At 44.2% G+C, this 144,179-nt stretch overlaps 4 protein-coding genes, 1 long non-coding RNA gene and 1 pseudogene across 6 annotated transcripts; 3 read left to right on the top strand and 3 right to left on the bottom strand.

Annotated features, from left to right (window-relative positions):
* The first annotated feature begins 7,754 nt into the window (after nt 1–7,754).
* LOC121583163 (DBH-like monooxygenase protein 2 homolog) lies at nt 7,755–20,310 on the top strand. Its single transcript, XM_041899368.2, has 4 exons — nt 7,755–7,923; nt 18,281–18,565; nt 19,362–19,508; nt 20,094–20,310. Exons 2-4 carry the CDS (start codon nt 18,299–18,301, stop codon nt 20,259–20,261), a joined length of 582 nt encoding a protein of 193 aa, XP_041755302.1. The 5' UTR covers nt 7,755–7,923; nt 18,281–18,298; the 3' UTR covers nt 20,262–20,310.
* A 16,579-nt stretch (nt 20,311–36,889) lies between these two features.
* LOC121583161 (DBH-like monooxygenase protein 2 homolog) lies at nt 36,890–39,163 on the top strand. Its single transcript, XM_041899365.2, has 3 exons — nt 36,890–37,417; nt 38,213–38,359; nt 38,947–39,163. The coding sequence occupies exons 1-3, from the start codon at nt 37,151–37,153 to the stop codon at nt 39,112–39,114; spliced, it is 582 nt and encodes a 193-aa protein (XP_041755299.1). The 5' UTR covers nt 36,890–37,150; the 3' UTR covers nt 39,115–39,163.
* Nucleotides 39,164–44,208: 5,045 nt separating this feature from the next.
* LOC121581879 lies at nt 44,209–45,730 on the bottom strand. The gene is made up of 6 exons (XM_041897266.2): nt 45,658–45,730; nt 45,456–45,567; nt 45,144–45,367; nt 44,881–45,052; nt 44,620–44,747; nt 44,209–44,493 (listed from the first exon to the last, which is right to left on the bottom strand). The coding sequence occupies exons 3-6, from the start codon at nt 45,243–45,245 to the stop codon at nt 44,209–44,211; spliced, it is 687 nt and encodes a 228-aa protein (XP_041753200.2). The 5' UTR covers nt 45,246–45,367; nt 45,456–45,567; nt 45,658–45,730.
* LOC123484020 lies at nt 45,725–46,815 on the bottom strand. Of its 2 annotated transcripts, none has more exons than XR_006658396.1 (4): nt 46,377–46,612; nt 46,111–46,256; nt 45,866–46,002; nt 45,725–45,741 (listed from the first exon to the last, which is right to left on the bottom strand). It is a non-coding gene; the product is annotated as an uncharacterized LOC123484020 (long non-coding RNA). The 2 variants fall into 2 exon arrangements; XR_006658395.1 differs by lacking the exon at nt 45,725–45,741 and adding an exon at nt 46,774–46,815 and having other exon boundaries at nt 45,748–46,002; nt 46,377–46,523.
* A 27,716-nt stretch (nt 46,816–74,531) lies between these two features.
* On the bottom strand, nt 74,532–117,913 carry LOC121583164 (zinc finger protein 366-like). Its single transcript, XM_045214030.1, has 7 exons — nt 117,787–117,913; nt 114,919–115,947; nt 97,354–97,521; nt 96,933–97,083; nt 95,851–96,042; nt 93,973–94,147; nt 74,532–75,828 (listed from the first exon to the last, which is right to left on the bottom strand). Exons 2-7 carry the CDS (start codon nt 115,941–115,943, stop codon nt 75,125–75,127), a joined length of 2,415 nt encoding a protein of 804 aa, XP_045069965.1. The 5' UTR covers nt 115,944–115,947; nt 117,787–117,913; the 3' UTR covers nt 74,532–75,124.
* A 2,260-nt stretch (nt 117,914–120,173) lies between these two features.
* On the top strand, nt 120,174–121,279 carry LOC121583085 (annotated as a pseudogene).
* Nucleotides 121,280–144,179: the final 22,900 nt, after the last annotated feature.

Raw genomic sequence — 144,179 nt, 5'->3', positions numbered from 1 at the left:
TGGTTTCCTGAGTCATAGTGGGAGGACCCCACACTATATCATCGCATGACTCCAAATGTACTTCGATATGATGGTTATTACATAAACATTTGCGCATAAAGGCATTTCCACCTACTTTTCCCACTAAATTAATTTTACTGACACAAAGATTGCAAACGTCACTACCGAGTTCCACACTGCCTCTGGAAGCAACATCAGATCAAGAACTGTTCGTCAGGAGCTTCACCATACTTCACCATGCACAAGATCACAATGCTCAATGCCAAGCGTCGGCTGGAGTGGTGTAAAGCTCGCCACCATTGCACTCTGGAGCCGTGGAAATGCGTTCTCCGGAGTGATGAATCACGCTTCACCATCTGGCAGTCCGACGGACAAATCTGGGTTTGGCAGATGCAAGGAGAACGCTACCTGCCCGAATGCATAGTGCCAATTATAAAGTTTGGTGGAGGAGGAATAATGGTCTGGCGCTGTTTTGCATGGTTCGGGCTAGGCCCTTTAGTTCCAGTGAAGGGAAATCTTAACGCTACAGCATACAATGACATTTTAGACTATTCTGTGCTTCCAACTTTGTGGCAACAGTTTGGGGAAGGCCCAAATACAGTAATTGCCATACCTCCTTGCCGTCGGAAGAAGACCGAGCAAGATTGACAACTACTACATCATGGTGGACAAGAGACTTGTTCTAGGCCATTCCAAGACATTTAAATGTTTCCCCTTAAACCACGTGAGTGCTGCTTTAGCATTATGCTTAGGGTCATTGTCCTGCTGGAAGGTGAACCTCTGTCCCAGTCTCAAATCTCTGGAAGACTGAAACAGTTTTCCTTCAAGAATTTCCCTGTATTTAGCGCCATCCATCATTCCTTCAATTCTGACCAGTTTCCCAGTCCCTGCCGATGAAAAACATCCCCACAGCATGATGCTGCCACCACCATGCTTCACTGTTCATTGTGGGGATGGTGTTCTCAGGGTGATGAGAGGTGTTGGGTTTGCGCCAGACATAGCTTTTTACTTGATGGCCAAAAAGCTCAATTTTTGTCTCATCTGACCAGAGTACCTTCTTCCATATGTTTGGAGAGTCTCCCACATGCCTTCTGGCGAACACCAAACGTGTTTGCTTATTTTTTTCTTTAAGCAATGGCTTTTTTCTGACCACTCTTCTGTAAAGCTCAGCTCTGTGGAGTGTACGACTTAAAGTGGTCCTATGGACAGATACTCCAATCTCCGCTGTGGAGCTTTGCAGCTCCTTCAGGGTTATTGTTGGTCTCTTTGTTGCCTCTCTGATTAATGCCCTCCTTGCCTGGACAGTGATTTTTGGTGGGCGGCCCTCTCTTGGCAGGTTTGTTGTGGTGCCATATTTTTTCAATTTTTTAATAATGGATTTAATGGTGCTCAGTGGGATGTTCAAAGTTTCAGATATTTTTTTTGAACCCAACCCTGATCTGTACTTCTCCACAAGTTCTCTGACCTGTTTGGAGAGCTCCTTGGTCTTCATGGTGCCACTTGCTTGGTGGGGTCCATTGCTTAGTGGTGTTGCAGACTCTGGGGCCTTTCAGAACAGGTGTATATATACTTAGATCATGTGACAGATCATTTGACACTTAGATTGCTCACAGATGGACTTTATTTAACTAATTATGTGACTTCTGAAGGTAATTGGTTGCACCAGATCTTATTTAGGGACTTCATAGCAAAGGGGGTGAATACATATGCACGCACCACTTTTCCGTTATTTATTTTTTAGAATTTTTTGAAACAAGTTATTTTTTTCATTTCACTTCACCAATTTGGACTATTTTGTGTATGTCAATTACATGAAATACAAATAGAAATCAATTTAAATTACAGGTTGTAATGCAACAAAATAGAAAAAACGCCAAGGGGGATAATACTTTTACAAGGCACTGTATTCAAATAACAATTTAAACTCAAACTGAGCCACCCCTTCAAGAATGTCATGCATTATGTCCACCGAAAAATTACTACAAACATGGAAGTGCTGCAAACTGTTTAGTTTAGAATATTTCTTTACACCGTACACAGATGGGAGCTGTGGGTCTGATTGCAACTGATTCAAATGCATTTCAAATTGATCTTTACCACGCAAGAAAATATTAGGGTCATCCTCACTGTAAACCGTCTGAGCATTAGACTTTTCTATCAAACAGAACCGGCAAAAGTATTGACCACTGAAGGACTCTGTGAAACCAAGGACTGCATGCATACTCAAATTGTCTCCAGTTATTTGGTAGATAGTGCCATAAACTCTATCAGTTAAAAAAGTCACATTTACACCATCACTCTCCAGTTTATTTACATCATTAACCAAGTGCTTTATAACATATTTCTTTAGATCTTGATAATGAAATAATGACACTAAATGAATATTCATCACAGCAGAGTTAAACTTGGGTGGCAGATTCCTGAGGACAAAATAAATGGCACCTATCTTGTAAACACCATGCTTGGATCTAAGCGGGTTGGCAGTTTCAAAGTCATCATAGTACAATTGGATCTGTAAAGCATTTCTATGTTTTGAGAACAAGGGATGAGTCTTCAAGTAACTTCCAACACAAAAGTCTTCATAAGTGTCTTCCACAGATGTATACCTAGATGCATTTTCCTATAACTTACAGATTTCAGAATAGCGACACATTAATGTCAATCTTTCCAGTATAGAAATATATACAAAAGTGTCTTTCACTGGGTCTTGATCATACATGTCTGTTTTTTAATTTCGCCTGCTATCATATCTAACTCCCAACACTACTTCTACTGGCTCCACAACACCCCATTTTTGGTTGAAGTACTTTGTTCTCTGTGTTAAAACTGGCAAATGGGTTTTCAAAGTTCTCAAAACTATCCTTTACAGCAGATGCAGAGGGGTTATCCATAGGCATAACTGACAGAACATCTTGTTTAATCTGGGACTGCAGCCCAGTAGTAAACCCTTTTAAATCACACACTACTTTTGGCACAACACTATTTGCAACACCACTAGCTTGCAACTTGGCAATGATGGAGGCACACATATCTTTAGCAAGACTCTGACCATTCTTCTCAAAACAATCACTTTGAGTGTTATCATGTGGGACACCAATGTCGCCACCCATTTGTGGAGCTTCTGACTGGACTGGAGAATCAGCAACATGAGAGGGCCCTTCTAAGCTCAATGCATAAACTACTTGACCAATGAATACTATTCAAATGTTTTCTAAACCTGAGTATGTTGAAAACTGCCTTCTACAACGATCTTGACCACAGACCAATCTAAACTTGGATGGATAGAAGCTATGCTCAATTCTCAAATGAGATATCAATGACTGGCTGTTTCTGTGCAACGCTTGACAACAAAAGCACCGTAACATACATTTTTCTAGTTAAGAAGTTTTGTCCTCAACTCTATCATGCTAGGGGCCTCTATTGTTTTGCCTACATCAATGTTGTAGAAGGTTGTCTGCAGAAATGCGTAGAAGTTGACAAGAGTATCATCATACATCAGGTTAAAGACAAAGTTGGCTTTGAACGGTTCATCAAACGCACACAGACCATTAGTTGCCTTCAAGTTCCTTGGCGTACACATCACCGACAAACTGAAATGGTCCACACACGCAGACAGTGTGGTGAAGAAGGCGCAACAGAGCCTCTTCAACCTCAGGAGGCTGAAGAAATTAGGCTTAGCACCTAAAACCCTCACAAACTTTTACAGTTGCACAATTGAGAGCATCCTGTCGGGCTGTATCACCGCCTGGTACGGCAACTGCACCGCCCACAACCACAGGGCTCTCCAGAGGGTGGTGCGGTCTGCCGAACGCATCACCGGGGGCAAACTACCCGTCCTCCAAGACACATACAGCACCCAATGTCACAGGAAGGTCAAAAAGATCATCAAGGACATCTACCACCCGAGCCACTGCCTGTTCACCCCGCTATCATCCAGAAGGCAAGGTCAGTACAGGAACATCAAAGCTGGGACCGAGAGAATGAAAAACAGCTTCTATCTCAAGGCCATCAGACTGTTAAATAGCCATCACTAGCACATTAGAGGCTGCTGCTTCCTATTGAAATCACTGGCCACTTTAATAAATGGAACACTGGTCACTTTAATAATGTTTACATATCTTGCACTACTCATCTCATATGTATATACTGCATTCTATTCTATAATATTCTACTGTATCTTAGTCAATGCCGCTCTGTCATTGCTGTCATTGCTTGTCCATATGTATATATTCTTAAATCCCATTCCTTACTAGTTTTGTGTGTATTGGGTATATGTTGTGAAATTGTTAGATATGACTTGTTAGATATTACTGCACTGTCGGAGCTAGAAGCACAAGCATTTCGCTACACCCGCAATAACATCTGCTAAACACGTGTATGTGACAAATACAATTTGATTTGATTTGATTTTGTCTTATTTCTTGTTTGTTTCACAAAAATAAATATTTTGCTTCTTCAAAGTGGTAGGAATGTTGTGTACATCAAATTATACAAACCCCCAAAAATCCATTTTAATTCCAGGTTGTAAGGCAACAAAATAGGAAAAATGCCAAGGGGGGTGAATACTTTCGTAAGCCACTGTATGCCTCAGAAAATGTTATTTCAAAACGTGCGCTTCTCTAGAATCTACTCGTTTGACTATGGGTACTTGGAGTGCAAAAACCGTCCAACTAAAGTCAACCTAGAGAACAGTGGAAATAGCATAGCACTTATTTCTATTCAAACTCTGTGTCTTGTGAGAAACATTCCCTTGATTTTGGGTGATGTTGTTCCACCAGGAAATGAGAACTGGAATTTGCTGCTCATCTTACTGCAAATAATCAACATTGTTTTTTCCCATTTTCTTAGCCAGAGCATGACTGTGTATCTAAAGCATTTGATAATTGAACATCACACACTTTTCAAACCGTTGTACCCACATAAAAACGTAATACCCGAACATCACTTTATGATAGATTACCCAGCATGCATAAGACAAATCGGTCCTTTATTACATATGTGGAGCATGAGGTTTGAGGCAAAGCGCAAACTCTTTAATAACACCCTCAAAAACTTCAAGAACATTACTAAGTACCTTGCCAAAAAACACACATTTGCTATAGGCCATCACTGGGAGACATCACCATTGAAACATATTGAGTATGGACCGATGAAACCATTTTCCCTGAATGATTTTAATGGTGGTGAGGAGTTGGCAGGGTCACTTCAGGTCCTATGCAGAAAGCCATTTACTCTACCAGCTGGGTTAAGATGGATGGCACAGAGTACAGAGAGGGACTGTTAGTTTGCAGTACGATGTAGCATGAAATGCCAGTCTTTTGTCAAATAACTAAGATCATTGTGGTTGACAATATTGTATACCTATTGCTGGACAAGTTGCATACTGATAATTTCAGTGAACATTACCATGCATTCACAGTGTTTGATGGTGTTGATGACAAAGTTGTTGTCAAAGTTGATGATGTGAAATGTAATATGCCTTTTGTCCTTCAAAGTGCTTATGGTGCTGATGAGAGCCTTTATGTTGTTCCTTTGTTTGACATGATTGAGTAATAGACTTAGGAGGACTTCCACTTGTGTTAAATAGCAACTCTGCAAATACTCTTGTTCTCGTATAGTACAAGTACAGAGGCTCCTGTGATGCACTGATTTCATTTGAATGTGCCTGTGATGCACTGATTTCATTTGAATGTGCCTGTGATGCACCTTTTTCATTTGAATGTGCCTGTGATGCACCTTTTTCATTTGAATGTGCCTGTGATGCACTGTTTTCACTGACGCACCCTCTCTTTGTGGCCTAAATAAATGAAACAAAGCAGAGTCACTACTCTTACATTTACATTTACATTTACGTAATTTAGCAGACGCTCTTATCCAGAGTGACCTACTCTTGTAACGAATCCTTTATTGCTCCGGTTTAATTCACCTATAACTTGCAGGCTTGATTTATGAGTGGGAGAGAACCAGACAAAAAATGGTTATTTCCTATTGTGAATATTTAGCACTTCCTGGTGTCAATTCAGCTACAGGATCCTCAACAATGAAAGGTGTTGCTGCTTAATACTGAGGGTGTTGAAAAAACACTCCCATGGGTCATTTGAACAACATCTGAAGTGTTATATCTTAACATTCAGTGTTTCAATATTAACACTACAAAAAGTGTTAAATTAACACTGATGAGAGTGGACCTATATAAACACTGGAAGAATGTTAAAATTAACATGCCTGGTGTTAAATTAACAATTTCAAATTTGCTGTGTAAGCTATAAGTATGTTCTTTATATTCATATACTTTAGCTCCAACCATTTCTCAATGTGTTCCACCTGATAATATTCTTTATCTTACATAAAAGTAGTAATTATCTTTAGTTATCTTTTTCCAATGTAATTTTGTATCATAATTGTGACATTATGCACTATATGAAAAGCTGCAAAGAATAATGATTTCGGATCAGTAGCTAGGTTTCCATCCAATTGGCAACAGATATTCATGTGAATATTATAAAATCCGTTAAAAAATAATATCCGCATTTTCACAACTTCTCCTGTTTCTCAAATTGACTTGTTGCAGTTAAAAGGCTGTGCGTGACAAAGTAGTGCACACAAAATACCTTTTGCGGTGAAATTCCCATGTACCTAATAAAAAATACAAGTTCAGTGGGTTTCCATAGCATTTTCAACTCTACTGATGGTTTTCTCACCCCAACAAAAATGCGTTATAGCGTGTGCACACTCTGGTATTGGCACGTGCGCTGTAGCCAACAGCTAGAGCGTACATTTACCTCTTTAGCAGACGCTCTTATCCAGAGCAACTTACAGTTAATGAGTGCATACATTTTTCATACTGGCCCCCCGTGGGAAACGAACCCACAACGCTGGCGTTGTAAGCAATGCTCTACCAACTGAGCTACAGGAGGCCTTATACAGCCTACATGGAACATGATGAGATTATTAGCCTATTATTGACAAAAGAGCGAGATTATTTTTACTTGGCAGCCAAGCATCGATGATCATGTCACCAGAATAAGACCCTCGATATTTAGTGGAAAGGAGCATCGAGCTCATCACCTTGCACTTTCACAACCCTGTGAAGTTCATCATTTCTTTAATCTGTAACCTAATAAACTGCATGCTTTCCCGATGAGTCGTAGTGGGGAGGACTACACAACATGTCATCGCGTGACTCGAAGTTTACTTCCATATGATGGTTATTATATCAATATTTGCGCATAATTGCGTTTCCACCGACTTTTTTGCATAATTCATTTTACTGACACAAAAAGATCATACCTCGTCTAGTGCATTTTGTTTTGACGACATTTGGAAAGTTCACCGAAAAAATGTGATGTTCTGTTTCCATCAGGCCTGTCATGACATTTTTTTATCCGAAATGTACTTTACTCTCATGAAATGTTGGATGGAAACCTGGTTATATGGACAGCATATTCCCCTATTACCTCTCCACACCCACCAAACGGGAGAAAACGTACCTCAAAGGAAAACTGTTGAAGAACGGTGTCCACCGTTTTGTGGAAACGTGTCGTTCAGTAGCGCTACAAACCGTCATGCAAATTAGCAAACGTAAAAAACGAAATGAATGCACCCCAGGTATGTTTGACAAGAGCTGATAATCAGAGAAGGGGACTGGCTGTAGCTAAATGGCGGGAAACAACGCAATGGCGTCTCCTTTCTCTGATTATCAGCTGTTGTCAAACACACCTGGGTCTAAATGTATTTAGTTTCACATACTATAAAACGTATTTTCGCATACCCGAAAAGCCTACTAACTATTTAGGACGCAAGCACGGGTATTCGGACAAGGGCAGTGAGTGTGTCAGAATCTTAGCGGCGCTCCGTGGCGAGATAGCTGTTTGTTTGACCTGGAGTTTTTGTCTCTGAGCTGGTTGAGTTCTCAGGCTCTATCTGTGGGTGACAGACAGGATGATCCTTCCAGTGGCGGCTCCTGAAAAATTTCTCAGGGGGGGCAATTTTTCTGATGATTTAGGTGACCTACACACATTTTAAAAAAGATATGTCCAGCAACAACTTGAAGACAGGGGCAGCATATAAGTCAATACCAGAAGCATTTATTGACTGATCTCAAAAGTGTTGGCTTACCAGGGTTGGTGGAGCCCTCAGTTTCATCTTTGCCTCGCAAAGCTAACTCAAACACTCCGCAAAACTTCACACACTGGATTAGCCGGCTGAGGATGTGGCGGTTCTTGCTAATGTCGTAGTAAATATATTTGTTATAGTGAATATGGAATATGATATGTTGAGTAAAATGTTGTGCTAAGATCTATTTAGGTCAGGAGCTGGTTATAAGTTCTGTTCCTATCCAATAACAATGGACAAAAGGGTCCTATCTTGTCAGCCTTGTCAGCAGGTGGCCAAGGACAACACCCACGCCATAGGCCTCTCAGTTCTTCCAACTCACGAGTTCTTGCTCTGAGGACACACACACACACACACACACAAACACACACACACACACACATCATCACTGTTAAACACACACACACACACACACACACACACACACACACACACACACACACACACACACACACACACACATCATCACTGTTAAACACACACACACACACACACACACAAAAATCCCCTCTCTTAGGCTGAACATTTGAAGACAGAGAACCCGACTCAGAGCCAATGCAACAGTGACACTAGCCTGGAGGGGACCTCGCCCAACTCATCAGGACCAATCAGAAGATCAGAACTACTAGATTCAACCTACTTCATTTATTGCATAAAATGTCTGCACACAATGTTTCGGGGCTCTCTTCAGATAATAATAATAATAATATGCCATTTAGCAGACGCTTTTATCCAAAGCGACTTACAGTCATGCGTGCATACATTTTTGTGTATGGGTGGTCCCGGGGATCGAACCCACTACCTTGGCGTTACAAGCGCAGTGCTCTACCAGCTGAGCTACAGAAAGTGGATACTCATGGATGCGCATCGCAATTGTAAAATGTCAACACAATTGGAGACACCACGTCATTTTTGGAGACATGTTATTGACAGTAAACTATTGTAGATGCGACTGCTAACTAAATAAAACATTTTAGCTGGCTAGCTAATCATCTTAGCTAAATGTGGGGCAAACAATTCAGTTATTTACCGTTAATTTGAGGGATTGGGGTGAAAGAAATCGAGTTACATAGTGATACTTTACGATATACTGTATTGACAATATCGCAATATTTTAGCGCTAGTTGGCTGTACCTGCACCAAAACACCATTATTGTTCCTTCATAGCTTGTTCTCAATCTTTTCACATTGGGAGCCAATTTGTTTTCAGCACTTTTATTTCCATGACTGATCAAAACTCGTTCTCATGGCTTTCTGATCCCTCTGCAACAGACATATGGTGCGCAATAAAATCACAGTATCGAATCGCAATACGTATAGAATCATGAGACTCGCAATGCATATATCTTATCGTGAGGTTCCTGGCAATTCCCAGCCCAAGTTCATTTGCCACAACAAATCTCTTCGCTAGCAAACGCGATGTCTTCTCCAAAACGGCAATGTGTCTCCAGCAATGTTTACTTTTTTGACGTTCTATGGCATCTCCACTTTCCAAGCATATATGACCACATGTAATATTTTGGTAAGTGATGCAAATAGTGAACTATGTAGGGCCAGGATGTAAAATATATGTAGCTGCAGCAATTTCTCTTATCTGATATGGTAAGTAATGGGGCTTAATGTATAGCTCCCTAAGAGTTTGACGAACGGGTCCGTGCACGCGATTCCAGATATCTTTACCTCTGAATAAACTGCCTTTATTATACCATATCCACCCTGTCCAAAGTCTCTACTTGGTCTCAGTTCTCCAGTAAACTTGTGATTATCAACACTAACCTCATCGTTGTGGCGGCGGACAGCTAGCCTGTATCCCTCATCCAGTTGAGTGGCAATGTCTTTTTCGTTCGTACCAATTTTTGGAAAATCCTCGGGTGTAGGATTTTCCGCCTTTAGTAGAAACCTGTTGAATTATTAAATTTGGTCTGGGAGGTCCTAATTGTTTCGTTGCCAATTTATCTTCATTTGTTCGCCGACAAAAAGGAACTTCTTTCAAAGACACAATCGAGTTGCACTGAACGCTATAGCCATCTTGATAGTAGTACGTGAATTGATTGATGAGGCTACCCGCTCTTTTCTTAGTTACGTTCATGGTTACGTTACGTATGACGAAAGCGCGTAAGTGCAAGCCCTCAGACACCCATAGAGATTGTATTGAAAGCTCTGAAATTTGAAAAAAATAGATTTTACATGGGAGTCTATGACAGACTTCTGGGCGATTTTCAACCTGACTGAAATCGCCCCAAAAGGGGGGGGGAGCCATTTGAAGCACGACTTTAGCCTGATTGGATGGACATTTAGTGGCAGTGTGGCACTGTGGCAGATCAGACGTCTAGATTACAACACTGATAACTACTGTTGCCGTGATATAATTGATTAGAAAAAAAATCCCTTCCTTTTCCCGTTTGGCAGTGCGTCGCCCATATCGCCCTATTGAACACACCGCCCCTGGAAAAAAAATCTCAATTTGTCTGTCATAGTTGACGTGTACCTATGATGAAAATTACAGGCCTCTCTCATCTTTTTAAGTGGGAGAACTTGCACAATTGGTGGCTGACTAAATACTTTTTTTCCCCACTGTATATGTTGAGCCAGGGTGTGGTCTTTCTATGTGTTGTAATTCTATGTTGGGAATTCTAGTTTGTTTATTTCTATGTTGGCCTGAGTGACTCCCAATCAGAGGCAACGAGTGTCAGCTGTGGCTGGTTGTCTCTGATTGGGAGCCATATTTAAACTGTCTGTTTTTCCCTTTGTGTTTGTGGGTTCTTGTTCCAGTTGGTTTTGTGTTTGTACCGTGGACTTCACGAGTCGTTTGTTGTTTTGTTGATTGTCCGTATTTATCACTAAAGATAACTAAACATGTTCGTTCATCACGCTGCGCCTTGGTCTATTCCGTACGACGATCGTGACAGAAGAACCCACCATACCAGGACCAAGCAGCGTGTCCAGGAGCAGGCAGCCTGGACGTGGGAGCAGATTTTGGACGGGCAGGGGTCCTGGACCTGGGAGGAAATCCTGGCCGGGATGGATCGCCGGCCATGGAGTGAGACAGTAGAGAGGCGACGGAGAGAGGAGCAACGGCGTGATCAGTGTCGTCGTCGGACGGTCGAGAGGCAACCCCCAAAAATTTTTAGGGGGGGGGCACAGGGCATGGACGACGGGGCTGACGGAGGCAGAAAAGGGGCGTATTCAGAAGGCCACCAGGTTACGGGGGCCACTGGTCAAAGTAGGGAAAGAAGGTTTAGAGGCACGGCGAGAGGTACTGGGGTGTGTTACCAGTCCGGTCCGGCCCGTTCCAGATCCCGGGGTAGAGCCAGTGGTGTGTGTCCCCAGTACGGTCCGGCCTGTTACGGTCCCTCGCACCAAATGTACGGTGCGCGTCGCCAGCCCGGTCCGGCCTGTTCCTGCCTCTCGCACCAAGCCTACGGTGTGCGTCGCCAGCCCGGTCCGGCCTGTTCCTGCCTCTCGCACCAAGCCTACGGTGTTCGTCGCCAGCCCGGTCCGGCCTGTTCCTGCCCCTCGCACCAAGCCTACGGTGTGCGTCGCCAGCCCGGCCCGGCCTGTTCCTGCCACTCGCACCAAGTCTACGGTGCGCGTCGCCAGCCCTGCCCGGCCTGTTCCTGCCCCTCGTACCAAGCCTACGGTGTGCGTCGCCAGCCCGGCCCGGCCTGTTCCTGCCCCTCGCACCAAGCCTACGGTGTGCGTCGCCAGCCCGGCCCGGCCTGTTCCTGCCACTCGCACCAAGCCTACGGTGTGCGTCGCTAGCCCGGCCCGGCCTGTTCCTGCCCCTCGCACCAAGCCTAAGGTGTGCGTCGCCAGTCCGGCCCAGCCTGTTCCTGCCACTCGCACCAAGCCTACGGTGTGCGTCGCCAGCCCGGCCCGGCCTGTTCCTGCCACTCGCACCAAGCCTACGGTGCGCGTCGCCAGCCCGGCCCGGCCTGTTCCTGCCACTCGCACCAAGCCAGGGGAGCGAGTCGTCAGCCTGGTCCAGAACGTTCCTGCTACTCGCACCAAGCCAGGGGTGCGAGTCGTCAGCCTGGTCCAGCCCGTTCCTGCTACTCGCACCAAGCCAGGGGTGCGAGTCGTCAGCCCGGTCCGGCCCGTTGCTGCTCCACGCACAAAGCCAGGGGTGAGAGTCGTCAGCCTGGTAAGGCCCATTCCTGCTCTACGCACCAAGCCAGGGGTGCGTATCGTCAGCCCGGTCCGGTCCGTTCCTGCTCCACGCACCAAGCCAGGGGTGCGTATCGTCAGCCTGGTCCGGCCCGTTGCTGCTCCACGCACCAAGCCAGGGGTGCGCATCATCAGCCCGGTCCGGTCCGTTCCTGCCTCACCCACCAAGCCAGGGGTGCGCGTCGTCAGTCCGGCACAACCAGTGCCTGGGTCACCGGTGCCTAATCAGGTACCGCTCAACTGCTCCACAACGGAGCTGAAGCTAACCGCTCCTGCTACGTCCAGTTCAGCTCCAGCCAGCGGGGCCAGACCGGACCAGGGGCGCTATGGGGGGAGTATTGGAGGGTGGTGGGCAAGCCCGGAGCCAGAACCGCCGCCGAGGAGGAATGCCCACCCAGCCCTCCCCTGTTTTGCTCTAGTTGAGGCGCGGTCGCAGTCCGTGCCTTTAGGGGGGGGTACTGTCACACCCTGGCTCTGGGACTCTATATGTTGAGCCAGGGTGTGGTCTTTCTATGTGTTGTAATTCTATGTTGGGAGTTCTAGTTTGTTTATTTCTATGTTGGCCTGAGTGACTCCCAATCAGAGGCAACGAGTGTCAGCTGTGGCTGGTTGTCTCTGATTGGGAGCCATATTTAAACTGTCTGTTTTTCCCTTTGTGTTTGTGGGTTCTTGTTCCAGTTGGTTTTGTGTTTGTACCGTGGACTTCACGAGTCGTTTGTTGTTTTGTTGATTGTCCGTATTTATCACTAAAGATAAATAAACATGTTCGTTCATCACGCTGCGCCTTGGTCTATTCCGTACGACGATCGTGACACTGTTTAATTCACCTACAACTTGCAGGCTTGATTTATGAGTGGGAAAGAACCAGACAAAAAATGGTTATTTCCTATTGTGAATATTTAGCACTTCCTGGTGCCAATTCAGCTACAGGATCCTCAACAATGAAAGGTGTTGCTGCTTAATACTGAGGGTGTTGAAAAAACACTCCCATGGGTCATTTGAACAACATCTGAAGTGTTATATTTTAGTACTTGAAGTGATTCAACATGAACACTGGCACTATATAAACATTTTTTACATTTTACATTTTCGTAATTTAGCATACGCTCTTATCCAGAGCGACTTACAAATTGGTGCATTCACCTTATGATAGCCAGTGGGACAACCACTTTACAATATATCTCTAGAAAGATAACTTTTATCCTACCCCAGGTATTCCTTAAAGAGGTGGGGTTTCAAGTGTCTCCGGAAGGTGGTGAGTGACTCCGCTGTCCTGGCGTCGTGAGGGAGATTGTTCCACCATTGGGGTGCCAGAGCAGCGAACAGTTTTGACTGGGCTGTGCGGGAACTGTGCTTCCGCAGAGGTAGGGGGGCCAGCAGGCCAGAGGTGGATGAACGCAATGCCCTCGTTTGGGTGTAGGGACTGATCAGAGCCTGAAGGTACGGAGGTGCCGTTCCCCTCACAGCTCCGTAGGGAGGAAGAGCAGCTCCGTCTTGCCGAGGTTCAGCTTGAGGTGGTGATCCGTCATCCACACTGATATGTCTGCCAGACATGCAGAGATGCGATTCGCCACCTCAAATCAAATCAAATCAAATTTTATTGGTCACATGCGCCGAATACAACAGGTGCAGACATTACAGTGAAATACTTACTTACACCCTTAACCAACAGTGCATTTATTTTTAACAAAAAAAGTAAAAAATAAAACAACAACAAAAAAGTGTTGAGAAAAAAAAGAGCAGAAGTAAAATAAAATAACAGTAGGGAGGCTATATATACAGGGGGGTACCGGTGCAGAGTCAATGTGCGGGGGCACCGGCTAGTTGAGGTAGTTGAAGTAATATGTACATGTGGGTAGAGTTAAAGTGACTATGCATAAATAATTAACAGAGCAGCAGCAGCGTAAAAAGGATGGGGTGGGGGGGCAGTGCAAATAGTCCGGGTAGCCATGATTAGCTGTTCAGGAGTCTTATGGCTTGGGGGTAGAAGCTGTTGAGAAGTCTTTTGGACCTAGACTTGGCACTCCGGTACCGCTTGCCGTGCGGTAGCAGAGAGAACAGTCTATGACTAGGGTGGCTGGAGTCTTTGACAATTTTGAGGGCCTTCCTCTGACACCGCCTGGTATAGAAGTCCTGGATGGCAGGAAGCTTGGCCCCAGTGATGTACTGGGCCGTACGCACTACTCTCTGTAGTGCCTTGCGGTCGGAGGCCAAGCAGTTGCCATACCAGGCGGTGATGCAACCAGTCAGGATGCTCTCGATGGTGCAGCTGTAGAATTTTTTGAGGATCTGAGGACCCATGCCAAATCTTTTCAATCTCCTGAGGGGGAATAGGCTTTGTCGTGCCCTCTTCACGACTGTCTTGGTGTGTTTGGACCATGATAGTTCGTTGGTGATGTGGACACCAAGGAACTTGAAGCTCTCAACCTGTTCCACTACAGCCCCGTCGATGAGAATGGGGGCGTGCTCAGTCCTCTTTTTTTTCCTGTAGTCCACAATCATCTCCTTTGTCCTGGTCACGTTGAGGGAGAGGTTGTTGTCCTAGCACCACACGGCCAGGTCTCTGACCTCCTCCCTATAGGCTGTCTCATCGTTGTCGGTGATCAGGCCTACCACTATTGTGTCGTCTGCAAACTTAATGATGGTGTTGGAGTCGTGCCTGGCCATGCAGTCATGGGTGAACAGAGAGTACAGGAGGGGACTGAGCACGCACCCCTGAGGGGCCCCCGTGTTGAGGATCAGTGCGGCAGATGTGTTGTTACCTACCCTTACCACCTGGGGGGCGGCCCGTCAGGAAGTCAAGGATCCAGTTGCAGAGGGAGGTGTTTAGTCCCAGGATCCTTAGCTTAGTGATGAGCTTAGAGGGCACTATGGTGTTGAATGCTGAGCTGTAGTCAATGAATAGCATTCTCACGTAGGTGTTCCTCTTGTCCAGGTGGGAAAGGGCAGTGTGAAGTGCAATAGAGATTGCATCATCTGTGGATCTGTTGGGGCGGTATGCAAATTGAAGTGGGTCTAGGGTTTCTGGGATAATGCTGTTGATGTGAGCCATGACCAGCCTTTCAAAGCACTTCATGGCTACAGACGTCAGTGCTACGGGTCGGTAGTCATTTAGGCAGGTTATCTTAGAGTCCTTGGGCACGGGGACTATGGTGGTCTGCTTGAAACATGTTGGTATTACAGACTCAGTCAGGGACCTGTTGAAAATGTCAGTGAAGACACTTGCCAGTTGGTCAGCACATGCTCGGAGTACACGTCCTGGTAATCCGTCTGGCCCTGCGGCCTTGTGAATGTTGACCTGCTTAAAAGTCTTACTCACATCGGCTACGGAGAGCGTGATCACATAGTCATCCGGAACAGCTGGTGCTCTCATGCATGCTTCAGTGTTGCTTGCCTCGAAGCGAGCATAGAAGTGGTTTAGCTCGTCTGGTAGGCTTGTGTCACTGGGCAGCTCGCGGCTGTGCTTCCCTTTGTAGTCTGTAATAGTTTTCAAGCCCTGCCACATCCGACGAGCGTCAGAGCCAGTGTAGTACGTTTCAATCTTAGTCCTGTATTGACTCTTTGCCTGTTTGATGGTTCGTCGGAGGGCATAGCGGGATTTCTTATAAGCGTCCGGGTTAGAGTCCCGTTCCTTGAAAGCGGCAGCTCTACCCTTTAGCTCAGTGCGGATGTTTCTGTAATCCATGGCTTCTGGTTGGGGTATGTACGTACGGTCACTGTGGGGACGACATCATCGATGCACTTATTGATGAAGCCAGTGACTGATGTGGTGTACTCCTCAATGCTGTCTGAAGAATCCCGGAACATGTTCCAGTCTGTGCTAGCAAAACAGTCCTGTAGCTTAGCATCTGCGTCATCTGACCACTTTTTTATTAACCGAGTCACTGGTGCTTCCTGCTTTAGTTTTTGCTTATAAGCAGGAATCAGGAGGATAGAGTTATGGTCAGATTTGCCAAATGGAGGGCGAGGGAGAGCTTTGTATGCGTCTCTGTGTGTGGAGTAAAGGTGGTCTAGAGTTTTTTTTTCCTCTGGTTGCACATTTAACATGCTGGTAGAAATTAGGTAGAACAGATTTAAGTTTCCCTGCATTAAAGTCCCCGGCCACTAGGAGCGCTGCATCTGGATGAGCGTTTTCCTGTTGATTTATGGCCTTGTACAACTCATTCAGTGCAATCTTAATGCCAGCATTGGTTTGTGGTGGTAAATAGACAGCTATGAAAAATATAGATGAAAACTCTCTTGGTAAATAGTGTGGTCTACAGCTTATCAGAAGGGGGAAAGGGGGAAAGGAGAAGATTAATTGTGTAAACATTGCATGAGTGTTGAAAAAACACTCTCATGGGTCATTTGAACATCACCTCAAGTGTTATATCTTAACATTCAGAGAGTGTTTCAATATTAACACTACAAAAAGTGTTAAATTAACACTGATGAGAGTGGACCTATATAAACACTGGAAGAATGTTAAAATTAACATGCCTGGTGTTAAATTAACACTTTTGCTGTGTAGGTATGTTCTTTACATTCATAGACTTTAGCTCCAACCATTTCTCAATGTGTTCCACCTGAAATATTCTTTATCTTATATAAAAGTAGTAATTCTCTTTAGTTACCTTTTTTCCAATGTAAATTTGTATCATAATTGTGACATTATGCACTATATGAAAAGCTGCATTTCGTATCAGTAGCTAGGTTTCCATCCATTTGACAACAGATTTTCATGTAATATTCTAAAATCCGTTAAAAGAAATATCCGCATTTTCACACATTCTCCTGTTTCTGTCAAATTGACTTGTTGCAGATAAAAGGCTGTGCGTGACAATGGAGTGCACACGAAATACCTTTTGCGGTTAAATTCCCATGTACCTAATAAAAAATACAAGTTCAATGGATTTCCATAGCATTTTCAACTCTACTGATGGTTTTCTCACCCCCGCAAAAATGCGTTATAGCGTGTGCACACTCTGGGATTGGCACGTGCGCTGTAACCAACAGCGCTATCTGCGCGCTTTTGGCTAGAGCGCACATACAGCCTACACATGATGAGATTATTAGCCTATTATTGACAAAAGAGCGAGATTATTTTTATTTGTCAAATGGCAGCCAAGCATCGATTATCATTTCACCAGAATAAGACCCTTGATATTTCGTGGAAAGGAGCATCAAGCTCATCACCTTGCACTTTCACAACCCTGTGAAGTTCATCATAATTTATTTCATCTGTAACCTAATGAATCCCGATTAGTTTTAGTGGGGAGGACAACACAACATGTAATCGCGTGGCTCGAAGTCTACTTCCATATGATGGTTATTATATCAATATTTGCGCATAATAACCGACATTTTTTAGCATCATTCATTTTACCTCCTCTAGTGCATTTTGTTTTGTCGACATTTGTAAAGTTTACCGAAAAAATGTAATGTTCTGTTTCCATCAGGCCTGTCATGACATTTTTTTATTCGAAATGTACTTTACTTGCATGAAATGTTGGATGGAAACCTGGTTATATGGACAGCATATTCCCCTATTCACCTCTCCACACCCACCAAACGGGAGAAAACGTACCTCAAAGGCAAACTGTTGAAGAACGGTGCCCACCGTTTTGAGGAAACGTGTCGTTTAGTAGCGCTACAAACCATCACGCAAATTAGCAAACGTTGAAGCGAAATGCATGCACCCCAGGTATGTTTGACAAGAGCTGATAATCAGAGAAGGGGACTGGCTGTAGCTAAATGGCGGGAAACAACGCAATGGCGTCTCCTTTCTCTGATTATCAGCTGTTGTCAAACACACCTGGGTCTACATTGATTTAGTTTCACATACTATAAAACGTATTTTCGCATACCCGAAAAGCCTACTAACTATTTAGGACGCAAGCACGGGTATTCGGACAAGGGCAGTGAGTGTGTCAGAATCTTAGCGGCGCTCCGTGGCGAGATAGCTGTTTGTTTGACCTGGAGTTTTTGTCTCTGAGCTGGTTGAGTTCTCAGGCTCTATCTGTGGGTGACAGACAGGATGATCCTTCTACTCCTCTCCCTGCTCCTGACTTGGACTCCAGTGATCGGGGCACAGCCGGACATCCATATGCCCTTCATGGAGCACCTTGACGTGGACAACAATGTCATCCTGAAGTGGGGGTTCAGCGAGGTCCAGGGCACCATCACGTTCCAGCTGACCTTCAAGACCACTGGCTGGGTGGGATTCGGGTTCAGCCCAAATGGAGACATGGCTGGAGCAGATATCGTTATTGGAGGGGTCGGACCAAAAGCCAACTACTTCAAGGTATCTAAACCATTAACCTGTAATCGTTACAATTAGACAAGTATCAGTGGTAATGTAGTAGTTTCTTGTAGAAGTAGCCCTAACCCTGCGTCCTAGCGTTTAGGAAGAGGCAGTTATGTTGTAGGTCTTAGGAATAGGCTACTGTGACAGTGTAGTGGTTTTCAACACCTCAAACATTTGGCAAACTACATGTGAATGTGTTGCACCTGGTCAAGTTTTAGAGAAGAGCTGAACTCTATATAACATTTTAAGTATAACTAGAAAAGGTTTTATGGTTGTGGTCAGTATACAAGCACACTATTCCAGATCGGTTTGCACGTTAGTTTAAATGGGGTTTCTAGCTGAAACAGTTGACGACTAGTAAGAAGGCTGCTTTTATGGAGGCTGCTCAATTATGATATTTTTTCACTAATCGGTCATTTGCCTGATCAGATAACTTCTGAAGAAAATCTGATTGGAAAATATTTTTAAATTGGGCTTCCTTTGTAAAGAAAGCTGTAGTGACCAGAATTCCCCACATCCATGTCCCTGGCACGCACTGGGAGTCATGCAAATATGGTTGTAGTGTGACCAGTATTAGTGTCAGTTTCTTCAAGCAACCTGACCAGTGGCAGTCTGGACTTTCTGGTGTTGATAGCTTATGGTTCTGGTGCTACAGATGGTGGCAGCAGCATAATAGTGATAATGAACAGTTTCTAAAGTTGTGCTTTCACCAAGCACACCTAATAAAACACAAGTCTAGTAGGCTCTATAAATACTCCAGAAAACATCAGTATTTTTGTTGTATTTCCTTCAGGATTATCATGCCACAAGCAACGGATTTCCCTTGGTGGATGAGAAACAGGACTACACCCTCCTGTCCCTGACCGAGGCAGACGGTCAAACCACCATGACCTTCTGGAGGGCCATCCAGTCATGTGACAAGGATGACTTCCGCATGACCGTGAGTTAAGTTGGTGAAACCCTGAGCTAGACCATCTGTCGTTTATATCCACTTACTAGTGTTTTTATTGAGTAGTTCACCACAAACTGCATAAATATGGAGGCTTTTGTAACCCTACGTGGTTCTCTGAGATTCACAAACTTAGCATTTAAAATGGCATTATTAAAGACTATGGAGTCATAACGTCAATGACAACATTATGTTGGATATGGTTCCCCAACTGGTGGCCCGCAGGTTGAATTTGGACCGCGGCTGGTTTTATTTGGCCTCCGACGTTATCAGAGGGAACAATTTTCATTGTTGGACATAAGACTGTAAACACTGGGAAATCCGCTGCAAGTGACTTTAATTTAAGAAATCTGTTCAAGTATTCCCACGGCGTAGACTCATGTGATCGTATACAAATGTAAGCACGGTTTGAAACGGCCGCCGATCATCCGCTCAAGAGAGAAATCGGCCCTTGGCTGAATCTTGTTGATGGCTGATATAGGCCCTACTTAGTGCCTACTAGGACTTTTCTAAACGCAGTCCTTAACCTGTTTTTTCTTCTGTTCTCTTGTATGTTTTGTTCGATCCCCATCATAGGACAGTCCATTGAAGCTGATCTATGCCTACGGGAAAACGGATGACATCGGCTACCATGGCAAAAGTAGGGGGACCAAGGAGGTGAACCTGCTCAACATGCCTAGCTCCAGCCCCCTGGTCAGCAACTCTGGCGCCAGTCCCCCACGCGCAATAGAAAAGTGTCAATAATCTGTATTCATGATATATGAAAATGTCAATAAATTTAAGGAATAATTCACTCAACTACTCCTTCCTATGCGTAAAATGTTATGTCTTACCATGTTTGAACGCTTGGTGATGAAACGTTTCATCTTGGACTGGAAGCAAAATGTGAAAATCCAATGACTTTACTCTGAACAGAAATATGTAACAATTTTACTGAGTTGTAAGGAAATCAGTCAATTGAAATAAATTAATCAGGCCCTAATCTATGGATTTCACATGACTGGGAATACAGATGTGCATCTGTTGGTCAGATACCTTAAGGTAGGGGTGTGGCGCAGGGGAAAAAGTCAGCATCTGGTGGGACAGCCATTTCCGTCATTAAGTGTGACACATACGTATAGTTGCTCAGGCTGATTGTGGAACGTTTTTTCCGCTCGTCAACGGCTGTGCGACGTTCCTGGATATTGGCAGGAAATGGAACATTGTTGTACACCGATCCAGAGCTTCCCAAACATTTAATTGGTGACATGTCTGTGTATGCAGGCCATGGAAGAACTGGGATGTTGTCAGCTTCTTGGAATTGTGTAGAGATCCTTGCAACATGGGGCTGTGCGTTATGCTGAAAAATGAGGTGATTTAAACACTTACAATGGATCGCTAAAACGGTCAAGAATGGCTACAGACCTATGTTGAGACTGACGGGAACATCCGGTTTTTAAATTAAAGCTCCAGGCAGCCTCTCCTTTTTAACAAATTCTCAAGGTCACCCCCTCTCCTAGGGAGGGTGACGTGTTCGATGCCAGTACAGCTAAGGGACGAAATAGTGGTTTGCTTCCTAAATTCGAGCCAATGACTTACGTAGTTGAACGTGAAAGTGACAAACTGACACTGTCATTTTCGTAAACAACGTTATGAAGGAGTGCCTTTGACGGCCCTCGCATGCGCGGTTCCGAGCGAGACAACCATTTGACCCGATTTAAGTGTTTCTGCTCATGAGTTTAGCTAGCATATGTCGCAATGTCATCCCCTACAAATGTGTTGGGGGTTTCTAAAAAATAATAAATAAAAATAATGGAGAAGCAGTTTCTGCCCATCTTTATATTGAAGGCTCTAGCCAACAGCTCGCTTAGTGTACTAGGGGGTAACTAGCCCCCTAGTACACTATGTAAATGGCTAAAGTTCACACTTCATGGTAAAAGTACCAGGGTAACTGACCAACGGAGGGTTTCTATTACCCCGGTAGAAGATTATGGGATAGGGTTTCTCACAAGTGTTAAAACCCATTTAATCTGTTTTCTTTAAGTAATACTTCAAATGTAAGTCTAGATGTCTTATTTTAAATAAAATATGGGGAGGAAATGGTGTTGCACATGTCACCTATAATATCTGCACTATGAAAAGATTTGATGTAAAGTCCCTCTTTTTAACTCACCTGTACATTAATTTTCTGCTTGCTTTTTCCATATAATCCATTATGTACAATTGCACTAAACATGATTTGAATAATGCAAGATTTTAAATCCCAGCAGTCTTTAAAATGACATTCAGGAAGAAAAAGTTTTTAATAGTTTTTAATTAATTAAAACAATTATTCATTGGAATGGAATATACTGTGCATTCGGAAAGTATTCAGACCCATCCCTTTTTCCATATTTTGTTACGTTACAGCCTTATTCTTAAATGGATTAAATTAATTGTTTTCCTCATCAATGCAAACACAATGTCCCATCATGACAAAGCGAAAACAGGTTTTTGGAAATGTTTGCAAATGTGTACAAAAATAACCCCCCCAAAAAACACTTATTTACATAAGTATTCAGACCTTTTACTATGAGACTCAAAATTGAGCTCCGGTGCATCCTGTTTCCATTGCTCATCCTTGAGCTGTTTTCTATAACTTGATTGGTGTCCACCTGTGGTAAATTCAATTGATTGGACATGATTTGGAAAGGCACACACCTGTCTAAACAGATGACAGTGCATGTCAGAGCAAAAACCAAACCATGAGGTTGAGGGAATTGTCCGTAGAGCTTCGAGACAGGATTGTGTCGAGGCACAGATCTGGGGAAGGGTACCAAAACATTTCTGCAGCTTTGAAGGTCCCCAAGAACACAGTGGACTCCATCATTCTTAAATGGAAGAAGTTTGGAACCACCAAGACTCTTCCTAGAGCTAGCAGCCAGGCCAAACTCAGCAATCGGGGGAGAACAGCTCGCATAGTGTACTAGGGGGTAACTAGTTGCTGACACAAAGCAATGTTTGGAAAAAAATGTTATGTGGATGAAGGTCATGCTTATGAGAATAAACTATAAAGGGAAATAAATGGCTACAGTTCACACTTCATGAAATGTTTTTAGAAAAGGGGCATTTTTTTAAAGTACCGGGGTAACTGTCCCCCCAACCCCAATGGGGTAACTGGTCACTCTTACAGAGCTCCAGTGTTCATCTGTGGAGATGGGAGAACCTTCCAGAAGGATAGCCATCTCTGCAGCACTCCACCAATCAGGCCTTTATGGTAGAGTGCCCAGACGAAAGCCACTCCTCAGTAAAAGGCACATTACAGCCCGCTTGGAGTTTGCCAAAAGGCTCCTAAAGGACTCTCAGACCATTCGAAACAAGATTCTCTGGTCTGATGAAACCAAGATTGAACTCTTTGGCCTGAATGCCAATCTTCACGTCTGGAGGAAACCTGGCACCATCCCTATGATGAAGCATGGTGGTGGCAGCATCATGCTGTGGGAATGTTTTTCAGCGGCAGGGACTGGGAGACTAGTCAGGATAGAGGGAAAGATGAACTGAGCAAAGTACAGAGAGATCCTTGATGAAAACCTGCTCAAGATGGCTCAGGACCTCAGACTGGGGGCGAAGGTTCACCTTCCAACAGAACAACGACCCTAAGCACACAGCCAAGACAACGCAGGAATGGCTTCAGGGCAAGTCTCTGAATGTCCTTGAGTGGCCCAGCCAGAGCCCGGACTTGAACCCGATCGAACATCTCTGGAGAGACCTGAAAATAGCTGTGCAGCGAAGCTCCCCATCCAACCTGACAGAGCTTGAGAGGATCTGCAGAGAAGAATGGGAGAAACTCCGCAAATACAGGGTTGCAGAGCTTTTAGCGTCATACCCAAGAAGACTTGAGGCTGTAATCGCTGCCAAAGGTGCTTCAACAAAGTATTGATTGAAGGGTTTGAATACTTATGTGATATTTTAATAAATTAGAAAACATTTCTATAAACCAGTTTTTTCTTTGTCATTATGGGGTATTGTGTGTATACTGATGAGGGGGGGAAAACAATTTAATCAATTTTTGAATAAGGCTGTAACGTAACAAAATGTGGAAAAAGTCAATGGGTCTGAATACTTTCTGAATGCAGTGTAACTGATAACATTAAATAACATTGGAATATAACATTTAAAAAACAATAACTCATAACTTAACAAATTATTTCAGTGTAACATTGATGTGGCAACTCTCTTATTATCTGCTATTGCACAATTCTAATTCAAATAAAATAAAATGTTATTGTCAACATGCACCAAATACAACAGGTGCAGACATTACAGTGAAATGCTTACTTACAGCCCTTAACCAACAGTGCATTTAGTTTTTTAATGAAAAAGTAAAATAAAACAACAAAAAAGTGTTGATGTAAAAAGAGCAGAAGTAAAATAAAATAACAGTAGGGAGGCTATATATATACAGGGGGGTACCGGTGCAGAGTCAATGTGCGGGGGCACCGGCTAGTTGACGTAGTTGAAGTAATATGTACATGTGGGTAGAGTTAAAGTGACTATGCATAAATAATTAACAGAGTAGCAGCAGCGTAAAAAGATGGGGTGGGGGGTGGGGGTGGGGGGGCAGTGTAAATAGTCTGGGTAGCCATGATTAGCTGTTCAGGAGTCTTATGGCTTGGGGGTAGTCTGTTGAGAAGTCTTTTGGACCTAGACTTGGCACTCCGGTACCGCTTGCCGTGCGGTAGCAGAGAGAACAGTCTATGACTAGGGTGGCTGGAGTCTTTGACAATTTTATAATAATAATAATATGCCATTTAGCAGACGCTTTTATCCAAAGCGACTTACAGTCATGTGTGCATACATTTTTACGTATGGGTGGTCCCGGGATCGAACCCACTACCCTGGCGTTACAAGCGCCATGCTCTACCAATTTCTGACACCGCCTAGTATAGATGTCCTGGATGGCAGGAAGCTTGGCCCCAGTAATGTACTGGGCTGTACGCACTACCCTCTTTAGTGCCTTGCGGTCGGAGGCAGAGCAGTTGCCATACCAGGTGGTGATGCAACCAGTCAGGACGCTCTCGATGGTGCAGCTGTATAATTTTTTGAGGATCTGAGGACCCATGCCAAATCTTTTCAGTCTCCTGAGGGGGAATAGGTCACAAATAAATCTATCCCCAGTCAAATTGGAGCACAACTCATGAGCCCACCTTCTGCACTGCTCACACCTAATCCAGTCCCCACTGGGAGAGATGCCAATTGAAAAGCTCTCTCTTAAAAACATATCTAGCTATATGATATAAAATGCTGTGTAAAATAGCTAAAAGGCTATAAAGTAACATTAACTGTAAAGCTATCAGTCACTAGTCAAAAGATTTACAACTGCAAACGTTGTCTTTTTTATGGATTTTACATCAGATGGTCTGTTAATAAGGTTGCTAGCTAGCACTCCTAGCAGCTTATGCTAACTAGCTAGCTGGCTAGCATTTACTGCTAGTGAAGTTGCTAGCTAGCAAGGTAGCATAAAGTAACGCTAACTGGGCTAGTCATTGTAGAAACACATTCATAACCATAAAGGGGTAACTTGCCCCCAGTGGCCAGTGAGTTGCCCACAACACACTCATCCAACATATTACTACTCTACTCTACTCAAATGTCAACATGTTTCTCTCTAAACAAATTGATTATTTATCTTAAGACTTTCCTCCTTGTATATTTTAAAAAACAATTATAGATCTAACTTCATTTGAATACATCTACAACTTTTTCTAAATTTCAAAAAATTAGATACATTTACCACAAAATCGTTTTGTTGAAAAATCTCAAAAAGTTGTGATGATACAGAGGACATTTTCTGTTGAGCAAGAGCAGTGGCAGCCAGGGTAAGTGTTGGAAAAATGTTTTGGTGACATCTTGTGGTCTTAATGTGACTTACATGGGGGAGGGGCAATTACCCCAGGGGGCTAGTTACCCCCTAGTACCCTATACTTTGCTGGTTGGCTAGCCTACATGAGATTGTTATCAATAGCCTAAAAGAGAATTGTCAAACTGCAGTCAAGTATCGATCATGTCATCAGAATAAGACCCTCAATGTTTATTGGAAAGCAGCATCAAGCACTTTCAGCACCCCTGTGACGTTGATAATTTGTTGTCAAGCGTTGCACAGAAACAGCCAGTCATTGATATCTCATTTGAGAATTGAGCATAGCTTCTATCCCTCCACCAAGTTTAGATTGGTCTGTGGTCAAGATGGTTGTAGACGACAGTTTTCAACATACTCAGATTAAACAAGATGTTCTGTCAGTTATGCCTATGGATAACCCCTCTGCATCTGCTGTAAATGATAGTTTTGAGAACTTTGAAAACCCATTTGCCAGTTTTAACACAGAAACCAAGAGTACAAAGTACCTCAACCAAAAATGGGGTGTTGTGGAGCCAGTAGAAGTAGTGTTGGGAGTTAGATATGATAGCAGGCGAAATAAAAAAAAGTCCCAGTGAAAGACACCTTTGTATATATTCCTATACTGGAAACATTGACGTTCATGTGTCACAATTCTGAAATCTGTAAGTTATTGGAAAATGAACCTAGGGATACATCTGTGGAAGACACTTTTGAAGACTTTTTTGATGGATGTTACTTTAAGACTCATCCCTTGTTCTCAAAACATAGAAATGCTTTACAGATCCAATTGTACTATGATGACTTTGAAACTGCCAACCCGCTTAGATCCAAGCGTGGTGTTTACAAGATAGACGCCATTTATTTTGTCCTCAGGATTCTGCCACCCAAGTTTAACTCTGCTGTGATTAATATTCATTTAGTGTCAGTATTTAATTATCAAGATCTAAAGAAACATGGCTTTGATGCCATTCTAGAGCCCTTGGTTAATGATGTAAAAAAACTGGAGAGTGATGGTGTAAATGTGCCTTTTTCAACTGAAAGAGTTTATGGCACTATCTGCCAAATAACTGGAGACAATTTGGGGATGCATGCAGTCCTTGTTTTCACAGAGTCCTTCAGTGGTCATTACTTTTGCCGGTTCTGTTTGATAGATAAGTCTAATGCTCAGACGGTTTACAGTGAGGATGACCCTAAGATTGTCTTGCGTGGTAAAGGTAAATTTGAAATGCATTTGAATCAGTTGCAATCAGACCCAAAGCTCCCATCTGTGTATGGTGTAAAGAAAGATGATAAACTAAACAGTTTGCAGCACTTCCATGTTTGTAGTAATTTTTCTGAAAAAAATAACTTGTTTCATAAAATTCTAAAAAATAAATAACAGAAAAGTGGTGCGTGCATATGTATTCACCCTCTTTGCTATGAAGACCCTAAATAAGATCTGGTGCAACCAATTACCTTCAGAAGTCACGTAATTAGTTAAATAAAGTCCACCATCTAAGTATCACATGATCTCAGTATATATACACCTGTTCTGAAAGGCCCCAGAGTCTGCAACACCACTAAGCAAAGGGCAAAACCAAGCAAGCGGCACCATGAAGACCAAGGAGCTCTCCAAACAGGTCAGGGACAAAGTTGTGGAGAAGTACAGATCAGGGTTGGTTTATAAAAAAATATCAGAAAGTTTGAACATCCCACGGAGCACCATTAAATCCATTATTAAAAAATTGAAAGAATATGGCACCACAACAAACCTGCCAAGAGAGGGCCGCCGACTAAAACTCACGGACCAGGCAAGGAGGGCATTAATCAGAGAGGTAAGAAAGAGACCAAAGATAACCCTGAAGGAGCTGCAAAGCTCCACAGCGGAGATAGGAGTATCTGTCCATAGGACCACTTTAAGCCGTACACTCCACAGAGCTGGGCTTTATGGAAGAGTGGCCAGAAATAATGCCATTGCTTAAAGAAAAAAATAAGCAAACCCGTTTGGTGTTCACCAAAAAGCATGTGGGAGACTCCCAAAACATATGGAAGAAGGTACTCTGGTCAGATGAGACTAAAATTGAGCTTTTTGGCCATCAAAGAAAACGCTATGGCTTGCGCAAACCCATCACCTCTCATCACCCCGAGAACACCATACCCACAGTGAAGCATGGTGGTGGCAGCATCATTCTGTGGGGATGTTTTTCATCGGCAGGGACTGGGAAACTGGTCAGAATTGAAGGAATGATGGATAGCGCTAAATACAAGGGGTGAATAGTTATGCACGCTCAAGTTTTCCGTTTTTTTGTCTTATTTCTTGTTTGTTTCGCAAAAAGAAATATTTTGCATCTTCAAAGTGGTAGGCATGTTGTATAAATCAAATGATACAAACCACCCCAAAAATCCATTTTAATTCCAGGTTGTAAGGCAACAAAATAGGAAAAATACCAAGGGGGGTGAATACTTTCGTAAGCCACTGTATGTCTCAGAAAATGTTATTTTGAAACGTGCGCTTCTCTCTAGAATCTACTCGTTTGACTATGGGTACTTGGAGGGCAAAAACCGTCCAACTAAAGTAAACCTAGAGAACAGTGGAAATAGCATAGCACTTAATTCTATTCAAACTCTGTGTCTTGTGAGAAACGTTCCCTTGATTTTGGGTGATGTTGTTCCACCAGGAAATGAGAACTGGAATGTGCTGCTCATCTTACTGCAAATAATCAACATTGTTTTTTCCCCTTTTCTTAGCCAGGGCATGACTGTGTATGTAAAGCATTTGATAATTGAACATCACACACTTTTCAAACCGTTGTACCCACATAAAAACGTAATACCCGAACATCACTTTATGATACATTACCCAGCATGCATAAGACAAATCGGTCCTTTATTACATATGTGGAGTATGATGTTTGAGGCAAAGTGCAAACTCTTTAAGAACACCCTCAAAAACTTCAAGAACATTACTAAGTCCCTTGCCAAAAAACACAAATTTGCTATAGGCCATCACTAGGAGACATCACCATTGAAACATACCGAGTATGGACCGATGAAACCATTTTCCCTGAGTGATTTTAATGTTGGTGAGGAGTTGGCAGCGTCACTTCAGGTCACTATGCAGAAAGCCATTTACTCTACCAGCTGGGTTAAGATGGATGGCACGGAGTACAGAGATGGACTGTTAGTTTGCAGTAAGATGTAGCATGAAATGCCAGTCTTTTGTCAAATAACTAAGATCATTGTGGTTGACAACATTGTATACCTATTGCTGGACAAGTTGCATTCTGATAATTTCAGTGAACATTACCATGCATTCACAGTGTTTCATGGTGTTGATGACAAAGTTGTTGTAAAAGTTGATGATGTGAAATTGAATACGCCTTTTGTCCTTCAAAGTGCTTATGGTGCTGAAGAGAGCCTTTATGTTGTTCCTTTGTTTGACATGATTGAGTAATAGTGAGTTTATTGGCAACTTTGTCAAGAAAATGGCATACCTAGTCTTAGAAGGACTTCCACTTGTGTTAAATAGCAACTCTGCAAATACTCTTGTTCTCGTATAGTACATGTACAGAGGCGCCTGTGATGCACTGATTTCATTCTGATGCGTCTGTGATGCACTGATTTCCTTCTGATGCGCCTGTGATGCACTGACTTCATTTTAATGTGCATGTGATGCACTGATTTCATTTTAATGTGTCTGTGATGCACTGATTTACTTCTGATGCGCCTGTGATGCACTGATTTCATTCTGATGCGCATGTGATGCACTGATTTCATTCTGATGCACCTGTGATGCACTGATTTCATTCTGATGCACCTGTGATGCACTGATTTCATTTTAATGTGCATGTGATGCACTGATTTCATTTTAATGTGCTTGGGATAAACCTTTTTCATTTTAATGTGCCTGTGATGCACTGTTGCACCCTCTCTTTGTGGCCTAAATTTAATGAAACAAAGCAGAGTCATCCTTTCTTGCTCCTGTTTGTCACACCCTGGCTCTGGGTGTGACAAACAAGAAGTTACAGGTCTGGAGAGCCAGAAATCTTGCTTGTTTGTAGGTGACCAAATACTTATTTTCCACCATCGTTTGCCAATAAATTCATTAAAAATCCTACAAAGTGATTTTCTGGATTTTTTTTTCTCATTTTGTCTGTCATAGTTGACGTGTACCTATGATGAAAATTACAGGCCTCTCTCATCTTTTTAAGTGAGAGAACTTGCACAATTGGTGGCTGACTAAATACTTTTTTCCCCCACTGTATATGTTGAGCCAGGGTGTGGTCTTTCTATGTGTTGTAATTCTATGTTGGGAATTCTAGTTTGTTTATTTCTATGTTGGCCTGAGTGACTCCCAATCAGAGGCAACGAGTGTCAGCTGTGGCTGGTTGTCTCTGATTGGGAGCCATATTTAAACTGTCTGTTTTTCCCTTTGTGTTTGTGGGTTCTTGTTCCAGTTGGTTTTGTGTTTGTACCGTGGACTTCACGAAGTCGTTTGTTGTTTTGTTGATTGTCCGTATTTATCACTAAAGATAACTAAACATGTTCGTTCATCACGCTGCGCCTTGGTCTATTCCGTCTGACGATCGTGACAGAAGAACCCACCATACCAGGACCAAGCAGCGTGTCCAGGAGCAGGCAGCCTGGACGTGGGAGCAGATTTTGGACGGGCAGGGGTCCTGGACCTGGGAGAAATCCCTGCCGGGATGGATCGCCGGCCATGGAGTGAGACAGTAGAGAGGCGACGGAGAGAGGAGCAACGGCGTGATCAGTGTCGGCTCGTCGGACGGTCGAGAGGCAACCCCAAAAATTTTAGGGGGGCACAGGGCATGGACGACGGGGCTGACGGAGGCAGAAAAGGGCGTATTCAGAAGGCCACCAGGTTGCGGGGGCCACTGGTCAAAGTAGGGAAAGAAGGTTTAGAGGCACGGCGAGAGGTACTGGGGTGTGTTACCAGTCCGGTCCGGCCCGTTCAGATCCCGGGGTAGAGCCAGTGGTGTGTGTCCCCAGTGCGGTCCGGCCTGTTACGGTCCCTCGCACCAAATATGCGGGTGCGCGTCGCCAGCCCGGTCGGCCTGTTCCTGCCTCTCGCACCAAGCCTACGGTGTTCGTCGCCAGCCCGGTCCGGCCTGTTCCTGCCCCTCGCACCAAGCCTACGGTGTGCGTCGCCAGCCCGCCCGGCCTGTTCCTGCCACTCGCACCAAGTCTACGGTGCGCGTCGCCAGCCCCTGCCCGGCCTGTTCCTGCCCCTCGCAAGCCTCACGGTGTGCGTCGCCAGCCCGGCCCGGCCTGTTCCTGCCCCTCGCACCAAGCCTCACGGTGTGCGTCGCCAGCCCGGCCCGGCCTGTTCCTGCCACTCGCACCAAGCCTACGGTGTGCGTCGCTTGCCGGCCCGGCCTGTTCCTGCCCCTCGCACCAAGCCTAAGGTGTGCGTCGCCAGTCCGACCCAGCCTGTTCCTGCCACTCGCACCAAGCCTACGGTGTGCGTCGCCCAGCCCGGCCCGGCCTGTTCCTGCCACTCGCACCAAGCCTACGGTGCGCGTCGCCAGCCCGGCCCGGCCTGTTCCTGCCACTCGCACCAAGCCAGGGGCGAGTCGTCAGCCTGGTCCAGAAACGTTCCTGCTACTCCGCACCAAGCCAGGGGTGCGAGTCGTCAGCCTGGTCCAGCCCGTTCCTGCTACTCACGCCAAGCCAGGGTGCGAGTCGTCAGCCCGGTCCCGGCCCGTTGCTGCTCCACGCACAAAGCCAGGGGTGAGAGTCGTCAGCCTGGTAAGGCCCATTCCTGCTCTCGCACCAAGCCAGGGGTGCGTGTCGTCCAGCCGGTCCGGTCCGTTCCTGCTCCACGCACCAAGCCAGGGGTGCGTATCGTCAGCCTGGTCGGCCCGTTGCTGCTCCACGCACCAGGCCAGGGTGCGCATCATCAGCCCGGTCCGGTCCGTTCCTGCCTCACCCACCAAGCCAGGGGGTGCGGCGTCGTCAGTCGGCACAACCAGTGCCTGGGTCACGGTGCCTAATCAGGTACCGCTCAACTGCTCCACAACGGAGCTGAAGCTAACCCGCTCCTGCTACGTCCCAGTTCAGCTCCAGCCAGCGGGGCCAGACCGGACCAGGGGGCGCTATGGGGGGAGTATTGGAGGGTGGTGGGCAAGCCCGGAGCCAGAACCGCCGAGGAGGAATGCCCACCCAGCCCTCCCTGTTTTGCTCTAGTTGAGCGCTGGTCGCAGTCCGTGCCTTTAGGGTACTGTCACACCCTGGCTCTGGGACTCTATATGTTGAGCCAGGGTGTGGTCTTTCTATGTGTTGTAATTCTATGTTGGGAGTTCTAGTTTGTTTATTTCTATGTTGGCCTGGTGACTCCCAATCAGAGGCAACGAGTGTCAGCTGTGGCTGGTTGTCTCTGATTGGGAGCCATATTTAAACTGTCTGTTTTTCCCTTTGTGTTTGTGGGTTCTTGTTCCAGTTGGTTTTGTGTTTGTACCGTGGACTTCACGAGTCGTTTGTTGTTTTGTTGATTGTCCGTATTTATCACTAAAGATAAATAAACATGTTCGTTCATCACGCTGCGCCTTGGTCTATTCCGTCGACGATCGTGACACTGTTTAATTCACCTACAACTTGCAGGCTTGATTTATGAGTGGGAAAGAACCAGACAAAAAATGGTTATTTCCTATTGTGAATATTTAGCACTTCCTGGTGTCAATTCAGCTACAGGATCCTCAACAATGAAAGGTGTTGCTGCTTAATACTGAGGGTGTTGAAAAAACACTCCCATGGGTCATTTGAACAACATCTGAAGTGTTATATTTTAGTACTTGAAGTGATTCAACATGAACACTGGCACTATATAAACATTTTTTACATTTTACATTTTCGTAATTTAGCATACGCTCTTATCCAGAGCGACTTACAAATTGGTGCATTCACCTTATGATAGCCAGTGGGACAACCACTTTACAATATATCTCTAGAAAGATAACTTTTATCCTACCCCAGGTATTCCTTAAAGAGGTGGGGTTTCAAGTGTCTCCGGAAGGTGGTGAGTGACTCCGCTGTCCTGGCGTCGTGAGGGAGATTGTTCCACCATTGGGGTGCCAGAGCAGCGAACAGTTTTGAATGGGCTGAGCGGGAACTGTGCTTCCGCAGAGGTAGGGGGGCCAGCAGAGCAGAGGTGGATGAACGCAATGCCCTCGTTTGGGTGTAGGGACTGATCAGAGCCTGAAGGTACGGAGGTGCCGTTCCCCTCACAGCTCCGTAGGGAGGAAGAGCAGCTCCGTCTTGCCGAGGTTCAGCTTGAGGTGGTGATCCGTCATCCACACTGATATGTCTGCCAGACATGCAGAGATGCGATTCGCCACCTCAAATCAAATCAAATCAAATTTTATTGGTCACATGCGCCGAATACAACAGGTGCAGACATTACAGTGAAATACTTACTTACAGCCCTTAACCAACAGTGCATTTATTTTTAACAAAAAAAGTAAAAAATAAAACAACAACAAAAAAGTGTTGAGAAAAAAAAGAGCAGAAGTAAAATAAAATAACAGTAGGGAGGCTATATATACAGGGGGGTACCGGTGCAGAGTCAATGTGCGGGGGCACCGGCTAGTTGAGGTAGTTGAAGTAATATGTACATGTGGGTAGAGTTAAAGTGACTATGCATAAATAATTAACAGAGCAGCAGCAGCGTAAAAAGGATGGGGTGGGGGGCAGTGCAAATAGTCCGGGTAGCCATGATTAGCTGTTCAGGAGTCTTATGGCTTGGGGGTAGAAGCTGTTGAGAAGTCTTTTGGACCTAGACTTGGCACTCCGGTACCGCTTGCCGTGCGGTAGCAGAGAGAACAGTCTATGACTAGGGTGGCTGGAGTCTTTGACAATTTTGAGGGCCTTCCTCTGACACCGCCTGGTATAGAAGTCCTGGATGGCAGGAAGCTTGGCCCCAGTGATGTACTGGGCCGTACGCACTACTCTCTGTAGTGCCTTGCGGTCAGAGGCCAAGTAGTTGCCATACCAGGCGGTGATGCAACCAGTCAGGATGCTCTCGATGGTGCAGCTGTAGAATTTTTTGAGGATCTGAGGACCCATGCCAAATCTTTTCAATCTCCTGAGGGGGAATAGGCTTTGTCGTGCCCTCTTCACGACTGTCTTGGTGTGTTTGGACCATGATAGTTCGTTGGTGATGTGGACACCAAGGAACTTGAAGCTCTCAACCTGTTCCACTACAGCCCTGTCGATGAGAATGGGGGCGTGCTCAGTCCTCTTTTTTTTCCTGTAGTCCACAATCATCTCCTTTGTCCTGGTCACGTTGAGGGAGAGGTTGTTGTCCTGGCACCACACGGCCAGGTCTCTGACCTCCTCCCTATAGGCTGTCTCATCGTTGTCGGTGATCAGGCCTACCACTGTTGTGTCGTCGGCAAACTTAATGATGGTGTTGGAGTCGTGCCTGGCCATGCAGTCATGGGTGAACAGAGAGTACAGGAGGGGACTGAGCACGCACCCCTGAGGGGCCCCCGTGTTGAGGATCAGTGCGGCAGATGTGTTGTTACCTACCCTTACAACCTGGGGGCGGCCCGTCAGGAAGTCAAGGATCCAGTTGCAGAGGGAGGTGTTTAGTCCCAGGATCCTTAGCTTAGTGATGAGCTTAGAGGGCACTATGGTGTTGAATGCTGAGCTGTAGTCAATGAATAGCATTCTCACGTAGGTGTTCCTCTTGTCCAGGTGGGAAAGGGCAGTGTGGAGTGCAATAGAGATTGCATCATCTGTGGATCTGTTGGGGCGGTATGCAAATTGGAGTGGGTCTAGGGTTTCTGGGATAATGCTGTTGATGTGAGCCATGACCAGCCTTTCAAAGCACTTCATGGCTACAGACGTCAGTGCTACGGGTCGGTAGTCATTTAGGCAGGTTATCTTAGAGTCCTTGGGCACGGGGACTATGGTGGTCTGCTTGAAACATGTTGGTATTACAGACTCAGTCAGGGACCTGTTGAAAATGTCAGTGAAGACACTTGCCAGTTGGTCAGCACATGCTCGGAGTACACGTCCTGGTAATCCGTCTGGCCCTGCGGCCTTGTGAATGTTGACCTGCTTAAAAGTCTTACTCACATCGGCTACGGAGAGCGTGATCACATAGTCATCCGGAACAGCTGGTGCTCTCATGCATGCTTCAGTGTTGCTTGCCTCGAAGCGAGCATAGAAGTGGTTTAGCTCGTCTGGTAGGCTTGTGTCACTGGGCAGCTCGCGGCTGTGCTTCCCTTTGTAGTCTGTAATAGTTTTCAAGCCCTGCCACATCCGACGAGCGTCAGAGCCAGTGTAGTACGTTTCAATCTTAGTCCTGTATTGACTCTTTGCCTGTTTGATGGTTCGTCGGAGGGCATAGCGGGATTTCTTATAAGCGTCCGGGTTAGAGTCCCGTTCCTTGAAAGCGGCAGCTCTACCCTTTAGCTCAGTGCGGATGTTTCCTGTAATCCATGGCTTCTGGTTGGGGTATGTACGTACGGTCACTGTGGGGACGACATCATCGATGCACTTATTGATGAAGCCAGTGACTGATGTGGTGTACTCCTCAATGCTGTCTGAAGAATCCCGGAACATGTTCCAGTCTGTGCTAGCAAAACAGTCCTGTAGCTTAGCATCTGCGTCATCTGACCACTTTTTTATTAACCGAGTCACTGGTGCTTCCTGCTTTAGTTTTTGCTTATAAGCAGGAATCAGGAGGATAGAGTTATGGTCAGATTTGCCAAATGGAGGGCGAGGGAGAGCTTTGTATGCGTCTCTGTGTGTGGAGTAAAGGTGGTCTAGAGTTTTTTTTTCCTCTGGTTGCACATTTAACATGCTGGTAGAAATTAGGTAGAACAGATTTAAGTTTCCCTGCATTAAAGTCCCCGGCCACTAGGAGCGCTGCATCTGGATGAGCGTTTTCCTGTTGATTTATGGCCTTGTACAACTCATTCAGTGCAATCTTAATGCCAGCATTGGTTTGTGGTGGTAAATAGACAGCTATGAAAAATATAGATGAAAACTCTCTTGGTAAATAGTGTGGTCTACAGCTTATCAGAAGGGGGAAAGGGGGAAAGGAGAAGATTAATTGTGTAAACATTGCATGAGTGTTGAAAAAACACTCTCATGGGTCATTTGAACATCACCTCAAGTGTTATATCTTAACATTCAGAGAGTGTTTCAATATTAACACTACAAAAAGTGTTAAATTAACACTGATGAGAGTGGACCTATATAAACACTGGAAGAATGTTAAAATTAACATGCCTGGTGTTAAATTAACACTTTTGCTGTGTAGGTATGTTCTTTACATTCATAGACTTTAGCTCCAACCATTTCTCAATGTGTTCCACCTGAAATATTCTTTATCTTATATAAAAGTAGTAATTCTCTTTAGTTACCTTTTTTCCAATGTAAATTTGTATCATAATTGTGACATTATGCACTATATGAAAAGCTGCATTTCGTATCAGTAGCTAGGTTTCCATCCATTTGACAACAGATTTTCATGTAATATTCTAAAATCCGTTAAAAGAAATATCCGCATTTTCACACATTCTCCTGTTTCTGTCAAATTGACTTGTTGCAGATAAAAGGCTGTGCGTGACAATGGAGTGCACACGAAATACCTTTTGCGGTTAAATTCCCATGTACCTAATAAAAATACAAGTTCAATGGATTTCCATAGCATTTTCAACTCTACTGATGGTTTTCTCACCCCCGCAAAAATGCGTTATAGCGTGTGCACACTCTGGGATTGGCACGTGCGCTGTAACCAACAGCGCTATCTGCGCGCTTTTGGCTAGAGCGCACATACAGCCTACACATGATGAGATTATTAGCCTATTATTGACAAAAGAGCGAGATTATTTTTATTTGTCAAATGGCAGCCAAGCATCGATTATCATTTCACCAGAATAAGACCCTTGATATTTCGTGGAAAGGAGCATCAACCTCATCACCTTGCACTTTCACAACCCTGTGAAGTTCATCATAATTTATTTCATCTGTAACCTAATGAATCCCGATTAGTTTTAGTGGGGAGGACAACACAACATGTAATCGCGTGGCTCGAAGTCTACTTCCATATGATGGTTATTACTATCAATATTTGCGCATAATAACCGACATTTTTTAGCATCATTCATTTTACCTCCTCTAGTGCATTTTGTTTTGTCGACATTTGTAAAGTTTACCGAAAAAATGTAATGTTCTGTTTCCATCAGGCCTGTCATGACATTTTTTTATTCGAAATGTACTTTACTTGCATGAAATGTTGGATGGAAACCTGGTTATATGGACAGCATATTCCCCTATTCACCTCTCCACACCCACCAAACGGGAGAAAACGTACCTCAAAGGCAAACTGTTGAAGAACGGTGCCCACCGTTTTGAGGAAACGTGTCGTTTAGTAGCGCTACAAACCATCACGCAAATTAGCAAACGTTGAAGCGAAATGCATGCACCCCAGGTATGTTTGACAAGAGCTGATAATCAGAGAAGGGGACTGGCTGTAGCTAAATGGCGGGAAACAACGCAATGGCGTCTCCTTTCTCTGATTATCAGCTGTTGTCAAACACACCTGGGTCTACATTGATTTAGTTTCACATACTATAAAACGTATTTTCGCATACCCGAAAAGCCTACTAACTATTTAGGACGCAAGCACGGGTATTCGGACAAGGGCAGTGAGTGTGTCAGAATCTTAGCGGCGCTCCGTGGCGAGATAGCTGTTTGTTTGACCTGGAGTTTTTGTCTCTGAGCTGGTTGAGTTCTCAGGCTCTATCTGTGGGTGACAGACAGGATGATCCTTCTACTCCTCTCCCTGCTCCTGACTTGGACTCCAGTGATCGGGGCACAGCCGGACATCCATATGCCCTTCATGGAGCACCTTGACGTGGACAACAATGTCATCCTGAAGTGGGGGTTCAGCGAGGTCCAGGGCACCATCACGTTCCAGCTGACCTTCAAGACCACTGGCTGGGTGGGATTCGGGTTCAGCCCAAATGGAGACATGGCTGGAGCAGATATCGTTATTGGAGGGGTCGGACCAAAAGCCAACTACTTCAAGGTATCTAAACCATTAACCTGTAATCGTTACAATTAGACAAGTATCAGTGGTAATGTAGTAGTTTCTTGTAGAAGTAGCCCTAACCCTGCGTCCTAGCGTTTAGGAAGAGGCAGTTATGTTGTAGGTCTTAGGAATAGGCTACTGTGACAGTGTAGTGGTTTTCAACACCTCAAACATTTGGCAAACTACATGTGAATGTGTTGCACCTGGTCAAGTTTTAGAGAAGAGCTGAACTCTATATAACATTTTAAGTATAACTAGAAAAGGTTTTATGGTTGTGGTCAGTATACAAGCACACTATTCCAGATCGGTTTGCACGTTAGTTTAAATGGGGTTTCTAGCTGAAACAGTTGACGACTAGTAAGAAGGCTGCTTTTATGGAGGCTGCTCAATTATGATATTTTTTCACTAATCGGTCATTTGCCTGATCAGATAACTTCTGAAGAAAATCTGATTGGAAAATATTTTTAAATTGGGCTTCCTTTGTAAAGAAAGCTGTAGTGACCAGAATTCCCCACATCCATGTCCCTGGCACGCACTGGGAGTCATGCAAATATGGTTGTAGTGTGACCAGTATTAGTGTCAGTTTCTTCAAGCAACCTGACCAGTGGCAGTCTGGACTTTCTGGTGTTGATAGCTTATGGTTCTGGTGCTACAGATGGTGGCAGCAGCATAATAGTGATAATGAACAGTTTCTAAAGTTGTGCTTTCACCAAGCACACCTAATAAAACACACGTCTAGTAGGCTCTATAAATACTCCAGATAACTCAGTATTTTTGTTGTATTTCCTTCAGGATTATCATGCCACAAGCAACGGATTTCCCTTGGTGGATGAGAAACAGGACTACACCCTCCTGTCCCTGACCGAGGCAGACGGTCAAACCACCATGACCTTCTGGAGGGCCATCCAGTCATGTGACAAGGATGACTTCCGCATGACCGTGAGTTAAGTTGGTGAAACCCTGAGCTAGACCATCTGTCGTTTATATCCACTTACTAGTTATTTTATTGAGTAGTTCACCACAAACTGCATAAACATGGAGGCTTTTGTAACCCTACGTGGTTCTCGGAGATTCACAAACTTAGCATTTAAAATGGCATTATTAAAGACTATGGAGTCATAACGTCAATGACAACATTATGTTGGATATGGTTCCCCAACTGGTGGCCCGCAGGTTGAATTTGGACCGCGGCTGGTTTTATTTGGCCTCCGACGTTATCAGAGGGAACAATTTTCATTGTTGGACATAAGACTGTAAACACTGGGAAATCCGCTGCAAGTGACTTTAATTTAAGAAATCTGTTCAAGTATTCCCACGGCGTAGACTCATGTGATCGTATACAAATGTAAGCAAGGTTTGAAACGGCCGCCGATCATCCGCTCAAGAGAGAAATCGGCCCTTGGCTGAATCTTGTTGATGGCTGATATAGGCCCTACTTGGTGCCTACTAGGACTTTTCTAAACGCAGTCCTTAACCTGTTTTTTTTCTTCTGTTCTCTTGTATGTTTTGTTCGATCCCCATCATAGGACAGTCCATTGAAGCTGATCTATGCCTACGGGAAAACGGATGACATCGGCTACCATGGCAAAAGTAGGGGGACCAAGGAGGTGAACCTGCTCAACATGCCTAGCTCCAGCCCCCTGGTCAGCAACTCTGGCGCCAGTCCCCCACGCGCAATAGAAAAGTGTCAATAATCTGTATTCATGATATATGAAAATGTCAATAAATGTAAGGAATAATTCACTCAACTACTCCTTCCTATGCGTAAAATGTTATGTCTTACCATGTTTGAACGCTTGGTGATGAAACGTTTCATCTTGGACTGGAAGCAAAATGTGAAAATCCAATGACTTTACTCTGAACAGAAATATGTAACAATTTTACTGAGTTGTAAGGAAATCAGTCAATTGAAATAAATTAATCAGGCCCTAATCTATGGATTTCACATGACTGGGAATACAGATGTGCATCTGTTGGTCAGATACCTTAAGGTAGGGGTGTGGCGCAGGGGAAAAAGTCAGCATCTGGTGGGACAGCCATTTCCGTCATTAAGTGTGACACATACGTATAGTTGCTCAGGCTGATTGTGGAACGTTTTTTCCGCTCGTCAACGGCTGTGCGACGTTCCTGGATATTGGCAGGAAATGGAACATTGTTGTACACCGATCCAGAGCTTCCCAAACATTTAATTGGTGACATGTCTGTGTATGCAGGCCATGGAAGAACTGGGATGTTGTCAGCTTCTTGGAATTGTGTAGAGATCCTTGCAACATGGGGCTGTGCGTTATGCTGAAAAATGAGGTGATTTAAACACTTACAATGGATCGCTAAAACGGTCAAGAATGGCTACAGACCTATGTTGAGACTGACTGGAACATCCGGTTTTTAAATTAAAGCTCCAGGCAGCCTCTCCTTTTTAACAAATTCTCAAGGTCACCCCCTCTCCTAGGGAGGGTGACGTGTTCGATGCCAGTACAGCTAAGGGACGAAATAGTAGTTTGCTTCCTAAATTCGAGCCAATGACTTACGTAGTTGAACGTGAAAGTGACAAACTGACACTGTCATTTTCGTAAACAACGTGAAGGAGTGCCTTTGACGGCCCTCGCATGCGCGGTTCCGAGCGAGACAACCATTTGACCCGATTTAAGTGTTTCTGCTCATGAGTTTAGCTAGCATATGTCGCAATGTCATCCCCTACAAATGTGTTGGGGGTTTCTAATGGAGAAGCAGTTTCTGCCCATCTTTATATTGAAGGCTCTAGCCAACAGCTCGCTTAGTGTACTAGGGGGTAACTAGCCCCCTAGTACACTATGTAAATGGCTAAATTTCACACTTCATGGTAAAAGTACCGGGGTAACTGACCAACGGAGGGTTTCTATTACCCCGGTAGAAGATTATGGGATAGGGTTTCTCACAAGTGTGTTAAAACCCATTTAATCTGTTTTCTTTAATAAGTAATACTTCAAATGTAAGTCTAGATGTCTTATTTTAAATAAAATATGGGGAGGAAATGGTGTTGCACATGTCACCTATAATATCTGCACTATGAAAAGATTTGATGTAAAGTCCCTCTAACTCACCTGTACATTAATTTTCTGCTTGCTTTTTCCATATAATCCATTATGTACAATTGCACTAAACAAGATTTTAAATCCCAAAAGTCTTTAAAATGACATTCAGGAAGAAAACGTTTTTAATAGTTTTTAATTAATTAAAACAATTATTCATTGGAATGGAATATACTGTGCATTCGGAAAGTATTCAGACCCCATCCCTTTTTCCATATTTTGTTACGTTACAGCCTTATTCTTAAATGGATTAAATTAATTGTTTTCCTCATCAATGCAAACACAATGTCCCATCATGACAAAGCGAAAACAGGTTTTTAGAAATGTTTGCAAATGTGTACAAAAATAACCCCCCCAAAAAACACTTATTTACATAAGTATTCAGACCTTTTGCTATGAGACTCAAAATTGAGCTCCGGTGCATCCTGTTTCCATTGCTCATCCTTGAGCTGTTTTCTATAACTTGATTGGTGTCCACCTGTGGTAAATTCAATTGATTGGACATGATTTGGAAAGGCACACACCTGTCTAAACAGATGACAGTGCATGTCAGAGCAAAAACCAAACCATGAGGTTGAGGGAATTGTCCGTAGAGCTTCGAGACAGGATTGTGTCGAGGCACAGATCTGGGGAAGTGTACCAAAACATTTCTGCAGCTTTGAAGGTCCCCAAGAACACAGTGGACTCCATCATTCTTAAATGGAAGAAGTTTGGAACCACACAGTAAAAACAGAAGTGTTAATTTAACTCCTATCGAGTTGAATTTAACTCTGTTTCAGATAACATTTGGTCCCACTCAAAATCAGTGTAAAATGTACTCTTTGGTCAGTGTAAAACTTTTAGAGTTAATTCTACTCCATATTGTGTAAAAAATAACAATGAAATGTGTCAAAATATTTAACACTGTAGTTTAATCACACTGTTGAGAGTAATATGATTACACTGTATAGAGTTAAGTCAACTACAATTTTACTTCAAAAAATGACACTTTAAAGTGTAATGATATTTACTTTTCATTTCTCTACAGTGTTTTTTTTATTTTTATTTAAATCATATGATGTAGTGTTACTGAATTATAGAAATATCAATACTATCAAATAAAACAAAGCACAATAATACAAGATGAGAGCACCCACATTTATTGAAAAAAAAAAGTATAATTTCAATGTCCGTGAATTTACATTGTACACCCATTGCCTTGTCTATGACAGAAGTATAACATCATAAAAATGTTCACCAGAGAAAGCAATATGGCACAACAAGGAGAGCTGTGTCATTTCCTCCATTTGACCTTTGTATGTCAAAAGGTCTAGGGTAGTGCAGGTTGTCGACATGAAAAAAAACTAAATCATGCTTTGATCTGATCACCTCATATGCATGGAAATGTTCTTGAAAAGTTACTGTAACTAAAGGCACTGTGAGTAGTAACAGTTTTTCACACATTATCAGAACTGACTCAATCTGATAAAACAAGGGCACTTCAGAGTCAACTTCGCCACAGATAACCAAGTGTGGGCGATAAACATACCCATTATGTTTAGCCCAATTAACCTTCATAACCTGAATGCTACTGGGCACTTGCATTGCCAAAGCAATTTCAGAACCTCCTTTTACCATATTTAAAGCCACCATTTTTCCTGGACCAATATCTAACCGACTAAAAGTTGTTGATCTTCGCCAACTATATGCCATATGATTCTGATGCTTTTTTGCCAGCGTTTTGGTAATATTTTTAAACGATTTAAGCTGTTTTTTGAAAAAATTATGTTTGCCTTCATACCTCATACACCAACTATGAAGTACAGGCCCTATTTTCTGGATGCAGCGGGGATAGTGGATAAGAAAATGGTGCTTTGGTAAAAGTTTTTTCTGAGGATACAACTTCTTAAACAGTGTATGGTGATCAACAATCAAATGTTTTAAATATACACATAGACCTTGAGATAACATGGGCGAGAATATAATGTTAATTATTTGCAATAATAAAAGAAGCAGGCCCCAGTGTTGGTCAGTAGAAGTTACCAAATCTCCAAAGATAAGAGGAACATTCCTAAGTAAGCACCAGGACTGAATTGCATTCAGTCCCAGATCATTAGATCCTTCACTTAAATTAACAGTCACAGGCCTGTTATTTCTCTCTGTGAAACCATAATCAAAACTTTGTATTCTTGAATGTATTTCTCCTGATGTAACATGTTTTTCATTCAAATACAGAAATAATAACTTCAATTCGTACTGGCCAACCCCTTCTAACACATCATGCATCACATCAACTGAGAAGTTCTCAGTTGTGTGAAAATACCTCAATGAATTTAATATGCATGACCTTTTCACACCAAAAACATACGGAAGGGATGGATTACAAGCCATTTCTTGACAGTGAGCAGTATGCATATCTTTGGTGCGTAAAACTATTTTGGAAGAATCTTCAGAGAATTCTGTTTGAAAGTCCTCCTTTTCTGCTAAACAGAACCTGCAACAGTACCTTGCACTGAAAGACTCCACCAGACCAAACAAACTATGCAAACCCAAATTATCACCTGTTACCTGTACTACAGTGCCACGTACATAACCACTGTATAATGGAATCTCAATACCATCGCTCTCTAACACTTTAATGTCTCGAACAATGGGAGCAAAAATTTCACTAAAACCATATCGTTTAACATCTTGAGTATGAAATAAGGCGCACAGGTGTATGTTAGCCAAAAAAAGAATTCCATTTTGGAGAGAAGTTTCTTAAAGTAAAATATACTCCACCCAATTTATGAATACCTCGCTTGGAACCCAATGGGTTGGCGACCTCAAAATCATCATAGAACATCTGGACCTGTATTGTCTGCTTCTCAGTTGAGAACAGGGGGTGACTTTTAAAAAAAGATCCATCACAAATATCTCTCAGTCTAGAGTTGCTGGTAGCTGAGCTTTGCAACATTTCTGCAAAATACTGACTTTTAAATATTGACTGCAGTGTAGATAAAATTGGAATATACATGAATTTATTTTGAACTACTACCAGATCATATGTTCCAGTCTTTTTATTTCGTCTTGTGTCAAATCTTGAACCAATCACACATTCAACTGGTTCTACTATTTCCCACTTGGCAGTCATAAATTTTGATCGCTTGTATTCCGAATTTAGAACTGTGAAAGGATTCTCTAACCCCTCAAAACACGCCTCAACTTTCTTGCACATTTCTGTTTCTCTTTCATTACTAAATACATGCTTTATCACTGTTTCTTTAGCATGCTGATGAATATCTTGAACAATCTCTTCCATGGAAATCACTACAGTATTTACTGTACTTTGACCAACACCTGCTGCCTTTAGATCAGAAATAACAGCTGCACAACTATTTACAAAGTATGGCGAAGATAACTCTGACTCAGCCTCTAAACATTCAGTCGACACTTCAACATGAGAAATATTACTGGTGTTGACGGTACTTTGAGGGTCTGAAAGATCATCTTCTATAGAATCTACTAAACTTTCTCCGTGGCACTTGTTAAGATGTTTTCTAAAACCAGAAAAGCTACCAAAAGAACGTGAGCATCCTTCTTGACCACATTTCAGAAAAAGAGTCCTGCCTGTACATAGCCCATGAATTATCTTAAGGTGCTTAACAAGGTTGTTTGGACTTCCATGGTCACTTTTGCAAAGAAAACACTTCATAGTTTTATCTCAACTAACGCACCATTCTTGCTCGCAACTCAGCAACTCTAGGAGTCTCCTTTGTTTCCCCCCATGTCGATGTTATAGATGGTTGTTTGCACAAAAGTGAAAAAGCTGCTCAAGGAAGAACTGTATGACGTACCAAATACGTAATGGGCTTTAAAGACTTCGTCAAAAGCTCCTACTGAACCTGTTGCCTTGCATGGAAGAGCATGCTTGTCAACCACAATGAAGTAGGAGTGAATGCTGCTCTGTGTGGATCCCTGGGCGAGAAGGTAGGGCTGACTGCTTTGGGTGATGTTGTCAAGATGCTGCTGCACACTGGTTCCAACCTACAAAAAAAACACATTCAACAGAATTGTTTTGGTGACTAACCTCTGACAATAGATAAGATCACCTCAAACTGTGCACAAGATTGAGATGATGGAATATATATTTTAAACAACTGTTAAGCATACCTTTTGAAATCTGATGAGCTGATCTACAGCTTGATATGCAGACATCTTTCCCGGCCTCTTTCTACCTTGTGCAGATGGTGGTAGCAAATGTAGCAGCAGCAAGATGGCAGACATGTCACTGTCCCAGCCTACAAATAAGTAAATAAAAACCTGGTTAACATTGTGCCGTAGCATAACATTCTTATTCACAACTTGCACCATTATGGACATATAATGCACACCTACATTATCCACATAAAAAGTAAAACAGTTCATTCATACCATTCTCAACTTCAGCAGCTGACTCAGCATTGCGCATCAAATCCAAGAGTTCTGTGGTGGATACAAGTCCATGGCTTTCCTTTATTACTTTTGCTTTGAAAGTGGTTGGCCACTTCTCCAAGAATTTGTTGGCTGTGGCCTCACCAAACAGAAGTCTGAAATCTTGTTCTATCTGCAATGTAACACACAAAGACAGAAATAATGAGTGTTACCTTATTCTTCATTGGATATTTTTGGTGATGCAGTGAATTAAGTTGTCATACCAGTCCTGGTGTGTCCAGAAATCTTGGGAAGACCGAGAAGACATCTGATGATTTGGCTTCATCGTTGACCATTGCTTGCCGATATATGAAGGTCATTTTCATCTTCTCACGGACAGTGTTTTCATCAGCAGAGTGTCTCAAAACAGCAATAGCTGCTTCCACATCCTCATCAGATGGCTCTCTGTCATAGGTGAAGGGCTGACGATCACGGCCTGGCCCACCAACTTAAGACAAAATACAGTGTTAAGAAATCCTTTCTGTACAATTCACAGGTCACCATTATAATTACATGTCACTGATCAGAAAACATACCTTTAGGAGATTTGCTGACTGAGGCACCTCTTTCCTCTGCTGTTTTTCTTTGTATGGTCTTCAATCGCCATGCAAGGTATCCGGAACCACTCTCCGGATCGTAGTAATGATCCTATATTATTATAAATAAATTATAAAGGAGTACTATTCCCATTTCATAGAGTGAATATGTGCATAATGTTGCAATAACCCATTTACTTACATATCCATGTTGTGAGTATGGGTCTTCTAGATAGGGAAACAAAGCTACTATCCCCTGTGCTCTGACACTTTTGGGGGGGATGTCCTAGCATATGAATTCAAAGTTAACATCACACTGAATTGATATTGCACAACACATTTTACATAATTAATAACCGGAAAATAATAACAATGTTTCTTTACAGCCCATCTATATGCTTAATGCTTACCCATGTGTTTCTGTCATCTCAGCAGCAAGTATGTTGATCATCTGTCTTCTGGTGGCATCTGTCAGAGATTTGGTTTTTCCATACTCTTGCATAATGCGTTCACCACCAGGCTTTGATGTTAGGATTTTTTCAATCAGCTATAGGTGGAAAGAAATGTGCTTTCCGTAATTGTAAAACAATATGTAATGCTGTCACATGATGAAACAACATTCAGATTGGACTTAACAGCAATGTTCACCACTTACTGCTTTTGCCTCATAGTTTATGTGGCATGGCCTTTTAGGCTGGCTTCCTTCGCCAGCCGCTACTTCTTCAACATCGTCACACACAGTGAAATTCAGAATGATGGTGTCATCAGATGTACCCGAGCATGATGATGAATGAGAGGTATCTGTTCATTATGAAATTTGTGCAAAACATAGAAACATATTACAATAAACTGTTATTTTTAAGACAATAAAGGTTCTCATTCTGGCCTTTAAACTAAAAAACTAATTGAATGAATGAATACCAAGTCCATTGCCCAGCATGATTCTGAAAGTTCCAGGTGACTCCTTTACTAATTCTTCAAAAACATCTGAGTCAACTTCTGTGTCAGACTGGTCATACACCTTAATGTCTGGCTTTCTGCTTTCTGGTATGTTGAATTTTAGACACACTGTTAAAAAAAGAAGAAAAAAAAGAAAAACATGCATTCCCTTCTCACAAGAATCCAAGTTCATACTTAAGGTTGCCTCGTGTTCACAAAATGATGAAAGACAAGGATCTGCACCTGATTTTATGTTACTGAAAATATAAAGCACAGCAGAAATGACTATAGACCTAAATAGATATCATAAGATAATAGCTTAATGCTGTATTATTTTGTCATTAGGGTGATATGTATTGCTTTAACCTATTATACCTACCTTCTTTCAAGAAAGCATTGAATGTCAGCTCAGACAGCTTGATGTATTTCTGCTCTTCCCCGAGCTGAACACGCAACAGCATTTTGCCTCTGTTAACAAAGAAAATATATATTCAAAATCATCATTTAGTGCTGGTTCAACTAAGCGTTAGCTAACTATCCATTTATCTCAGTAGTACTAGCTACGCAATGCACTATGCATTACTTAGACGTTACACTGCAATTAAAGGCTGAAGTAGACAAAGTTGTGCTGGTTGAATATAACGTTAAGCTGCCATTTTCTGCAGCAAATGGGTGTAGGCTAGTTCAAGTTTAGAGGCACATTGTCCCATTAGCTACCAAATAACTAGCTATGTGTCAAAGTTAGCTAGCTCATTAGCCATTTTAGTTCGAACAGTAGCTAACCATTAAAATGGTTAAGCAATGTTAAACAAACCCGTCATGCAAATCAGTGATCTAAGTTATCGTTTTATAACACCAACATTAGCTGGCTAACTATCAGAAGCATGCTAACATTACCGTTATATATAGCTTTATAAAAAACAGTTAACGTTAGTGTAAGGAAGCCTGGGAAGCTATACAATAACGTTAGCTAACAATACTATCTGTATAAATGTTTTGTTGTTAGCGAACGTTATTTTACGTATTTACCATTCTGACAAACTTCATTCGTGAAAATATTGCAACACAAAGAAAGACAGTTACCGATACTGATTGCAAGCTAGCTAACCGCATGACAAGCACAATCTGCGCTCATGCCAAACGGTGGTGTCCTTCAAACGAACTGATTAGCTAAGTTAACGTTACCTATTTTTAGCCATATGAAACAGCAAGCCATTCACAAAAATATCAAACATATTCCATGGGTATATCATATAACAGTTATTACTGTCAACCATCTGAACTTACAAGCTAATTTAGCTGGCTGATGACGAGGTCACTGCAAGGGGGACCGCCGCATGGAACTCGTAACTTAAAATATGACCTTGACATCAGCACAACTCTAAAATTATGTAAAGTTAAAAAATACCGGTTTGGTGTTGAAAAAACGGGGATGTAACTTACCTAGCAATATCTGTGGCCTAGCTACTCCTTCGCAATCTTCCTCCACCAACGTACGTGCCAAACTTCAGCAAAGCAGAGTGGCGGGTATTCATCACTGCTGTAGAGTTGAAATTGTCACTGCGTATCTGCAGATTTTTACACTCACTTTTAACTCCACTGATAGAGCAACTTTACTCTCAAAAATGTTGAAAATACTCTATCTGGGTTAAAATAACTTTACTCTGAAATATTAACACCCCATTTTTTACTGTGCACCAAGACTCTTCCTAGAGCTAGCAGCCAGGCCAAACTCAGCAATCGGGGGAGAACAGCTCGCATAGTGTACTAGGGGGTAACTAGTTGCTGACACAAAGCAATGTTTGGAAAAAAATGTTATGTGGATGAAGGTCATGCTTATGCGAATAAACTATAAAGGGAAATAAATGGCTACAGTTCACACTTCATGAAATGTTTTTAGAAAAGGGGCATTTTTTTAAAGTACCGGGGTAACTGTCCCCCCAACCCCAATGGGGTAACTGGTCACTCTTACAGAGCTCCAGTGTTCATCTGTGGAGATGGGAGTACCTTCTAGAAGGATAGCCATCTCTGCAGCACTCCACCAATCAGGCCTTTATGGTAGAGTGCCCAGACAAAAGCCACTCCTCAGTAAAAGGCACATGACAGCCCGCTTGGAGTTTGCCAAAAGGCTCCTAAAGGACTCTCAGACCATTCGAAACAAGATTCTCTGGTCTGATGAAACCAAGATTGAACTCTTTGGCCTGAATGCCAATCTTCACGTCTGGAGGAAACCTGGCACCATCCTACGATGAAGCATGGTGGTGGCAGCATCATGCTGTGGGAATGTTTTTCAGTGGCAGGGACTGGGAGACTAGTCAGGATAGAGGGAAAGATGAACTGAGCAAAGTACAGAGAGATCCTTGATGAAAACCTGCTCAAGATGGCTCAGGACCTCAGACTGGGGGTGAAGGTTCACCTTCCAACAGAACAACGACCCTAAGCACACAGCCAAGACAACGCAGGAATGGCTTCAGGACAAGTCTCTGAATGTCCTTGAGTGGCCCAGCCAGAGCCCGGACTTGAACCCGATCGAACATCCCTGGAGAGACCTGAAAATAGCTGTGCAGCGAAGCTCCCCATCCAACCTGACAGAGCTTGAGAAGATCTGCAGAGAATAATGGGAGAAACTCCGCAAATCCAGGTGTGCAGAGCTTTTAGCGTCATACCCAAGAAGACTCTAGGCTGTAATCGCTGCCAAAGGTGCTTCAACAAAGTATTGATTGAAGGGTTTGAATACTTATGTGATATTTTAATAAATTAGAAAACATTTCTATAAACCAGTTTTTTCTTTGTCATTATGGGGTATTGTGTGTATATTGATGAGGGGGGGAAAACAATTTAATAAATTTTAGAGTAAGGCTGTAACGTAACAAAATGTGGAAAAAGTCAATGGGTCTGAATACTTTCCGAATGCAGTGTAACTGATAACATTAAATAACATTGGAATATAACATTTAAAAAACAATGACTCATAACTTAACAAATTAATTCAGTGTAACAATGATGTGGCAACTCTCCTATTATCTGCTATTGCACAATTCTAATTCAAATTAAATTAAATTTTATTGTCAACATGCACCAAATACAACAGGTGCAGACATTACAGTGAAATGCTTACTTACAGCCCTTAACCAACAGTGCATTTTTTAAAATGAAAAAGTAAAATAAAACAACAAAAAAGTGTTGATAAAAAAAGAGCAGAAGTAAAATAAAGTAACAGTAGGGAGGCTATATATATACAGGGGGGTACCGGTGCAGAGTCAATGTGCGGGGGCACCGGCTAGTTGAGGTAGTTGAAGTAATATGTACATGTGGGTAGAGTTAAAGTGACTATGCATAAATAATTAACAGAGTAGCAGCAGCGTAAAAAGATGGGGTGGGGGGTGGGGTCTGGGTAGCCATGATTAGCTGTTCAGGAGTCTTATGGCTTGGGGGTAGTCTGTTGAGAAGTCTTTTGGACCTAGACTTGGCACTCCGGTACCGCTTGCCGTGCGGTAGCAGAGAGAACAGTCTATGACTAGGGTGGCTGGAGTCTTTGACAATTTTATAATAATAATAATATGCCATTTAGCAGACGCTTTTATCCAAAGCGACTTACAGTCATGTGTGCATACATTTTTACGTATGGGTGGTCCCGGGGATCGAACCCACTACCCTGGCGTTACAAGCGCCATGCTCTACCAATTTCTGACACCGCCTAGTATAGATGTCCTGGATGGCAGGAAGCTTGGCCCCAGTGATGTACTGGGCTGTACGCACTACCCTCTGTAGTGCCTTGCGGTCGGAGGCAGAGCAGTTGCCATACCAGGTGGTGATGCAACCAGTCAGGACGCTCTCGATGGTGCAGCTGTATAATTTTTTGAGGATCTGAGGACCCATGCCAAATCTTTTCAGTCTCCTGAGGGGGAATAGGTCACAAATAAATCTATCCCCAGTCAAATTGGAGCACAACTCATGAGCCCACCTTCTGCACTGCTCACACCTAATCCAGTCCCCACTGGGAGAGATGCCAATTGAAAAGCTCTCTCTTAAAAACATATCTAGCTATATGATATAAAATGCTGTGTAAAATAGCTAAAAGGCTATAAAGTAACATTAACTGTAAAGCTATCAGTCACTAGTCAAAACATTTACAACTGCAAACGTTGTCTTTTTTATGGATTTTACATCAGATGGTCTGGTAATAAGGTTGCTAGCTAGCACTCCTAGCAGCTTATGCTAACTAGCTAGCTGGCTAGCATTTACTGCTAGTGAAGTTGCTAGCTAGCAAGGTAGCATAAAGTAACGCTAACTGGGCTAGTCATTGTAGAAACACATTCATAACCATAAAGGGGTAACTTGCCCCCAGTGGCCAGTGAGTTGCCCACAACACACTCATCCAACATATTACTACTCTACTCTACTCAAATGTCAACATGTTTCTCTCTAAACAAATTGATTATTTATCTTAAGACTTTCCTCCTTGTATATTTTAAAAAACAAAAAACGTTACCACAAAATCGTTTTGTTGAAAAATCTCAATAAGTTGTGATGATACAGAGGACATTTTCTGTTGAGCAAGAGCAGTGGCAGCCAGGGTAAGTGTTGGAAAAATGTTTTGGTGACATCTTGTGGTCTTAATGTGACTTACAGGGGGAGGGGCAATTACCCCAGGGGGCTAGTTACCCCCTAGTACCCTATATTGTGCTGGTTGGCTAGCCTACATGAGATTGTTATTAATAGCCTAAAAGAGAATTGTCAAACTGCAGTCAAGTATCGATCATGTCATCAGAATAAGACCCTCAATGTTTATTGGAAAGCAGCATCAAGCACTTTCAGCACCCTGTGACGTTGATAATTTGTTGTCAAGCGTTGCACAGAAACAGCCAGTCATTGATATCTCATTTGAGAATTGAGCATAGCTTCTATCCCTCCACCAAGTTTAGATTGGTCTGTGGTCAAGATGGTTGTAGACGACAGTTTTCAACATACTCAGATTAAACAAGATGTTCTGTCAGTTATGCCTATGGATAACCCCTCTGCATCTGCTGTAAAGGATAGTTTTGAGAACTTTGAAAACCCATTTGCCAGTTTTAACACAGAAACCAAGAGTACAAAGTACCTCAACCAGAAATGGGGTGTTGTGGAGCCAGTAGAAGTAGTGTTGGGAGTTAGATATGATAGCAGGCGAAATAAAAAAAAGTCCCAGTGAAAGACACTTTTGTATATATTCCTATACTGGAAACATTGACGTTCATGTGTCACAATTCTGAAATCTGTAAGTTATTGGAAAATGAACCTAGGGATACATCTGTGGAAGACACTTTTGAAGACTTTTTTGGATGTTACTTTAAGACTCATCCCTTGTTCTCAAAACATAGAAATGCTTTACAGATCCAATTGTACTATGATGACTTTGAAACTGCCAACCCGCTTAGATCCAAGCGTGGTGTTTACAAGATAGACGCCATTTATTTTGTCCTCAGGATTCTGCCACCCAAGTTTAACTCTGCTGTGATTAATATTCATTTAGTGTCATTATTTAATTATCAAGATCTAAAGAAATATGGCTTTGATGCCATTCTAGAGCCCTTGGTTAATGATGTAAAAAAACTGGAGAGTGATGGTGTAAATGTGCCTTTTTCAACTGAAAGAGTTTATGGCACTATCTGCCAAATAACTGGAGACAATTTGGGGATGCATGCAGTCCTTGGTTTCACAGAGTCCTTCAGTGGTCATTACTTTTGCCGGTTCTGTTTGATAGATAAGTCTAATGCTCAGACGGTTTACAGTGAGGATGACCCTAAGATTGTCTTGCGTGGTAAAGGTAAATTTGAAATGCATTTGAATCAGTTGCAATCAGACCCAAAGCTCCCATCTGTGTATGGTGTAAAGAAAGATGATAAACTAAACAGTTTGCAGCACTTCCATGTTTGTAGTAATTTTTCTGAAAAAAATAACTTGTTTCATAAAATTCTAAAAAATAAATAACAGAAAAGTGGTGCGTGCATATGTATTCACCCTCTTTGCTATGAAGACCCTAAATAAGATCTGGTGCAACCAATTACCTTCAGAAGTCACGTAATTAGTTAAATAAAGTCCACCATCTAAGTATCACATGATCTCAGTATATATACACCTGTTCTGAAAGGCCCCAGAGTCTGCAACACCACTAAGCAAAGGGCAAAACCAAGCAAGCGGCACCATGAAGACCAAGGAGCTCTCCAAACAGGTCAGGGACAAAGTTGTGGAGAAGTACAGATCAGGGTTGGTTTATAAAAAAATATCAGAAAGTTTGAACATCCCACAGAGCACCATTAAATCCATTATTAAAAAATTGAAAGAATATGGCACCACAACAAACCTGCCAAGAGAGGGCCGCCGACTAAAACTCACGGACCAGGCAAGGAGGGCATTAATCAGAGAGGTAAGAAAGAGACCAAAGATAACCCTGAAGGAGCTGCAAAGCTCCACAGCGGAGATTGGAGTATCTGTCCATAGGACCACTTTAAGCCGTACACTCCACAGAGCTGGGCTTTATGGAAGAGTGGCCAGAAATAATGCCATTGCTTAAAGAAAAAAATAAGCAAACCCGTTTGGTGTTCACCAAAAAGCATGTGGGAGATTCCCAAAACATATGGAAGAAGGTACTCTGGTCAGATGAGACTAAAATTGAGCTTTTTGGCCATCAAAGAAAACGCTATGGCTTGCGCAAACCCATCACCTCTCATCACCCCGAGAACACCATACCCACAGTGAAGCATGGTGGTGGCAGCATCATTCTGTGGGGATGTTTTTCATCGGCAGGGACTGGGTAACTGGTCAGAATTGAAGGAATGATGGATAGCGCTAAATACAAGGGGTGAATAGTTATGCACGCTCAAGTTTTCCGTTTTTTTGTCTTATTTCTTGTTTGTTTCGCAAAAAGAAATATTTTGCATCTTCAAAGTGGTAGGCATGTTGTATAAATCAAATGATACAAACCCCCCCAAAATCCATTTCAATTCCAGGTTGTAAGGCAACAAAATAGGAAAAATACCAAGGGGGGTGAATACTTTCGTAAGCCACTGTATGTCTCAGAAAATGTTATTTTGAAACGTGCGCTTCTCTCTAGAATCTACTCGTTTGACTATGGGTACTTGGAGGGCAAAAACCGTCCAACTAAAGTCAACCTAGAGAACAGTGGAAATAGCATAGCACTTAATTCTATTCAAACTCTGTGTCTTGTGAGAAACGTTCCCTTGATTTTGGGTGATGTTGTTCCACCAGGAAATGAGAACTGGAATTTGCTACTCATCTTACTGCAAATAATCAACATTGTTTTTTCCCCTTTTCTTAGCCAGGGCATGACTGTGTATGTAAAGCATTTGATAATTGAACATCACACACTTTTCAAACCGTTGTACCCACATAAAAACGTAATACCCGAACATCACTTTATGATACATTACCCAGCATGCATAAGACAAATCGGTCCTTTATTACATATGTGGAGTATGATGTTTGAGGCAAAGTGCAAACTCTTTAAGAACAACCTCAAAAACTTCAAGAACATTACTAAGTCCCTTGCCAAAAAACACAAATTTGCTATAGGCCATCACTAGGAGACATCACCATTGAAACATACCGAGTATGGACCGATGAAACCATTTTCCCTGAGTGATTTTAATGTTGGTGAGGAGTTGGCAGAGTCACTTCAGGTCACTATGCAGAAAGCCATTTACTCTACCAGCTGGGTTAAGATGGATGGCACGGAGTACAGAGATGGACTGTTAGTTTGCAGTAAGATGTAGCATGAAATGCCAGTCTTTTGTCAAATAACTAAGATCATTGTGGTTGACAACATTGTATACCTTTTATTTTTTATTTTTTTTATTTCACCTTTATTTAACCAGGTAAGCCAGTTGAGAACAGGTTCTCATTTACAACTGCGACCTGGCCAAGATAAAGCAAAGTAGTGCAATAAAAACAACACAGAGTTACATATGGGGTAAAAAAAAAACATAAAGTCAGAAATACAACAGAAAATATATATACAGTGTGTGCAAATGTAGCAAGTTATGGAGGTAAGGCAATAAATAGGCTATAGTGCAGAATAATTACAATAGTATTAACACTGGAATGCTAGATGTGCAAGAGATTATGTGCAAATAGAGATACTGGGGTGCAAAAGAGCAAAATAAATAACAATATAGGGATGAGGTAGTTGGGTGGGCTAATTTCAGATGGGCTGTGTACAGGTGCAGTGATCGGTAAGGTGCTCTGACAACTGATGCTTAAAGTTATTGAGGGAGATAAGAGTCTCCAGCTTCAGAGATTTTTGCAATTCGTTCCAGTCATTGGCAGCAGAGAACTGGAAGGAATGGCGGCCAAAGGAGGTGTTTACCTATTGTATACCTATTGCTGGACAAGTTGCATTCTGATAATTTCAGTGAACATTACCATGCATTCACAGTGTTTCATGGTGTTGATGACAAAGTTGTTGTAAAAGTTGATGATGTGAAATTGAATACGCCTTTTGTCCTTCAAAGTGCTTATGGTGCTGAAGAGAGCCTTTATGTTGTTCCTTTGTTTGACATGATTGAGTAATAGTGAGTTTATTGGCAACTTTGTCAAGAAAATGGCATACCTAGTCTTAGAAGGACTTCCACTTGTGTTAAATAGCAACTCTGCAAATACTCTTGTTCTCGTATAGTACATGTACAGAGGCGCCTGTGATGCACTGATTTCATTCTGATGCGTCTGTGATGCACTGATTTCCTTCTGATGCGCCTGTGATGCACTGACTTCATTTTAATGTGCATGTGATGCACTGATTTCATTTTAATGTGTCTGTGATGCACTGATTTACTTCTGATGCGCCTGTGATGCACTGATTTCATTCTGATGCGCATGTGATGCACTGATTTCATTCTGATGCACCTGTGATGCACTGATTTCATTCTAATGCACCTGTGATGCACTGATTTCATTTTAATGTGCATGTGATGCACTGATTTCATTTTAATGTGCTTGGGATAAACCTTTTTCATTTTAATGTGCCTGTGATGCACTGTTGCACCCTCTCTTTGTGGCCTAAATAAATGAAACAAAGCAGAGTCATCCTTTCTTGCTCTATTCCAGATCGGTTTGCACGTTAGTTTAAATGGGGTTTCTAGCTGAAACAGTTGACGACTAGTAAGTTTAAAGGCTGCTTTTATGGAGGCTGCTCAATTGCTGATATTTTTTCACTAATCGGTCATTTGCCTGATCAGATAACTTCTGAAGAAAATCTGATTGGAAAATATTTTTAAATTGGGCTTCCTTTGTAAAGAAAGCTGTAGTGACCAGAATTCCCCACATCCATGTCCCTGGCACGGACTGGGAGTCATGCAAATATGGCATTATTAAATACAATGGTTTCTTAACGTCAATGACACAACATTATGTAGGACACGGTTCCCCAACTGGTGGCCCGTAAGCCAAATTTGGCCCGCGTTGGTTATATTTGGCCTGCGAAGTTCTGTTTTTATTTAAACATTTTCATTGTTGAACATAATCAGCTCCAAGTGACTTTAATTTGATTATGTTCAAGTATTCCTATGCATGGGAGCGTATACAAATGTAAGCAAGGTTTGAAATTATGTTAGTCAAACATCTGTTTGGGCTTCTTGCGGTCAACTTGCAGATTATTTGTAATTCTGTTCCGGCCGCCGATCATCCGCTCAAGAGAGAAATCGTCCCTTGGCTGAATCTAGTTGATGATGGCTGATATAGGCCCTACTTAGTGCCTACTAGGACTTTTCTAAATGCAGTCCTTAACCTGTTTTTTTTCTTCTGTTCTCTTGTATGTTTTGTTCGATCCCCATCATTGAAGCTGATCTATGCCTACGGGGAAACGGATGACATCGGCTACCATGGCAAAAGTAGGGGACCAAGGAGGTGAACATGGTCAACATGCCTAGCTCCAGCCCCCTGGTCAGCAACTCTGGCGCCAGTCCCCCACGCGCAATAGAAAAGTGTCAATAATCTGTATTCATGATGTATGTCAAATGTAAGGAATAATTCACTCAACAACTCCTTCCTATGCGTTAAATGTTATGTCTTAACCTGTTTGAACATTTGGTCATAAAATCTTTCCTTTTGGTCTTAGACTGGAAGTAAAATGTGAAAATCCAGTGAATTTACACGGAACAAAAATATAAATGCATCATTTTACTGAGTTTTAAGGAAATCAGTCAATTGAAATAAATTAATCAGGCCCTACTCTATGGATTTCGCCGGACTGGGAGTACAGATGTCCATCTGTTGGTCAGACTGCTTAAAGGTAGGGGTGTGGAGCAGGAAAAAGTCAGTATCTGGTACGACAACCATTTCCGTCATGCAGTGCGACACCTCCTATGCCTAGAGTTGCTCACGCTGTTTGTGGAATGTTGTCCCACTCCTTTTCAATGGCTGTGCGATGTTGCTGGATATTGGCGGGAACTGGAACGCTCTGTCGTACACCGATCCAGAGCATCCCAAACGTGTTCAATGGGTGACTTGTCTGTATTTAGGCTGTGGAAGAACTGGGATATTGTCAGCTTCCCGGAATTGTGTACAGATCCTTGAGACATGGGGCTGTGCATTATGCTGAAACATGAGGTGATGGTGCCGGATGAATGGCACAAAAATGGGCCTCAGGCTCTCATCAAAGTATCACTGGGCATTCAAATTGATTTAAAATACTCTTGTCTGTAGCGTATGCCTGCCCATACCAAAATCCCACCGCCACGTTGACATCAGCAAACCGCTCACCCACACGACACAATACACGCGGTATGCCCGTTATACTTTGGAACTGGGATTAACCTGTGCACTCTTCACCGTGCCAGTGGCCATTGCAGGTGAACATTTGCCCACTGAAGTCGGTTACGACGCCAAACTGCAGTCAGGTCAAGACCCTGGTGAGGACGATGAGCTTCCCTGAGATGGTTTCTGACAGTTTGTGCAGAATTTCTTCGGTTCTGCAAACCCAGTTTCATCAGCTGTACAGGGTGGCTGGTCTTAGACGATCCCGCAGGTGAAGAAGCTGGATGTGGTGATCCTGGGCTGGCTTGGTTACATGAGGTCTGCGGTTGTGAGGCCGGTTGGACGTACTGCCAAATTCTCTAAAATAATGGAGGTGGCTTATGGTAGAGAAATTAACATTAAATTATCTGCCAACAGCTCTGGTGGGCATTCCTGTAGTCAGCATGCCAATTGCACACTCAACTTGAGACATCTGTGGAATTGTGACCAAACTGCTAATTTTAGAGTGGCCTTTTCTTGTCCCCAGCACAAGGTGCACCTGTGTAATGATGCTGTTTAATCAGCTTCTTGATATTCCGCATCTGTCAGGTGGATGGATTATCTTGGCAAAGGAGGAATGCTCACAAACAGGGATGTAAACCTTTGTGCACAAAATTTGACAGAAATACGCTTTTCGTGCCTATGGAAAATTTCTGATATCTTTTATTTCAGCTCATGGAACAAACACTTTACATTTTGCGTTTATATTTTGTTCAGTATAATTTGACAATATCAAAGTCTAGCAATTAAGTGCAGAGTCCTTCAGACTCATGGCTTCACTCCTGTGTACTTTATGGTTCTTCCAGTAGATGGCAACATTGATCCATAAAATCCCTACTGAATCAAACGGCATAAGGAAACCCTACACCAGTTCCTAAACCCAGAGGCGCAACATCCCAAAACTTCCGGGAACGCTTGTGAATCAGACTAAACAGACCAGGCCCTGGTTTGAGAATTCGATGAGAGAAGTGAGAAATTCTTAGTTAATTTTCTCAAATTAAAGGCACACACTAGATTTGAGAAAAAAGGAGAGCCGCACACTCTAGGAGCTCAGATGCAATAATTTAATACCAACGTTTCGACAGGCAAGCTGTTTTCATCAGGGTATAATGACAAGTTCTGCCGGTCACTTGATATTGGCCTATAGGTTGAAAGGACACACACAGGTGTCTGTAATCATGGCCGGCTGTGGCTTGATTTCATTGGTCGATTTACAGATATAAATAGAACATAGGCTATGAAAAAAGCATGAATGGATTGCATGCGATCATAGATACAATTTGGCTACATAGGCCTACAAACATTTACAATGGATAGCAAAAACAACAATCTCCAGAATGGTTTCAGACCTAACTCTACGTTGAGATCGAAGGGAACAAGGGTCTTTAAAATAAAGATCCAGGCAGATTCATTTTAACAAATTGTTAAGACTGCCCCCTCTCCTAGGGAGGGTGATGTGTTCGATGTCGATATACACTACCGGTCAAAACCCTACTCATTCAAGGGTTTTTCTTAATTTTTTACTGTTTTCTACATTGTAGAATAATAGTGAAGACATCAAAACTATGAAATAACACATATGGAATCATGTAGTAACCCAAAAAGTGTTAAATAAATCAAAATATATTTTATATTTGAGATTCTTAAAATAGCCACCCTTTACCTTGATGACTGCTTTGCACAGCCTTGCCATTCTCTCAACCAGCTTCACCTGGAATGCTTTTCCAACAGTCTTGAAGGAGTTCCCACATATGCTGAGCACTTGTTGGCTGCTTTTCCTTTACTCTGCGGTCTGACTCATCCCAAACCATCTCAATTTGGTTGAGGTCGGGGGATTGTGAAGGCCAGGTCATCTAATGCAGCACACCATCACTCTCCTTCTTGGTAAAATAGCCCTTACACAGCCTGGAGGTGTGTTGGGTCATTGTCCTGTTGAAAAACAAATGATAGTCCCACTAAGCCCAAACCAGATGGAATTGCGTATCGCTGCAGAATGCTGTGGTAGACATGCTGGTTAAGTGTGCCTTGAATTCTAAATAAATCACAGTGTCACCAGCAAAGCCCCCCCCCAAACCCAAACCATAACACCTCCTCCTCCGTGCTTCACGGTGGGAACCACATATGTGGAGATCATCCGTTCACCTACTCTGCGTCTCACAAAGACACGGCGGTTGGAACCAAAAATCTCAAATTTGGACTCCAGACCAAAGGACACATTTCTACAGGTCTAATGTCCATTGCTCATGTTTCTTGGCCCAAGCAAGTCTCTTCTTCTTATTGGTGTCCTTTAGTAGTGGTTTCTTTGCAGCAATTCGACCATGATGGCCTGATTCACGCAGGATGTTGATGTTTCTGTTACTTGAAGTCTGTGAAGCATTTATTTTGGCTGCAATTTCTGAGGCTGGTAACTCTAATGAACTTATCCTCTGCAGCAGAGGTAACTCTGGGTCTTCCATTCCTGTGGTGGTCCTCATGAGAGCCAGTTTCATCATAGCGCTTGATGGTTTTTGCGACTGCACTTAAAGAAACTTTCAAAGTTCTTGAAATGTTCCGTACTGACTGACCTTCATGTCTTAAAGTAATGATGGACTGTCGTTTCTCTTTGCTTATTTGAGCTGTTCTTGCCATAATATGGACTTGGTCTTTTACCAAATAGGGCTATCTTCTTTATACCCCCCCTACCTTGTCACAACACAACTGATTGGCTCAAACGCATTAAGAAGGAAAGAAATTCCACAAAATTAAATTTTAATAAGGCAATGTCGCCATGACACCGCCTACAAATGTGATCGGGGATTTGTATTGGAGAATCAGTTTCTACCCATCTTCATACTGTAGGGCTACTGTCTTTGACTAAACTTTGGAAAAATACACACCATTGTAATGTTAGGATGGGTGACTATAGCTAGGTTTCAATCCAATTGGCACCGGTGGCACCATTTTCATACCAGTGGTAGGCCTATGTTTCCACTAAGCGGACTTGTTGCGATAAAAATCAGTGCGTGATGACAGTGCACACAAAATGTACTTTTTCGCTGAAGTTTTCATGTACCAAATAAAAATCTAAAGTTCAATGTGTTCCATCGCATTTTCAACTCAATAGTTTTGTCACACCGTTGCATTAAATAAGCACCTGCGCTCTAGCCAACAGCTTGCTGGTTGGCTAGTCTACATGAGATTGTTATGGGTAGCCTAAGAGAGAATATTTGTATTTGTCACTGCAGTCAAGTATTGATCATTTCACCAGAATAAGACCCTCAATATTTATTGGAAAGCAGCATCAAGCTCATTACCATGCACTTTCAGCACCCTGTGAAATTCATATTTTATTTCATCTGTAGCCTAATAAACTGCACCATATCATCACATGACTCCACATTTTCCATCACAGCTGTCATGACTCCAAATGTACTTCTAAAATGTGCACATAAAGGTGTTTCCACCTCCATTTCTTGCGTAATTAATTTACTGTCTGCATTTATAAAATGACACCGAAACTTCCTGTTTCCATCACAGCTGTCATTATTCTTTTTTTATATACGATATGACTTTACTCCCCTAAAAACTGTGGATGGAAACGTGATTATTGAAGTTATTAGGGTCAAATTTATCAGGCACCAAATGGACTGAAGCAGGGAGGGACTATCTGCAGTTTTCCAATAAGAAATGCTAAAAAATTTTCAGGGGGCTAGTGAGATACCAAATGGGCTGGATGATTCTTTTAGCATATTGAAAAAAAGTTAACTAAAAACCTGGAAATCAATCAATCCGCCATCATTGATACAATGGAAAAATATTTGTGTACAATTTAAGGCCATGTGGCAAACAATGCAGGAGCTACGGATGGGGGACTGAGCATGCGGGTCTGAGCAGATGAGATGTAGTCGTTTGTGTGCGTCTGTAAGTTGTTGTTCGTATGTGGATGTTTGTAACTGGTTTGGAGAAACAAAATGAAAAATTGAATATTTTTTTTAAAGAAATGCATGTTTTTCTTTTCCGTTATGTTGTGCGCTATTTAAAACAATCCTCTGATGTCATAACCTGCTCTCTGTCACCTGTTCAGGTACTGTGGCTGCGGATGAGCCAAAGAAACGACAGGCTCTCCTGTGGATCTCAGCTGCCCTAACAAAACTTTTGTTTCCCATGCAAAAAAAGGAGCCAAAAGGTAGTTGTGCGGGTATCAATACCAATTTATTTTAGTGCACCTGCCACCTCTCCACAAACGAGAGGGAGACAAACACATTTTATTCAGTACATCTAAAGTACTTCTCAGTTTTTATCAGGCCTGCTGTAGGCTACACATTCTGAAGTGTGGGCCTCGTGTAGCTCAGTTGGTAGAGCATGGCGCTTGCAACGCCAGGGTTGTGTGTTCGATTCCCACAGGGGGCCAGTATGAAAATGTATGCACTCACTAACTGTAAGTCGCGCTGGATAAGAGCGTCCGCTAAATGACTAAAATGTAATGTAAGTGCAACTTGCTGTATCTATAGCATTATTTTTGACTGTTTACTGTGCCAGTCATTATAGCCAGTTTATGATAATAGTTTTATTTATTTATTTATTTATTTAACTAGGCAAGTCAGTTAAGAACACATTCTTATTTACAATGACGGCCTACACCGGCCAAACCCGGACGACGCTGGGCCAATTGTGCGCCGCCCTATGGGACTCCCAATCACGGCCGGTTGTGATACAGCCTGGAATCAAACCAGTGGGGCTGTAGTGACGCCTCAAGCACTGAGATGCAGTGCCTTAGACCGCTGCACCACTCGGGAGCCCAGTTAGGGCATTGCCCTAACTGTATTGCAGTTGACACAAGTTACTGTAACTGATATGAATCCCACCCTGACTCCACCACTCACATATAGGCTACCTCAAATTCAAGAGACTCCCACTTTATGGCTTAATCTTTTCTGAATCATTTGAATAAATGAATATACCAAAGGTAATGCATAGGGCAGGCCTTTCTAACCAAAGACCATATAGCTACTAAAGTAGTCTAATGTATTTGTGTCAGATCATAGTCCTTGACTTTGATCCAATGTTTTTATATTCAAAACATAGTGTAATCTATTTGTTTACTAAATATAATTGTATTTGTCACATGCTTCGTAAACAACAGGTGTAGACTAACAGTGAAATGTTTTCTTACTTACTTACTAGGGGAACTCCATGACCGATTTATATGAACTTCTTGGTCTAGGGAGGTGACAGGTCGTGCCCTGGGTGGGTTTTTGTTATTAAACAAAAGCGGGAAGAATTTCTGTACGCTTTAGTCCACTGACCACCGAAACAGGAAGTCCTTACCTAAGAAACGTGCCAAAGAGAACACATAGGAAGTGAACCGTTTTAGTCACAACACTGGGGCTGCAGACAGAATGCTGTCCCTCATCCAGAGACACTAGTGCCTCTGTGAAACTTTGTGTGTTCCTGGCAATAGTGAATGCAGAGAGGGAGAGAAGCTACACACCTAACTTCAATAGTCTTACAGCATTTTATAAAGGCCTGACAACACTGTCTCTACACATTATGCATTGATTCACGCAGACAAGAGTTATCCTTGCAGTTTGATATCCTACCAGTTTATTTTTACCATTTCATGTCACAAACTCTTATTTTTTATTGACCTTCCAAGTCTAAAAAAGTTTTTATCTCTGTGACTGTGAGGTGGTGATACAGAATCCAGAAGTATTCTTTTTCAGTACCTTAAGTGGCTTTCATCCCGTAAACCAGTTCCTCTTTATTCCAACCTAAATGAAGCCTGGTTTGTGTGTACAATCCACCCCCACTGAATCTGTACAGTTCAACTGAGCCATTCATGGTGATTACTGATATTACACTCATCTATTATTACAGATTGTCCATATTTAACGTCAAACTGCACACTGAAACACTCTCAGGACTCTAATGACAGTTTGGAACTCTACAACCCAGTTTGGGGCTCTGATCACAATTACAACCGAGTTGCAAGGACACAAACATCTCCATGAGAACAGACAGAAGGTCTGGCCAGGGAAGAAGAAAGGAACGGTATAATTTACATTGAATAAGCCAGAGGAAGAGTCTGTGTTTGAAAACAAGAGGTTGTATCAACCATTTCAGATTACATTGAACCATAATAACACATTAAGTAGAAAAACACAAACTGGTGGCAGTAACTGCTATAGCTCTAGCTGTTGTGGTTCAATAAAATCATCAAAATAAAGTGTACAAAACAGTAGAAACTATTTCCATGACATCGACTGAGCAGGTGAAAGCTATGATCCCTTATTGATGTCACTTGTTAAATACACTTCAATCAGTGTAGATGAAGTGGAGGAGACAGGTTAAAAAATGATATTTAAGCCTTGAGACAACTGAGACATGGATTGTGTATGTGTGCCATTCAGAGGGTAAATGGGCAAGACAAAATATTTAAGTGCCTTTGAACAGGGTATGGTAGTAGGTGCCAGGCGCAACGGTTTGAGTGTGTCAAGAACTGCAACGCTGCTGGATTTTTCAACCTCAACAGTTTCCCATGTGTATCAAGAATGGTCCACCACCCCAAGGACATCCAGCTAATTTGACACAACTGTGGGAACATTGGAGTCAACATGGGTCAGCATCCCTGTGGAACGCTTTCGACACCTTTTAGAGTCCATGCCCTGACTAATTAAGGCTTTTCTCAATTCCATTCCAAATGGCTTTGAAATGGAATTCAGCTTTGTTATGTTGATTGATCCTGGTTTGATGTGGCCGTTAGTGATCATGAGACAAACACCATACTGCCTGGTAAGGTCAAAACAGAACCCTTCGGACCAATCACTAACGGCCACATCAACCTTTCTTCAACGACAGGACACCTTTTCCAGTCAGAGTGAGTGACTCATTTACCGGAATGCCTTTGTCCTGACTCCCCCAACGGTTTCACTTCTGTAGAACCTGAGCTAGAGTGAACCCCACTTCCTCTTTCAGAGGTGTTCTCCCTGTGGTCTATCTGGACCAGCAAGAAGTTGCTCTTAAAGGAAAACTCCACTCAAAAACAATATTTTGGCATTTTTCCACTGTTGATACAGTCCCACAATGTTATGCATGTCAGCAGTCAAGTTTTCAAGATATTGGACTTTCAAGAAGCAAAGTGCAAAATGCATCATATGATGCAAAACACATCATCATGATGATGTGGCAAGTCACACTGCTTTTTAAAAGTCCAATATCTTGAAAACTTGACTGCTGACATGCAAAACATTTTGGGACTATAAACAGTGGACTGATAAAAACAATGACGAAACAGTTTTGGAGTGGATTTTTCCTTTAACTGCTGATCTAACGCCAGTTTAGCATTTTCCCTCTCATGGTTAAGGTTCAGATTGGGGGAGGTTGAGCTGATCCTAGATCTGTGCCTACTTACGTCTAATAAGAGCCTTCTCTGCATTTCCTTTCCGTGTCGTTTAGCTTGTGGTTGTGATCGAAACATTTAGGTGAAGAGAAGAAGAGGAAGATGTGAGAAGTTCCTCTTACCATTTGCAGTTTCATCCCTGGGATTTGGTGGTCTCTCTTGATAGAATAGGGAAGCATTCATACTTTGTTTTCTTATTTTAAAAGAAATGTCTAGCAAATTACCTGAGATTACATAAATGGTGGGCTGGCTGTACCAAATGTCCAAATGATCAACATGTCAGTGATCAAGAACTGGCCTTGACTTTCAAAATAACACTTTAAATTAAACTCACAAGTACAATACACACACTCCCCTTTTCCTACAATCAACAATAAAATGCTTTATTCTGAATCACGTCAGAGTTCTGGAGACGTGTTGTCTGGGACACCCACAGAGTCTAGTGAACGATTGTTTGATCAGGACCTAAAAGAGGTATGAGGAGAGATGTTTTCTCTTCCCCTTCCTCTCCTTTGTGAGAGAAGCGAGAGATCTCTGTTCTCCGAGAAGAAAGGCAACTCATTTGAAAGTCATTGTGATCATCTCTGGTTCTGTATTGTTCAGTTTCAGAGAGGAGGAAACGTGGCAGGTGGATGATACTGAGTGCCTGGGGGGAAGAGGAGGTATGAGTCTTACATTTGTATGTCTGTTAGTCTCCTAAGTAGACCTCCTATTATGGGTGTCTTACTGTTTCTGAAGTCACAATGCTATGTCATTGCCTAGCCAATAAAGACAACTGTATATTGGCTAAAGCAGAGACAAACCGGCACCAATGCAAAGCCTAAGTGGGGAAATACTGTTTCACATGACAGAGAGTACAGTATATATACATATATATATATATATACAGTTGAAGTCGGAAGTTTACATACACTTAGGTTGGAGTCATTAAAACTTGTTTTTCAACCACTCCACACATTTCTTGTTAACAAACTATAGTTTTGGCAAGTCGGTTAGGACATCTACTTTGTGCATAACACAAGTAATTTTTCCAACAATTGCTTACAGACAGATAATTTCACTTATAATTCACTGTATCACAATTCCAGTGGGTCAGAAGTTTACATACACTAAGTTGACTGTGCCTTTAAACAGCTTGGGAAATTCCAGAAAATGATGTAATGGCTTTAAAAGCTTCTGATAGGCTAATTGACATCATCCGAGTGTATTGGAGGTGTACCTGTGGATGTATTTCAAGGCCTACCTTCAAACTCAGTGCCTCTTTGCTTGACATCATGGGAAAATCAAAATAAATCAGCCAAGACCTCAGAAAAAATATTGTAGACCTCCACAAGTCTGGTTCATCCTTGAGAGCAATTTCCAAACGCCTGAAGGTACCACGTTCATCTGTACAAACAATAGTATGCAAGTATAAACATCATGGGACCACGCAGCTGTCATACCGCTCAGGAAGGAGACGCATTCTGTCTCCTAGAGATGAACGTACTTTGGTGCGAAAACTGCAAATCAATCCCAGAACAACAGCAAAGGACCTTGTGAAGATGCTGGAGGAAACAGGTACACAAGTATCTATATCCACAGTAAAACGAGTCCTATATCAACATAACCTGAAAGGCCGCTCAGCAAGGAAGAAGCAACTGCTCGAAAACCGCCATAAAAAAGCCAAACTACGGTTTGCAAATGCACATGGGGACAAAGATCGTACTTTTGGAGAAATGTCCTCTGGTCGGATGAAACAAAAATAGAACTGTTTGGCCATAATGACTATCGTTATGTTTGGAGGAAAAAGGGGGTTGCTTGCAAGCCGAAGAACACCATCCCAACCGTGAAGCACGGGTGTGGCAGAATCATGCTGTGGGGGAGCTTGGCTGCAGGAGGGACTGGTGCACTTCACAAAATAGATGGCATCATGAGGAAGGAAAATTATGTGGATTTATTGAAGCAACATCTCAAGACATCAGTCAGGAAGTTAAAGCTTGGTCGCAAATGAGTCTTCCACATGGACAATGACCCCAAGCATACTTCCAAAGTTGTGTCAAAATGGCTTAAGGACAACAAAGTCAAGGTATTGGAGTGGCCATCACAAAGCCCTGATCTCAATCCTATAGAAAATGTGTGGGCAGAACTGAAAAAGTGTGTGTGAGCAAGGAGGCCTACAAACCTGACTCAGTTACACCAGCTCTGTCAGGAGGAATGGGCCAACATTCACCCAACGTATTGTGGGAAGCTTGTGGAAGGCTAACCGAAACGTTTGACCCAAGTTAAACAATTTAAAGGCAATTCTACCAAATACTAATTGAGTGTATGTAAACTTCTGACCCACTGGGAATGTGATGAAAGAAATAAAAGCTGAAATAAATCATTCTCTCTACTATTATTCTGACATTTCACATTCTTAAAATAAAGTGGTGGTCCTAACTGACCTAAGACAGGGAATTTTTACTAGGATTAAATGTCAGGAATTGTGAAAAGCTGAATTTAAATGTATTTTGCTAAGGTGTATGTAAACTTCCGACTTCAACTGTATTTATATATATTTATATATACAGTACCAGTCAAACGTTTGGACACACCTACTCATTCAAGGGTTTTTCTTTATTTGTACTATTTTGCAACGCCATGTGCAAAGCTGTAATCAAGGCAAAGGGTGGCTATTTGAATAATCTCAAATATAAAATATATTTTGATTTGTTCAGCACTTTTTTGCTTACTACATGATTCCATATGTGTTATTTCATAGTTTTGATGTCTTCACTATTATTCTACAATGTAGAAAATAGTAGAAATAAAGAAACTCTGGAATGAGTAGGTGTGTCCAAACGTTTTACTGGTACTGTGTGTGTATATATATATATATATATATACAGTGCCCTCCACAATTATTGGCACCCCTGTTTAAGATGTGGTCGAGGACTTCCAAAAATTCTCCTTTTTTTTAAACAACATAGAACCCATATGCAAAAAAAGAGAAAAATCCAACCTTTTATTTAAGTACAATACTTTGGTGTAAAAAAAAAAAATCACACATTTAGAAAAAAATAACTTGAAATCATGTGTCCCACAATTATTGGCACCCCTGATGTTAATACTTTGTACAACCCCCTTTTGCCAACAAGACAGCACTTAATCTCCTCCTATAACATTTCACAAGATTGGAGAACACAGAGAGAGGGATCTTTGACCATTCTTCTTTGCACAATCTTTCTAGATCATCCAGTGTCCTGGGTCCTCTCTTATGCACTCTCCTCTTTAGCTCGCCCCACAGGTTTTCGATTGGGTTGAGGTCTGGGGACTGAGATGGCCATGGGAGGACCTTGAGTTTGTGACTGCTGAACCATTTTTGTGTAGATTTTGCCACATGTTTTGGATCATTATCCTGCTGAAAGACCCAATGACGACCCATCTTCAGCTTTCTGGCAGAGGCCATCAGGTTTTTATTTAAAATGTCCTGGTAGTTCAAAGCGTTCATAATGCCATGCACCCTAACAAGGTTCCCAGGGCCTTTGGAAGAGAAACAGGCCCACAGCATCACAGATCCTCCACCATACTTCACGGTGGGCATGAGGTGCTTTTCGGCATACTCATCTTTTGTTTTACGCCAGACCCACTTAGAGTGTTTGTTGCCAAAAAGCTCAATCTTAGTCTCATCTGACCAAAGCACACGATCCCAGTTGAAGTCCCAGTGCCGCTTAGCAAACTCCAGACGTTTACGTTTGTGAGTGTTAGTGAGAAAAGGCTTTTTCCTTGCATGCCTCCCAAGCAGCTTGTTGGCATGTAGAGAGCGTCTGATGGTTGTTTTGGAGACTTTGTGACCCCAAGATGCCACTCTTTGATGCAATTCTGTGACAGTGAGCTTAGGACTTTTTTTTTACTTCTCTTACCATCCTCCTCACTGTGCGTTGTGGCAAGATAAACTTGGGACCTCTTCCAGCCTTGTTTGTCACTGTTCCAGTTGTTTTAAACTTCTTAATGATTCCTCTGACTGTAGATACGGGCAAGTTAAGGCGAGTGGCTATTTTCTTGTAGCCATTGCCTGACTTATGAAGGTCGACACAAATCTGCCTTACTTGAATGGTGTGTTCTCTTGTCTTTGCCATGTTGACAAATGGGTAAGATAATTAGGCCTCTGTGTCACGTCATATTTATACCCCAGGGAAACAGGAAGTCATTAATTACTAATTAAAAGTTCCTAGACACCCTGACCAACTTTAGCAACTACAGAAAAATATATTTTTTAAAAAATCAATTGAAATTTTCAGCGGAATTGTTAGGGGTGCCAATAATTGTGGGACACATGATTTCAAGTTTTTTTTTTCTAAATGTGTGAAATTTTTTTTTACCACCAAAGTAATGTACTTAAATAAAAGGTTGGATTTTTCTCTTTTTTTGCATTTGGGTTCTATGTTGTTTAAAAAAAAAGGAGAATTTTTGGAAGTCCTCAACCACATCTTAAACAGGGGTGCCAATAATAGTGGAGGGCACTGTATATACTACCGTTCAAAAGTTTGGGGTCACTTAGAAATGTCCTTGTTTTAGAAAGAAGAGCAATTTTTTGTCCATTAAAATAACATCAAAATGATCAGAAATACAGTTTGGACATTGTTAATGTTGTAAATGGCTATTGTAGCTGGAAATGGCTGATTTTTTAATGGAATATCTACATAGGTGTACAGAGGCCCATTATCAGCAACCATCAGTCCTGTGTTCCAATGGCACATTGTGTTCGCTAATCCAAGTTGATCATTTTAAAAGGCTAATTGATCATGAGAAAACCCTTTTGCAATTATGTCAGCACAGCTGGCCTTCCTGAGACTAGTTGAGTATCTGGAGCATCAGCAATTGTGGGTTCGATTGCATAATCAAAATGGCCAGAAACAAATAACTTTCTTCTGAAACTCGTTAGTCTATTCTTGTTCTGAGAAATGAAGGCGAGAAATTGCCAAGAAACTGAAGATCTCGTACAACGCTGTGTACTACTCCCTTTACAGAACAGCGCAAACTGGCTCTAACCAGAATAGAAATAGGAGTGGGAGGCCCCGGTGCACAACTGAGCAAGAGGACAAATACATTAGAGTGTCTAGTTTGAGAAACAGACGCCTCCCAGGTCCTCAACTGGCAGCTTCATTAAATAGTACCCACAAAACACCAGTCTTAACATCAACAGTGAAGAGGAGACTCCGGGATGCTGACCTTCTAGGCAAAGTTGCAAAGAAAAAGCCATATCTCAGACTGGCCAAACAAAATAAAATATTAAGATGGGCAAAAGAACACAGACACTGGACAGAGAAAATTGGACAGACGAATCGAAGTTTGAGGTGTTTGGATCACAAAGAAGAACATTTGTGAGACACAGACCAAATGAAAAGATGCTGGAGGAGTGCTTGATGCCATCTGTCAAGCATGGTGGAGGCAATGTGATGGTCTGGGGGTGCTTTGGTGGTGGTAAAGTGGGAGATTTGTACAGGGTAAAAGGGATCTTGAAGAAGGAATGCTATCACTCCATTTTGCAACGCCATGCCATACCCTGTGGACGGCGCTTGATTGTAGCCAATTTCCTCCCACAACAGGACAATGACCCAAAGCACAGCTCCAAACTATGCAAGAACTATTTAGGGAAGAAGCAGTCAGCTGGCATTCTGTCTATAATGGAGTGGCCAGCACAGTCACTGGATCTCAACCCTATTGAGCTATTGTGGGAGCAGCTTGACCGTATGGTACGTACGAAGTGCCCATCAAGCCAATCCAACTTGTGGGAGGTGCTTCAGGAAGCATGGGGTGAAATCTCTTTAGATTACCTCAACAAATTGACAACTAGAATGCCAAAGGTCTGCAAGGCTGTAATTGCTGCAAATTGAGGATTCTTTGACGAAAGCAAAGTTTGAAGGACACAATTATTATTTCTATTAAAAATCATTATTTCTAACCTTGTCAATGACTACATTTGCTATGCATTTTGCTATATTTCCTATTCAAACTCATTTCAGATATGTTTTCATGGAAAACAAGGACATTTCTAAGTGACCCCAAATGTTTTAGAACAACTACTCATTCAAGGTTTTTTCTTTATTTTTAATATTTTCTACATTGTATACAGAAGATAGCCCTATTTGGTAAAAAAAAATCAAGTCCATATTCTGGCAAGAACAGCTCAAATAAGCATAATTACTTCAAGACATGAAGGTCAGTCAATACGGAAAATGTCAAGAACTTTGAAAGTGCAGTCGCAAAAACCATCAAGCGCTATGATGAAACTGGCTCTCATGAGGACCGCCACAGGAATGGAAGACACAGAGTTACCTCTGCTGCAGAGGATAAATTCATTAGAGTTACCAGCCTCAGAAATTGCAGCCCAAATAAATGCAAAAAGAGTTCAATTAACAGACACTCTCAACATCAACTGATCAGAGGAGACTGTATGAATCAGGCCTTCGTGGTCGAAGAAACCACTACTAAAGGACACCAATAAGAAGAAGAGACTTGCTTGCGCCAAGGAACACGCGCAATGGACATTAGACCGGTGGAAATGTGTCCTTTGGTCTGGAGTCCAAATTTCAGATTTCTGGTTCCAACCGCCGTGTCTTTGTGAGACGTGGTGTGGGTGAATGGATGATCTCTGCATGTGTATTTCCCACCGTAAAGCATGGAGGAGGAGGTGTTATGGTGTAGTGGTTCTTTGCTGGTGACACTGTCTGTGATTTATTTAGAATTCATCAGCATGGCTACCACAGCATTCTGCAGCGATATGCCATCCCATCTGGTTTGGGCTTAGTGGGACTATCATTTGTTTTCAACAGGACAATGACCCAACACACCTCCAGGCGGTGTAAGGGCTATTTTATCAAGAAGGAGAGTGATGGAGTGTTGCATCAGATGACCTGGCCTCCACAATCCCCCGACCTCAACCAAATTGAAATGGATTGGGATGAGTCGGACCGCAGAGGGAAGGAAAAGCAGCCAACAAGTGCTCAGCATTTGTGGGAACTCCTTCAAGAATGTTGGAAAAGCATTCTAGGTGAAGCTGGTTGAGAGAATGCCAAGAGTATCTAAAGCTGTCATCAAGGCAAAGGGTGGCTATTTGAAGAATCTCAAATATAAATGTTTTGCACTTTTTTGGTTACTACGTGATTCCATATGTGTTATTTCATTGTTTTGATGTCTTCACTATTATTCTACAATGTAGAAAATAATCAAAATAAAGAAAAACCCTTGAATGAGTAGGTGTTCTAAAACTTTTCACCGGTAGTGTGTATATATATATAGTGGGGAGAACAAGTATTTGATACACTGCCGATTTTGCAGGTTTTCCTACTTACAAAGTATGTAGAGGTCTGTAATTTTTATCATAGGTACACTTCAACTGTGAGAGACGGAATCTAAAACAAAAATCCAGAAAATCACATTGTATGATTTTTAAGTAATTAATTTGCATTTTATTGCATGACATAAGTATTTGATCACCTACCAACCAGTAAGAATTCCGGCTCTCACAGACCTGTTAGTTTTTCTTTAAGAAGCCCTCCTGTTCTTCACTCATTACCTGTATTAACTGCACCTGTTTGAACTCGTTACCTGTATAAAAGACACCTGTCCACACACTCAATCAAACAGACTCCAACCTCTCCACAATGGCCAAGACCAGAGAGCTGTGTAAGGACATCAGGGATAAAATTGTAGACCTGCACAAGGCTGGGATGGGCTACAGGACAATAGGCAAGCAGCTTGGTGAGAAGGCAACATGATCATTGTTGGCGCAATTATTATAAAATGGAAGAAGTTCAAGATGACGGTCAATCACCCTCGGTCTGGGGCTCCATGCAAGATCTCACCTCGTGGGGCATCAATGATCATGAGGAAGGTGAGGGTTCAGCCCAGAACTACACGGCAGGACCTGGTCAATGACCTGAAGAGAGCTTGGACCACAGTCTCAAAGAAAACCATTAGTAACACACTACGTCATCATGGATTAAAATCCTGCAGCGCACGCAAGGTCCCCCTGCTCAAGCCAGCGCATGTCCAGGCCCATCTGAAGTTTGCCAATTACCATCTGGATGATCCAGAGGAGGAATGGGAGAAGGTCATGTGGTCTGATGAGACAAAAATAGAGCTTTTTGGTCTAAACTCCACTCGCCGTGTTTGGAGGAAGAAGAAGGATGAGTACAACCCCAAGAACACCATCCCAACTGTGAAGCATGGAGGTGGAAACATCATTCTTTGGGGATGCTTTTCTGCAAAGGGGACAGGACGACTACACCGTATTGAGGGGGAGGATGGATGGGGCCATGTATCGCGAGATCTTGGCCAACAACCTCCTTCCCTCAGTAAGAGCATTGAAGATGGGTCGTGGCTGGGTCTTCCAGCATGACAACGACCCGAAACACACAGCCAGGGCAACTAAGGAGTGGCTCCGTAAGAAGCATCTCAAGGTCCTGGAGTGGCCTAGCCAGTCTCCAGACCTGAACCCAATAGAAAATCTTTGGAGGGAGCTGAAAGTCCGTATTGCCCAGCGACAGCCCCGAAACCTGAAGGATCTGGAGAAGGTCTCTATGGAGGAGTGGGCCAAAATCCCTGCTGCAGTGTGTGCAAACCTGGTCAAGACCTACAGCAAACATATGATCTCTGTAATTGCAAACAAAGGTTTCTGTACCAAATATTAAAAGTTCTGCTTTTCTGATGTATCAAATACTTATGTCATGCAATAAAATGCAAATTAATTACTTAAAAATGTGATTTTCTGGATTTTTGTTTTAGATTCCGTCTCTCACAGTTGAAGTGTACCTATGATAAAAATTACAGACCTCTACATGCTTTGTAAGTAGGAAAACCTGCAAAATCGGCAGTGTATCAAATACTTGTTCTCCCCACTGTATATATATATATATTTATTTTACAAATCGATACATGGTGTCAAAGTATCAATATAATCCACGAGGTGAGATCTTGCATGAAGCCCCAGGCAGAGGGAGATTGACAGTTCTTTTGTGTTTCTTCCATTTGCGAATAATCGCACCAACTGTTGTCACCTTCTCACCAAGCTGCTTGGCGATGGTCTTGTAGCCCATTCCAGCCTTGTGTAGGTCTACAATCTTGTCCCTGACATCCTTGGAGAGCTCTTTGGTCTTGGCCATGGTGGAGAGTTTGGAATCTGATTGATTGATTGCTTCTGTGGACAGGTGTCTTTTATACAGGTAACAAACTGAGATTAGGAGCACTCCCTTTAAGAGTGTGCTCCTAATCTGAGCTCGTTACCTGTATAAAAGACAACTGGGAGCCAGAAATATTTCTGATTGAGAGGGGGTCAAATACTTTTTTCCCTCATTAAAATGCAAATATTTTTTATAACATTTTTGACATGTGTTTTTCTGGATTTTTTTGTTGTTATTCTGTCTCTCACTGTTCAAATAAACCTACCATTAAAATTATAGACTGATAATTTCTTTGTCAGTGGGCAAACGTACAAAATCAGCAGGGGTCAAATACTTTTTTCCCTCACTGTATTTTTTTTTTAAAGCTGTTTCACATTAAAGGCTAGAAATGGAAATTCACTATTCATTATTCCAGTGTTAAGTCATTTTTCTCTCTTATATTCAGCCATAACGTAGTTGCTATAGAAGGCATATGTGGATCCATACAGTAGATTACAGGCAATTTTCAGCAGGCCATTTAACCATATACACAAGGCTTTGACAGAGTCATATTGAAAGATGCTGTGGAGTTGATAAGACAGGAAGGGACTACAGACAGACTACTACTCAACTCTATGTGGCGGCAGATACCCTATGTGACCCAGGGGTGCTGTATTACTATGGCTGATCCTATAATACAACACATTTTACTGTATCTATCTGGTGTATGTGACTATATTTTATAGCCTTCATACCCTGTGGTGTGCCCTCTCACTATCCTCTACATGTGAAAGTCTTAAATACAACTTTATGTTTTAAAATCTCTGTTAATTTTTTTATAAATACAGATTACAGACAGTTTCATTTATTTCAAATGTTTACAAGAAATCACAAAACCATGGCTTCCCTCATTAGATGAGAACTTTTGTTGGCTCATTACATCACACAACAAAACAACACAATTTACAGACTGAAAATCATTTTAAACTAGCATTACAAAAGATAAATGAATGTTATCACATTGAAATCCCATGCTCATTAATTACAGATTGGCATTATAAAAGTACTAGTTAAAAAGTAACAATTTAAGACAAAATGTATTCATATTTTCTAAATAATTTGCATTTTATTTACAGCACAATTTCACCCTGATATAAGCCTAACGTTTTCTTAAAGACACATATTTTCACATGCACAAGTATTGTCAGTCCTATCAGTCTGAAATACAATACTCTTCACAGCTTATTCAAGTTACTACTTAATTATCTCCCCTCCCCTTTTGGAATAGTTCTCAACCCTCTTCTCTTCAGCACAGTAGCCTATTCACTACTCCTACTCCTCTTGCTAAGAACGTCTATCCTTCTTCCTATGTTCTTCCTCTACCCTGCTCCCAGCTCTTACCAAATCTTATTCTTTCTCCTCATCAGGCCCTATGGTTTCTTTTAATGAGCACCTGGGTCTGAGTGGTAGTCTCTTTCACATGGTTCAGGTGTGTCAATCATCTCTTCACCTGGGTCAGAATGGTACACCTGATAACCTATCTCTAGCTGGTCTGGGTCAGGCTGATACAACTGCTCATCTAACTCTGAATCTGAGTGGTACACATGTTTACCTGTATTACCTGACCCAGGGAAACGCACCTTGTCACCGATGTGGTGTCCACCTGCCTCTTGTTGATACAGCTGGTCTTCCAGCTCGGAGTCAGAGTCATAGACCTGTCTACCTGTCACACGCTGGTACACCTGTTCCTCTGCATCACCTGGCTCTGACACAGGCTGATAAACCTCTTCACCTGCCCTAGGCGGATACACCTGTCCACCTGTCTCTATTTTCGGTCCATGCACCTGTCCACCTGTCTCCATGTCCTGTCCATACACCTGTCTATCTGTCTCAGACCTGTACCCCTGCCCCCCAGTGTGGTGCTGGTAGACCTCAGGGCTGCACTGGCTCCTCCTGTACAGGCTGTCTTCCTCCTCTTCCTCCTGACAGGAGCTCCGTGGGACGCTCTCCCCATCCGACTGGGAGAGGCGCAGGCTGGGCTGCGGCGGCCGGGGCTTCTGGGAGAGGTCAAAAGGTTCCTCCTGGCTGTAGCGGGTCAGAAGACCCAGAGGGGCCGACAAGCAGAACCGCCCCCGCCGCCTGAACACTGGAGGAGAGACACATGTTACGATCTGATTGGCTGAACAATGGAGGACAGAGACACATATCAAAATCTGACTGCCTGAACACCGGAGAACAGAGACACGTATTTGGTAATTAGTATTTTATTAGGATCCCCAATTAGCTGCTGTCAAGGCAGCGGCTACTCTTCCTGGGGTCCAAACTGGAAACAAAACACAACAAATAGAGTACATAAAATACAGTTGAAGTCAGAAGTTTAAAAACACTTAGGTTGGAGTCATTAAAACTCATTTTTCAACCACTCCACATATTTCTTGTTAACAAACTATAGTTTTGGCAAGTCGGTTAGGACATCTACTTTGTGTATTACACAAGTAATATTTCCAACAATTGTTTACAGACAGATTACTTCACTTATAATTCACTGTATAACAATTCCAGTGGGTCAGAAGTTTACATACACTAAGTTGACTGTGCCTTTAAACAGCTTGGAAAATTCCAGAAAATTATGTCATTGACAACATCCGAGTCAATTGGAGGTGTACCTGTGGATGTATTTCAAGGCCTACCTTCAAACTCAGTGCCTCTTTGCTTGACATCATGGGAAAATTAAAAGAAATCAGCCAAGACCTCAGAAAAAAAATGGTAGACCTCCACAAGTCTGGTTCATCCTTGAGAGCAATTTCCAAATGCCTAAAGGTACCACGTTAATCTGTACAAATAATAGTACGCAAGTATAAACACCATGGGACCACACAGCTGTCATACTGCTCAGGAAGGAGACCCATTCTGTCTCCAAAAGATGAACGTAATTTGGTGTGAAAAGTGCAAATCAATCCCAGAACAACAGCAAAGGACCTTGTGAAGATGCTGGAGGAAACAGGTACAAAAGTATCTGTATCCACAGTAAAATGAGTCCTATATCGAAATAACCTGAAAGGCCGCTCAGCAAGGAAGAAGCCACTGCTCCAAAACCGCCATAAAAAAGCCAGACTACGGTTTGCAACTGCACATGGGGACAAAGATCGTACTTTTTTGAGAAATGTCCTCTGGTCAGATGAAACAAATATTGAACTGTTTGGCCATAATGACCATCGTTATGTTTGGAGGAAAAAGGGGGTTCCTTGCAAGCCGAAGAACACCATCCCAACCGTGAAGCACGGGGGTGGCAGCATCATGCTGTGGGGGTGCTTTGCTGCAGGAGGGACTGGTGCACTTCACAAAATAGATGGCATCATGAGGAAGGAAAATTATGTGGATTTATTGAAGCAACATCTCAAGACATCAGTCAGGAAGTTAAAGCTTGGTTGCAAATGGGTCTTCCAAATGGACAATGACCCCAAGCATACTTCCAAAGTTGTGTCAAAATGGCTTAAGGACAACAAAGTCAAGGTATTGGAGTGGCCATCACAAACCCTGATCTCAATCCTATAGAAAATGTGTGGGCAGAACGGAAAAAGTGTGTGCGAGCAAGAAGTCCTACAAACCTGACTCAGTTACACCAGCTCTGTCAGGAGGAATGGGCCAAAATTCACCCAACTTATTGTGGGGAGCTTGTGGAAGGCTACCCAAAACGTTTGACCCAAGTAAAAAAATTTAAAGGCAATGCTACCAAATACTAATTGAGTGTATGTAAACTTTTGACCCACTGGGAATGTGATGAAAGAAATAAAAGCTTAAATAAATCATTCTCTCTACTATTATTCTGACATTTCACATTCTTAAAATAAAGTGGTCATCCTAACTGACCTAAAACAGTTGATTTTTACTGGGATTAAATGTCAGGATTTGTGAAAAACTGAGTTAAAATTTATTTTGCTAAACTGTATATAAACTTCCGACTTCAACTGTATATTTATATATATATATATATCCAGGTAGGTCGGGTGAGGTCGTGAGGTCGTGTGGTCGTCGGGTAAGCTTGGCTTTATACATAGTTTGGGCTTTGTCGATTAAAGCTTAAACTATGTATTTAGATTGTAGTTAGTTATTGTAGGTAGTTATCGTGGGTTGTTGTATGTAATTATTGTAGGTTAGTATTGTATTCGGCTGAGCCCGGTGAAGCACGAAGCTAGCTAGCTAACCCAATACCTGGACTAGCTGGCGGGTAGCTACTGGCAACTATTAGCAACGGTATAGTTGTTTCACGCCTGAGAGTGCCTGTAATTATGCCAGCTGGCTGCCTACAATAATTACATACAATAATGCCTACAATTCAGCTGTTTTCTAACCTCATTATCTGAACCGTTAACGTTAGGTAGTAAGTGGCTACTGTGCTTGAAATTTAGCTAGCTTGTTGCTACCTGGATAGCTACTAGTAAACAATAGCTGGAACGACCTAGCAAAACAGACGCGAACTGGCTGAGTCAATTCAGTGGCTAGCTTTGCACTTGGCTAGCTAACAGTAGCTGCTAGGGGTAAGTCATAACCTACATTTGTGTCTTGTTTTTACATATTGGTAGCCAGAGTCGTTCAAGGAATTCGGGACATGGGTGACTAGTTAACGTTAGCTTGGCTCTCTCTGTGTGTTCGTGCCGTGAAAGGAGGGGTTTCTTTTTTATCTGAAAGCAATGGCTAGCTAGTATGCTAACTATTCTAGCTAACTAACTGGCTGAATAAGTTGACGACGGACTCGCTCAAGCTGTCGGGACTAACCCACAACGTTAGACACGGACACGAACGATCTGCTTGGCGTGTTGACACACTGGTGGTTTGTTGTAGCCGAGTATTGGTGCTAATCCGTGTTGTTGGAGTCCGGCATGCTAGCTGGCTGTGGCGTCTTATGACTAGGTGCCCTGGAAGATTTTCACGGAAGAATACTGTACCAAGTTAGCTAGCTGAATAAACTAAGTTAGTCTATTCCTAGAAAACATTGAACCACTGTAGTTTACAACAATTATAGTTTCTGAGGTGGAAGTTGGGAGAGTTATATTTGGGTGTTGTGGTGAGGGAGGCCCCGCTCTCTCCTTTCCCAGATGTTTAGTTCATTTCATTCCGATCTCCTTTGTATTATTGTAGCCATTTTCTGCAGCCTGTCAACTATGCCTCTGTCTATCCCTGTTCTCTCCTCTCCGCACAGGCTATACAAACGCCTCACACCGCGTGGCTGCTGCCTCTCTAACCTGGTGGTCCCTGCATGCACCACCCACGTGGAGTTCCAGGTCTCAGGCAGCCTCTGGAACTGCCGTTCTGCTGCCAACAAGGCAGAGTTCATCTCAGCCTATGCTACCCTCCAGTCCCTCGACTTCTTGGCGCTGACGGAAACATGGATTACCACTGAAAACACTGCTACTCCTACTGCTCTCTCCTCGTCTGACCATGTGTTTTCGCATACCCCGAGAGCATCTGGTCAGCGGGGTGGTGGCACAGGAATCCTCATCTCTCCTGTCACACCCTGGCTCTGGGACTCATTATGTTGAGCCAGGGTGTGTTCATTCTATGTTTTCTGTTTCTATGTTGGGTGTTCTAGGTTGTTTATTTCTATGTTTGACTGAGTGACTCCCAATCAGAGGCAACGAGTGTCAGCTGTGTGCTGGTTGTCTCTGATTGGGAGCCATATTTAACTGTCTGTGTTTCACTCTGTGTTTGTGGGTTTTTGTTCCGTGTTCGGTCATTGTCACTGAGGACTTCACGAGTCGTTTATTGTTTTGTTATTTCGTGTGTATGCTTTAATTAAATAAAGCAAGTATGTTCGCAACTAACGCTGCGCTTTGGTCCACTCCTTCATACGACGTTTGTGACAGAAAAACCCACCATAAAAGGACTAAGCAGCGTGTCCAGGAGCAGGCAGACTGGACATGGGAGGAAGCGCCAGGAAAGGAGATGGAGAGGCTGGCGATGGCCCAGGTGGGCAAATCGTGGTCCTGGGAGGACATGCTCGGGGGCAAGGGACCTTGGGGTAGGATTAAGGCCCTGGCGAGAGAGGAACAGCGGCGTCAGCAGTGCCATCGTCGGACGGACGAGAGGCACCCCCAATAATTTTTTAGGGGGGGGGCACACGGCATGGGCGACTGGGCAGCAGGAGGCTGCCACAGGGCGAAATGGGAGACGAGGAGAGAAGGCCACCGGGTTACAGGAGCCATTGGCGAGAGGAGGGAAGGAAGTTGTAGAGGCACGGCGAGAGGTACTGAGGTGTATTGCCAGTCCGGTCCGGCCCGTTCCTGATCCCCGTTTAAGGCCAGTGGTGTGTGTTCCCAGTACGGTCCGGCCTGTTCCTGCTCCACGCACCAAGCCTACGGTGTGCGTCGCCAGCCCAGTCCGGCCTGTCCCTGCTCCACGCACCAAGCCTACGGTGTGCGTCGTCAGCCCAGCCCGGCCTGTTCCTGCTCCACGCACCAAGCCTACGGTGTGCGTCGCCAGCCCAGTCCGGCCTGTCCCTGCTCCACGCACCAAGCCTACGGTGTGCGTCGACAGCCCAGCCCGGCCTGTCCCTGCTCCACGCACCAAGCTTACGGTGTGCGTCGTCAGCCCAGCCCGGCCTGTTCCTGCTCCACGCACCAAGCCTACGGTGTGCGTCGTCAGCCCAGCCCGGCCTGTCCCTGCTCCACGCACCAAGCCTACGGTGTGCGTCGTCAGCCCAGCCCGGCCTGTTCCTGCTCCACGCACCAAGCCTACGGTGCGCGTCGCCAGCCCGGCCCGGCCTGTTCCTGCCACTCGCACCAAGCCAGGGGTGCGAGTCGTCAGCCTGGTCCAGCCCGTTCCTGCCACTCGCACCAAGCCAGGGGTGCGAGTCGTCAGTCCGGTGAGGCCCGTTCCTGCTACTCGCACCAAGCCAGGGGTGCGAGTCGTCAGCCTGGTCCAGCCCGTTCTGCCACTCGCACTCAGCCAGGGGTGCGAGTCGTCAGTCCGGGTGAGGCCCGTTCGGCTCCACGCACCAAGCCTACGGGTACGTCGCCAGCCCAGTCCGGCCTGTTCCTGCTCCACGCACCGAGCCTACGGTGTGCGTCGCCAGCCCAGCCCGGCCTGTCCCTGCTCCACGCACCAAGCCTACGGGGTGCGTCGCCAGCCCGGCCCGTTCCTGCCACTCGCACCAAGCCAGGGGTGCGAGTCGTCAGTCCGGCACAACCCGTGCCTGGGTCATCGGTGCCAATTCAGGTACCGCTCTACTGCTCCACTAAGGAGCTGAAGCCTACCGCTCCTGCTACGTCCAGTCCAGCTCCAGCCAGCGGGGCCAGACCGGACCAGGGGCGCTATGGGGGGTTTGTTGGAGGGTGGTGGGCAAGCCCGGGCCGGAGCCGCCGCGAGGAGGAATGCCCACCCAGCCCTCCCCTGTTTTGCTCGTATTTCAGGCGCGGTCGCAGTCCGCGCCTTTTGGAGCTACTGTCACACCCTGGCTCTGGGACTCATTATGTTGAGCCAGGGTGTGTTCATTCTATGTTTTCTGTTTCTATGTTGGGTGTTCTAGGTTGTTTATTTCTATGTTTGACTGAGTGACTCCCAATCAGAGGCAACGAGTGTCAGCTGTGTGCTGGTTGTCTCTGATTGGGAGCCATATTTAACTGTCTGTGTTTCACTCTGTGTTTGTGGGTTTTTGTTCCGTGTTCGGTCATTGTCACTGAGGACTTCACGAGTCGTTTATTGTTTTGTTATTTCGTGTGTATGCTTTAATTAAATAAAGCAAGTATGTTCGCAACTAACGCTGCGCTTTGGTCCACTCCTTCATACGACGTTCGTGACATCTCCCAAGTGGACATTCTCTATTTTTCCCCTGACCCATCTGTCTATCTCCTCATTTGAATTCCATGCTGTCACAGTCACTAGCCCATTTAAGCTTAATATCCTTGTCATTTATCACCCTCCAGGTTCCCTTGGAGAGTTCATCAATGAGCTTGACGCCTTGATAAGTTCCTTTCCTGAGGATGGCTCACCCCTCACAGTTCTGGGGGACTTCAACCTCCCTACTTCTACCTTTGACTCATTTCTCTCTGCCTCCTTCTTTCCACTCCTCTCCTCTTTTGACCTCACCCTCTCACCGTCCCCCCCTATTCACAAGGCAGGCAATACGCTTGACCTCATCTTTACTAGATGCTGTTCTTCTAATCTCACTGCAACTTCCCTCCATGTCTCCGACCACTACTTTGTATCCTTTTCTCTCTCGCTCTCCTCCAACACTACTCACTCTGCCCCTACTCAGATGGTAATGCGCCGTCGCAACCTTCGCTCTCTCTCTCCCGCTACTCTCTCCTCTTCCATCCTATCATGTCTTCCCTCTGCTCAATCCTTCTCCCTCCAATCTCCTGATTCTGCCTCCTCAACCCTCTTCTCCTCCCTTTCTGCATCCTTTGACTCTCTATGTCCCCTATCCTCCCGGCCGGCTCGGTCCTCCCCTCCAGCTCCGTGGCTTGATGACTCATTGCGAGCTCACAGAACAGGGCCCCGGGCAGCCGAGCGGAAATGGAGGAAAACTAGACTCCCTGCGGACCTGGCATCTTTTCACTCCCTCCTCTCTACATTTTCTTCATCTGTTTCTGCTGCTAAGGCCACTTTCTACCACTCTAAATTCCAAGCATCTGCCTCTAACCCTAGGAAGCTATTTTCCACCTTCTCCTCCCTGCTGAATCCTCCTCCCCCCTCCTCCCTCTCTGTGGATGACTTCGTCAACCATTTTGAAAAGAAGGTTGACGACATCCGATCCTCGTTCGTTAAGTCAAATGACACTGCTGGTCCTGCTCACACTGCCCTACCCTATGCTTTGACTTCTTTCTCCCCTCTCTCTCCAGATAAAATCTTGCGAATTGTGACGGCCACCCACCCAACAACCTGCTCGCTTGACCCTATCCCATCCTCTCTTCTCCAGACCATCTCCGGTGACCTTCTCCCTTACCTCACCTCGCTGATCAACTTATCCTTGACCGCTGGCTATGTCCCTTCCGTCTTCAAGAGAGCGAGAGTTGCACCCCTTCTCAAAAAACCAACACTCGATCCCTCTGATGTCAACAACTACAGACCAGTATCCCTTCTTTCTTTTCTCTCCAAAACTATTGAGCGTGCCGTCTTTAGCCAACTCTCTTGCTATCTCTCTCAGAATGACCTTCTTGATCCAAACCAGTCAGGTTTCAAGACTGGTCATTCAACTGAGACTGCTCTTCTCTGTGTCAAGGAGGCTCTCCGCACTGCTAAAGCTAACTCTCTCTCCTCTGCTCTTGTCCTTCTAGACCTGTCTGCTGCCTTTGATACTGTGAACCATCAGATCCTCCTCTCCACCCTCTCCGAGCTGGGCATCTCCGGCGCGGCTCACTCTTGGATTGCGTCCTACCTGACCGGTCGCTCCTACCAAGTGGCGTGGCGAGAAGCTGTCTCTGCACCACGTGCTCTCACCACTGGTGTCCCCCAGGGCTCAGTTCTAGGCCCTCTCCTATTCTCGCTATACCACCAAGTCACTTGGCTCTGTCATATCCTCACATGGCCTCTCCTATCATTGCTACGCAGACGACACACAACTAATCTTCTCCTTTCCCCTTTCTGATAACCAGGTGGCGAATCGCATCTCTGCATGTCTGGCAGACATATCAGTATGGATAACGGATCACCACCTCAAGCTGAACCTTGGCAAGACGGAGCTGCTCTTCCTCCCGGGGAAGGACTGCCCGTTCCATGATCTCGCCATCACGGTTGCCAACTCTGTTGTGTCCTCCTCCCAGAGTGCGAAGAGCCTTGGCGTGACCCTGGACAACACCCTGTCGTTCTCCGCTAACATCAAGGCGGTGACCCGATCCTGTAGGTTCATGCTCTACAACATTCGGAGAGTACGACCCTGCCTTACACAGGAAGTGGCACAGGTCCTAATCCAGGCACTTGTCATCTCCCGTCTGGATTACTGCAACTCGCTGTTGGCTGGGCTCCCTGCCTGTGCCATTAAACCCCTACAACTCATCCAGAATGCCGCAGCCCGTCTGGTGTTTAACCTTCCCAAGTTCTCTCACGTCACCCCGCTCCTCCGCACACTCCACTGGCTTCCAGTTAAAGCTTGCATCTGCTACAAGACCATGGTGCTTGCCTACGGAGCTGTGAGGGGAACGGCACCTCCGTACCTTCAGGCTCTGATCAGTCCCTACACCCAAATGAGGGCATTGCGTTCATCCACCTATGGCCTGCTGGCTCCCCTACCTCTGCGGAAGCACAGTTCCCGCTCAGCCCAGTCAAAACTGTTCGCTGCTCTGGCACCCCACCCCAATGGTGGAACAAGCTCCCTCACGACGCCAGGACAGCGGAGTCACTCACCACCTTCCGGAGACATTTGAATCCCCACCTCTTTAAGGAATACCTGGGATAGGATAAAGTAATCCTTCTACCCCCAAAAAAAAAAAAAAAAAGAAGAAAAAAAAAAGAAAAACATTGTAAAGTGGTTATCCCACTGGCTATGAGGTGAATGCACCAATTTGTAAGTCGCTCTGGATAAGAGTGTCTGCTAAATGACGTAAATGTAAATGTATATTTAAATAAAAATATACATATATATTTTTTTATATAATCCATGAATTATGTTTTTAAATACTCATAAAAGTGTGGTAAATGTGTACATTTTCCTGTTTAAAAAATACATAGTTAAAAACAAGCTGTTCAGTTGCTTACTACTCTGACCCTCAGTGACTGCCAGCTCCACTTCTGTGGGCGCATAGGTCATGCGAACATTGCCTTGATTGTTTTGCAGCTATTTTCTATGAAATACTGAGTTTAAATGTATTTGGCTAAGGTGTATGTAAACTTCCGACTTCAACTGTACATATTACACATGTGATGAGGTGGTGTTGAAGGAGTCAGGCACAGGAGGGTAAATCACAGAATAACTGGCTTTAATCCGCAAAATACAGGATTACGCAAGTATGCGTCAAACACACTCCAGGGCACAAAACAGGCGCACTGGAAAATACAAGGTATACTGGAAAATACTCGTCGATACACAATACACGAGCTCCACCGAGCTTCACTAACCTCCACAATAAACAATCACCCACACAGACAAGGAAGCAGAGGGAACACTTATACCATGACTAATGAGGGAATAAGGACCAGGTGTGTGTGGTTGAAGACAAGACAAATGGAGTGATGATAAATGGATCGGCAGTAGCTAGTAAGCCGGTGACGCTGAACACCGAAACCTGCCCGAACAAGAAGCACCGTTCCTTCGGACCGTACCCCTCCCACTCCACGAGGTACTGAAGGACCCCTACCCGACACCTCGAATCCAGGATGGTACGGACAGAGTACGCCAGGGCCCCCTCGATCCAATGCCTCCTCGAGCCAATGCCTCCACACGGTCAAGGCTCGGACAACAGCCAACAGCTCCCGATCACCAACGCCGTAAATCTGCTCCGCCGGGCTGAGCTTCTTCGAGAAGAACGCACAGGGGCGGAGCTTGGGTGGCGTACCCGAGCGTTGAGATAGGACAGCTCCAATCCCAACCTCGGACGCATCCACCTCCACTACGAACGGTAGTGATGAATCGGGGTGGGCCAGTACTGGGGCTGTGTCACGGTTTCGGCCGAGGCTGCTCCTTCTCCTTGTTCGGGCAGGCTTCGGCGGTCGTCATCTCCGGAGTACTAGCTGCCACCGTTCTATGTTTCTATGTTTGATTGGTTTTGTCTGTGTTGCTACACCTGTTCCTTATTAGTGTTTATTAGGTGTCCTATTTAGTTCTCTTGAGTTTGGTCAGGTGTTGTGTGTAATTGTTTCCGTGTCACGTTGTGTGTCCTGCGCCTGATTCTACACCACCTCTACACTCAACCCTGACATAATTACACACCGATCATGGAATCAGCAGGAGCTACCGCACCCAGTGAAATTATCGAGGAGCGTCTTCGTGGACAGGAGGACAGAATCAATCAAATCGGACACGCTCTGGATAGAGTTATGAACACCCTCCATCGATGGGAGACCAGCGGGGTACCCACGCCTCCACCTACCACACCATCACCATCGATCAGTCCGCCTGTCCAACTTCCGAACCCAGTGGGATTCGGCTTCGCTCCCGAGGGCGTCGACGGCACCGCTGCCGGGTGTCAAGGGTTCCTACTGCAAGTGGAACTCTACCTCGCCACCGTACACCCGGCACCCTCGGGACACGAGAGCGTTTCCGCCCTCATCTCCTGTCTCACCGGCAAGGCGTTGGAGTGGGCCAACGCCGAATGGAGGAGAATAGACGCCGCTACTATCACCTATGCGGAGTTCTCCCGCCGCTTCCGTGCAGTGTTTGACCATCCACCAGAGGGGAAGGCGGCGGGGGAGCGTCTATTCTACCTCCGGCAGGGGATGAGGAGCGCTCAGGAGTTTGCACTGGAGTTCCGGACTCTAGCGGCAGATGCAGGGTGGAATGAGCGGGCCCTCATAGATCACTTCCGCTGCAGTCTCCGGGAGGACATCCAGCGAGAGTTGGCGTGTAGGGATACCACGCTTTTGTTTGACCAATTGGTTAACATGGCCATTCGGCTGGACACCCTGCTCGCCACTCGCGGGCGTCCCGGGTGGGGGTCGCCCATTCCACCCTCCAGCGCCTCCGAGCCGAGTCCTATGGAGCTCGGAGGTGCTGGCGCTAGAGAACAGAGGAGAGGGAGCCCGAGGGGGGCCGTCCCCTGCACCAACTGTGGCCTTGGAGGGCACACCGCGGCTAGGTGCTGGGGAGGGTCTCCTGGTGGAAGAGAAGGCAGGCCACGCATTGGGGAGTCCTCCCAGGTGAGTAGGCGCCCCACTTACCCAGAGCTTTCTGTCGTACACATAACTATACCTGTTTGTTTTCCACAGGTTGCACCTCGTTCCCAGCATAAGGCGCTAGTAGATTCAGGCGCAGCTGGGAATTTTGTAGATCGTAAATTCTGTGTAGAGTTAGGGATCCCTCTTCTTTCGGTCAATAATCCTTTCCCAGTACATGCCCTAGATAGCCGTCCGTTAGGATCCGGGTTGATTAGGGGAGGTCACAGTGCCACTTAGGATGGAGACGCAGGGGGGTCATGAGGAGACGATTCAGCTCTATCTGATCGACTCTCCTGCGTATCCGGTGGTACTGGGGCTTCCCTGGTTGATTACCCATGATCCTACTATTTCGTGGCGAGAGAAGGCTCTTAAGGGGTGGTCTGCCCAGTGTGAGGGGCTATGTCTGGGTGTTTCCGTAGGGGCGACCTCGGTGGAGAGTCCAAACCAAATGCCCGCACTGCACATTCCCTCCGAGTATGAGGATTTAGCACTCATGTTTAGCAAGACGAGAGCGGCGCGGTTGCCGCCTCATAGACAGGGGGATTGTGCGATAGACCTCCAGGCAGGAGCTGCGCTCCCGCGGAGCCATGTGTATCCTTTGTCACAAGAGGAGAAGAGGGCGATGGAGACATACATTGCCGAGTCTCTGAGACAGGGATACATACGGCCCTCCACTTCGCCCGCGTCCTCGAGCTTCTTTTTTGTGAAGAAGAAGGATGGAGGTTTGCGCCCGTGTATTGATTACCGCAGTCTCAATCAGATTACTGTAAAATATAGTTATCCACTCCCTCTAATTGTGACTATGACGGAGTCATTACACGGGGCACGGTTCTTCACAAAATTGGACCTCAGGAGCGCATATAACTTGGTGCGCATTAGAGAGGGCGATGAATGGAAGACAGCATTTAGTACTACCTCCGGTCATTACGAGTATCTCGTCATGCCATACGGGTTAATGAATGCTCCATCAGTCTTCCAATCCTTTGTAGATGAGATTTTCTGGGACATGCAGGGGCAGGGAGTAGTCGTGTACATAGATGATATTCTGGTGTACAGTTCTACCCGAGCCGAGCATGTAGCCCTGGTGCGCCGAGTGTTGAGGAGGTTGTTGGAGCATGACCTGTATGTCAAGGCAGAGAAATGTCTGTTCTTCCAGGAGTCGGTCTCCTTTTTGGGTTATCAGTTGTCTGCGTCAGGGGTGAAGATGGAGGTTGACCGTAGTGTCAGCCCGTGCGTAATTGGCAAACCCCAACCACGGTTAAAGAGGTGCAGCGGTTCTTGGGTTTTGCGAATTACTACCGGAGATTTATCCGGGGTTTTGGACAGGTGGCAGCTCCCATAACGTCCCTTCTGAAGGGGGTCCAGTGCGCTTGCGGTGGTCAGCTGAGGCGGACAGGGCCTTTGGGAGACTGAAGGACCTGTTTACCTCAGCTCCGGTGCTGGCGCACCCGGATCCCGCTTTACCATTCCAAGTGGAGGTGGACGCGTCTGAAGCCGGTATCGGGGCCGTTCTCTCGCAACGGTCCGGCACACCACCTAAACTCCGCCCCTGTGCTTTTTATTCGAAGAAGCTCAGTCCGGCGGTGCGTAATTATGACGTAGGGGACAGGGAGTTGTTAGCCGTGGTACAAGCCCTAAAGGTGTGGAGGCATTGGCTTGAGGGGGCTCAACACCCTTTTCTCATTTTGACTGACCACCGTAACCTGGAATACATTCGGGCAGCTAGGAGACTGAATCCTCATCAGGCTCGGTGGACTATGTTTCTAGCCCGGTTTGTGTTTAAGATCACTTACATCCCTGGGTCCCAGAACGGGAAGGCAGATGCCCTGTCTCGGCGGTATGACACGGAGGAGAGGTCCGTAGAGCCCACTCCCATACTACGTAAGTCTTGTCTGGTTGCACCGGTGGTATGGGAGGTCGATACGGAGATCTAGCCCTCCACAGTGTCTGGTGGGTCGGACGTACGTCCCGCTCGAGGTCCGGGATCGAGTCCTTTATTGGACTCACACGTCACCCTCCTCTGGGCATCCAGGTATTGGCCTGACAGTGCACTGCCTTAGCACAAAGTACTGGTGGCTACCGTTAGCCAGGGATGTGAGGATTTATGTCTCCTCCTGCTCGGTGTGTGCCCAGTGTAAGGCGCCCAGACACTTGCCCAGGGGTAAGTTACAACCCCTGCCCGTTCCACAACGACCCTGGTCTCACCTCTCGGTGGATTTTGTTACAGACCTTCCCCCCTCCCAGGGGAATACCACCATCCTGGTCGTTGTGGATCGGTTCTCGAAGGCCTGTCGTCTCCTTCCCATGCCGGGTCTTCCCACTGCCCTACAGACCGCTGAGGCTCTATTTACCCACGTCTTCCGACATTACGGGGTACCCGAGGATATAGTGTCTGATCGAGGCCCCCAGTTTACCTCCAGAGTTTGGAGAGCGTTTATGGAACGGTTGGGGGTTTCGGTGAGCCTTACCTCGGGTTACCACCTGGAGAGTAATGGGCAGGTCGAACGTGTCAACCAGGATGTGGGTAGGTTTCTGAGGTCGTATTGCCAGGGCCGGCCGGAGGATTGGGCGAGATATGTTCCCTGGGCAGAGATGGCACAGAACTCTCTCCGCCACTCCTCCACTAAACTAACCCCTTTCCAGTGTGTGTTAGGGTACCAGCTGGTTCTGGCACCTTGGCATGAGAGCCAGATCGAGGCCCCTGCGGTGGATGAGTGGGTGCGGCGCTCGGAGGAGACGTGGAACGCTGCACACGTCCACCTGCAGCGGGCCATCCGTCGACATAAGACGAGCGCCGATCTCCACCGCAGTGAGGGGCCAGTGTACGCACCTGGAGATCGAGTCTGGCTCTCGACCAGAAACCTGCCCCTCCGCCTGCCCTGCCGGAAGCTGGGTCGGCGGTTTGTGGGGCCGTTTAAAGTCCTGAGGAGATTGAACGAGGTGTGTTACAGGTTACAACTGCCCATTGATTACAAGAATATTAACCCCTCGTTCCATGTGTCTCTCCTCAGGCCGGTGGTAGCTGGTCCACTCCAGGACTATGAGATAGAAGAGACTCCTCCGCCCCCGTTGGACATCGAGGGGGCTCCGGCGCACACTGTTCGGTCCATCCTAGATTCGAGATGCCGGATGGGGGGTCTCCAATATCTCGTGGAGTGGGAGGGGTACGGCCCGGAGGAGCGGTGCTGGGTGCCGAGGAGGGACATCCTAGACCCGTCTCTGCTGACCGAGTTCCATCGTGGTCATCCCACGCGCCCTGCTCCGCGTCTTCCTGGTCGTCCCCGAGGCCGGGTCGGCGCACGGCTGGAGCCGCGCGTCAAGGGGGGTACTGTCACGGTTTCGGCCGAGGCTGCTCCTTCTCCTTGTTCGGGCAGGCTTCGGCGGTCGTCGTCTCCGGAGTACTAGCTGCCACCGTTCTATGTTTCTATGTTTGATTGGTTTTGTCTGTGTTGCTACACCTGTTCCTTATTAGTGTTTATTAGGTGTCCTATTTAGTTCTCTTGAGTTTGGTCAGGTGTTGTGTGTAATTGTTTCCGTGTCACGTTGTGTGCTAGTTCGACATTTTCTGTTCTCTCTGTATTTTGTGTTTTGAGAAAGAGTTCCGCACTTTGTGCGCCTTAGCATACTTTACTGTTGTGCGTAAAGTTCGCCTGTAGCCTGTTGCCGTGTTTGGCTCATTTTGGACTTTACTAAAGACGCTGTTTCGTAACCTCTGTGTGTCCTGCGCCTGATTCTACACCACCTCTACACTCAACCCTGACAGGCTGAGGTGAACAGACCCCGCAGTCTGCTGAAGGTCAGCCTCAGCAGACCAGCAGAGCCGGGATGGCCCAGCCTTCAACAGGGAGGAAATGGGAGCTGCGACCTTGCCAAAGCCCTGGATAAACCTCCGATAGTAGTTGGCAAAGCCAAGGAAGCGCTGCACCTCCTTAACCGTGGTTGGAGTTGGCCAATTACGCACTGAAATGCGATCTCCCTCCATCTCCACACCTGAGGTGGAAATGCGGTATCCAAGGAAGGAGACGGACTGCTGGAAAAACATACACTTCTCTGCCTTAGCATAAAGGTCATTTCCAACAGTCAGGCCAGCACCTTGCGAACCAGGGACACATGCTCAGCGCGCGTAGCGGAATACACCAGGATGTCATCGATGTAGACCACTACACCGCGACCAAGCATGTCCCGAAACACCTCGTTCACAAAGGACTGGAAAACTGAGGGAGCATTCATCAAACCATAGGGTATCACCAGGTATTCATAATGCCCCGTGGTTGTGCTGAATACTGTCTTCCACTCATCTCCCTCTCGGATACGCACCAGGTTGTACGCACTCCTGAGATCTAATTTGGTGAAGAAGCGCACCCCATGCATTGATTAAATCACTGAAGGAATGAGGGAGAGAGGATAACTAAATCTTATCGTATCCCTGTTCAGTGGTTGATAATCAATGCACGGATGCAGACCTTCGTCCTTCTTCTTCACAAAGAAGAAACTCGAGGAGGCGGGTGAAGTGGAGGGACGTATATACCCCTGGCGCAGGGACTCGGTGACATATGTTTCCATAGCCACCGTTTCAGCCTGTGACAGGGGGTATATATGACTCCTGGGAGGTACAGCGTCTACCCGGAGGTTTATCGCGCAATCCCCCGCCCGATGAGGTGGTAATTTAGTCGCCTGCATTTTAGAGAACGCTTGCACCAGATCAAGGTATTCAGGGGGAATGCGCACGGTGGAGGTACTGTCTGGACTTTCCACCGTGGTTGCACCAACGGAAACACCTAGACACCTACCCTGACAGTCTCGCAACCATCCCGTGAGAACCCTCTGCGGCCATGAGAACGTGGGGTTGTGGAGTGCTAGCCAAGGGATACCTAATACCACAGGGAAAGCAGGAGACTCAATAATGGAAAAAGTAACCTGCTCACAATGAGTCTCCTGGGTAATCATGGTGACTGGTGCAGTAACTTCCTTAACCAACCCAGACCCTAATGGTCAACTATCAAGTGCTCTGATGGGGCGTGGAATGGATAGGGGAATCAATGGAATGCCTATACGGTGTACGAATGCCCTGTCCGTAAAGTTCCCAGCTGCGCCTGAATCGTCTAGTGCCTTACGCTGGGGAACTACCATGTGCTCAGGAAAGGAGACAAGTATTTTACAGCTCGCAGCAGAGGGCTCTGAACGAGTGTGGGTGTTCGATACCTGGGGTGATGCGAGAGTGCCCTGCCTGCCACCTCCAAACCCAGAAGAGCGGTGACGACAACGTGTGGTGAAATGTCCCTTCGCGCCACCAGTGTGGCACTGGTGCTGTCGTCCTCCGCTCTCTCGGTTAGCGGTTCCACCCATCTCCATCGGTTCTGGATCCGAGTCGGCCGGGATGGAAACGGGCAGACCTCCTGCAGGACGTCCTCTAGTTGCCAGCAGGTTGTCCAAACGAATGGCCATGTCCACCAGTTGCGAGAAGAACAACATGGTGTCACGGCAGGCTAGCTCCCGTTGGATGTCCTCTCGCAGATGGCACCGGAACTGGTCGATCAGGGCCCGCTCGTTCCACCCGGACCCAGCTGCCAGAGTTCGAAACTCAAATGTGAAGTCCTGCGCAGTCCTCGTCCCCTGCCTCAGGTGGACAAGCCGCTCGCCCGCCTCTCGACCCTCGGGCGGGTGATGGAAGACCGCCCGGAAGAGGCGAGTGAACTCCCTGTAGTTCTCCAACGCGGCTCCTCCTTCGTTCCACACCGCGTTGGCCCACTCCAGGGCTTTCTCCGAGAGGCAGGAGACGAGGGCGGACACCTTCTCCCGCTCCGATGGAACCGGACGGATGTTGGTGAAGTAGAGCTCCAGTTGGAGAAGGAATCCTTGGCACAGTGCCGCTATCCCGTCGAACTCCCCTGGTCGGGATATCTGGATCCCTCCGGGTGCTGGGGTGTAGGTGGCGGGATCGGGTTGATCAGCTGGTCTCGACGGATCGGGCTCTCTCCTCTCCAGGCATTGGACGACCTGAAAAACCCGACCCCTCGCTTCACCCAAGCTGGCTAGCATAGTTGAATGCTCCTGGACCCGTTCCACGACTCCAGGCATGTGCGTCTCTCCCGCTGACTCCATAGCGGGTGGGTGATTCTGTGATGAGGTGGTGTTGAAGGAGTCAAGCGCAGGAGGGTAAATCACAGAATAACAGGCTTTAATCCGCAAAATACAGGATTATGCAGAAATGCGTCAAACACACTCCAGGGCACAAGACAGGCGCACTGGAAAATACAAGGTAAAACTGGAAAATACTCCCGTCGATACACAATACACGAGCTCCACCGAGCTTCACTAACCTCCACAATAAACAATCACCCACACAGACAAGGAAGCAGAGGGAACACTTATACCATGACTAATGAGGGAATAAGGACCGGGTGTGTGTGATTGAAGACAAGACAAATGGAGTGATGATAAATGGATCGGCAGTAGCTAGTAAGCCAGTGATGCCGAACGCCAAAACCTTCCCGAACAAGGAGGGGAGGCAGCCTCGGCGGAAGTCGTGACAACACATGACACTACCTAATACAATATATAATACAATATATAATACAATACATAATACAATATATAATACACTATATAATACAATATAAAATACAATAGACAGTTCGGTACCTTCAACACCTCAACTTTCAGCCAGGAGAGATTGACATGCATGTCAAGACATTTGCCCTCTGTGTACATCTAAGTGCAATATGTGCTGCTCTGTTCTGGACCAATTGCAATTTCCCTATGTTCTTCTTTGGCGCACATGACAACACAAATGGGAAGTAGTCCAGGAGCGACAAAATTAGGGCCCGTAGGACCTGTCTGGTTGATTGAGATGTCACGAAAGCAGAGCAAAGCTTTATCTTGGACAGACTTCTTCCCATTTTAGCAACCATTGAGTTGTATATCTACTGTATATGTTTTGATCATGACCTCTTGCTATCTAGTGTTATACCCAGCAGTTTAGTCTCCTCAACTGGCTCAATCACCACAGTAATCAATAATAGATATAGATGAGGTTTAGGGTTGAGTGAGTGATTTGTCCCAAAAAAAATGCTTTAGTTTTTTTATATATATATATTTAGCAGCAACCTATTGCTAGTTACATTTACATTTTAGTCATTTAGCAGACGCTCTTATCCAGAGCAACTTACAGTTAGTGAGTGCATACATTTTCATACTGGCCCCCCGTGGGAAACGACCCACAACCCTGGCGTTGCAAGCGCCATGCTCTACCAACTGAGCTACATGTTAAGGGTGTCAGTTATTTATTTTACTGTCGTAGCCGACGTGTATACTGTTGAGTCATCAGTGTACATAGACTGCCTGAACACTGGGGAAAGGAGACATATATCACAATCTGACTGGCTGATTCTGATTTAGCTTCAGGGTAGGAAGGTTGTAGGAAGTCTCACTGCAGAAAGGGAGGTACCATATGATGAATCCCTCCATAGCATGGAGTGCTTACCTCTTGCATTCAGGCCCATGTCCATGATCCCGTGTTTGACTTTCATGTGGCGGGTGAGGTTCCCCTTCAGCGTGAACTTGCTGGGGCAGTAGAGGCACTTGAAGGGCCTGCTGTCAGAGTGCAGGTGCATATGGCCCATCAGGTTATGCATTCTGTTGAACTCCTTCCCACACAGCTGAAAACAAGGAAGAACAAAAAGAAAATAGTCAGATATGTGCTCGCGGACCAACCAATAAGGTGCATGAATTAAAGAACAAACAGAAAGTGGAACAGATTTATTTTTGGCATTAAAAGACTTCATCAAGCTCCAAGGAAAGCATTGCATGTGCTCGGAAGCAACAGACAATCAGCTTATAAACCCAAACCAGCATTTTGGCAAATAATTATTGTAATTTTTCCTCAAACAAATGCATTGAATACCAACTATTGAAATAGTTTGTGTACACATTCCTTGATTACAATTTGGAAATTCCATTATTCCTCGAACCACATCTGTACCCCTTCATGGTATAGTAAACACCATTCAAGGGCAGAAAAACCACGGCAAGTCTAAAACTGTGTCCATTGATCAAACTTTCCTCTCTATCAAACAACTGATGTGTAAGATGACGAATCCTCACAGCATTCAGAGCTGTAATAGGAGCTGGACGTAATCATGAATGAATGTGCGCACACACCCACAGACACACACACATGCACGCACACACACACACACACAAACACACACACACAATACCACACACACACACACAGAGAGAAAGAATCAGCGAGACAGGGCCAGAAGAGGAGGGATGGGAAGGGCAACTCCTGCGCTGTCCTTCCTCTGTATTCTTTTTGATTAGGGTTTCCTTCAGGAGGAGAGAGGGACTGTAAACTGTCCAAGAGGACCGTGAGAAAACAGGAAGCGTTCCCTCCAGCAGCAGAGAAAGCGAGATGAAATCTATTTGCAGGGCCTGTTCTCCGGGGAGGCTGGGGGCCATTGTTAGAGAGGCAGTTTGTGCAGCGATATCCTTCCTATGGACGAGGAGGGATCTCACTGCCAAATCTTCTCTCTGTCTACAATCTCCTCATCGTCTCAACTCTCCTACTAGAGAACAAGGTCACACAGACACTCAGAAACAGTGTTGAGCTGCTTCAGAGTGTCTATTGGCTTCTCTAATTTAAATGTGGTCCCACTTAACATTACAGAGACTTTCTATTATAGTAATAACACTATTTTTTGTTGACCCCTTTTTTTGTGATATCCAATTGGTAGTTACAGTCTTGTCCCATCGCTGCCACTCCCATGCGGACTCGGGAGAGGCGAAGGTTGAGAGCCACGCGTCCTCCGAAACACGACCCCGTCAAGCTGCACTGCTTCTTGACACACTTAACCCGGAAGCCAGCCACACCAACGTGTCAAAGGAAACACCGTACAGCTGGCGACCAAAGCCAGCGTCCATGCGCCACAAGGTGTTGCTAGAGCACGATGGGACAAGGACATCCCGGCCAGTCACACCCTCCCCTAACCCGGACAACGCTGGGCCAATTGTGCGCCGCCTCATGAGTCTTCCAGTCGCGGCCGGCTGCGACACAGCCTGGGATTGAACCTGAATCTGTAGTGACACCTCTAGCACTGATCAGTGCCTTAGACCACTGCACCACTCAGGAGGCCCATAACACTACTTTTCCCTAACACAACCCTCGGTGTTCAAGTAACCAAGCAGAGTTAAATTAGTGCACAAAAAGATGGACAAAGACATGCAAGGCAGATAGTGGGACTATTGACATGCATTTATCTTCAGATACCCTGGCTTTAAAAGGAGTTGTTGTATGTTGTCATAAATGAAACTGTCTCTAGCGCTCTCCTCAATATATTGCATATATCAGAACACTCACCTTGCATTTATAGGGTTTGATGTCAGAGTGGACGATCATGTGGGCCTTGAGGGTCTGTTTCTGAACAAAGCTCTTGAAGCAGAGGTGGCACTGGTAGGCCCGGATGTTAGTATGGATCAGGACGTGGCGCTTCATGTTGGCCAAGAGGGTGAACTCCCGACCACAGATACTACACTTGTGCTCCTTCACCCCCTGAGAGAGAGAGAGAGAGAGAGAGACAGAGAGAGAGAGAGAGAGAGAGAGAGAGAGAGAGAGAGAGAGAGAGAGAGAGAGAGAGAGAGATGTTTGTTTAAATAACCATCATAGTGGAAAATTGTCTTACATCTTGACAAGGCCGTCAGGGACAAGAAAGACATCATAGCAAGATGTTAGCATGACAACAAGAGAGCGGATGCCTTGTATCATCTGAACAAGGCAGAATAATAGGATTCTCACAATATTCCGTGACTGAACCTGTAGCTACTGTTATTGTAGCATGCACTCACATCTCTCTCTAAAGTCTCATTTGTCTGTTTGCTGGGCTCAAGGTTTTTGAGGAGAGCTGCTCTTTGTCCTGGCTTCACCATGTAGTACTAAAAGACAGTTTGAAGCAGAAACAATTATGTGAAATGTGTAGTGTGAAAGTCATCATACTGTCATGTATGTCCTACGCAGGACTGCCCAACCCTGTTCCTGGAGAGCTACCGTCCTGTAGGTTTTTGCTCCAACCCTAATCTAGCACACCTGATTCTAATAATTAGCAGGTTGATAAGATGAATCAGGTTAGTAACACCTGGGGTTGGAGCGAAAACCTACAGGAGGGTAGCTCTCCAGGAACAGGGTTGGGCAACCCTGTCCTATAGCAAAACCATTTCATGTCAACAAATGTAAAGGCCCCTGATGTAGGTTAAGTGTCATGGCACTAGCCAGCTGATACTGTCAACAGGTAAAGCCTGCCTTAACACCCACTGATTCACAGGTAGACACTTCATCTCCACAACACAACACAACCTAGCCCTGCAAAGACATGTCCCTCCAAACACACATGTTGACATTAGTGGACAGTAGGATGTGGACAGTATGAAGACCCCACCCAGTCATACCTTATGTGTAAGTGTGTGCTGTTTGAGGTGATGGGACTGTATAAACTCCATGCCACATTCGCTGCAGATGTATGGCCGGATGTCTTTGTGCTTCATCATGTGGTTCTGTAGCTGGCTGGGGTACTGGAAGCTCTTCTGGCACTCACTACACCTGGACAGAAAACAGACACTTGCTACACCTGGACAGAAAACTATAGAAATAGAATGAGAATTAGAATTGAGAATGAAATAGAAATGTAATTCTATACAGAAAACCCACACTCTGTTTCCTGAAAACCCGCTTGTTTTTTTTAAACTGCCAAACCCACAAATCTTCCAGTGGAGGTCATGTAAAATATCTACAAGCAGAAATAGGGGTAACAGACATATGAGGTAATGTGCAGCCTAGATGGTGTTTCTGGGCATACGTAACGTAGGCTACCTGTAAAGGGTGGGTCCTCTGTGGGCTGTCAGGTGTCTCTTGAGCTGGGCCAGAGTGGGGAAGTCCAAACCACACTCCACACACACATTCTCCTGGCCTTTCTCATGCTTCAGCTCATGGGCCCGCAGCTCACTAGGATAGGCAAAACCCCTCCCACACACCCCACAACTGGAGAGGAGAGGAGAGGAGAGGAGAGGAGAGGAGAGGAGAGGAGAGGAGAGGAGAGGAGAGGAGAGGAGAGGAGAGGAGAGGAGAGGAGAGAGAGGAGAGGAGAGGAGAGGAGAGGCAAATAGATTGTTTTTATCCCAATGGATAATTTGTTTAACAGAAAGTAGACTAACTTGCATGCATCAAGAGTAATTATAAGTCATAGGAGAGAGTGGGTTAAGTTGAGCCACCCTTGTTACTTGGAAACAATCCACAAAATTAATTATTTGACCAAATATTTAGGAAGAGGTCATAATTTCATGGAGTCTGTGAAGGAAGAAAAACCACATGGAAAAAGTGTTAAGCAAGTTAGTTAAAAAAAACACAGATTTATTGTGTTTGTATCTAAACCAAAGTAGATAATTTAAAGATTGTTCTATACATCAGTTGGGGCCTCTACAATGTTAGAAAAAGGGTTCCAAAACGGTTCTTCGGCTGTCCCCATAGGAGAACCCTTTTTGGTTCAAGGTAGAACTACGCTCAGTGGTCAGTTTATTAGGTACACCCATCTAGCACCTGGTCGGACCCCCCTTTGCCTCCAGAACAGCCTGAATTCTTTGGGGCATGGAAACGTTGCTCAATTGTTATCAAAGGACCTAACGTGTGCCAGGAAAACATTCCCCACACCATTCCGTTGACACCAGGCAGGATGGGTCCATAGACTCATGCTGCTTAAGCCAAATCCTGACTCTCCCATCAGCAAGATGCAACAGGAACCGGGATTCGTCAGACCAGGCAATGTTTTCCACTCCACAATTGTCCAGTGTTGGTGATCGCGTGCCCACTGGAGCCGCTTCTTCTTGTTTTTAGCTGATAGGAGTAGAACCCGGTGTGGTCGTCTGCTGCAATAGCCCATACGTGACAAGGGCCGACGAATTGTGCATTCCGAGATGTCGATTTGTACACCACTGTTGTACTGAGCCGTTACTTGCCTATTTGTGGGCCGCCAGTTAGCTTGCACGATTCTTGCCATTTTTAAAAATGTAGTTAACCTTTATTTAACTAGGTAAGTCAGTTAAGAACAAAATCTTATTTACAATGATGGCTTACCCCGGCCAAACCCAGACGACGCTGGGCCAATTGTGCGCCGCCCGATGGGACTCACAAGCACAGCCGGATTGTGATACAGCCTGGAATCAGAGACGCCTCTAGCACTGAGATGCACTGAGATGCACTGAGATGCAGTGCCTTAGACCGCTTTGCCCATTCTCCTTCGACCTCTCATCGACGAGCTGTTTTCGCCCACAGGTCTGCCACTGACTGTTTGTCGCACCATTCTCGGTAAACCCTAGAGACTGTCGTGCTTGAAAAGCTTAGGAGGGCCGCCGTTTCTGAGATACTGGATCCATCACGCCTGGCACTGACGATCATACCACGCTCAAAGTCACTTAGGTCACTCATTTTGCCCATTCTAACGTTCAATCGAACAGTAACTGAATGCCTCGATGCCTGTCTGCCTGCTTTATATAGCAAGCCATGGCCACGTGACTCACTGCCTGTAGAAGTGAGCCATTGTCGTGAACTGGGTGATATACCTAATAAACTGAGTGTATGTAGATACCTTTGTTAGAAAGAATACTATATTTCCCTTGACGGAGTGATGCTAAATGTAAAACATACCTCGCTCTCTCATACTGATGATTATTCATTGACAGGTCTATCTTTGGTCTACGTTTGTTCTATCCTTGGTCTATGTTTGAGTCACAGACTAGGCATGTAATGTAAGGTCCTTGTTGATTAACTCATTTTCTTAGTTCTCGGCTAGACTAAGTAAAGAGTAACTCTAGACTGGTAACTCTAGACTAGTGACTCCAGTAACTCTAGACTAGTAACTCCAGTAACTCTAGACTAGTAACTCCAGTAACTCTAGACTAGTAACTCTAGACTAGTAACTCCAGTAACTCTAGACTAGTAACTCCAGTAACTCTAGACTAGTGACTCCAGTAACTCTAGACTAGTAACTCTAGTAACTCTAGACTAGTAACTCTAGACTAGTGACTCCAGTAACTCTAGACTAGTGACTCCAGTAACTCTAGACTAGTAACTCCAGTAACTCTAGACTAGTAACTCCAGTAACTCTAGACTAGTAACTCCAGTAACTCTAGACTAGTAACTCTAGACTAGTAACTCCAGTAATTCTAGACTAGTAACTCCAGTAACTCTAGACTAGTAACTCCAGTAACTCTAGACTAGTAACTCTAGACTAGTAACGCCAGTAACTCTAGACTAGTAACTCCAGTAACTCTAGACTAGTAACTCCAGTAACTCTAGACTAGTAACTCCAGTAAATATAGTCTAGTAACTCCAGTAACTCTAGACTAGTAACTCTAGACTAGTAACTCCAGTAACTCTAGACAAGTGACTCCAGTAACTCTACACTAGTAACTCTAGTAACTCTAGACTAGTAACTCTAGACTAGTAACTCCAGTAACTCTAGTCTAGTAACTCCAGTAACTCTAGACTAGTAACTCTAGACTAGTGACTCCAGTAACTCTAGACTAGTAACTCCAGTAACTCTAGACTAGTATCTCCAGTAACTCTAGACTAGTAACTCCAGTAACTCTAGACTAGTAACTCTAGACTAGTGACTCCAGTAACTCTAGACTAGTAACTCCAGTAACTCTAGACTAGTAACTCCAGTAACTCTAGACTAGTGACTCCAGTAACTCTAGACTAGTAACTCCAGTAACTCTAGACTAGTAACTCCAGTAACTCTAGACTAATAACTCCAGTAACTCTAGACTAGTAACTCTAGACTAGTAACTCTAGACTAGTAACTCCAGTAACTATATTCTAGTGACTCCAGTAACTCTAGACTAGTAACTCTAGACTAGTGACTCCAGTAACTCTAGACTAGTAACTCTAGTAACTCTAGACTAGTAACTCTAGACTAGTAACTCCAGTAACTCTAGACTAGTAACTCCAGTAACTCTAGACTAGTAACTCTAGTAACTCTAGACTAGTAACTCTAGACTAGTAACTCCAGTAACTATATTCTAGTGACTCCAGTAACTCTAGACTAGTAACTCTAGACTAGTGACTCCAGTAACTCTAGACTAGTAACTCTAGTAACTCTAGACTAGTAACTCTAGACTAGTAACTCCAGTAACTCTAGACTAGTAACTCCAGTAACTCTAGACTAGTAACTCTAGTAACTCTAGACTAGTAACTCTAGTCTAGTAACTCCAGTAACTCTAGACTAGTAACTCCAGATTAGTGACTCCAGTAACTCTAGACTAGTAACTCCAGTAACTCTAGACTAGTAACTCTAGACTAGTAACTCCAGTAACTATAGTCTAGTAACTCCAGTAACTCTAGACTAGTAACTCTAGACTAGTAACTCCAGTAACTCTAGACTAGTAACTCCAGTAAATCTAGACTAGTACTACAATAACTCTAGACTAGTAACTCTTGACTAGTGACTCCAGTAACTCTAGACTAGTAACTTCAGTAACTCTAGACTAGTAACTCCAGTAACTCTAGACTAGTAACTCTAGACTAGTAACTCCAGTATAATTAGACTTGTAACTCCAGTAACTCCAGACTAGTAACTCTAGACTAGTAACACCAGTAACTCTAGACTAGTAACTCCAGTAACTCTAGACTAGTAGCTCCAGTAACTCTAGACTAGTAACTCCAGTAAATATAGTATAGTAACTCCAGTAACTCTAGACTAGTAACTCTAGACTAGTAACTCCAGTAACTCTAGACAAGTGACTCCAGTAACTCTAGACAAGTGACTCCAGTAACTCTAGACTAGTATCTCTAGTAACTCTAGACTAGTAACTCTAGACTAGTAACTCCAGTAACTCTAGACTAGTAACTCCAGTAACTCTAGACTAGTATGCTCCAGTAACTCTAGACTAGTAACTCCAGTAACTCTAGACTAGTAACTCCTAGACTAGTGACTCCAGTAACTCTAGACTAGTAACTCCAGTAACTCTAGACTAGTAACTCCAGTAACTCTAGACTAGTGACTCCAGTAACTCTAGACTAGTAACTCCAGTAACTCTAGACTAGTAACTCCAGTAACTCTAGACTAATAACTCCAGTAACTCTAGACTAGTAACTCTAGACTAGTAACTCTAGACTAGTAACTCCAGTAACTATATTCTAGTGACTCCAGTAACTCTAGACTAGTAACTCTAGACTAGTGACTCCAGTAACTCTAGACTAGTAACTCTAGTAACTCTAGACTAGTAACTCTAGACTAGTAACTCCAGGAACTCTAGACTAGTAACTCTAGTAACTCTAGACTAGTAACTCTAGACTAGTAACTCCAGTAACTCTAGTCTAGAAACTCCAGTAACTCTAGACTAGTAACTCCAGATTAGTGACTCCAGTAACTCTAGACTAGTAACTCCAGTAACTCTAGACTAGTAACTCTAGACTAGTAACTCCAGTAACTATAGTCTAGTAACTCCAGTAACTCTAGACTAGTAACTCTAGACTAGTAACTCCAGTAACTCTAGACTAGTAGCTCCAGTAACTCTAGACTAGTAACTCCAGTAACTCTAGACTAGTAACTCTTGACTAGTGACTCCAGTAACTCTAGACTAGTAACTCCAGTAACTCTAGACTAGTAACTCCAGTAACTCTAGACTAGTAACTCTAGACTAGTAACTCCAGTAACTCTAGACTAGTAACACTAGACTAGTAACTCCAGTAACTCTAGACAAGTGACTCCAGTAACTATAGACTAGTAACTCCAGTAACTATAGTCTAGTAACTCCAGTAACTCTAGACTAGTAACTCTAGACTAGTGACTCCAGTAACTCTAGACTAGTAACTCCAGTAACTCTAGACTAGTATCTCCAGTAACTCTAGACTAGTAACTCCAGTAACTCTAGACTAGTAACTCTAGACTAGTGACTCCAGTAACTCTAGACTAGTAACTCCAGTAACTCTAGACTAGTAACTCCAGTAACTCTAGACTAGTGACTCCAGTAACTCTAGACTAGTAACTCCAGTAACTCTAGACTAGTAACTCCAGTAACTCTAGACTAATAACTCCAGTAACTCTAGACTAGTAACTCTAGACTAGTAACTCTAGACTAGTAACTCCGGTAACTATATTCTAGTGACTCCAGTAACTCTATACTAGTAACTCTAGACTAGTGACTTTAGTAACTCTAGACTAGTAACTCTAGTAACTCTAGACTAGTAACTCTAGACTAGTAACTCCAGTAACTCTAGACTAGTAACTCCAGTAACTCTAGACTAGTAACTCTAGTAACTCTAGACTAGTAACTCTAGACTAGTAACTCCAGTAACTCTAGTCTAGTAACTCCAGTAACTCTAGACTAATAACTCCAGATTAGTGAATCCAGTAACTCTAGACTAGTAACTCTAGACTAGTAACTCCAGTAACTATAGTCTAGTAACTCCAGTAACTCTAGACTAGTAACTCTAGACTAGTAACTCCAGTAACTCTAGACTAGTAACTCCAGTAACTCTAGACTAGTATCTCCAGTAACTCTAGACTAGTAACTCTTGACTAGTGACTCCAGTAACTCTAGACTAGTAACTCTAGACTAGTAACTCCAGTAACTCTAGATTAGTAACTCCATTAACTCTAGACTAGTAACTATAGACTAGTAACTCTAGACTAGTAACTCTATACTAGTAACTCCAGTAACTATAGTCTAGTAACTCCAGTAACTCTAGACTAGTAACTCTAGACTAGTGACTCCAGTAACTCTAGACTAGTAACTCTAGACTAGTAACTCTAGACTAGTGACTCCTGTAACTCCTAGACTAGTGACTCAGTAACTCCTAGACTAGTAACTCCAGTAACTCTAGACTAGTAACTCCAGTAACTCTAGACTAGTAACTCCAGTAACTATAGACTAGTAACTCTAGACTAGTAACGCCAGTAACTCTAGACTAGTAACTCCAGTAAATCTAGACTAGTAACTCCAGTAACTCTAGACTAGTAACTCTAGACTAGTAACTCCAGTAACTCTAGTCTAGTAACTCCAGTAACTCTAGACTAGTAACTCTAGACTAGTGACTCCAGTAACTCTAGACTAGTAACTCCAGTATCTCTAGACTAGTATCTCCAGTAACTCTAGACTAGTAACTCCAGCAACTCTAGACTAGTAACTCTAGACTAGTGACTCCAGTAACTCTAGACTAGTAACTCCAGTAAATATAGTCTAGTAACTCCAGTAACTCTAGACTAGTAACTCTAGACAAGTGACTCTAGTAACTCTAGACTAGTATCTCTAGTAACTCTAGACTAGTAACTCTAGACTAGTAACTCCAGTAACTCTAGTCTAGTAAATCCAGTAAATCTAGACTAGTAACTCTATACTAATGACTCCAGTAACTCTAGACTAGTGACTCCAGTAACTCTAGACTAGTGACTCCAGTAACTCTAGACTAGTAACTCCAGTAACTCTAGACTAGTGACTCCAGTAACTCTAGACTAGTAACTTCAGTAACTCTAGACTAGTGACTCCAGTAACTCTAGACTAGTAACTCCAGTAACTTTAGACTAGTAACTCCAGTAGCTCTAGACTAGTAACTCCAGTAACTCTAGACTAGTGACTCCAGTAACTCTAGACTAGTAACTCAAGTAATGCTAGACTAGTAACTCCAGTAACTCTAGACTAGTAACTCCAGTAACTCTATACTAGTAACTCTAGACTAGTAACTCTAGACTAGTGACTCCTGTAACTCTAGACTAGTGACTCCAGTAACTCTAGACTAGTAACTCCAGTAACTCTAGACTAGTAACTCCAGTAACTCTAGACTAGTAACTCCAGTAACTATAGACTAGTAACTCTAGACTAGTAACGCCAGTAACTCTAGACTAGTAACTCCAGTAAATCTAGACTAGTAACTCCAGTAACTCTAGACTAGTAACTCTAGACTAGTAACTCCAGTAACTCTAGTCTAGTAACTCCAGTAACTCTAGACTAGTAACTCTAGACTAGTGACTCCAGTAACTCTAGACTAGTAACTCCAGTATCTCTAGACTAGTATCTCCAGTAACTCTAGACTAGTAACTCCAGCAACTCTAGACTAGTAACTCTAGACTAGTGACTCCAGCAACTCTAGACTAGTAACTCCAGTAAATATAGTCTAGTAACTCCAGTAACTCTAGACTAGTTACTCTAGACAAGTGACTCTAGTAACTCTAGACTAGTATCTCTAGTAACTCTAGACTAGTAACTCTAGACTAGTAACTCCAGTAACTCTAGTCTAGTAAATCCAGTAAATCTAGACTAGTAACTCTATACTAATGACTCCAGTAACTCTAGACTAGTGACTCCAGTAACTCTAGACTAGTGACTCCAGTAACTCTAGACTAGTGACTCCAGTAACTCTAGACTAGTAACTCCAGTAACTCTAGACTAGTGACTCCAGTAACTCTAGACCAGTAACTTCAGTAACTCTAGACTAGTGACTCCAGTAACTCTAGACTAGTAACCCAGTAACTTTAGACTAGTAACTCCAGTAGCTCTAGACTAGTAACTCCAGTAACTCTAGACTAGTGACTCCAGTAACTCTAGACTAGTAACTCAAGTAATTCTAGACTAGTAACTCCAGTAACTCTAGACTAGTAACTCCAGTAACTCTATACTAGTAACTCTAGACTAGTGACTTTAGTAACTCTAGACTAGTAACTCTAGTAACTCTAGACTAGTAACTCTAGACTAGTAACTCCAGTAACTCTAGACTAGTAACTCCAGTAACTCTAGACTAGTAACTCTAGTAACTCTAGACTAGTAACTCTAGACTAGTAACTCCAGTAACTCTAGTCTAGTAACTCCAGTAACTCTAGACTAATAACTCCAGATTAGTGACTCCAGTAACTCTAGACTAGTAACTCCAGTAACTCTAGACTAGTAACTCTAGACTAGTAACTCCAGTAACTATAGTCTAGTAACTCCAGTAACTCTAGACTAGTAACTCTAGACTAGTAACTCCAGTAACTCTAGACTAGTAACTCCAGTAACTCTAGACTAGTATCTCCAGTAACTCTAGACTAGTAACTCTTGACTAGTGACTCAGTAACTCTAGACTAGTAACTCCAGTAACTCTAGACTAGTAACTCCAGTAACTCTAGACTAGTAACTCTAGACTAGTAACTCCAGTAACTCTAGACTAGTAACTCGAGTAACTCTAGACTAGTAACTATAGACTAGTAACTCTAGACTAGTAACTCTATACTAGTAACTCCAGTAACTATAGTCTAGTAACTCCAGTAACTCTAGACTAGTAACTCTAGACTAGTGACTCCAGTAACTCTAGACTAGTAACTCTAGACTAGTAACTCTAGACTAGTGACTCCTGTAACTCTAGACTAGTGACTCCAGTAACTCTAGACTAGTAACTCCAGTAACTCTAAACTAGTAACTCCAGTAACTATAGACTAGTAACTCCAGTAACTATAGACTAGTAACTCTAGACTAGTAACGCCAGTAACTCTAGACTAGTAACTCCAGTAACTCTAGTCTAGTAAATCCAGTAAATCTAGACTAGTAACTCTATACTAATGACTCCAGTAACTCTAGACTAGTGACTCCAGTAACTCTAGACTAGTGACTCCAGTAACTCTAGACTAGTAACTCCAGTAACTCTAGACTAGTGACTCCAGTAACTCTAGACTAGTAACTTCAGTAACTCTAGACTAGTGACTCCAGTAACTCTAGACTAGTAACTCCAGTAACTTTAGACTAGTAACTCCAGTAGCTCTAGACTAGTACTCCAGTAACTCTAGACTAGTGACTCCAGTAACTCTAGACTAGTAACTCAAGTAATGCTAGACTAGTAACTCCAGTAACTCTAGACTAGTAACTCCAGTAACTCTATACTAGTAACTCTAGACTAGTAACTCTAGACTAGTGACTCCTGTAACTCTAGACTAGTGACTCCAGTAACTCTAGACTAGTAACTCCAGTAACTCTAGACTAGTAACTCCAGTAACTCTAGACTAGTAACTCCAGTAACTCTAGACTAGTAACTCTAGACTAGTAACGCCAGTAACTCTAGACTAGTAACTCCAGTAAATCTAGACTAGTAACTCCAGTAACTCTAGACTAGTAACTCTAGACTAGTAACTCCAGTAACTCTAGTCTAGTAACTCCAGTAACTCTAGACTAGTAACTCTAGACTAGTGACTCCAGTAACTCTAGACTAGTAACTCCAGTATCTCTAGACTAGTATCTCCAGTAACTCTAGACTAGTAACTCCAGCAACTCTAGACTAGTAACTCTAGACTAGTGACTCCAGTAACTCTAGACCAGTAACTCCAGTAAATATAGTCTAGTAACTCCAGTAACTCTAGACTAGTAACTCTAGACAAGTGACTCTAGTAACTCTAGACTAGTATCTCTGTAACTCTAGACTAGTAACTCTAGACTAGTAACTCCAGTAACTCTAGTCTAGTAACTCCAGTAAATCTAGACTAGTAACTCTATACTAATGACTCCAGTAACTCTAGACTAGTGACTCCAGTAACTCTAGACTAGTGACTCAGTAACTCTAGACTAGTGACTCCAGTAACTCTAGACTAGTAACTCCAGTAACTCTAGACTAGTGACTCCAGTAACTCTAGACTAGTAACTTCAGTAACTCTAGACTAGTGACTCCAGTAACTCTAGACTAGTAACTCCAGTAACTTTAGACTAGTAACTCCAGTAGCTCTAGACTAGTAACTCCAGTAACTCTAGACTAGTGACTCCAGTAACTCTAGACTAGTAACTCAAGTAATTCTAGACTAGTAACTCCAGTAACTCTAGACTAGTAACTCCAGTAACTCTATACTAGTAACTCTAGACTAGTGACTTTAGTAACTCTAGACTAGTAACTCTAGTAACTCTAGACTAGTAACTCTAGACTAGTAACTCCAGTAACTCTAGACTAGTAACTCCAGTAACTCTAGACTAGTAACTCTAGTAACTCTAGACTAGTAACTCTAGACTAGTAACTCCAGTAACTCTAGTCTAGTAACTCCAGTAACTCTAGACTAATAACTCCAGATTAGTGACTCCAGTAACTCTAGACTAGTAACTCCAGTAACTCTAGACTAGTAACTCTAGACTAGTAACTCCAGTAACTATAGTCTAGTAACTCCAGTAACTCTAGACTAGTAACTCTAGACTAGTAACTCCAGTAACTCTAGACTAGTAACTCCAGTAACTCTAGACTAGTATCTCCAGTAACTCTAGACTAGTAACTCTTGACTAGTGACTCCAGTAACTCTAGACTAGTAACTCCAGTAACTCTAGACTAGTAACTCCAGTAACTCTAGACTAGTAACTCTAGACTAGTAACTCCCAGTAACTCTAGACTAGTAACTCGAGTAACTCTAGACTAGTAACTATAGACTAGTAACTCAGACAGTAACTCTAGACTAGTAACTCCAGTAACTCTAGACTAGTAACTCCAGTAACTCTAGACTAGTAACTCTAGACTAGTGACTCCAGTAACTCTAGACTAGTAACTCCAGACTAGTAACTCTAGACTAGTGACTCCGTAACTCTAGACTAGTGACTCCAGTAACTCTAGACTAGTAACTCCAGTAACTCTAGACTAGTAACTCCAGTAACTATAGACTAGTAACTCCAGTAACTATAGACTAGTAACTCTAGACTAGTAACGCCAGTAACTCTAGACTAGTAACTCCAGTAAATCTAGACTAGTAACTCCAGTAACTCTAGACTAGTAACTCTAGACTAGTAACTCCAGTAACTCTAGTCTAGTAACTCCAGTAACTCTAGACTAGTAACTCTAGACTAGTGACTCCAGTAACTCTAGACTAGTAACTCCAGTAACTCTAGACTAGTAACTCCAGTAACTCTAGACCAGTAACTCCAGCAACTCTAGACTAGTAACTCTAGACTAGTGACTCCAGTAACTCTAGACTAGTAACTCCAGTAAATATAGTCTAGTAACTCCAGTAACTCTAGACTAGTTACTCTAGACAAGTGACTCTAGTAACTCTAGACTAGTATCTCTAGTAACTCTAGACTAGTAACTCTAGACTAGTAACTCCAGTAACTCTAGTCTAGTAAATCCAGTAAATCTAGACTAGTAACTCTATACTAATGACTCCAGTAACTCTAGACTAGTGACTCCAGTAACTCTAGACTAGTGACTCCAGTAACTCTAGACTAGTGACTCCAGTAACTCTAGACTAGTAACTCCAGTAACTCTAGACTAGTGACTCCAGTAACTCTAGACTAGTAACTTCAGTAACTCTAGACTAGTGACTCCAGTAACTCTAGACTAGTAACTCCAGTAACTTTAGACTAGTAACTCCAGTAGCTCTAGACTAGTAACTCCAGTAACTCTAGACTAGTGACTCCAGTAACTCTAGACTAGTAACTCAAGTAATTCTAGACTAGTAACTCCAGTAACTCTAGACTAGTAACTCCAGTAACTCTATACTAGTAACTCTAGACTAGTGACTTTAGTAACTCTAGACTAGTAACTCTAGTAACTCTAGACTAGTAACTCTAGACTAGTAACTCCAGTAACTCTAGACTAGTAACTCCAGTAACTCTAGACTAGTAACTCTAGTAACTCTAGACTAGTAACTCTAGACTAGTAACTCCAGTAACTCTAGTCTAGTAACTCCAGTAACTCTAGACTAATAACTCCAGAACCCTAACTCTAGACTAGTAACTCCAGTAACTCTAGACTAGTAACTCCCTAGACTAGTAACTCCAGTAACTATAGTCTAGTAACTCCAGTAACTCTAGACTAGTAACTCTAGACTAGTAACTCCAGTAACTCTAGACTAGTAACTCCAGTAACTCTAGACTAGTATCTCCAGTAACTCTAGACTAGTAACTCTTGACTAGTGACTCCAGTAACTCTAGACTAGTAACTCCAGTAACTCTAGACTAGTAACTCCAGTAACTCTAGACTAGTAACTCTAGACTAGTAACTCCAGTAACTCTAGACTAGTAACTCGAGTAACTCTAGACTAGTAACTATAGACTAGTAACTCTAGACTAGTAACTCTATACTAGTAACTCCAGTAACTATAGTCTAGTAACTCCAGTAACTCTAGACTAGTAACTCTAGACTAGTGACTCCAGTAACTCTAGACTAGTAACTCTAGACTAGTAACTCTAGACTAGTGACTCCTGTAACTCTAGACTAGTGACTCCAGTAACTCTAGACTAGTAACTCCAGTAACTCTAGACTAGTAACTCCAGTAACTATAGACTAGTAACTCCAGTAACTATAGACTAGTAACTCTAGACTAGTAACGCCAGTAACTCTAGACTAGTAACTCCAGTAAATCTAGACTAGTAACTCCAGTAACTCTAGACTAGTAACTCTAGACTAGTAACTCCAGTAACTCTAGTCTAGTAACTCCAGTAACTCTAGACTAGTAACTCTAGACTAGTGACTCCAGTAACTCTAGACTAGTAACTCCAGTATCTCTAGACTAGTATCTCCAGTAACTCTAGACCAGTAACTCCAGCAACTCTAGACTAGTAACTCTAGACTAGTGACTCCAGTAACTCTAGACTAGTAACTCCAGTAAATATAGTCTAGTAACTCCAGTAACTCTAGACTAGTAACTCTAGACAAGTGACTCTAGTAACTCTAGACTAGTATCTCTAGTAACTCTAAACTAGTAACTCTAGACTAGTAACTCCAGTAACTCTAGTCTAGTAAATCCAGTAAATCTAGACTAGTAACTCTATACTAATGACTCCAGTAACTCTAGACTAGTGAATCCAGTAACTCTAGACTAGTGACTCCAGTAACTCTAGACTAGTGACTCCAGTAACTCTAGACTAGTAACTCCAGTAACTCTAGACTAGTGACTCCAGTAACTCTAGACTAGTAACTTCAGTAACTCTAGACTAGTGACTCCAGTAACTCTAGACTAGTAACTCCAGTAACTTTAGACTAGTAACTCCAGTAGCTCTAGACTAGTAACTCCAGTAACTCTAGACTAGTGACTCCAGTAACTCTAGACTAGTAACTCAAGTAATTCTAGACTAGTAACTCCAGTAACTCTAGACTAGTAACTCCAGTAACTCTAGACTAGTAACTCCAGTAACTCTAGACTAGTAACTCCAGTAAATATAGTCTAGTAACTCCAGTAACTCTAGACTAGTGACTCCAGTAACTCTAGACTAGTAACTTCAGTAACTCTAGACTAGTGACTCCAGTAACTCTAGACTAGTAACTTCAGTAACTCTAGACTAGTGACTCCAGTAACTCTAGACTAGTAACTCCAGTAACTTTAGACTAGTAACTCCAGTAGCTCTAGACTAGTAACTCCAGTAACTCTAGACTAGTAACTCCAGTAACTCTAGACTAGTAACTCCAGTAACTCTAGACTAGTAACTCCAGTAAATATAGTCTAGTAACTCCAGTAACTCTAGACTAGTAACTCTAGACTAGTAACTCCAGTAACTCTAGTCTAGTAACTCCAGTAACTCTAGACTAGTAACTCTAGACTAGTGACTCCAGTAACTCTAGACTAGTAACTCCAGTAAATCTAGACTAGTATCTCCAGTTACTCTAGACTAGTAACTCCAGTAACTCTAGACTAGTAACTCTAGACTAGTGACTCCAGTAACTCTAGACTAGTAACACCAGTAACTCTAGACTAGTAACTCCAGTAACTCTAGACTAGTGACTCCAGTAACTCTAGACTAGTAACTCCAGTAACTCTAGACTAGTAACTCTAGACTAGTGACTCCTGTAACTCTAGATTAGTGACTCCAGTAACTCTAGACTAGTAACTCCAGTAACTCTAGACTAGTAACTCCAGTAACTCTAGACTAGTAACTCTAGACTAGTAACTCCAGTTACTCTAGACTAGTAACTCCAGTAACTCTAGAGTATTAACTATAGACTAGTAACTCTAGACTAGTAACTCTAGACTAGTGACTCCTGTAACTCTAGACTAGTAACTCTAGTAACTCTAGACTAGTAACTCTAGACTAGTGACTCCTGTAACTCCTGTAACTCTAGACTAGTGACTCCAGTAACTCTAGACTAGTATCTCCAGTAACTCTAGACTAGTAACTCCAGAAACTCTAGAGTAGTAACTCCAGTAACTATAGACTAGTAACTCTAGACTAGTAACTCCAGTAACTCTAGACTAGTAACTCTAGACTAGTAACTCCAGTAACTCTAGACTAGGAACTCCAGTAACTCTAGACTAGTAACTCTAGACTAGTAACTCCAGTAACTCTAGTCTAGTAACTCCAGTAACTCTAGACTAGTAACTCTAGACTAGTGACTCCAGTAACTCTAGACTAGTAACTCCAGTATCTCTAGACTAGTATCTCCAGTAACTCTAGACTAGTAACTCCAGCAACTCTAGACTAGTAACTCTAGACTAGTGACTCCAGTAACTCTAGACTAGTAACTCCAGTAAATATAGTCTAGTAACTCCAGTAACTCTAGACTAGTAACTCTAGACAAGTGACTCTAGTAACTCTAGACTAGTATCTCTAGTAACTCTAAACTAGTAACTCCAGTAACTCTAGTCTAGTAAATCCAGTAAATCTAGACTAGTAACTCTATACTAATGACTCCAGTAACTCTAGACTAGTGACTCCAGTAACTCTAGACTAGTGACTCCAGTAACTCTAGACTAGTGTCTCCAGTAACTCTAGACTAGTAACTCCAGTAACTCTAGACTAGTGACTCCAGTAACTCTAGACTAGTAACTTCAGTAACTCTAGACTAGTGACTCCAGTAACTCTAGACTAGTAACTCCAGTAACTTTAGACTAGTAACTCCAGTAGCTCTAGACTAGTAACTCCAGTAACTCTAGACTAGTGACTCCAGTAACTCTACACTAGTAACTCAAGTAATTCTAGACTAGTAACTCCAGTAACTCTAGACTAGTAACTCCAGTAACTCTAGACTAGTAACTCTAGACTAGTAACTCCAGTAACTCTAGACTAGTAACTCCAGTAACTCTAGACTAGTAACTCCAGTAAATATAGTCTAGTAACTCCAGTAACTCTAGACTAGTAACTCTAGACTAGTAACTCCAGTAACTCTAGTCTAGTAACTCCAGTAACTTTAGACTAGTAACTCCAGTAGCTCTAGACTAGTAACTCCAGTAACTCTAGACTAGTGACTCCAGTAACTCTAGACTAGTGACTCCAGTAACACTAGACTAGTAACTCCAGTAACTCTAGACTAGTGACTCCAGTACCTCTAGACTAGTAACTAAAGTAACTCTAGACTAGTGACTCCAGTAACTCTAGACTAGTAACTCCAGTAACTTTAGACTAGTAACTCCAGTAACTCTAGACTAGTAACTCCAGTAAATATAGTCTAGTAACTCCAGTAACTCTAGACTAGTAACTCTAGACTAGTAACTCCAGTAACTCTAGTCTAGTAACTCCAGTAACTCTAGACTAGTAACTCTAGACTAGTGACTCCAGTAACTCTAGACTAGTAACTCCAGTAAATCTAGACTAGTATCTCCAGTTACTCTAGACTAGTAACTCCAGTAACTCTAGACTAGTAACTCTAGACTAGTGACTCCAGTAACTCTAGACTAGTAACTCCAGTAACTCTAGACTAGTAACTCCAGTAACTCTAGACTAGTGACTCCAGTAACTCTAGACTAGTAACTCCAGTAACTCTAGACTAGTAACTCTAGACTAGTGACTCCTGTAACTCTAGATTAGTGACTCCAGTAACTCTAGACTAGTAACTCCAGTAACTCTAGACTAGTAACTCCAGTAACTCTAGACTAGTAACTCCAGTAACTATAGACTAGTAACTCTAGACTAGTAACTCCAGTAACTCTAGACTAGGAACTCCAGTAACTCTAGACTAGTAACTCTAGTAACTCTAGACTAGTAACTCTAGACTAGTAACTCCAGTTACTCTAGACTAGTAACTCCAGTAACTCTAGAGTATTAACTATAGACTAGTAACTGTAGACTAGTAACTCTAGACTAGTGACTCCAGTACTCTAGACTAGTAACTCTAGTAACTCTAGACTAGTAACTCTAGACTAGTGACTCCTGTAACTCCTGTAACTCTAGACTAGTGACTCCAGTAACTCTAGACTAGTATCTCCAGTAACTCTAGACTAGTAACTCCAGAAACTCTAGACTAGTAACTCCAGTAACTATAGACTAGTAACTCTAGACTAGTAACTCCAGTAACTCTAGACTAGTAACTCTAGACTAGTAACTCCAGTAACTCTAGACTAGGAACTCCAGTAACTCTAGACTAGTAACTATAGACTAGTAACTCTAGACTAGTAACTCTATACTAGTAACTCCAGTAACTATAGTCTAGTAACTCCAGTAACTCTAGACTAGTAACTCTAGACTAGTGACTCCAGTAACTCTAGACTAGTAACTCTAGTAACTCTAGACTAGTAACTCTAGACTAGTGACTCCTGTAACTCTAGACTAGTGACTCCAGTAACTCTAGACTAGTAACTCCAGTAACTCTAGACTAGTAACTCCAGTAACTCTAGACTAGTAACTCCAGTAACTATAGACTAGTAACTCTAGACTAGTAACTCCAGTAACTCTAGACTAGTAACTCCAGTAACTCTAGACTAGTAACTCCAGTAACTCTAGACTAGTAACTCTAGACTAGTAACGCCAGTAAATATAGTCTAGTAACTCCAGTAACTCTAGACTAGTAACTCCAGTAACTCTAGACTAGTAACTCCAGTAACTATAGACTAGTAACTCTAGACTAGTAACTCCAGTAACTCTAGACTAGTATCTCCAGTAACTCTAGACTAGTAACTCCAGTAACTCTAGACTAGTAACTCTAGACTAGTGACTCCAGTAACTCTAGACTAGTAACTCCAGTAAATAGAGTCTAGTAACTCCAGTAACTCTAGACTAGTAACTCTAGACAAGTGACTCCAGTAACTCTAGACTAGTATCTCTAGTAACTCTAGACTAGTAACTCTAGACTAGTAACTCCAGTAACTCAAGTCTAGTAACTCCAGTAAATCTAGACTAGTAACTCTAGACTAATGACTCCAGTAACTCTAGACTAGTGACTCCAGTAACTCTAGACTAGTAACTCCAGTAACTCTAGACTAGTGACTCCAGTAACTCTAGACTAGTAACTCCAGTAACTCTAGACTAGTAACTCCAGTAACTCTAGACTAGTGACTCCAGTAACTCTAGACTAGTAACTTCAGTAACTCTAGACTAGTGACTCCAGTAACTCTAGACTAGTAACTCCAGTAACTCTAGACTAGTAACTCCAGTAACTCTAGACTAGTAACTCCAGTAACTCTAGACTAGTGACTCCAGTAACTCTAGACTAGTAACTCCAGTAACTCTAGACTAGTGATTCCAGTAACTCTAGACTAGTGACTCCAGTAACTCTAGTCTAGACATAGATGGTCTCAGTACTGACCTGTATGGCTTCACGTCACTGTGCTGCATCATGTGTCTCTTCAGGTGGCTGGTCTGGGTGAAGGCCTTGTGGCACACCTGGCACTTGTGTGGCCGTGTGCCCTGGTGGGTGAGCAGGTGAGTGTGCAGGTGGCTCAGCTGCTTGAACCGATTCCCACACAGATGACAGCCGTGAGGCTTGATCCCGCTGTGGCCCAGGATGTGTGTGACCAGGTTATACTTGGATGTGTACGACTTCTCACACATACGGCACTTCCAACGCTTCTGATCTCCTCCTATATCTACGTGGTAGCTGTCGTCAATGTGGATGTTGAGACCCAGCTTCTCAGTGCTGGTCATCCCACCTCGGGGGCCTCCGTCTGGGCTGCGCCGACTAGGTCTGAGTGCATCTCTGGGGTAGAAGGCTCCAGGAGAGAGGTGCATGATGGGCCCAGGCATGAAGAAGGGGAAGGGGAGGAGGCTGGGGTGGAGAAGGGGGAAGAACGGGGGAGGAGGGTGGTGGCGGAGGAGAGGAGAGGGTGGCCACACAGGTGAGGGGCTGAGTGGTTCCTGTTTCACCTGAAACGGGAGGCCCATAGGTGGCTCATATCTGGACAGAGCCCTGTGGTGCAGCTGGAGATGGCTCAGGTCGATCATATCTGGGATGGGCATGGGAGAGGGAGGGAGACGTGGGCGAGGAGGGAGGGAGAACGGAAGGTGGGAGAGATCAACAGTCCTGGTGTTGCCTTGACACTCCACCTCCTCCATGTCTCCTGTAGGGGATTCGGAACCCTCAATTGTTTGTGGAGTTCTTTTGCATTTTTGGGAGCCTTCCCTCTGGGTGTAATGAATGCCCTCAGAGCCCAGGGGGCGATGGTGAGTCAGGGGGCTGTAGGCCTCTCTGGTCGGGACGAGGAAGAGTTTGGGCGGGTTCAGGTAGAGTGGAGGTGGGCTCAGATAAAGACTGTGGTGAGAGACAGGTCTCAGGTCTTCCCTATGAGGACTCCTCCTGTCTGATCTGAAACCTAGAATGTCTGTGTCCATCATTTACCTGCATGGGGAAATATACAGAGGAAATCTGTTATTTATGTCAACCATTACAATATGATTACCATAAGCATGCTTCTCCAACACCTGAGGAAGAGAAACAGTCCTTCTTTAGGAGTTACCTACCTACTGCACAGGTAGCCGTGACAACACTAATCGCTGTCCTCTCTGTTACACCTTTATAGCCTGTCACTTCTCGCTTCTGTACTGCCATCCCTTCTTCCTCTACCATCCATCCCTCTGAAACAGGAACTAACATTCACTTCTCCCCTCTCTCTGCTTTGTTCATCTTTTTGCATGGATGGGTGGAAGGGTGCCCATCTCCTTTTGTCCTCCACTACGACTCTGTGTTAGATCTCTTACTGTGCTCTGAAGAAGCACAGGTTCCAAACAAATGGACCACTTTGTAGATCTGCATACTCTACTTAAGAAGAGCCAACCAACTACATCCACTATAGAGTAGCCTGTGAATGATTAGATTCATATTGGCATTTTTGTAGTTATGAGCTGAAGACAGTTGGTGGGAGGGACACAGGAGATTAGATGTGATAGAGGGAATCATAAAATCAAACAGTGAAGTGTTCAACTTCTGCAGTTCGGCTAAAAGAGGATGAGACAATACTGTTAGTAGCCCTTTCCTGCAGTCAATGACCAAAAGCGCCCTCTTTGGCCTCATGGGTAGAATGTTATTAATATTTTTCATAATTACATAATTAATCAATTTTTTTTTTTTTTACAACGAAGATCCTGTGTTTCAATGTCAAATAAAGTGTAATATTGGAATGCAAACTCAAAATTGAATACATTTCACCTCTATATCTGTCATTGTACAGGTGTCTTCTTTTTCTAAAGCCCATACCCATGTGTATGAGGTGTATACTTTTGCTTCAAAGTAGATTTGTTGAAGACTACAAAGAATCACTCTGTGTGACCCTGATTTTGCCCACTGCTGTAAAAGGTTAATTAATAATGATGCCAGTTATGTAAATACAGTGTGGGTGACATTTCTCTGAACTGCTATCGTTCTACAGAGCAAACCAGTGAGAACTTCCAATGTTGATAGGGATTGGGATGGTGATGGTCATCATAAAGGATAAAGATTAGGTCACAATTAAATTCTTGTTAATAAAAATACACTTAACAAATGGGCTACTCTAAGCTTCAATTTGTTATTGCATTCACAGTGTGAAAAGAATATCATGATGTGAAGAATACGATATAAAAATATTAAGATATTATGAAAACATGTACAGTAACCTGTTAAATCAAATGTTTCCTCACATGCACACAGATGACAACCAGATATCAAGGCATATTCAAACAATTTCTCTATGATTTTTATGAATCACCTCAAATACTTTCACTCCGTTACTCTGCTCCACACATAGCACTATCAGACACAAGTACTTACAATATCTCTATTTAGGGATTACACACACTTTCTCAAACATTTTTTAAACGCTAAATGTTTCTCCAGAACCATGCCCCTACTGTCTATTCTACACAGAACATGGTGCAGTATTGTGGTCCTCTGTAGCTCAATTGGTAGAGCATGGCGCTTGTAACGCCAGGGTAGTGGGTTCGATCCCCGGGACCACCCATACGTAAAAATGTATGCACGCATGACTGTAAGTCGCTTTGGATAAAAGCGTCTGCTAAATGGCATATTATTATTATTATTGAAAGACCCCTCTGTGTCTTTCTCTCTCTGTCTGTCTGCCCTGCCAGTGTGTATCCCCAGTGAATACAATACAACATAGCTCACACATTAAAACAGAAGCCCCTCCTCACCCTCCTGTCATCCCATGCCCTGTTAGTCCTCAGCTGGACCTGAGACACTCACCAGCTCAGTGTAGGCTCAACCTCTCTGTCCTCTGTACTGTGGCAGAAGTGCAGTAGCTGTGTGTTAGGCTGGATACTAGCTCCTGTACCGATCTCTCTGGCCTGCTGCTGTCCTGACAATGAGCCACCCGTCCACGGACAACATTTGAAGTGACTTAAGAAAGAGAACAGGAACAATCGCTTTGTTCTCATTTTTCAGATGAGTACCTTCGGAGAGAAGGAAGGAAGGGAGGGGAGAGGAAGTCAACAAGCCTAGTGCCTTCCTGCTGAAAAATAAGGAAACACTAGATAGACATCTTCATTTCTCTACAAAATAAGGATTTACACAGCTTTCAGAGAGACTGGATGAGGCTTGTTTTAAACAATTGAATAGTAGTACAATGCTGATTGAATATTGTACGTTAGTAAACAGGCATGCAAGTCTAGGAGAGGAGTTTTAGACTGCCAACACCAACAGTTCTGGGAATCACTTTCACAATCCTGCTTTTTCCATCCTTCAGATTACCACCCACATGCTAGATTCACACTGGTTAAACATTATAACACTGTATGTATCTATAAAGTTAGTTAGTGCAATAATGGATTCAGGATATGTGGAAAAATTTGGTGCTGGAAAGACAATTATGCATAGATTATTTAATTGGCCAATTAGGAACCACCACAGAAAGGTAATGCATATGTTGTCTTGTGAAGCTGGTGTATGCTCTGTGAATGCTCATGCTTATGTTATAAAGTTTAAGTGTCTTGATGACATGACTTCAGTATTCCAAGTCATTTAGACACACATCTAAATCAAAGTGAAGGATTGAGTTGGCTCATGTAGGACAGTGTAACATGTAGTGAATCAATACAGCAACATGGGGGAAGGAGAACCCCACTGCACCATGAGAGGAGAGCTCAGTTGTTGGCCAAATTATGTCTGACTGGTAGTTTGCTAGGTCACAGAGCAGCAACACTATGGGCCATTTCAAATACTCTTTAAAAGTGATGAAGGGTGCATATACAACATATTTGAACTGGGCCATCATTGATCTCTCAGTCAGGCCTATACACAAGCAAATAGACACGTTCCTGGCAGCAACACCAAGCCTTTTCTTGTCTTACCTCACAGTGACTCTTCATAGTGGGTACTGACTCTGAAAGGTTGAAAACTGTGATGTCACATAAATCTTATGACACGTGTATGTACCGATCATCTGATGTAAACTCTTCCCCCATAATTTAACAGATATATTGACCCTGCCTTTCTCCATCAATACAGGATTACTAATCCGGAAGGCACTAATTGAGCTCATCTCATTCGAAGAGTGAAAGTCTCTAATAGGAAGTCGATTAGCATTGTCTGTGTTAATGGACTCATTAAATAAATTAACCTAAGACCTCGACAATGTGTACTAATTGCTATGAGGTATTAGAAAGTTTATTAAGGTAACATATCAGGTATATTGTGCGTGTGTGTGTGTGTGCTTGTGTGCCAATGTGTGTAGACATCAGCTCCAAGTGATTTTAATGTAATAAATCTGTTTCAAGTAATCCCACGCATAATAGAGAAACACGTGATCATATACAAATGTAAGCAAGGTTTGAAATGATTACTTTTTAGTCAAACATATCTGTTTGGGCTTCTTGCGGTCAATTTTCAGTCTACAAATTATTTGTAATTTTGTTCCGGCCACCGACCATCCGCTCCAGAAAAAATCGGCCCACGACTGAATCTAGTCGATGATCGATGCCCTAGTGTATAATCTCAATATGTACAAATATGTCCAAATAGGTCTTCTTATACCATCACTTTATGATACTGTTTTCCCAATCCTTGATCTGGAACCAATCTATAGGATGTAGCCAACAAGTCTGTTAGATAGTTAGCTAACACTGAAAAACACTGCTCTACAGTAATTGCCTCACAATCACCATCTCATCTTGTCATCTCTCTAAAAAGGTCATTGGTCATAGGTCCAGGTTCAACACCTCCCCCCATCTCCATCTACATACCAAACACTTTCCGTCTGTCTCATTCTTCCAACCCATCTCCTCTTTCACATGCATGGTCACGGACACAGGCCCTCCTCTAATGACTGTCTCTATGGCTGAGGTCGCACCAGGCCACTGTATGACTGCACTACCGGCCAGGCATCTGCCAAGCCCAGCCCAAGCCCAGCCCAAGCCAGGGGCCAGCGCTATCAGGAGGGAAGGTGCGTAATACAGGTTAGTTAATTAACCCTAAGTGGATGTCAGGGGTCCTTGTCACTCCCTGGGAGAGAGAAGAGAGGGTATTTAAGAGGTCTGGGTGCTACTGAAGATACAGAAGAACTTCAACATTCACCTGGGAGTCACTCCGAACCGAACAAACACAACTTGTACTTTATTCCTCTTCTCTCAGTAGAGATGACTGGAGCCGCTGTGTCCTTGTGTCTACTCTTCCTCCTGTCTGTCTGTTCAGCCTGCTAGATCTCCAACTGTCCCATCGGGGGCAAAAGGTCCATCATGGACGCTCCACAATGCAAGGTGAACCGCAACTGGATCTGTCTAGAATCTAGATCTAGACTATTTAAATATAATATGTATTGTAAATAACAGGTATGATTTATCTTAGAGATGCATCAAGAGGAGTAGGAGTGAGGCTCTGTAGAAGTACTGAAAGTGAGGCTCTGTAGAAGTACTGAATTCTGAAGAAACTGCTTTTCTGAGATTTGACAATGCACCGTTACCTTCCCCGTGAAAAAAGGGAGAAAGAATGTTGATAAGAATCTATTTTTTTGAATGATGGTACGACTTAATACCCGACTGTCCCTTCTCTCCCCTGCAGTGCATGTCATGTGGGCCAGGGTAGCAGGGCCGCTTCTTCGGCCCCAGTATCTGCTGTGGGAAGGGGCTGCTGGATGGGCCCCCCAGAGACGGCACGCTGCATGGAGGAGAAGTACCTGCCCACCCCCTGCCAGGCAGGAGGGAGACCCTGTGGATCTGAAACAGGACGCTGCGCCGCACCAGGAATCTGCTGTGACTCAGGTAAAGAAACTTCAATGTCATGTTTCTGGGATGATCTCTATGCTTACACATTTACATTTATCAGACACTCTTATCCAGAGCAACTTACAGTTAAGTGAGTGCATACATATTCATACTGACCCCCTGTGGGAATCAAACCCACAACCCTGGCGTTGCAAACGCCATGCTCTACCAACTGAGCTACATCCCTGCCGGCCATGCCCTCCCCTACCCTGGACGACGCTGGCTAATTGTGCGCCGCCCCATGGGTCTCCCAGTCGCGGCCAGCTACGACAGAGTCTGGATTTGAACCAGGATCTCTACTGGCACAGCTAGCACTGCGATGCAGTGCCTTAGACCACTGCGCCACTCGGGAGACTTATACCACTGGTTCTAATAGAGTGATGGATAAAATCAGCCAATCAGAGGGCAGTGATTTCGATGACGTCATCCTCAGGCTCCTGCACTTGGCTGGCCACACCCCTCCTCATCGAGTCCACCAATGAGCTGCCAGTGATGCCAGGGTTCCATGGGGGACTTTTGAGAGATTGGCTGTTAGGAGTTGTAGTTCAAAGTAACCCAGTTGTAGTTCATTGATCAATCCATCTACAGTGCCTTGCATAAGTATTCATCCCCCTTGGCGTTTTTTCTATTTTGTTGCATTACAACCTGTAATTTAAATGGATTTTTATTTGATTTCTTGTAATGGACATATACAAAATAGTCCAAATTGGTGAAGTGAAATGAATTTTCAAAAAATTCTAAAAAACACCTAACGGAAAAGTGGTGCGTGCGTATGTATTCACCCCCTTTGCTATGAAGCCCCTAAATGAAATCTGGTTCAACCAATTAACCTTCAGAATACACATAATTAGTTAAATAAAGTCCACCTGTGTGCAATCTAAGTGTCACATGATCTGTCACATGAACTCAGTATATATACACCTGTTCTGAAAGGCCCCAGAGTCTGCAACACCACTAAGCAAAGGGCACCACCAAGCAAGCGGCACCATGAAGACCAAGGAGCTCTCCAAACTGGTCAGGGACAAAGTTGTGGAGAAGTACAGATCAGGTTTGGGTTATAAAAAAATATCAGAAACTTTGAACATCCCACGGAGCACCATTAAATCCATTATTCAACAAACCTGCCAAGAGAGGGCCACCCACCAAAACCCATGGACCAGGCAAGAAGGGAATTAATCAGAGGCAACAAAGAGACCAAAGATAACCCTGAAGGAGCTGCAAAGCTCCACAGCGGAGATTGGAGTATCTGTCCATAGGACCACTTTAAGCCATACAGTCCACAGAGCTGGGCCTTACGGAAGAGTGGCCAGAAAAAAGCCATTGCTTAAAGAAAAAAATGAGCAAACACGTTTGGTATTTGCCAAAAGGCATGTGGGAGACTCCCCAAACATATGGAAGAAGGTACTCTGGTCAGATTAGACTAAAATTGAGCTTTTCGGCCATCAAGGAAAATGCTATGTCTGGCGCAAACCCATCACCTCTCATCACCCCGAGAACACCATCCCCACGGTGAAGCATGGTAGTGGCAGCATCATGCTGCGAGGGTGTTTTTCATCGGCAGGAACTGGGAAACTGTTCAGAATTGCAGGAATGATGGATAGCGCTAAATACAGGGACATTCTTGAGGGAAATCTGTTTCAGTCTTCCAGAGATTTGAGACTGGGACGGAGGTTCACCTTCCAGCAGGACAATGACCCTAAGCATACTGCTAATGCAACACTTGAGTGGTTTAAGGGGAAACATTTAAATGTCTTGGAATGGCCTAGTCAAAGCCCAGACCTCAATCCAAATGAGAATCTTTGGTATGACTTAAAGATTGCTGAACACCAGCGGAACCCATCCAACTTGAAGGAGCTGCAGCAGTTTTGCCTTGAAGAATGGGCAAAAATCCCAGTGGCTAGATGTGCCAAGCATATAGAGACATACTCCAAGATACTTGCAGCTGTAATTGCAGCAAAAGGTGGCTCTACAAAGTATTGACTTTGTGGGGGGTGAATAGTTATGCACGCTCAAGTTTTCTGTGTTTTTTGTCTTATTTCTTGTTTGTTTCACAGTAAAAAAAAATATCTTCAAAGTGGTAGGCATGTTGTGAAAATCAAATGATACAAACCCCCCAAAAATCCATTTTAATTCCAGGTTGTACGGCAACAAAATAGGAAAAATGCCAAGTGGGGTGAATACTTTCGCAAGCCACTGTATTTCATCTACCCACCCATTTACTGGCCTCCTTCTTCAGTACATAGGCAACCTCACTGGATGGGACCCTGAGCACTCCTCTGTAGATTGCCTTTGTATTGCATACTAATATATTTTATGTACTGTATGTATAGAAATAGCTACATGACTTAGGACTTGGTGGCAAAACCCTTGTTGGCAATCACAGAGGTCAGACGTTTCTTGTAGTTGGCCACCAGGATTGCACACATCTCAGGAGGGATTTTGTCCCACTGCTCTTTGCAGATCTTCTCCAAGTCATTAAGGTTTCGAGGCTGACGTTTGGCAACTTGAACCTTTAGCTCCCTCCACAGATTCTCCACAGATGTGCTGCTTCTTGAGCCACTCCTTTGTTGCCTTGGCCGTGTGTTTTGGGTCATTGTCATGCTGGAATACCCATCCACGACCCATTTTCAATGCCCTGTGTGACGATCCCGGCTGTCTGAGTCGGGTCCTGTCTGGTGACTAGTGTTCCTGCTCGTATTCTCCAGTTTCCCGAGGGTTCGGGAACGCTCCGGGGAGCGCTCTGGTTTTCCGCACCTGCATTCCATCAGCAATCTGCACACCTGGTCCTGATCATCACCCTTCTTAGGCTCTGGCCCAACATCCAGTTCCTGCCGGATCGTTAGCCATGAACAGTATGTTTGTCAGCGTATCAGCCTTTGAGTTCTAGCGTTAGTTTTGTTGTTTTGCACCTTGTTGATTTGCTGTGTACTCACCTCCGTTTTGTTCTGTCTGCAGTCTCTCACCCGGAACCTTCACCCAACCTCTGCCTGATGGTCGGCGGCTGCCGAGCCAGTACCGGACCAACCACTGCACCCTCAACAACCCATCCACGCCACCCGCTCTGTTCCCTGGATTATTCAGTTTCACTCGGACTCTATAAATAAACACTCACCTTTGTCTCACGTACCGTGTCCTGGTCTGCTTCTGGGTTCTGGCTTAGTTAACCGTGACAGAACGATCCGGCCAGTAATGAACCCAGCGGACCTGGACTCTGTTCGCCATGCTATTACCCAGCAGGAGAAGATGTTGGGCCATCATAGCACGGTACTACAGGAGATCGCGTTGTCAGTTCGGAACCTTTCTACCGGTCTGACGGAGGTCCAGAACCAACGCAAGTGTCCGGTGGAGGATCCACTACCGGTTTCACCCATCTCGCCTGCCGCTTCTGAAGCTGTGTCCATCCGTGAGCCCAAGGTTCCGGCGCGGATAAATATGAGGGGGAGCTGGGAAGATGCCGTTCCTTCCTTATGCAGTGTGGATTAGTGTTCGATCTACAGCCCTACTCTTATGCCACAGACAAGGCTAGGATAGCCTTTGTGATTGAGTTGCTGCGTGGTCGAGCGCTGGAGTGGGCTTCAGCCGTTTGGGAACGACAGGATCCCTGCATGGCTTCATACCAGGGTTCACGGCCGAGATGAGGAAGCTCTTCGACCATTCCGTCCGAGGGAGGGACGCAGCTAGGCGCCTGTTTTCGCTTCGCCAAGGAACTCGCAGCGTGGCCGACTTCGTGATCGAGTTCAAGACGTTGGCTGTGGAGAGTGGGTGGAACGAGGAGTCTCTGCAAGCGGCCTTTTACCAGGGTCTGTCGGAGCAGCTCAAGGATGAGTTGATCTCCTATCCGGAGCCTAGTGACCTGGACAGCTTGGTAGCTTTGTCTATTCGGGTGGATAATCGAGTCCGAGAGCGAAGGAGGGAGAAGCAATGGGTCCCGTCCAACCGATCAGCTTCTCAGGATCCAGTCGGGTCGTCAAACTGCGCGGCTCGCTAAAGTTGGGAGGACTTTTAGCGAGCCAGTTTCGACCTCTCAATACCTCTGTCAGACCCCGTTTCCCGGCTACCCTTATGAACAGGAATCAGAGCTTAGCGATTAACGCTTTTATCGATTCAGGTGCCGATGGAAGCTTTCTAGATGCCGAGTTGGTGGAACAGCTGGGGCTTTCCAAGGAGCAATTGCCGGAAGCCATTGAAGCTACCACTCTGAGCGGCAGTAGTCTGGCACGTATCACGATGAGGACTGAACCGGTTAAGATGCGGTTGTCGGGGAATCATTCTGAGATGATTTCATTCTTCATTCTGCCGTCTTCCCATGTTCCTCTGGTCCTTGGATACCCCTGGCTGAAGGAACACAATCCCACGTTCGATTGGGTGACGGGCAAGGTAACGAGTTGGAGCCTTGATTGTCATGCTAACTGTCTCAAGACTGCCTGCCCCATTCGGTTCCCAGTCAGGTGATTGAGGCTAAACCCCCAGATTTGTCCCTGGTTCCCGAGACATATCACGATTTGGGGGAAGTTTTCAGTAAGCAGAAGGCTCTGTCACTCCTCCCCACCGACCATATGATTGTGCCATCAACCTGGTCCCTGGAGCTGTCTACCCCAAGGGAAGGTTATACAGTATCTCCCGACCTGAACGTGAGGCGTTGGAGACCTACATCAAGGAGTCCCTAGCTGCTGGTCTCGTTCGTCCCTCGTCATCACCCCCTGGGGGCAGGATTCTTCTTTGTGGGTAAGAGGGATGGCTCTCTTCGACCGTGTATTGATTATCGGGGGTTGAATGACATCACGGTCAAGAACAAGTATCCCCTGCCCTTGATGAGTTCTGCCTTCGACTCCTTACAGGGTGCTACGGTGTTCACCAAGCTAGACCTACGCAATGCGTATCACCTGGTCCCGGATCAGAGAGGGGGGACGAGTGGTTGACGGGTTTCAATACACCGATGGGTCACTTCGAGTATCAGGTGATGCCGTTTGGACTGACCAATGCTCCAGCGGTATTCCAGAGTATGGTGAAACGGCGTCCTGAGAGATATGATCGGTCTCTTTGTGTTTGTTTACCTGGATGACATTCTGATCTTCTCGAAGGAACCTTCCGACCACGTCCAGCATGTCCGGCAGGTTCTGCAGCGATTGTTGGAGAATCGCCTGTTTGTGAAGGCCGAGAAGTGCGAGTTTCACGCCCACACGACATCCTTTCTCGGGTACATCATCTCCAGGGAGAGATTAGGATGGACCAGGAGAAGGTTAGAGCGGTTCTGGAATGGGCCCAGCCCGGTGCGAGATTGCAGCTCCAGAGATTTTTGGGGTTTGCGAATTTCTACCGCAGATTCATCCGGGATTACAGCCGTGTGGCCGCTCCGTTAACTGCCTTGACTTCCAGCATCAGGACCTTCAAGTGGAATCCGGAGGCGGATCGAGCGTTTCTGGATTTGAAGAGGCGATTCACCAACGCACCGATTCTCTCTCAACCGGACACGGCCCGTCAGTTCGTCGTTGAAGTGGGCCGCGTCTGATGTGGGAGTTGGCGCCATCCTGTCGTAGCGATGCTCCACGGACAGTAAACTCCATCCCTGCGCCTACTACTCCGTCGCCTTTCGCCTGCGGAGAGGAATTACGATGTGGGTAACCGGGAGCTTCTCGCGGTGAAACTTGCCTTGGAGGAGTGGCGCCACTGGTTGGAGGGGCGGAGCAACCGTTTATGGTCTGGACGGACCACAAGAATCTTGCTTACGTGCAATCGGCTAAACGTCTCAACTCCCGTCCAGGCCGGGTGGGCGTTGTTTTTCGGACGATTCAAGTTTGCCCTGACGTTCCGACCTGGATCTAAGAACGGCAAGGCGGACGCCTTGTCCCGGATGTTCTCCAAGACGGATGAGAGTGGGTCCAAGACCGAGACAATCCTCCCCGGAACTGCGTCGTGGGAGCAGTTATGTGGAAGATTGAGGAGGAGGTGCTGGCGGCCCTTCGGACTCAGCCCGGTCCCGGTAACGGTCCACCCGGTCGGTTGTTTGTGCCTGAGTCGGTTCGTCCTGCTGTCCTCAAATGGTCCCACGCCAGCAAGATGGCTTGTCACCCTGGCGTGGCTCGGACTATGGCGTTTCTTCGCAGGCGTTTTTGGTGGCCTGCCATGGCCGAGGATACTCGGGGTTTTGTTGCTGCCTGTCCAGTGTGTGCGCAGAATAAGGTACCAATCGGCCCAGCTCTGGACTACTTCACCCCCTTCCTATTCCCCGGCGACCATGGTCGCATCTGGCCCCTGGACTTCGTCACGGGGTTGCCCCTTCTGAGGGAACACGGTCGTTCTGACTATCGTGGACAGATTCAGCAAGTTCCGCCCACTTTGTGCCAATTGCCAAGCTTCCCTCTGCCTCGGAGACGTCCGAGATCCTGGTTAGGGAGGTTTTCCAGGGTCCACGGTTTGCCCAGTGATATCGTTTCCGACCGTGGCCCTCAGTTTACCTCTGCTGTCTGGAAGTCCTTCTGTTTGGCCATTGGAGCTACGGTCAGTCTCACATCTGGTTTTCACCCCCCAATCCAATGGTCAGGCGGAGAGAGCCAACCAGAAGATGGAATCAACGCTACGCTGTCTGGTCTCTTCCAACCCCACCTCCTGGGCCTCTCAGTTGCCTTGGGTTGAGTATGCCCACAATACTCTTCCTACATCTGCCACTGGGATGTCTCCCTTCCAGTGCCTGTATGGCTATCAACCTCCCCTGTTTCCTTCTCAGGAGAAGGAGCTCTCAGTGCCTTCTGTGCAGGCCCATATTCGGCGTTGCCACCGGACCTGGCATCGGGCCAGAAAGGCACTCCTTAGAGTTTCGGACCGGTATCAGCTCCAGGCGAATCGTCGCTGGATTCCCGCTCCCACCTATACCATCGGAGATAGGGTCTGGTTGGCCACGGGGATCTTCCGTTACGGACTGAGTCTAGGAAGTTGTTGCCGAAGTTCATTGGTCCGTTTGTGGTGGAGAAGGTGATCAATCCAGTGGCAGTTCGACTCAAACTACCGAGGGACGCTCAGAGTCCATCCCACCTTTCATGTCTCCTGCCTCAAGCCTGTCTTCCTCAGTCCTCTGTTGCCTCCCTCCGCCTCCTCCTCCTCCTCCTCGGATGATCGGAGGTGGTCCCTGCCTACACGGTGCGTCGCATCATGGATTCCCAGACGGCGGGGCCGGGGTTTCCAGTATCTGCGTGGACTGGGAGGGTATGGCCCTGAAGAGAGAGTTGGATTCCGCGGCGACAGGTCCTAGACGCAGAACCTCATCAGTGATTTCTACCGCCTCCATCCTGGCGCTCCGGGAAGTCCGCCCGGTGGCGTTCGTCGGAGGGGGTACTGTGACGATCCCGGCTGTCTGAGTCGGGTCCTGTCTGGTGACTAGTGTTCCTGCTCGTATTCTCCAGTTTCCCGAGGGTTCGGGAACGCTCCGGGAGCGCTCTGGTTTTCCGCACCTGCATTCCATCAGCAATCTGCACACCTGGTCCTGATCATCACCCTTCTTAGGCTCTGGCCCAACATCCAGTTCCTGCCGGATCGTTAGCCATGAACAGTATGTTTGTCAGCGTATCAGCCTTTGAGTTCTAGCGTTAGTTTTGTTGTTTTGCACCTTGTTGATTTGCTGTGTACTCACCTCCGTTTTGTTCTGTCTGCAGTCTCTCACCCGGAACCTTCACCCAACCTCTGCCTGATGGTCGGCGGCTGCCGAGCCAGTACCGGACCAACCACTGCACCCTCAACAACCCATCCACGCCACCCGCTGTCACGGTTTACTAAGCCAGAACCCAGAAGCAGACCAGGACAAGGTAAGTGGTGTCAAAAGGTGAGTGTTTATTACTGAACAGGGGTGAAGGGAAATAATCCCGGAACAGAGCGCGCGTGGAGGTTTGGGGTTCGTGGTTGATCCGATGATGGCTCACACCATCAGGCAGAGGTTGGAGTAGAGGTTCGACAGTGACTGTGGGGAGAACAAAAACGGAGGTAAGTACCAGGCAGGTCAGCGGTTGCAACAAAACAAAAAAACTAACTCTATACTAGGCTATCCCGACAAAACTACTGTTCATGGCTACATCCGCAGACTGATGTTGGGCCTGGAGGGTGATGATTAGGCCCAGGTGTGCCGTTGCTGATGGGAGCAGGTGCGGAACACGCGCGCTCCCGGAGGCGTTCCCGAACCCTCGGGAAACGGAGCTCCACCAAAACACTCGTCACCAGACGGGACCCGACTCAGACCGCCGGGATCGTTGCAGTACCCCCTCCGGCCGAGCCCACCGGCGTCCCGGCCGCCAGGATGGCGGTAGAGTCCCTGATGATCCATCTAGGACCTGTCGCCCGCGGAATCCACTTCTCTCCTCAGTACCTCTCCCAGTCCACGAGTCTGAACCCCGCCCCGTCGGGATCCATGATGCGCCACCCGTGTAAGGCAGGACCACCTCCGATCATCCAGGAGGAGGAGGAGGGCGGAGGAGGCAACAGAGGACTGAGGAGGACGGGCTTGAGGCAGGAGACATGAGGTGGATACTCTGGCGTCCTCGTTTTGTCGAACTGCCACTGGATTATCACCTTCTCCACCGCAAGCGGACCAATGACTTGGTAACAACTTCCTAGACTCGTCCGTCGCGGAAGATCCCGTGTGGCCAACCCAGCCTATCTCCGATGGTATGGGTGGGAGGCGGGGATCGGCCGTCCCTGCTATCTTCGAACTCTGGATTGCCTTTCTGGCCCGATCCATCGGTGTTAGCGCGGATGTGGGCCTGAACAGAAGGCACTGAGAGCTCCTTCTCCTGAGGAGGACAGGGGAGGTTGTAGCCATACAGGCACTGAGGAGACATCCCAGTGGCAGATTAGGGGAGAGTATTGTGGGCATACTCAGCCAAGGCAACTGAGAGGCCCAGGAGGTGGGGGTTGGAAAACCACCGTGCGTGATTCCATCTTCTGGTTGGCTCTCTCCGCCTGACCATTGATTGGGTGAAACCAGATGTACTGACTGTAGCTCAATGCCAAACTTCAGACAGCGAGGTAACTGGGGCCGTCGGAAGCGATATCACTGGGCAACCGTGGACCCTGCCTCCTAACCAGATCTCGGGCGTCTCGAGGCAAGTTGGATCGGCACAAAGTGGGCGACTTGCTGAATCTGTCCACATTCCCTGTTCCCCCTCAAGCGGGCACCCCGTGGCGAAGTCAGGGGCCAGATGCGACCATGGACGCGGGGGAATAGGAAGGGGGTGAAGTAGTCAGAGCTGGGCGATTGTATCTTATTCTGCCACACACACAGCCAAGTATCCTCGCCATGGCGCCAACGTCTGCGAGCCCTTCCGGCCACCCGGTACAGCCATCTTACTGGCGTGGGACCGCTTGGAACAGCGGGCGCCCTCAGGCACAACAACCGACCGGGTGGACCGTTACGACCGGCTGAGTCGACGGCCCACACCTCCTCCTCAATCTTCATGACTGCTCCCCCGCGTTCCGGATTCTCGATCTTGGACCCACTCTCCTCCGTCTTGGGGACATCCGGGACGTCTTGTTTTAGCCGGGTCAACAAACTTGATCATCCAAAACAACGCCCACCTGGCCTGCGGGGTTGAGCTTTCGCCGATTGCCTAAGCTATTCTTGTCTCCCAAATGCGGTTCTCCGCCCTCCACCTGGCCCCTCCTCCCAGGCCAGTTTCCCGCTCCGGTTACCCCATCTATTCCTCTCCGGGCGGTAGTAGGCGGGATGGAGTTTACTTCCTAGCATCGCTGCGGGATCCCAACTCCATCACGCGTCCACTTAACCTCCGTGTCTTGAGATCGTGCGTTGATCGCTCTTCAAATCCAACGCTCGATCCCCTCGCCCTCTGATGTGGTGTTATGACGCCCCCCCGCTTAATCCCGGATGAGTCTGCGGTAGACAAGCCAAAAATCTTTCAATCTCGTCGGCTGGCCCATTCCAGACCGCTCTAACCTTCTCCTTCCATCCTAATCTCTCCCTGGAATATGTACCCGAAGTGTTGTGTGCGTAAACTTCGCGCTTTCGGCCTTCCCGAACAGCGTTCTCCAACATCCTCAAACCTCCGCTGCTGGGTAGGTTCTTCGGAATCAGAATGTCATCAGGTAAACAAGCCGAAGACATCTTCTCTCAGGCCGTCGTTCACCGTACTCTGGATCCTGGACTTGTCTCCCTCCCTATACTTCTTGCCTCCCCTTCCCTCTGATCGGACCAGGTGATCGATTCGTGGTCTAACTTGGTGAACCCGTAGCACCCTGTGTCGAAGTCCTCATCAAGGGCGGTGCTTGTTCTTACCGTATGTCATTCAATATCATCTGAAGGGCCATCCTTCTTACCAATCCTGCCCCCAGGGTGATCGGACCCCAGCAGCTAGGAACTCTTGATGTGGGTCTCCGCCCTCCGTTCGGTCGGGAGATACTGTATAACCTTTTGGGGTACGCTCCACAGTTATGCTCAATCGTTGTTGGTGGGGGGGTCAGACTTCTGCTTGAAAACCTCCCCAAATCAATGTCTCGAACCGGGGACAAAATCTGGAGGTTTAGCCTCAATCACCTGACTGGGAGCCCGTGGGAGGCATCTTGGGACGGTTAGCATGACAATCCAGCTCCACCTGTTCCGTCACCCAATCGTGGGATTGTGTTCCTTCAGCAGATATCCAAACCGGAGGAAATGGGAAGGCGGCAGAATGAAAAATTGAAATCATCTCAGAATGATTCCCTACAACCGCATCTTAACGGTTCTCCTCATCTATACTCCACTACTCCGTTCAGTGGTACCTTCAATGGCTTCCGACTTCTCCTTAACCCCAGCTATTCCACCAACTCCGGCATCCAGACTTTCCCCGCCCTAGTCGATAACTTGCCTACTCTATCCTGTTCACGGGTAGCCGGGCGGGGTCTACGATACTGAGGTTAATGTCCTAAATCCTCCCACCTTTGGCGAGCCGGGCAGTTGACACCCCGGGAACAAGTGGAATTATGTCCCGGCTCATAGAGGCAGCAGTTGGTCTTACGTCTATGTTGGCGCTCCTCCTTGGTTAACCCGTCCCGCCCCCACTTGCATGGGTTCGTGGAGAACCTCTCCACCTAATCCATGTGGTGAGGATGATCGATGTGTTCTGGTCCACCTCCCCCGATGGACTGGAAACTGATCGATTGGACACCCCATTCTTCTCCCTCCTTCGCTCTCGGACTCATTATCCACCCGAATGGACAAGGCTACCAAGCTGTCCAGGTCACTGGGCTCCGGATAGGAGATCAACTCATCCTTGAGCTGCTCCGACAGACCCTGGTAAGGCCGCTTGCAGAGACCTCCTCGTTCCACCCACCTCTCCACACCAACTCTTAACTCATCACCAGTCGGCCCTCTTCCTTGGCGCGAACCCTACTTCCTCCTGGGGATGGTCACGCTTCCTCATCTCGGTCGTGAACCCCTGGTGTGAACCATAGGATTTGTTCCCAAGCGGCCCGAAGCCACTCCAGCGCCTCCGACCACCCAGCAACTCAATCTCAAAGGCTATCCTAGCCTTGTCTGTGGCTTAAGCGTGGGCTGTGGAGTCGAACGCTAGTCCACACTGCATAAGAAGGAGCATCTTCACTCCTCTTCGGAACCTTGGGCTCCGGATGGCACACTTCAAGCGGCAGGCGAGATGGATGAAACCGTAGTGGATCCTCCACCGGCCCCTTCCGTTGGTTCTGACCTCCGTCCTATTCACCCCATCTCCTGTATGCTATATACCCAACATCTTCTCCTGCTGGTATAGCATGGCGAACAGTTCCAGGTCCGCTGGGTTCATTACTGCGATCGTTCTTCGTTTCACTAACCAGACCCAGGCCCAGGACAAGGTAAGTGGTGTCAAAAGGTGAGTGTTTATTTACTGAACAGGGTGAGGGGAATTCCCGGGAACAGATCGGCGCGTGGGGGTTTAAGTCCGTGGTTATCATGATGGCTCGGCAGCCCCCCATCCGGCAGAGGTTGGGTGAGGTTCGACGGTGATGTGGGGAGAACAAAAACGGGGTATACCCTCAACAGGGTGCAACAAAACAGAAACTAACTCTATACTGGCTATACCCAAACTCTGTTCATTCGATCCGCTGTTTGGGCCGACCCTAAAGGGTGATGTTGGCCCAGGTGTGCCGATTGCTGATGAAGCGGTGCGGACGCGCTCCCGTTCGAACCCTCGGGACAATCCCTCTCGCTCTGTTCCCTGGATTATTCAGTTTCACTCGGACTCTATAAATAAACACTCACCTTTGTCTCACGTACCGTGTCCTGGTCTGCTTCTGGGTTCTGGCTTAGTTAACCGTGACACCCTGGCTGAGGGAAGGAGGTTACCACCCAAGATTTGACGGTACATGGCCCCATCCATCGTCCCTTTGATGCGGTGAAGTTGTCCTGTCCTCTTAGCAGAAAAACACCCCCAAAGCATAATGTTTCCACCTCCATTTTTGACAGTGGGGATGGTGTTCTTAGGATCATAGGAAGCATTCCTCCTCCTCCAAACACGGCGAGTTGAGTTGATGCCAAAGAGCTCGATTTTGGTCTCATCTGACCACAATACTTTCACCCAGTTCTCCTCTGAATCATTCAGATGTTCATTGGCAAACTTCAGACGGGCCTGTATATGTGCTTTCTTGAGCAGGGGGACCTTGCAGGCGCTGCAGGATTTCAGTCCTTCATGGTGTAGTGTGTTACCAATTGTTTTCTTGGTGACTATGGTCTCAGCTGCCTTGAGATCATTGACAAGATCTTCCCATGTAGTTCTGGGCTGATTCCTCACCGTTCTCATGATCATTGCAACTCCACGAGGTGAGATCTTGCATGGAGCCCCAGGCCGAGGGAGATTGACAGTTATTTTGTGTTTCTTCCATTTGCGAATGATCGCACCAACTGTTGTCACCTTCTCACCAAGCTGCTTGGCGATGGTCTTTTAGCCCATTCCAGCCTTGTGTAGGTTTACAATCTTGTCCCTGACATCCTTGGAGAGCTCTTTGGTCTTGGCCATGGTGGAGAGTTTGGAATCTGATTGATTCATTGCTTCTGTGGACAGGTGTCTTTTATACAGGTAACAAACTGAGATTAGGAGCACTCCCTTTAAGTGTGTGCTCCTAATCTCAGCTCGTTACCTGTCTAAAAGACACCTGGGAGCCAGAAATCTTTCTGATTGAGAGGGTGTCAAATACATATTTTTCCTCATTAAAATGCAAATCAATTTATAACTTTTTTGACATGTGTTTTTCTGGATATTTTTTGTTGTTTTTCTGTCTCTCACTGTTCAAATAAACCTACCATTAAAATTATAGACTGATCATTTCTCTGTCAGTGGGCAAACGTACAAAATCAGCAGGGGATCAAATACTTTTTTCCCTCACTGTATGATTATTCTTACAAGTGTAAAGATTCCAAATGTGTATTTTAATGAAGCTTGTGAGAGTATGCATTGTTTAGGTATTTTTCTTTCTCAGCTAACTCAAATTACCAGTTGTTCAACATCTACATCTGAAACATGAAATTAGTGGCTAAGTGCTGTGCATAATGTAGTTCTCATATTTACTGTAATATTAGGCTTAGCATTTAGGCCAGCACAAAGTTTTGGTAAGTCACTACAATGGACCATGAAAAATCATGTGCTTTGTAGAGCAGTATCTGTTTTATGGAGTTTATAATAATAATATAATATAATAATAATAATAATAATAATAATAATAATAATAATAATAATAATAACATTAATAATAATATAATATAATAATAATATATAATAATATATATAATAATAATATATAGTAATATAATAATAATAATATAATATATGTAAGAATAATAATAATATAAAGAAATATATATAATAATAATAATAATAATAATAATATAATAATATATATATATAATAATTAGTAAAACGATTTAGTAAACTGAAATAAAATAACTAACAAACCCGTTTGAAAAACTAAAACTATACTGAAACTATTATCTTTGACTCCAAAACTAACTAAAATAGACTTGTGTTTATTTTTGTATAATTTGTTTTACTTTGGGTAACAATTTAACAGGGTTTTCAAGCTTTTGAGGGGTTTTCAAGGTACTTAAATCTGGCGGGTAATTGCGGCCAAGAGATGGAGATGTTTCAAAAAGGTCTAGCTTGTGCATCACTATCACTAGCTTTCACTAGCTAACAGGGAAAAAAATGTCTAGGTATCGAACTTGATTATTCTTACACATACTACTAAAGCTAAAAATCATTGGATTGGTGAAACATGGTAGAGAGAGAGTTTCCATCCACCATATTTTCTGCACCAGTCTTGACGCTATTCCTTTTAAATTCAAGTCACATTGAGATTTACTTTATAATTTAAACCTAACCTGAGCTCTTGAGAACCCAAGGCCATACAGCCATAGGGTTCTCATTTGAACAATTGACCACATCTGTCCCGACACTGTCTAACCATTAATAATCAGCTTGTGCAATGTGGTTTTGGAAACCGCCAAAATTCTACTTTCATAATGATTTACAAATACAAAAGATACACATACTCAGTGGAAATCTGTGGTTAAACAGCTAACAGTAAGTATATACTTTGTATTTGTAAGGTTATTTTTGAATGATAATTCACCTCTAAAAGTCTCGATCCCATGATTTAATAAAATATTGAATTTGGCCTTTACTACTATAGCCCATAGAAACGCATCAAATAACACATTCATAAATGGCAAAAAAGGCAGTCAAAAAATACATCATAAGATTTTGAGGTGTATGTCCTATATATAGGAGATATTTTTGTTTTTTTGGATGCATATTTAACCCCTTATTTTTGTTGGCACAAAACTACCTCCATACAAAATGTGACAAAAAGGAATAGTGCAGAGACTGGTGCCAAAAAATATGGTGGAAGGAAACTCTCTTGCCCATGTTTACACCAATACAACACTTTTAAACTTTTTCAGTAGGCCTAATATATGTTAAAAGAATCAAGTTAGCTACCTAGACCATTTTTTTCTGTGAAAGCTATTGATAGCTAGTGATAGTGATGCAGAAACTAGGCCTTTTTTAAACATCTCCATCTCCTAGCCACATTTATCAGTAGCTTTTGGAGTCAAAGATAATAATTTCAGTATAGTTTTTTAGTTTTTAAAATGGGTTTGTTAATTATTTTATCTCAGTTTACTAAATAGTTTTTTCATGATTAGTTTCAGCTTTAGTTCACATAATATCCTTGCAGTATACCCACATCTAACAGCAGTTCAAAGTTTCAAGTTTTATTGTCACATGAACATGAGACAGCAGGTGTAGAACATTACATTGAAATGCTTAACTTGTGAGCTCTTTACTAACAATGCACAATAAAGGTAATAATATAGATATGAAGAAAAACACGAGAAAAATAAGAAAACAAACACTGCCAGGTCTATGACTTCCTCCCTGTAGGCCGTTTCATCACCATCGGTGATCAGGCCTACCACGTCATGTCATCAGCAAACTTGATGATGGAGTTGAAGTCCTGTTGGCCACACAGTCATGGTTAAACAGCAGTGCTGGGAAACATTACTTTTAAAAGTAACTTGTTACATTACAACGTTACTTCCATTGTTACGGATACAGGTATCCTGTATGTGTATTTGTGTTTTTCCTCTCCTTCTGCCCTAATCACAGGTGTCCTTTGTGTTCCTGATTGGAGGTCGTTGGTGTGTCCCACCTGTCAGTCATCAGTTAATCTGCTGATTGCTGAGGTGGACCAATCAGTGGCCACTTCTCCTGATTGCACCACCTGTTTCTGGTTTTCATTACCCAATCACATCACACATCCCCTTGTTTTAAAAGCCAGTCAGTTGTGTTTTCTGACAGAGACTCTTTTTGTTTGTGAGTATGGATACTGTGGTGTCTTGGTTTTTGTGTACTCACTCATTTGCGGTTTACTCCATATGGTAACTGGTTGTTTGTTCCTGAGAAAAGGGGATTTTTAGCAAGTCGCCCATTGGGCATATACTACCCGTAGGAAAACTTTCTCTAAAAACACTAGTTAGACCTGAGCGGACCACCCACTGTATTTTTGTGTAGTTAGTAGTAAGCTTAGCGGTTCTTGAGGCAGGCAAGATCAGTTTAGGGGTTTTTGACATTAATGTTTCATTCCTTTGGTCCTGCTCAGCCCCTTTTCCCCAAACCTTTACCATGTGTTTATAATTTAAAAAATTGTGTTTGATGGTAGCTTTTTGGTTGTCGGCGTATTGTGTTCTCACTGTTCGTTGGCAATATTCTACATTTACATTTACATTTTAGTCATTTAGCAGACGCTCTTATCCAGAGCGACTTACAGGAGCAATTAGGGTTAAGTGCCTTGCTCAAGGGCACATTTACGTCATTTAGCAGACGCTCTTATCCAGAGCGACTACAAATTGGTGCATTCACCCTATAGCCAGTGGGATAACCACTTTACAATTATACTTTTTTTTTTTTTTTTTTGGGGGTAGAAGGATTACTTTATCCTATCCCAGGTGTTCCTTAAAGAGGTGGGGTTTCAAATGTCTCCGGAAGGTGGTGAGTGACTCCGCTGTCCTGGCGTCGTGAGGGAGCTTGTTCCACCATTGGGGTGCCAGAGCAGCGAACAGCTTTGACTGGGCTGAGCGGGAACTATGCTTCCGCAGAGGAAGGGGAGCCAGCAGGCCAGAGGTGGATGAACGCAATGCCCTCGCCTGGGTGTAGGGACTGATCAGAGCCTGAAGGTACGGAGGTGCCGTTCCCCTCACTGCTCCATAGGCAAGCACCATGGTCTTGTAACGGATGCGAGCTTCAACTGGAAGCCAGTGGAGTGTGCGGAGGAGGGGGGTGACGTGAGAGAACTTGGGAAGGTTGAACACCAGACGGGCTGCGTCATTCTGGATGAGTTGTAGGGGTTTAATGGCACAGGCAGGGAGCCCAGCCAACAGCGAGTTGCAGTAATCCAGACGGGAGATGACAAGTGCCTGGATTAGGACCTGTGCCGCTTCCTGTGTAAGGCAGGGTCGTACTCTCCGAATGTTGTAGAGCATGAACCTGCAGCATGAGTTACGTTACGGGTCTCTTTTTAAAGCCACCGAGTTCGTAACATCCATTAAAAGTAACTCGTTATGGTATAAATTTATTTGCTGTGGAAAGTAACTTGTTACATTACTTTTGCGATACCCCCCCAAAAACTGCCTTGTGCATGTTGGTCATTATTATGGTATTTCCTTAACACTAGAAAAGCCAGGTCTTGATACCCCATAGACTACCTAAGCCATTGATATGGCTTCTTGATGTCAGCATTCTAACAGTCTAACAAATACATTTCATATAGACCTACAGTATGTCTATCGCAAAAATAATAATTTGGTTGTGTTTAGGAAGGTCTAAGCTAACATTAGAATATGAAAGTAAATGTTGGCTATTTTAAAGAACACAATAGTACAGTGGGGAAAAAAAGTATTTAGTCAGCCACCAATTGTGCATGTTCTCCCACTTAAAAAGATGAGAGAGGCCTGTAATTTTCATCATAGGTACACGTCAACTATGACAGACAAATTGAGGAAAAAAAATCCAGAAAATCACATCGTAGGAATTTTAATGAATTTATTTGCAAATTATGGTGGAAAATAAGTATTTGGTCACCTACAAACAAGCAAGATTTCTGGCTCTCACAGACCTGTAACTTCTTATTTAAGAGGCTCCTCTGTCCTCCACTCGTTACCTGTATTAATGGCACCTGTTTGAACTTGTTATCAGTATAAAATACACCTGTCCACAACCTCAAACAGTCACACTCCAAACTCCACTATGGCCAAGACCAACGAGCTGTCAAAGGACACCAGAAACAAAATTGTAGACCTGCACCAGGCTGGGAAGACTGAATCTGCAAAAGGTAAGCAGCTTGGTTTGAAGAAATCAACTGTGGGAGCAATTATTAGGAAATGGAAGACATACAAGACCACTGATAATCTCCCTCGATCTGGGGCTCCACGCAAGATCTCCCCCGTGGGGTCAAAATGATCACAAGAACGGTGAGCAAAAATCCCAGAACCACACGGGGGGACCTAGTGAATGACCTGCAGAGAGCTGGGACCAAAGTAACAAAGCCTACCATCAGTAACACACTACGCCGCCAGGGACTCAAATCCTGCAGTGCGAGACGTGTCCCCCTGCTTAAGCCAGTACATGTCCAGGCCCGTCTGAAGTTTGCTAGAGTGCATTTGGATAATCCAGAAGAGGATTGGGAGAATGTCATATGGTCAGATGAAACCAAAATATAACTTTTTGGTAAAAACTCAACTCGTCGTGTTTGGAGGACAAAGAATGCTGAGTTGCATCCAAAGAACACCATACCTACTGTGAAGCATGGGGGTGGAAACATCATGCTTTGGGGCTGTTTTTCTGCAAAGGGACCAGGACGACTGATCCGTGTAAAGGAAAGAATGAATGGGGCCATGTATCGTGAGATTTTGAGTGAAAACTTCCTTCCATCAGCAAGGGCATTGAAGATGAAACGTGGCTGGGTCTTTCAGCATGACAATGATCCCAAACACACCGCCCGGGCAACGAAGGAGTGGCTTCGTAAGAAGCATTTCAAGGTCCTGGAGTGGCCTAGCCAGTCTCCAGATCTCAACCCCATAGAAAATCTTTGGAGGGAGTTGAAAGTCTGAGTTGCCCAGCGACAGTCCCAAAACATCACTGCTCTAGAGGAGATCTGCATGGAGGAATGGGCCAAAATACCAGCAACAGTGTGTGAAAACCTTGTGAAGACTTACAGAAAACGTTTGACCTGTGTCATTGCCAACAAAGGGTATATAACAAAGTATTGAGAAACTTTTGTTATTGACCAAATACTTATTTTCCACCATAATTTGCAAATAAATTCATAAAAAATCCTACAATGTGATTTTCAGGAAAAAAAATTCTCATTTTGTCTGTCATAATTGACGTGTACCTATGATGAAAATTACAGGCCTCTCTCATCTTTTTAAGTGGGAGAACTTGCACAATTGGTGGCTGACTAAATACTTTTTTTCCCCACTGTATTTTCATTAGATTTTGTAGGCTAACTGTAGGCTATATGGAAAACCACAAACACCACAATTCAAGTGTTAAAATCCATTAAATAAACAACATCACAAATATAATGAATGATTAATTCGTTAAGGGCAGGTCTTGAAGAACATTATCAAACTCAGAAAATGCATTTCAAAAGAACAGAATGGCATACTTTGAGTTTAAATATATTACTGTGCTTTGAGTGTTGCAAGTGCATGTGGGGAGTGCATGGAATCAAAGTAATTTTGAAATAGAGCTCGGGGTAATTTTAAGAGTTGTTTGGCAGGTGTAGGTGCAGAATATATGTTTTGAAGTGTTTAAGGTTAAGTTTAGGCATTAATTCCAAATGGTTAAGGTTTGGGATAGGCTTAAAACAAAAATCTCAAAAACAACTATCACTGCATTCAAACTTGCAACCTTTGGAATCAGATGCTTACAATCCAGTACCCATCCCTGTCCACAACGCCCTAGCAAAACCAAAACCTTCTTGAAGGTAACAGCGCTCACTGTTGCCCCTAGTGGCTGGATTCCACCTCATCTCCCGACATCCTCAGACATAGATGGACGTCGAATACTAACTTGTATCATGGGTCACCTGGCTGAATATTGTCACCCATCAGACTATTTTCAATTTAATCTTGTCTTTAGGCTAATTCTTATGTGTGTGAAATTAGTTGCAGTATAGTTTAGGTGTAGTTTCGATGGGCCATCATCAGCTGGGCAGGCTGACTGGCTGTGAAAGCGCCATTCTCTCACTAGTTGCGTGAGTGAGAGAATGTATTCAGTTGAGCCGACCATGTCAGACCACAATGCCATCTCATCCATATTGTTGCTCTCATTTCTCTTATTTTGCACAATTTTCGCTACTCACTGAAGTTCACTCTTAAACAATTAATTTAGACCCTGCAATTATTTGAAACAGGCGTTTATTTGCTGAAATGTGTGACGATACCCTGCTATGAAAAGGGACATTACAACCACTCACATACCGGCTGCACACCTGTCAAATGAACTTTTGGCGGCTATTTGAAACTCTGCATTTAATTGAAGTTTTATGGGTACATCAAAGTTACGGGAGGCTTTTCAATGGAAAACTTATGCACTTTAGACTCAGAGTCTAAATAAAACAGCTCACCGTCAATCACACCTTGGTTATTTATTTTGCTGCTTTCCTCCAAAGTAGCAATAAAGTAGGGAGAAGTCTGAGAGAAGTTGCTCTTGGAAACCGAAAAGCATGAATCTCAGCAAACAGGGATTTTCATTCGAAAGTAACTAAATATCTGATTACTAAAAGTGTCAAACGAACATGTTACGTTCCTCTTAACCACAAAAAAGTAATCTGAGTAATCTAACGTGTTACTTTGTAAGGCAACAATGGCAAACAGGGAGTACAGGAGGGGACTAAGCACACATCCCTGTGGAGCCCCGTGTTGAGAGTCAGTGTGGCAGAGGTGATGTTGCCTACCCTTACCACGTGGGGGAGGCTAGTCAGAAAGTACAGGAGGTTCCTCTTCCCCCTGCTTGTGTATGTGTGCACTGTGGGAGGACTGATGTTCTTTGGCAGAGAATCTCCTCTGCTCTCCACAGTGACAGGGCTCACAGTCAATCCTCTCAACTTTATAGTAGTTTACATCTCATTACAACCCCTCACATACCTGCTGCACACCTGTCAAATTAATTTTCCATACGTGACCATCAAACAAAATTGATGCAGTTGACCATGGTTGGTGACCACTACTTTCAGATCTAACCTTTTGACCTCTCTCCTATGTTCCAGTCTGTGGTGATGAGGGAAGGTAACAAGCTGAAGGTCTCTATGTAGGGGATCGAAACTGTCTCAGAACTGGTGGATGCGAACACCGTCGTCAACGTGAGTCCAGTGGCATATGTATGGGGGGGTTCATTAAACTACACTATTTTAGGGTACATTTATAACATTCAATTGGGAATTAATTAATTGTTTATGACTGATGTGCCATGAATCCAATTCAACCCTTTGCTGCCACCTGTGCTCTTATTACAGCCTAACCCTATAGGTCCACTGTACTGGCATGGATTTACAGAGTGTAATGATTAAATGTATCCACTAGGTGAAGCTCTTTCTCTTTTCAGATCTTGACTGTAGCTGGCACCGCAGCAAATGAATGTGAAAATCTGCTGCACTGTTTGGAATAATACAATTTAAAAGGCATGGAATAGTCTGGTCTCACTGCAATGCATTGTAATAGCATTTTACATACTTAGGTAGAACTTCAGAGAAAATTTAGAAATTCTGCAATAATGAGACACTAATGGTGTAATTTGGAAGAATATGGAACAGTGGGTCAGTGGGATTCAATGCAATAGGAATTCAACACACAAAGCCAACAATGGATTTTTCTCAACAATTTTATTGTGACTTTACTTTTTTTATATAAAATAAAAAAAGCCCAGCAGTGTAGAAAATAAAGCTAGAATTCTTAACTGAAACAATAACAAAGCGTCACCCCGCCTCTGTTTTGGTAAAAAGCTGATGGACGAGCCTGGAGAAATGGAACCACTCTCAAATTGATATACAGAGCTATGGATGCAAGGACTGACCATCCACGATATAACAACTGTTGTTTTACCCATGTTTTAAAGCTATACAGTGTTTGTTTACATTTACATTGTTTACAAACATTGGAGTAAAACAATATTATATTTTGGTTCTGATAGGGTACGACAGTTGAACTAAACTCATGAGGCCTTTATAAGTTATATTCTTCAAGAATCAATGGGTATATACACTTGAAGTCGGAAGTTTATATACACCTAGGTTGGAGTCATTAAAACTAGTTTTTCAACCACTCCACACATTTCTTGTTAACAAATTATAGTTTTGGCAAGTCGGTTAGGACATCTACTTTGCGCATGACACAAGTAATTTTTCCAACAATTGTTTACAGACAGATTATTTCACTTATAATTCACTGTATCACAATTCCAGTGGGTCAGAAGTTTACATACACTAAGTTGACTGTGCCTTTAAACAGCTAGGAAAATTCCAGAAAATGATGTCATGGCTTTAGAAGCTTCTGATAGGCTAATTTACATAATTTGAGTCAATTGGAGGTGTACCTGTGGATGTATTTCAAGGCCTACCTTCAAACTCAGTGCCTCTTTGTTTGACATCATGGGAAAATCAAAAGAAATCAGCCAAGACCTCAGAAAAGAAATTGTAGACTTCCACAAGTCTGGTTCATCCTTGGGAGCAATTTCCAAACGCCTGAAGGTACCACGTTCATCTGTACAAACAATAGTATGCAAGTAAAACACCATGGGACCACGCAGCCGTCATAACGCTCAGGAAGGAGACGCGTTCTGTCTCCTAGAGATGAACGTACTTTGGTGTGAAAAGTGCAACTCAATCCCAGAACAACAGCAAAGGACCTTGTGAAGATACTGGAGGACACAGGTACAAAAGTATCTATATCCACAGTAAAACAAGTCCTATATCGACATAACCTGAAAGGTGCTCAGCAAGGAAGAAGCCACTGCTCCAATACTGCCATTAAAAAAGCCAGGCTACGGTTTGCAACTGCACATGGGGACATCGTTATGTTTGGAGGAAAAAGGGGGTGCTTTGCAAGCCGAAGAACACCATCCCAACGTGAAGCACGGGGAGGCAGCATCATGCTGTGGGGGTGCTTTGCTGCAGGAGAGACTGATGCACTTCACTAAATAGATGGCATCATGAGGAAGGAAAATTATGTGCATTTATTGAAGCAACATCTCAAGACATCAGTCAGGAAGTTAAAGCTTGGTCGCAAATGGGTCTTCCAAATGGACAATGACCCCAAGCATACTTCCAAAGTTGTGGCAAAATGGCTTAAGGACAACAAAGTCAAGGTATTGGAGTGGCCATCACAAAGCCCTGACCTCAATCCTGTAGAAAATGTGTGGGCAGAACTGAAAAAGTGTGTGCAAGCAAGGAGGCCTACAAACCTGACTCAGTTACACCAGCTGTGTCAGGAGGAATGGGCCAAAAATTCACCCAACGTATTGTGGGATGCTTGTGTAAGGCTACCCCAAAAGTTTGACCCAAGTTAAACAATTTAAAAGCAATACTACCAAATACTAATTGAGTGTATGTAAACTTCTGACCCACTGGGAATGTGATGAAAGAAATAAAAGCTGAAATAAATAATTCTCTCTACTATTATTCTGACATTTCACATTCTTAAAATAAAGTGGTGATCCTAACTGACCTAAGACAGGGAATTTTTACTAGGATTAAATGTCAGGAATTGTGAAAAACTGAGTTTAAATGTATTTGGCTAAGGTGTATGTAAACTTCCGACTTCAACTGTATAATTGATTTATAAGTCCAAAAATGGATATAGCA

The sequence above is a fragment of the Coregonus clupeaformis genome, unplaced genomic scaffold, assembly GCF_020615455.1.
Source record: "Coregonus clupeaformis isolate EN_2021a unplaced genomic scaffold, ASM2061545v1 scaf0185, whole genome shotgun sequence".
NCBI lineage: Eukaryota > Metazoa > Chordata > Actinopteri > Salmoniformes > Salmonidae > Coregonus > Coregonus clupeaformis.
This window is presented reverse-complemented; position numbering and strand designations above follow the sequence as displayed.

Coding starts and splice junctions, on each gene's coding strand:
- LOC121581879 (XM_041897266.2), bottom strand. CDS start 45,245: ATGAAAATGACCTTCATATATCGGCAAGCAATGGTCAACGATGAAGCC. Junction 44,748..44,880: donor AGCTGCTGAAGTTGAGAATG/GTATGAATGAAC, acceptor ACTTATTTGTAG/GCTGGGACAGTGACATGTCT. Junction 44,494..44,619: donor AGCTCATCAGATTTCAAAAG/GTATGCTTAACA, acceptor TTTTTTTTGTAG/GTTGGAACCAGTGTGCAGCA.
- LOC121583164 (XM_045214030.1), bottom strand. CDS start 115,943: ATGATGGACACAGACATTCTAGGTTTCAGATCAGACAGGAGGAGTCCT. Junction 97,522..114,918: donor AGTGACGTGAAGCCATACAG/GTCAGTACTGAG, acceptor TCTCCTCTCCAG/TTGTGGGGTGTGTGGGAGGG. Junction 94,148..95,850: donor TCAAACCCTATAAATGCAAG/GTGAGTGTTCTG, acceptor CCTTGTTTTCAG/CTGTGTGGGAAGGAGTTCAA.
- LOC121583163 (XM_041899368.2), top strand. CDS start 18,299: ATGATCCTTCTACTCCTCTCCCTGCTCCTGACTTGGACTCCAGTGATC. Junction 18,566..19,361: donor CAAAAGCCAACTACTTCAAG/GTATCTAAACCA, acceptor TATTTCCTTCAG/GATTATCATGCCACAAGCAA. Junction 19,509..20,093: donor AGGATGACTTCCGCATGACC/GTGAGTTAAGTT, acceptor TCCCCATCATAG/GACAGTCCATTGAAGCTGAT.
- LOC121583161 (XM_041899365.2), top strand. CDS start 37,151: ATGATCCTTCTACTCCTCTCCCTGCTCCTGACTTGGACTCCAGTGATC. Junction 37,418..38,212: donor CAAAAGCCAACTACTTCAAG/GTATCTAAACCA, acceptor TATTTCCTTCAG/GATTATCATGCCACAAGCAA. Junction 38,360..38,946: donor AGGATGACTTCCGCATGACC/GTGAGTTAAGTT, acceptor TCCCCATCATAG/GACAGTCCATTGAAGCTGAT.